Source organism: Dreissena polymorpha, chromosome 4 (genome assembly GCF_020536995.1).
Source record: "Dreissena polymorpha isolate Duluth1 chromosome 4, UMN_Dpol_1.0, whole genome shotgun sequence".
Lineage (NCBI taxonomy): Eukaryota > Metazoa > Mollusca > Bivalvia > Myida > Dreissenidae > Dreissena > Dreissena polymorpha.
Window position 1 is genome coordinate 12039788 of NC_068358.1, and position 144179 is coordinate 12183966.

General features: G+C 36.3%; 5 protein-coding genes and 1 long non-coding RNA gene across 6 annotated transcripts in view; 3 read left to right on the top strand and 3 right to left on the bottom strand.

The window, feature by feature from the left end:
- Positions 1-6339: 6339 nt before the first annotated feature.
- Positions 6340-23698, bottom strand: LOC127879033 (uncharacterized). The gene is made up of 11 exons (XM_052425625.1): positions 23107-23698; positions 20336-20458; positions 19242-19442; positions 18575-18678; positions 15504-15627; positions 13804-13834; positions 10179-10487; positions 9979-10092; positions 8087-8176; positions 7057-7665; positions 6340-6851 (listed from the first exon to the last, which is right to left on the bottom strand). The coding sequence occupies exons 1-9, from the start codon at positions 23240-23242 to the stop codon at positions 8140-8142; spliced, it is 1179 nt and encodes a 392-aa protein (XP_052281585.1). The 5' UTR covers positions 23243-23698; the 3' UTR covers positions 6340-6851; positions 7057-7665; positions 8087-8139.
- A 4718-nt stretch (positions 23699-28416) lies between these two features.
- On the top strand, positions 28417-81768 carry LOC127879043 (CD9 antigen-like). The gene is made up of 9 exons (XM_052425635.1): positions 28417-28583; positions 40221-40323; positions 55026-55123; positions 60007-60081; positions 61481-61579; positions 62614-62697; positions 65118-65201; positions 69113-69166; positions 78451-81768. The coding sequence occupies exons 1-9, from the start codon at positions 28518-28520 to the stop codon at positions 78454-78456; spliced, it is 669 nt and encodes a 222-aa protein (XP_052281595.1). The 5' UTR covers positions 28417-28517; the 3' UTR covers positions 78457-81768.
- Positions 81769-82739: 971 nt separating this feature from the next.
- LOC127877219 (uncharacterized) lies at positions 82740-97620 on the bottom strand. Its single transcript, XM_052422896.1, has 8 exons — positions 97479-97620; positions 95985-96092; positions 93917-94348; positions 91996-92109; positions 91131-91244; positions 89908-90474; positions 83794-83941; positions 82740-83342 (listed from the first exon to the last, which is right to left on the bottom strand). Exons 1-8 carry the CDS (start codon positions 97618-97620, stop codon positions 83147-83149), a joined length of 1821 nt encoding a protein of 606 aa, XP_052278856.1. The 3' UTR covers positions 82740-83146.
- Positions 97621-101581: 3961 nt separating this feature from the next.
- Positions 101582-104490, bottom strand: LOC127877554 (uncharacterized). The gene is made up of 3 exons (XR_008048481.1): positions 104396-104490; positions 102390-102570; positions 101582-101689 (listed from the first exon to the last, which is right to left on the bottom strand). It is a non-coding gene; the product is annotated as an uncharacterized LOC127877554 (long non-coding RNA).
- Positions 104491-108961: 4471 nt separating this feature from the next.
- LOC127877220 (kielin/chordin-like protein) lies at positions 108962-120891 on the top strand. The gene is made up of 5 exons (XM_052422897.1): positions 108962-109142; positions 113939-113961; positions 119484-119586; positions 120201-120329; positions 120743-120891. The coding sequence occupies exons 1-5, from the start codon at positions 108962-108964 to the stop codon at positions 120889-120891; spliced, it is 585 nt and encodes a 194-aa protein (XP_052278857.1).
- A 20281-nt stretch (positions 120892-141172) lies between these two features.
- The window catches only part of LOC127877562 (uncharacterized), a 68362-nt gene continuing 65355 nt past the window's right edge, over positions 141173-144179 (top strand). The window contains exons 1-4 of the mRNA XM_052423536.1: positions 141173-141256; positions 143210-143248; positions 143497-143661; positions 143866-144060. Of these exons, the coding sequence (XP_052279496.1) occupies positions 143231-143248; positions 143497-143661; positions 143866-144060 (378 nt within the window). The 5' untranslated portion in view covers positions 141173-141256; positions 143210-143230. The remainder of the gene's footprint in view (positions 141257-143209; positions 143249-143496; positions 143662-143865; positions 144061-144179) is intronic.

The window sequence follows — 144179 nt, forward strand, 5'->3', positions numbered from 1 at the left end:
CCTTGGAAAATGTGAGGCGTGACAATGTACTCGCCACGGTCACTGTACCCAGGTTTGAGCTGGTCCAATTACCATCGAGGCCGGAGGGTAGGCTGCAGGTTTGAGCCACTGAAAATATTCCACAAGTTTTGTTATTTATAACTTGATTAGTGCCGAAACGTTCGGAGGGTTCTGCTTACAATTATGTTGCGATTCGTTGGTATGTATAATTCGTTTTTGTTTTTGATGTTGAGCGAGGTTTACTACATTCATACCTTTACATACAGTTAACGTTCGTGTCCGTGTTTTATTTCGATAAAATACTTGTTTAAGGTAGACACAGTATGCTAAGGCTGCTAAACTTTTTTGTGGATGCATTTAAATCACGATGGTATGGTAAATTGTGAAAACATAAAGTCTCGGTATTAGTGTGGTTGGTGGTCCAGATTGGGTTTCCGGCTACATCCCCCACAGCTATATACCCCGCCGAGATTCGTTTGACCTTGATTTTAAGTCATGATTAACTGCCTTACGACTTCTGGATTTTCTGAATGGCCGCAACACTTTCGCTAGGGTTAATGAAAAACATAGAACGAGATATGTGAAGGGGAACGAACATGAAGGGTCTGACATTTGACCTTCAATTGTGACGAGACTGCCGCATGTCTGCTGCATATTGTCTCAATAACCAAAACATAGGGACCTACGAACGAGGTACATGAAAATGCTTAAACGGGTATATGAAGTATGAAGCGGGCACGAAAACGGAGGGTCCAACTTTTGACCATAAAGGGGCCTTTTCACGTTTGGGTAAATTGACAAAATTGAAAAAAAAGTTGTGTCAGATTCGCAAATTTTCGTTTTAGTTATGATATTTGTGAGGGAACAGTAATACTGAACATTTACCATGCTCTAAAATAGCCATTATATGCATCTTTTGACGATTTAAAAACCCGAAAATTATAAAGCGTTGCAACGCAAAACGAATTAATAATTTGGAGAGTTCTGTTGTTGTCGTTATATTTTATGAAACTACCAGGATTGCTTATATAAAGTATAAAATACATCTGGCATTGTGTTCGGAAGAATGTCCGAGTGGTCTAAGTCGTAGACATTTTACTCCAGGACTCCAGGGGTCAGTGGTTCGAGCCCTGCTGAGGGTTACCTTTTTTTTCTTTTTTAAATTGTATTCTTGATTTTTTTACTGGAGCTTTTTGCATCCAATGTTTACATTTATCAATATAAAGCATTTAATGACAAACTTCAAAACATGCCAAAATCTGTGAAAAGGCCCCTTTAAAGTACGACATATACCTTGGCCGGACTGACTCATATCTTCTGCACATCGTCTTAATGATTTATGATTTAATACAAGTTTCACGAATATCCGTCAAAAGGTAGATACAGGATATGGGGAGCGGGCACACAAGTAGGGGCACAAACTGTTGACCTTGAAGTACGAACTTGATCTTAATCTTTACAGACACATAACCTCTGCACAGCGACTCAATACCCTTCTCATTTGAGACCAGTTTCATGAGATTCCGTATTGGGCACAGGAATTATAGAGCGGACGCGAACATGTTGCGGACAGTCTGACGTACGGACGTACTTATGAACGGACGAATGGCATTCATATTATCTCCCATCAGCTCAGCAGTAGTGCATTAACAAAATGGATACTCATACATGAATTCTAGGTGTCATGTCTTTTTACGAGGTCATTTTGGGTTCACCGTGTTTTCGCTAACCACGTTCTGTGCGTAACAGTTGCTTAACAACAAATATGATCTACAGATACAAACTAATGTAACATGTGTATATTTTCGAATTGAGAAACACCGCGATTAAACAAAATGCAATAAATCGTGTTTATTGTTTGCGTTTACTATAGCAGAAAGACATAATTAAAATAGTACAGTAAGTCATATACTTATTTTAATTAATATTTACTTACCGCAACTCGTAAATAACCCTGATATTAATATTAGAAATAACAGCGCGGTTCCCATCGTTATTGTAATTTTTAATTATCATATATCAACAAATACGCGTCCTACACATATTGATCGTTATAATAAATCAAATGGTTCGACGCAAACTGTTAAATCACGATTGAAATAGATCCGTCTATGAAACAATGGTGTTGGATTTCAAATCTTGTTAAGAGACGCCCTGAGTTATGAAGGATCACAGACGAGAAAGTGGTAGTCTAAACAGAATATCATGTTTTTAAATCGTTGATACAATCATTTGTAAATACCCAGGTCATAAATAGGTTATCAACTACAAATGAGACCATGAACTAATTATATTTAAAATACCCGACTAAATGAACATGTACATTTATTTTGTGCAATTATAAATTTCCTGTTTTGGGGAATACAGCACACATAAAGCACGAATAAATTGTATTTAATAAAATTACAAGATAATTATTGACGCAAAGCATCAAAGGGCGTCGGGAATTTCAGTGCAAAAGGCACTCAATGAAGTTACATGGAACGATTTTTTTTCTACTGTAAATATTAATATATTGGCCGATTATTTTAAACAAGATAGAAAAAGATACTGGTATAACCATTATCTATAATTTTGTGTTATAACCCCCAAATAACCATTATTTATGATGTTGTGTTATAACCCTCAAATAACCATTATCTATGATTTTATGTTGTAACCCCTAAATATTTCATAGTTCATTTTATTTACATTGGTCTCCTTTTGTTTACTGGCATCGATGTGCAGTTTTCATTAATGGAACAGAACTGTGTAGGTTTTAAAAAATCTGCTACATCTAGTAAGCGTAATTTCATATTTTTCTCAACTTCAAGGGGAGATGATTCTGAACTTATTCTTACGTTGCTCATTTACGATAGAGGTTGAGTACTCATTAATATGAAAGCACTGTAAAAGTTTGAAAAAAAAAGAATGAAAACTGTAAATTGTATAAAGAAGCTGCATTTCACAATACTTTGAAATTCAGTAAAAGATCAAAATAGATTTATTGCTCCGATATTCATCATTTTCAATAGGGTTCGAGTAATACTGATATAAAAACACTTAACAACTTTGGAAAGTTTCAGACGAAAGTTGTGAAAACTTTTAAGCAAGTGGAAATTGATTATTTTGTCAAATTAAATAGAAAAAATTCTGGACTTATTGTCCCGATGTTTCTCATTTTTAATGAGGTAAAAAATGCTCATTGATATGAAGACACTGTAAGTTTGGAAAGAATCTGATGAAAAATGTTGACATAATCACCTACCCAAGCAGTTTTTCACTTTATTTTTTAATTCAAAGAGACATAATTCTGGACTTATGGTCCGATAATGCTCATATAGAGAGTTTGGGTTGGGTCCTCATTGATAAAAAAACTGTGCAAGTTTGGGAACAATCGGATGAAAATTTTGGACTTCGAACAATGACTTCAAAATTTCTCAAATTCTAAGGAAGATAACTATGGACGTAATGGTCGGATAATGCTAAAGGGCCCATTCCACCTGGATAGTAATACGTGTCGCGCTTCGCGCTCTATATGTGGTTCTTAAAAAAAAAACTCCGAGGAGTGCTTGACTCTAGGGAAACGGGTTGCTGGGACACAGCTCCTCCTTGATAAGCGGCTGCTTCCTTTATCGCAACTCATTGTTACAATCAATAATACGTGTCGCGCTTCGCGCTCTATATGTGGTAGGGATACAAGGGATAGTACTTAGGGCCTATTATAGACAACCATAAAAATACAAGGATCATAGATGTGTTGTTTGCATTTATTTTTTAATATAAAAACACGTGTATTTTTTATAAGATATTTAAGTGATGTAAGAAATTTTCATTAACGTTGTCACCACGCGGCATCCATTAATGATAATAAAAATATCCAATTGTAGTAAAATGGATTTTAAAATGTCTACATAAAATAAAGCTTTATTATATTTATTAACCTGACTGAAAAAAATGTCAGCCGCCGAACTGTTACGTTCGTGCCGTAACCCGGGATTGAAGCGGGGGCCTTTAGAAGATTGTTGCGTAAACAACTTCAGTCTAACGCTCTCCCAACTGAGCTATTCCGGCTGACATCATTTATGCACTGCTATTTGGTGAAGTTGTGTATAGCGATCGTTATTATATGTCTATTAATAAACTAATACATTGTACGTTTTCGTACCACTACGCCTTCCAATAAACTTGCTTGCGCGATAGGTCGTTAAATATCGTACTTCATTTATTCTCCACTAAATAAGCAAATTAGAAAAACCACAAAATAAATATATTTTGATTATGTTTTGTTTTTATACAAAACCAGAAAGTTTCGCGTATTTGCCCAGTCCCTGTGATCTTTCCCCTGTGATCAGTTGTGGATCAGTTATTAATTGAAACAATTAGCTTTGCATTATTGGCAATAAATGTGGTAATAAATGTAATAGGCACAAATGCAGTACTTATTTACACTAATTTACACAAAAAATCACCACTATGCAAGATATTCTTAAAACAAAAATATATACATTGATCCGTAAAATAACTTCTCTTCCCATAAGCGAAAAAAAAAATGCATTTCATTCTAGTCGCTGCTCTCCAGAGCGACGCCAACAATCGTTAACAAGACTTTATTGCCCCATTCAATATTAGTGTAGGGTTATATCCTATTAAACATCAGAATTAAATCGGTGTCACTTGTCACAGTAGATATTAGCTTGTAATGATTATTACGGTCGTGTAATAATTGTCACATTTGGTCTAGAATTAACTTCACATTTTATATCAGAGTATAAAAAAGCGCGCAATCGGAATCGTAGTAGATAGTGGTGTACAATAATTGCCACTGTCGATATCAATGTTGAATCTTTGTCACAGATGATAATTGAATTTAATTATAGTAACAATCACTGTCCGATTAGAATCTCAGTCACGGTCGATATCTGTTTGAGATCATATGGTCGATATCCGGGTAGAATAATTGTATTAATCGATATAAGTGTGGGATCTTCGAAAAAGTCTATATCAGTGTAGGATTATTATGACAGTCTATAACAGTGTAGGATTATTATGACAGTCTATATAAGTGTAGGATAATTGTGGCAGTCTATATCAATGTAGAAATATTATGACAGCCTATATCAGTGTAGGATTATTATGACCTCCTATATCAGTGTAGGATTATTATGACAGTCTATATAAGTGTAGGATTATTACGACAGTCTATATCAGTGTAGGATTATTATGACAGTCTATATCGGTGTTTGATTATTATGACAGTCTATATAAGTGTAGGATTATTATGACATTCTTTATCAGTGTTTAAGTATTGTTGCAGTCGATATCAACGTTAAAGCATTGTAAACAGTCGATATCAGTGTTACAGAATTATAACAGTCGATATCAGTGTTAAAGAATTGTAACAATCAATATCAGTGTTAAAGAATTGTAACAGTCGATATCAGTGTACACGCTTGTAACAATCGATGTCAGTGTAAAAGCATTTAACAGCCGATATCAGTGTTAAAGCATTATAACATTCGATAACAGTGTTAAAACATTGTACCTGTCGATATCAATGTAAAAGCATTAAATGGTCGATATCAGTGTTTAAGCATTGTAACTGTCGATATAAGTTAAAAAGCATTTAACAGTCTATATTAGTTTTAAAGCATTGTAACATTCGATAACAGTGTTAAAACATTGTATCTGTCGATACCAGTGTAAAAGCATTTAACAGTCGATATCAGTGTTTAAATGTTGTAACATTCGATATCAGTGTTAAAGCTTTGAAACAGTCGATATCGGTGTTAAAGCATTGTAACAGTCGATATCAGTGTAGGATAATTGCCTTAGTCGTTGCCAGTGAAAGATCGTCTTATTCGACATCAGTGTATAAACATTGTAACTGTCAATGTTATTTCTGGCTACCATAACTTAAAATGTCGATTTATATCTGTTGTGTCATTATGCGAAATAACGTTATGGGAAGACCACCATAACAAAATCTACCAGAAGTTGTTTGATAGTCTAAAACAAAAACACGAAATAGGCAGCACTTTTGGATAAATGTTTGTCTTTTACACCTAAATAGCAGACTGTTTACACACATACACACACACACACACATGTCAAAAATCACTTGCAAATAACTGTGTCATTAAACGTTGCTAAAATGATAGTAGTATTATATGGTATTATATGGTTATGTGACCTGAAGTCCATTAAAGTTTTAGTATGTATTTTGATCATCTAGATACATAATACATAATAAAGTTGATATTTTTAAAAATATCCGTGTCTAGTCAATTTGTAAAGTGTTCAAAGATGATCAATAGTACAAGTGCTACGAATACAATGATTATGACGACGACAGCCACGTTAAAATAGATGAATATTTTATTGAAAAGCATTAATGGGTAGAACACACGATAATTGTAACGACGATGGTGGCGTTAACAATAATTATGTAAGATCGTACAAACGACAACGATATTGAGCCTACTGTTTGTAATAAATATGACGATAAGAGAAGTCATCACCCCACTGTTCATTTTATCGCCACGAATTTCTCGTGAATCCGGGGACCCTCAAGTTACTCGTGGTCTGACTCAGACTTCTACTGAATTTCGGTCTCGTCGTTCCAGTTTCCGCTCTGCTCTGATCCATCGGAAGCCCCTGCTGACTTCCCCCTGCAAGAAACGCGTCGACCAAGGGAGCGGTTGGAACATCCGGACTGGGGTAGGGTCGGAGCGGTGAGGGCGCCGTCGGGACCTCCTCCGGTAAGAGCGCCAGTGAGACGGGCTCTGTCGTCCTTATTGTGTCGGCTGGTTTCGAGCTCTTTGAAATCTCCTCGTGTAGACAAGCGTTGTTTGAAGCTTTTGGTGCTTTATCTGTAATTTTTGAAAATTATTGTTTTTATAAAAATGTGCAAATACATATGTAATACTTACTTATAAAATGACGTCGCCACTTGTTAAAAGCCAGCTTTTATCATACATTTAATTTGCTCACTTATTTTTTCTTCTGACTGGGATTAACATTTATGTTGTGTGAACATTGATATATTTCTTAAAGTCAAGTATTGAAACGCTTTACCTTTTCCAATATTTTTGGAGGACAGGTTTACAGCGTTACTTCTAAGAAATCCGCCCGGTCGTTCCGATTCCTCTGACTTTACAGACGTCACCAATTCGTCAATGCTTTGCTGCAATCCAGGCACCACTGCGTTTCGGGACGATTCGCTCTTCGACATCCATTTCGTCAGTTTCGACGTCAGATTCGACTGCACGCGAGAGATCAAGCTCATGTTTTCCACACGAGTGCGATCGAGATTTGACCTTGACCTTTTTAAACCTTGACCCGAATATGACTGCACTTTTTCCGCCTTTAAAACTACCTCAGGTACATCGGAAATACTTGGAGCATTTTTACCATCCTTTAATGGCCAATGCCCGTGTTCACTCGCATTCGCATTTGTTTTAATAAGATTGTGTCCTTGAAAGTGTTTCAGCTCACTGGTACCCGGCAGCTTAATTGAAGACGCGGCTTTGACATTGTTATGTATAGTTGTAGTTCCAGACTCGGTGGATCTCTTGATGGTGTGTATATTAAAGGCCTTCAAGTGTGCAAGTGTGCGTTTGGTGCCGGTACGCCCAAAGACAGTGGGCGGAGGTTGTTTGGTGGCCGTGGTTTGGTCTAATTCACCTAAAATAATAACGAATTCGCCATTGTTGGAACGATAAAATTAACGCAATTAAATTGTTCAAATGAAATTAAAAACTTGATGATTACAGTTGGAAATATTGCATTCTCTGCTCGTTCATATGGAATATAGTTAATGAGTAAAACTTGACTGGACAAACATCGTAAAATAATGCGCAAAAGCCAGATAATGCGGATTTTCTACGACGTCTCTTGCGAAATATAACGAATTTAAGGGGAAAATGTAATATGATTTGTTAAAAGATGTGGATGATTTTACCGCTTCATTCATTAATGACAGAACAATTTTATTTCATATACCCGGTATAGACAGCATTGCATACGTATTTGCGTTTTTTTCCCATTTAACACAAACACAAACTTAAGTAAAGAGGGTACCGGTATATACTAAAGAGAAACGTACATATGACGTCACGTCCGGAAACGGCACTTTGACGTCTAGTGTAGAAAACAAGTTTAAGTGAGCGTTCTCCGATCATTGACAGCCGCCCATCTGAAATGGAATACCCGGTAGCTTGAATATTTTGAGAGCTATACTAAGTTATCAGTATCGATACATCTTTCTGGCTTCGACTATTTCCTTAAAAGGCAGAGCACTGACGCTGAAATGATGCGAGATGGAATTACCTGCGTTCTTTTAAAGTTTTCGTTGACATAACTGTTTACTATGGTGGCATAGAGGTGACATTCACTCCTCTTTTTTATAAATTGCACTCCTCTTTTTTTCTATCTCGTAGCCACGACTTAGTAACTCGTGGCCACGAGTTAGCTATATCGTGGCCACGAGATAGAAAAAAAGAGGAGTGCAAAACTTAATAAAAGAGGAGTGCAATTAAAAAAAAGAGCGTTGCATTTAAAAAGGAAGGGTGCATTAAACAAAAGAGGAGAGAATTTCGAGATCTCCAGATCACGACTTAGCTAACTCGTGGCCACGAGTTAGTCAGCCAATCAAATACTATCTTGTTCCCTCAAATTAATCAGCCAATGAAAACGTCCTAAAGACAAGGCTCTGATATAATATAACATACTACTATTAGTACTACTATTACTACTACTGCTATTGCTGCTATTATTGTTGCTGCTGCTACTACTACTACTACTACTACTACTACTACTACTACTACTACTACTACTACTACTACTACTACTACTACTACTATTTCTACTACTACTACTACCACTACTACTACTACTACTACTACTACTACTACTACTAATACTACTACTACTACTACTACTACTACTACTAAAACTACTTTTACTATTACTACTAAAACTACTACGACTACCACTTCTTCGACGACGATGACGGACGACCAACGGACGACCGACCGACGGACGACCGAGGGACGACTGATGGACGACCAACGGACGACCGATGTTTGGACGAGAGACGACCGACTGACGACCGACGGATGACGCCGGATGGACGACCGACGGACCACGACCGGAGGACGGACGACCGACGGACGGACGACCGACGGACCACGACCGGAGGACGGACGATGGACGACGACGGACGACCGACCGACGACCGACGGACGACCGGACGACGACCGATGGACGACGACGACTACTACTACGACTACTACGACGACTACTACTACTACTACTGCTACTACTACTACTACTACTACTAGTAGTAGTAGTAATAGTAGTATGTTATGTTATATCAGAGCCTTGCCTTTAGGATGTTTTTATTGGCTGATTAATTTGAGGGAACAAGATAGTATTTGATTGGCTGACTAACCCACGGCCACGAGTTAGCTTAGTCGAGATCTCGAGATCTCAAAATTCTCTTCTCTTTTGTTTAATGCACCCTTCCTTTATTTACTGCACCGCCCTTTTATAACTGCACTCCTCTTTTATTTAGTTTTGCACTCCTCTTTTTTTCTATCTCGTGGCCACGACATAGCTTACTCGTGGCAACGAGTTATTAAGTCGTGGCCACGAGATAGAAAAAAGAGGATTGCAATTTAAAAAAGAGGAGTGAATGTCACCTCTCTACCACCGTAGTTTGCGGAAAACAAAATCGATTTGAATTTCAAATTAATTGTTCTTTGTAAATGTATGTCACATGTTTGTAATTTCGTGCCAGCAATTTATTTGCTTCAAAGGTAAAAAGGCTGCAATCACATTTGCATTAGCAGATGTTGCTGTTTATATAAGCCGATGAAATTTTAAAAAAAAATGCTATTTTGTCACATGTTTCTTCTGACGGAATGTAATTGGAAGATAATAAAGGTCAAAGATGACCCGCCGAAATTATATTTATTGTCTGCAGCAACAACAAACCTTGGTCTAAAGTTTTCTTCATTCGCCGCAGTTCCGAGTTTGTGTACTTGTAGTCTCGTTCCATGCTCGCGGGGCATTCGAGAGATTGTGAGATTTCGCCGAGAGGATGTATAACTGAATAATAATAATAATAATAATAATAATAATAATAATAAATAATTATGTGTGTGTGTCTCTTAGATTATAAAATATCTACCCACCCATTGACAGCGCACTTTTCACTTGTGCGATTCGTTTCTCTCGCGCACGCATTAGCACGTGAGCGCAGGCCGCAACCACCGAGACTAAAACCACTGCTCCGGCTCCCGGAATAAAAACATACAACCACGACATGGAACTGGTGGTAAAAGATGCAACAGTAGTGGTTGTGGTGGTTGATATTGTGGAAGAGGGCGAAGTTGTCGAAGTTGTTGTAGTTGTAGTAGGAGTTGTTGTTCTTGTTGTTGTTGTTGTTGTTGGAGTGGTCGTGGTGGTAGTGGTCGTCGTCGTAGTAGTTGTAGTAATAGAACCTGTGCATAAGGAATAAACAAGAAACCGTGTTATGTTTGAACAGTATGGCCGTTGGCGGAAGCAAGTTCATAGTCTGCAATAGCAATATGTAGGTCACGCTAAATTGTGGTATCCGGCATAATAAGTAGTTGACGCGAATTCATAGTCTGCAATAGCAATATGTAGGTCACACTAAATTGTGGTATCCGGCATAATAAGTAGTTGACGCGAATTCATAGTCTGCAATAGCAATATGTAGGTCACGCTTTATTGTGGTATCCGGCATAATAAGTAGTTGACGCGAATTCATAGTCTGCAATAGCAATATGTAGGTCACGCGAATTCATAGTATGCAATAGAAATATGTCGGTCACGCTTAATTGTGGTATCCGGCATAATAAGTAGTTGACGCGAATTCATAGTCTGCAATAGCAATATGTAGGTCACGCGAATTCATAGTATGCAATAGAAATATGTAGGTCACGCTTAATTGTGGTATCCGGCATAATAAGTAGTTGACGCGAATTCATAGTCTGCAATAGCAATATGTAGGTCACGCTTAATTGTGGTATCCGGCATAATAAGTAGTTGACGCGAATTCATAGTCTGCAATAGCAATATTTAGGTCACGCTTAATTGTGGTATCCGGCATAATAAGTAGTTGAAGCGAATTCATAGTCTGCAATAGCAATATGTAGGTCACGCGAATTCATAGTCTGCAATAGCAATATGTAGGTCACGCTTAATTGTGGTATCCGGCATAATAAGTAGTTGACGCGAATTCATAGTCTGCAATAGCAATATGTAGGTCACGCGAATTCATAGTATGCAATAGAAATATGTAGGTCACGGAACATTGCATTCTGGCATAATAAGTAGGTCAAGCGAATTCATAGTATGCAATAGAAATATGTAGGTCACGGTACATTGCATTGTCTGGCATAATAAGTAGGTCACGCGAATTCATAGTCTTCAACAGTATAATGTAGGTCAACGGAGTCTGTAGTCTGCATGACATGAATGGCACCGGTAGGTCACGTAAAATCGTAGTGGCCGATATAGTTAGCAGGTAAGGCTAATTCAAAGTCTGCGATAAAAAAACATGTGATCGATTTTTGAGACTGCGACATAAATACAAGCCACGTGATTCTGTCTTCTACGACATTAAAATTTTATCACGCGTTTCCGTAATATGTGATATAACAAGTATATCACGAAATTAAGTAGTCTTAAACATAAAAAAGAAGAAAAGAAGATTTCGTATTCTTAGAATAAAAAGTACCGGTAAGTCACTTTATTCCAGTTTGCAATAATAAAGCCTCATGGCCGGAAAAACTATGTGATACGCCTCCATTAGGGGCAAAGCAATCTGGAATAAAGTAGAGTTAATCCAAATTTAAATTTTCACAAACCACCACTAAGAAACGTTTAAAAATAATAATTTTCAATTGCTCAAGCCTGTGCTTGCAATTGGAAATGGTGATGATTTTTCCATATCGTTATGAAGTGTTTGCGGTTGTGAAGGTCGACAACTCGACAACATACCAGAACGACAAGCATATCCTCCGAAACTATCAATGAAGGTATGCCGTTGTTTCATGTTGTCGTATTTTCGCATGTGAAATCCGCAGATAAGCAAGAACAACAATTCAGAGGAGCTACTCGACAAGTTTGTAACCGACGACAATACGACAAATCAATGTCTCGTTCTTTCGCCCCTTTTTGTCGGATGTTGCCGTTCTCGCGTATTAGCAGAGCTGAAAAGCGAAACGCGCGGACAAGAAAGAATAACAAATGCAATAATTGTCGTTTCGCCTTCGTCATTCCCGCGTGTCGGTATGTTATGCATGATAAATCCGGAAGCACGCCGACACACAAATAAACAAATGTCGTTTGGACGGTAATAATAATATTAATTGTGTCGTTCTTTCGTGTCGGTGTTGCTTTTCAAACCAGCCAACACGACGACACAGAAGAACAACAATAATCTAGCGTATCGGAATGTTTCGCCTTTCAGACCTTCCATCATGCTAACACGAAAGTTCGACAAAAATATTGTTGTAACCGCTGGTATATCTGTCATTTTGGCGTGTTGTCGACTGTCTAACCCGCCAACACCCCATAAAGAGATCTATAAGGCGCGAACACGCAAACAAATGCGCAAACGAACGAGAATTGTATTGGCTTTGTCGTTCTGGTGGGTACACACTTGTCGTGTTGGCGCCTCTGATTTGTCTCGAGGTGTGTCGGCGGGTTTGACAGGCGGAAACACGCCTACACGCCACGGCGACAAGTTCCTAAATTAGTCGTTCCGGCGGGTATGCGTGTCGTTCCGGCATGTCGAATTGTGGCCCGTTTAACCCGCGAACACGCCATAACGGGTATCCAGACATAAGACCCCCAGGACAAACCCCCCCCCCCAATAAAAAAATGAACATTTGGACAAGTGCCCGCCAGTAGAAATGACAGGTAGGATATAAGCCCCCCAGTGCTTATTTTGCATCTGGACATTTGCCCCCAGTGCTTATTTTGGAAGTGGACATTTGCCCCCCAGTGCTAATATCATGTTGTTTCCATTAGACTTGTATATCTCTGTATTTGGATTCAGTATTGTACATTGTCAAAATGTTCATTTTTTTCATGGGGGCGGGGGGTTGTCCTTGGGGGCTTATATCCTACACTCGCCAGAACGATATGGCAGAACTCACCCATCATATAATGTACATTTACAGTAAACTAACTAAAAGATGCTGTCAACTTTTTATGTTAAATAATTTATTTTCTCTGTTAGAAATGGCACAACATCGTAGATAATTGAGTCTCGAAAAAAAATGAGCTCAATGCATGTGCGTAAAGTGTCGTACCAGATTAGCCAGTGAAGTCCGCACAGGCTAATCAGGGATAACAATTTCCGTTTTTATGGAAGTTTTCGTTTAAATGAAGTATCTTATAAATTAAAACCTACATAAAGCAACAAGTATCATCCGTGAATGGCCTCTGCGGAGTGCACTGTCTTATTTGGGACGACACTGTACGCAATGGCCTCTGCGGAGTGCACTGTCTTATTTGGGACGACACTGTACGCACATGCATTAAACCCAGTTTTCTACAGAACTTAATAAGTTTGCGTTGTCTCCCTTGTCAGGTAAAATGAGTACCACCACTTTAACTCGCGGAACCTTTTAATATTCTGATTTTACTAGTTTTATTTCATTTGTACGAAACCAAGTAAATAAATATCACATAATATATTGCAGAAACAAAGACTGTTTCGTACTATTTCGTTCTTAGGAAAAAGTACATAAAAAGTTCATTTTTGGAAAAAAGTGTACATACCGTGCAAATGAAAACCAGTACTTACATGGCGCTGAAAAGAAAACAAAAACGTGGATAATTAAGGTTTAATACATAGGTAAGCAGTACAGCAGCATCGGTGGTAGTAGTAATAGTGGTAGTAATAAAAACGCCAAAATTAACTCAGCGCTGACCTTTATGAAATAATACATTAAAATACCGTTATGATTCACATTTTTGTTTCCGTACTGGAAGCTATTTCAATCGATTGAAGCGTTCGTCACTAACATACTGTTATGGCGTGTTAAATGTGCACGAACAAAACCAAAAGCAAGTAGAGGAAATAAATCAAGAGTATAATTTATGGTAATTGAGTTCACGAGCACCAGATCGATGTTGTTGAACTATTACGTATACAGGACTGTATATCTATCCCATCAATTCTTCTATTATGCATACGTGTGTTCAACAGGCCGCTGAAATCGAACTCCAGTAACACTAATGAAGACTATATATCATTGATCTGTAGCTAGTTAGTGTTACAGTCAAAGACAAAAATCTTTCATACGGAACGACTCCTTCAATCGATGACACGCGACCATAATTTATATTGATTGAAGTATGACTCAGAAAGGTTGACAGAGCGACATCAAGGAACATCGGTGGATTCAATGCTTTAATCGATTTTATTTTCTTGTCTATACCAAGACGGAATTAACAATCTCTACGAACAATGGTTCATATATGATCGAACGAGTTCCAATAGGGTGTGTAGGACCAGATTTTGCGGATATCGCTTTTCCTAGCATGATTGCTCAGTCTACTTCGTCTGATTTTCTGTGAAAATGTGGTCGCATTAATTTGTGTGCATTAAAATAAAATATTTCCCTTTCGTCCATGTCTCGTTTTCCGCGTATCTTTTTGATCGTATTCTTCAAATTAAAATAGCTACAAAAGATAGCCTGGTCTCAACCGATACGTGAACACTATAATTAATTCCCTCGTCGCCGCTTCTGTAATTCTGTGCTCGAGAGCGAAAACCAGTGGAAGACATACACCGAATTACATTGTTTTAACAATTATTTGGACAACGTTGGTTAGAAAACACAATCAGGATTATTACAATTATTTTGGTGTCATAGGTCTGTTCATCTCTATTTAGTTGTATTACCTATTAATGCGCGCTAATATACTAACTCTTTATTTCTTGCTATAATCAACTATGTCGTATTGAATATATACAATTTGTACACAAGTATATATAGGAACAATATGTTTGATCGCCATTTAAAATTAATTAACGGGCATGTGCGTATTATGACAATAAATGTTCTAAAAAACGCAAAATGAACAGCAGCACAAAACATCATGATTAACCCCAACATCATAATCGTCATCAGCAAAAACAAAACAACAACAACACAATGAAGTACAAACTGAATAAATTGAGTCTCGTTCTGGGAAAACTGGGCTTGATGCATGTGCATAAAGTGTCGTCCTAGATTAGCACATGCAGACCGCGCAGTCTTTTCAGGAACGACACTTTCCGCATTAACTTGCTTTTAGCTAAGAAGAGACGTTTTTTTTAAACGAAAATACCATAAATGCGTCAAGTGTCGTCCCTGATTAGCCTGTGTGGACTGCAAATGCTTATCTGGGACGACACTTAAAACGCAAATGCATTAATCCCAGTTTAACCAGACCGAGGCTCAATTTTATAACGGCAGCAACATTTGTCATACCTCCGTTTTGCTCTAGCACCATGGTGGCCCCGCTGTCGGACGGTCGGACGGTCGGCGTCTGCATAGCCGTGCAGTCCCCGGGGCTCATGCTTAAGCGGGTTGAGTTACCGACCACCTGGGCTGCCTGCGGTACAATACAGATGCGAGCTCAAGTGGGCCTCTGTATCTATCCCCACGTTTTTCGGAGAAAAAGTGGGGATATTGTGGTGATGTGCGTCCGTCCGTCCGTCTGTCCGTCCTGGCCACCTGCTCCTCCTACACTATTAGCACTAGAACCTTGAAACTTACATACACGATAGCTATGAGCATATGTGCGATGGTGACAGTGACGGAATTTTGATCTGACCCCTGGGTCGGTCAAAAGTTATGGGGGTTGGGGCGGGGCTGGGTCAGAGATTTTCACTTATTTTTATGCCCCTGGTATGGTGCATTGGCCATAACTTTTGCAATATTGATGATAGCAACTTGATATTTGGCATGCATGTGTATCTCATAGAGCTGCACATTTTGAGTGGTTAAAGGTTAAGGTCAAGGTCATCTTTTAAGGTCAAAGGTAAAAAAAACAAATCCAAGGGAAGTTATAAGCTTTAAAGGGAGGTAAGTAAATAACCTGCCAAATGATATAAAAAATTCAAAGTGGCGCATAGAGTTACACAGTAGTGGCGCAGAGATGTATGTAGTTTTCAATTGTTTGTGTTAACTCATCTGTGAAATGGTTTAGCTCATCCATCTAATGTTTATACAAGGGATTATAAAATATTGGCGCAAAGGGACACCTGTATATGAGAGATAGAATGCAGTCAAGCATAAAAAGCATGAGAAACTCATGGAATAGAGCCTCAAGAATCTATAAAAGGGCTGAAAGTTTCAATTTGTGCAATTACAATTTTAGACTCATTACTGAAAATCTGTCGAAATGTTCAAGTGGGAAATTTGTTAGGAGAGCATGATGAGGAGGAGAAATTAGGGTATACATTTTTTCACTAATTTTTTAGGTTATTTTACATTAACTTCTTCATTTCTACATTGAATTACTTCAAATTTATACTGAACATCTCTTATGACAATAAGGTCAATCTCAACTATGCATGGCCCCAATACCAACCCTGGGGCGCCCCTATGTCAAACATGCGGCGTGGGGATACGCGTCGGCCTCTGCATCGCCATTTTTAGTTATATATTTGTTTTAAAGTCATGGGTCTACATTTTGGAATAGTTTAAATATTAAAGGGGCCTTTTCACGCTTGGGTAAATTGACAAAATTGAAAAAAGTTGTGTCAGATTCGCAAATTTTCGTTTTAGCTATGATATTTGTGAGGAAACAGTAATACTGAACATTTACCATGCTCTAAAATAGCCATTATATGCATCTTTTGACGATTTAAAAACCAGAAATTATAAAGCAACGCGAAACGAATTAATAATTTGGATAGTTCAGTTGTTGTCGTTATATTTAGTGAAACTCCGAGGATTGGTATGAAGTATAAAATACACCTGTCATTGTATCGGGAAGGATGGTCGAGTGGTCTAATTGGGAAACTTGTTACTGCAGGACAACAGGGGTCAGTTGTTCGAGCCCTGCTGCGGGTTACCTTTTTTTCTTTTTTTTAAGTTTTAATCTTGATTTTTTACTGGGGCATTTTATATCCAATGTTAACATTTATCAATATAAAGCATTTAATGACAAACTTCAAAACGTTCCAAAATCTGTGAAAAGCCCCCTTATGAGTACATATTTGCATTTGATTTTTTAATTAATGAGTCTATATTTGTAACGGTTTGCTTTAAGGTATTGAATCCAGATTTAGCTTTTTTTCTTACGTATACATGTATAGTTGTCCGTTGCGGTCAGAAACATTCTGTCAATTTTACATCGTTAGAAATTTAATAGAAAAAAATGTGAACAAGGTTTTTTCCCGTTTTGTATAGAAAATGTGTCACTTGCCTTAACATAAGATTATACGAAGTTCACAGGATTTTCTCTCCTGATAATGATTAAGTAGTAGTATAATGCTTCTATTTAAAATAAGTTATACTCGTGGCTTTAACACTTACTGCTTACTCAAATACAACGAAATCACTACACGCAAATGTGCACTTAAGGAACACATAACAAAAGTTCTTGAAGCAATCGACAGACGAAACGTGAATAAGCATCCTGCATAAAATTACATACAAAAGCTTATGACAGACACTGTGTGCAAAACAAAATGCAAAAGTTTGAGCAATATACAATGACAAGCTTTAGTTTTGCGTCATATATAGTTTGCGAATAGTACACTGCAATTTGCTAAATTTTCAAAACAGTTTGCACAATACGAACTGCAGAGATAAAGCTTCACAATATTTTGCAAAATATTCACTACATGGCCAGACTTTCGGATTGCATGTAGTTTGCGCATTACATGCATACACTGCAACGTCCAAGTTTTGCATCACATTGTATATGTAGATTGCACATTATGCATTGCATGCAAAGGTTATGTTTAGCAACAGTTTGTGTAATATAGACTGCAACTGTTTCATAAAAGTTTGCGTATTCATAGCTACAATGATAAAGTTTCGCAATAATTTGCGTAAAATGCACTGACTGTCTAAAGGTGTAGTTTTAGCATTACCGGTGTGCAATGCAGTGCGTATGTTTCGTAAAAGTATATACTCCAGGGATAAAGTTTCGAAATAGTCTATGCTATATGCACTCCAATGCTAAATTTTCACTATAGTTTTAACAATGTGCACAGCAGCGATAAAGTTTCTCAATAGTTTGCGAATAATGCTCTGCATCGATGAATGTCGCAATCGTTTGCGCAATATGAACTGCAGGGATAAAGTTTTGCAATAGTTTACACAACTGCACTGCCAAAATAAAGTTTTGCAATAATCTGCGCAGTATGCACTGCAAGGATACTGTTCATAATAGTTTACGCAATATGCACTACAAGTCTGATATTTCGCATAAGTGTTTGCAATATGCAATGCATATCTAGTTTCACAAAAGTTTGCGTAATAAGCACTGAAATAAAAACATTTCGCTATAGTTTACACAAAGTGCACTGCAAAACAGTACTCACCACACAGACAAACGTTGTGCTCGGATTTGGGTCAAGGTTATACAGCGAGGCGTAGGAGACTCCGGAAGCCGTGAAACTGACCACACACCCCAGCCGACCAGTGTCTGCCATGGTAAAAACGGTATGGGACACAGGAATCTTATTACAAATTTGTGTGTATGTCGAAGTTTATGAGGTCCTTCCGCGCCTGAGACTGCGTTATGTGGGGACCCGGAGTGTGTACCAGCACTCCTACTTTATTTACTATTTCACTCACGAAATTTGGGGAGAATTTTGAATTATAACTTTATTTTCCAGCCGTTACCGGTAATTTGTTTGCCCTTTTTACGTTAATGACATGTATGTATTATGTATTTCGTTGGCTATTGTACATTTTCTCACTAGTTCAAATGCTCTTGTTTATACCTTTGTTCTCAAATTCGGTGTGAATCTTACTTGGAAAGCTGACAAATATGGGACTTCTTGTAACAACATGTATAATATTTTATTTATATGTTTCAATTAAAATCCTAATAATATGTTATGTACTCAAAATGGGTTAGCTTATTTCTGCGTAAGCGAAACTTAAATGCGTTGAAAACACTGCGCTTTACCATCGATATACAGCATGCGGAACTTACAAATAATAAATTATTTTCCGAGAAAACAATTAAATACAGCGCATTACCTGAATAAAAAGGACGAACGTTCGAGCAGCCACTATTGTTTACGAGGACGTGGGTACGTAACGTCGCCGCTTCACACGCGTTGATAGTGGCGGTACTGACGTTACCACAATACGTTCCTGACTTGTTCGTGTATGTGAACTGGAAGGAGCCGAGCAGGGGGTCGGGGCAGTTGACCGCACTTATTGCAGCAGTTTCGTTACCTAGGCAACAACAAATCGTCCGTTGTTTGCAAAATGGGAAATAAGCATTTATGAATATTCAAATAATATTCAATGTCGCTTTGATTTTTAGTGGGTGAAATAATGAGAACACGGACTGAGAATAATAATTGTAATCCTTAAAAAAGCGTAATATAAATTGTCTTCATCATATTTACTTGCATTGTGTTGTAATTGTTTTACAGCCCATTATATAACTTAACACACGTTTTATATTAAATGCTCTCATTCCGATATATTTATCACAATCAATCAAAAGTATATATGGTCGAGTATTTTACTGTCAATCATCCATTGTAGTTGACCACCCAAATATGTGTTTTTTCCCACTGTCATCAGACCACATATCAACCTATTAAGGGTTCAATTGATTTAACAAAAAAACGACCTACTCGTCTTTTTCTAGACCAAATTGTTTTTCCATGTGACATGAATATATATTATTGCCTTCAGGGGACTTCTCATTAAGGTGCTCGTTTGCTGGATTTTGAAACTTGTCGGGCATAAATGTGTCAACCACTTGTCCGTGCTATGACAGCTGATGACAAGACTGCTTATTATGACTATTCTATGTTCAATGTTTTATTATAACTAGTACATATACATGTGAAACAGGTGTGTAAGTTTTGAATTTGATTTGCATTTTCTCTAGATTGTTTGGACAAAAAATATGGAATGAATGTGAAAATAAAAGACTATCTAATTGTTTTCTGTCAACAAATGGATAACTTTGACCAGATACCATCTGTTTAATCTTTGTTGATTGCAACATTATATTCGATGTTGAATTATGAATGCAATAGCTTGTTGACTAATAGTATTATCAATATTGTTGACATTTAACATAATTTCACGACACCTCTCTAACACAATACCTTTCCGTACGAGCGTGTGGAACTCTTGGGCCGCCATCTGGGTTTGTGCGCAAGTCTGATTGGCTGTCGTCGTGTCCCGAGCGCCTCCGAATATACGCACATTTTCATACAACGGCTCCGTTTCTGGGATTATTTAAATGTACATAGATATGGAAACACATTCATCAAATACTAGTATGCGTTTATTTTGAATACTTTTATTTTGATAATAAATGCATATATGTTTTATCAAGCACATATTTATGCATTATTATTTAAATAATATTGTATGTGTAAATGTTTCAATGCCGATGTACACATATAAGGAAGATAAAATTTGTATATTTATTGCAAGGTACAGGTGACTATATCTTAAATCTATTTACGAGCGTATAACGTAGTGAGTTTATCACGTTCATAAGTAGGCCATACTTTACAACAGTTTTCCTTTTATCGGGAAGCATCTGGCAAGATATACCTCTATGATATATGTATTTCAGTTTACTTAATGTGTACATGTATAGCTATTTAAGCTATCTTTATTAATAAAAAGACAATCAATAGGTATTTGTATGACCATGTATTTTAGAATACCAAGTATATTCAATCGAGCTGTAATTGCACATTTATTTTATATTATAATATAACCAAACGCTTTTTATTTACAATTAAGAGCAAAACAAGATCGATTGTACTGAGCTTCAAACAAGGTCTCAGTCCGAAACGATTTTGTGAAGCGTAAACCATCTCATATATCAAATAAAAAAACTTGTATACCGGAAAACGAGCCTTCAGCAATTCAACTCAGTGACTCGTGTTTTATTGTCGTTATCACTGTATTCGTACGATTTTACACCTATTGCATACCACGTAGAAAGCGTGACAAAGATAATTAACCTATACAGAAAGACGACTTTATGGATAAACGTTTAAAAGGACCGCGCTCTTGATAAATGGGGCTTCATGCATACTGTGAAACCATTATTATTCGTCCGACATTAATTTTCGCCTTTTTCGTCCTTCGACCGATGGACGAATTCAAGATCCTAACGAACAATCATGTCCCATATTTGAAACAAATAAGACTGAATTACCGTAGGCATGATGCATTTAAATCCAGCGTAATCCACGCATATACAGGGCTCGAAATTAACACTCGCACACTCGCAAAATGCGAGAAAAAAAGATTGCACGGTAAGTTATAAGCCACTAGTATTTTTTGCAAATAAAGAAATAGTGATTAAAACGAGTTATATTGCTTAATGCGTTCGACGGCATGAACGCTAAACCGTAGGTCAATTTTTTGAACGTCCGAATACCCATATGCAGAAGCGCGCACCTTGTTTGTTGACTGGTATACTTATAATACAGATACACAGATGGTATTGATACAAAGAACATGAAACAGTCGACTATTCACACTCAAGTTAAATCCGGTTTTGACACAAAGGGGTGTTCATTATACAGTGTACTGACAACTGACATTTCCTGTAAAACGCGAATGCAATAAGGCTGTATCGAATGCGTTGACTTCGTTTAGGTATAATAGTGTTGATTAGCGCTAATTGTTAACAACTTTATTACCCATTGGGTGTATTGTGTTTTTCAGGGGTGTTGCAGATTATACAGCCTACACGCGGCGAATCTGGATTAAAGACAATACTATTAAACGCAATTAAAATATTACGATGTGTGATCAACACCTGACTGAAATATATTCTGCGCTTTGTTACAAATTAATAAAGAACATTTTGATTTGTGTTTGGTTGTTTGGTTTAAACTGCATCTACTATTTTTGTACATTTACATAAAAACCCGTACCTTTGTTTTTTTTTTATAACAAAAACATTTTTCTTTACATGTATTACAAACAAATTGGACGTTTTTGTTTTTTTCAAAACCAGAAATGGACGAATTTAAGAGCGGACGAAATAATCATTTTTATGAAAAGGGCGAAATTTTGTGCCGACGAAAATAAATGGTTTCACAGTATGCAGTGCCAATAGGGGCCGGCACTTACCGCTTAGACCTGTTTTTTCGTTTAGAAAATACTTTCTTTAAACGCAAAATTCCGTTTAAGCGGAAAGCGTCATCGCTGATTAGCCTGTGCGGACATCACAGGCTCATGTGGGGCGACACTTAACGCACATGCATTAAGCCGCGTTTTTCCAGAAAGAGGTTCAAATAATAATGCAAGCAAAGAAAACCACCGTAAGCAGCAATGGTTACAAAAGCAGCAATGAGAATACACAGCCGCAGTATTGGCATTACCGGGGGGGGGGGGTGCGTTTTTATAAAAACGCAACAAAATTTACGTTTTGCACTTATGTTTGATTTTTGAAAGTACGTAGTTCTAAGAAACGGCCCCAGGAGGAGTTGCTGTAGCAAGAAAACGCACTAGCAGAAACGGCATTATTAACCCATTTATGCCAAGTGGACTCTCCTATTCTTCTAAATTGGATCAATTTATTTATAAAATTAGGGGTGTCTAGTATATTTATTTCTATATTTAATATTTTTCACAGACGTTCATTTAAGCAAACAGCGCAGACACTGATGAGACGCCGCATAATGCGGCGTCTCGTCTGGGTCTACGCTGTTTGCCAAGGCCTTTTTCTAGACACTACGCATATATGGGTTAATAGTAGCAGCAGAACCATTTGCAGTAGGCGGAGAAGAAGGAGGAGGGAATGAAGAATACAGATAGTCTAGATCTTTGCTGTAAACGTGTTTCAAAAACAAAGAAAACAAAGACAATGATTAAAGTGCTTTTTCACACACCGATAACCTACTTGAGTACAGGTAGAAGTAGTACGAGTAGTTGCTGGCTCTGAAGAATTCCACACATATCCACAAGAAGACGTCATCGTTGTGGTTGAAAGTCACTTCCTTATATTTCGAACTAAACATAATCAAAGTTACAAGCATTACTCTTTAGAATGTGATTCTTTGTAAAACTCAATATCATGATGGTCCTTGTTAAAACGATTGAGCCTCGCTCGGAGAAAACCGGGCGTCATGCATGTGCGTAAAGTGTCGTCCCAGAGTGGCATGTGGGGTCTGAATAGGCTAATCTAGCACAAAACTTTCCGCTGTTATTGTATTATTCGTTAAAAGGATGTCTCTTTAAGCCAAAACCAAGGTGAGGCGGAAAGTTTCGTCCCTGATGAGCCTGTGCGAATCGCACAGGTTAATCTGGGGAGACACTTTACGCATTTGCATTTAATCTTGTTTTCCCGGAACAATGATACTGATACGATTTAAATGCATCGGTATTCAATACTGTGAACATGAAAATGACTCACGTGAAAATGGAATCTTAGTATTTTTATCAAGTATTATTATAAGATTATGTCTATTTGTTTTTAATTCTTTTCAAGTGTATAATTAAGATCACAGTATCCAATGAAAAAAATGTTTCCCAGACTGGATTTGTCATGTCCTAAATAACGTGAAATATTGTCACAAGGGTGTACAAATAAGAAATGTGCAACGACAGTTTCCGCAAAAACTTTAATTTTTTTTTTACTAAGAAGAGACTTTCTTTAAACGCAAAATATCATAAAAGCGGAAAGTGTCGTCCGGCCCATATCTATGTACATTGTAGTACATCCCTACACTACTGTTTGAGAAAATGGACGGACAACCTAAGCTGACGGTGGGAAATAACTCAGTAAATACTTAAACTAGAGTAATGACACTTGGCATTGCATTCGGCATAACAACTTAACTCATTGTGAATTAATGGACCTTTTAAGATTATCACTGAAAGGGTTTGAGGTCTGAACTTTTTTCTCGCTACAAAATAAGTGAGAATGAGATTCAAACGAAAGAACAGGCGAGCTGTAGCGAGTTTAACCATTTACAAATTGGTTGTGCATTATATATCACAATAAACAGAATGCTAACAGCACGTTAATGCATCTCCATACATCAAAACATATTTGTAGCCACTTTTGTAACTGCAGTCGAATTCGTTCTTTGTCGAAGTTTGTCCCTTAAACAGCCTCGAAAAAGTGAAACTGGGTGACGTGCTGGACACAGTGACTGTACCAAGGTTCGAACTGGTCCATACGCCAAGTAGAGCTGACGGTAGGGTGCAGTTCTGAGCAACTAAAATTAAAGACAAATTAAGTGTTAAGGTCTATTTATGTAGACATGTTCTTGTGAAATATATACAATATGTGTTCTATGAGCCATAGATACTGCACCAGAGATAGCATAACTGTCCGGTATGGTTACCCACCTGTCTGTGTTTGTAACCCACCTTCACTGTAAGGTTACCCACCTGTCTGTTTTTGTAACCCACTTTTCTGGTATGGTTACCCACCTGTCTGGTATGGTTATCCACCGGTCTGGTAGGGAAACCCACCTGTCTAGTAGGGAAACCCACCTGTCTGGTATTGTAACCCACATTCCCTGTATGATATCTCACCTGTCTGGTATGATTACCCACCTGTTTGGTATTGTAACCCACCTTTCCTGTATGGTAAACCACCTGTCCAGTATGGTTACCCACCTGTCCAGTGTGGTTACCCACCTGTCCGGTATGATCACCCACATGTCTAGTATGGTTAACCATCTGTCCAGTATGGTTACCCACCTTTCCTGTATGGTTACCCACCTGTCTGGTATGATTACCCTCCTGCCTGGTATGGTTACCCACCTGTCTGGTATGGTTACCCACCTGTCCGGTATGATTACCCTCTTGCCTAGTATGATTACCCTCTTGCCTGGTATGGTTACCCACCTGTCCGGTATGGTTACCCACCTGTCTGGTATGGATATCCTCCTGCCTGGTATGATTACCCACCTGTCTGGTATGGTTACCCACCTGTCCGGTATGGTTACCCACCTGTCCGGTATGGTTACCCACCTGTCCGGTATGGTTATCCACCTGTCTGGTATGGTTACCCACCTGTCCGATATGGTTACCCACCTGTCCGGTATGGTTACCCACCTGTCCAATATGGTTACCCACCTGTCTGTTATGGTTACCCACCTGTCCGATATGGTTACCCACCTGTCTGGTATGGTTACCCACCTGTCTGGTATGGTTACCCAGCTGTCCGATATGTTTACCCACCTGTCTGGTAGGGTAACCCACCAGTCTGGTATGGTTACCCACCTGTCTGGTATGGTTACCCACCTGTCCGGTATGGTTACTACCTGTTTGGTATGGTTACCCACCTGTCCGATATGGTTACCCACCTTTCCGGTATGGTAACCCACCTGTCTGGTATGGTTACCCACCTGTCCGATATTGTTACCCACCTGTCTGGTATGGTTACCCACCTGTCCGATATGGCTACCCACCTGTCTGGTATGGTTACCCACCTGTCCGATATGGTTACCCACCTGTCTGGTAGGGTAACCCACTTGTCTGGTATTGTAACGCACCTTTCTGGTATGGTTATCCATCTTTCTGGTATGGTTACCCACCTTTCTGGTATGGTTACCCACCTGTCTGTTATGGTTTCCCACTTCCTTGTTATGGTGGATCAAAAATATACATCACACATTATTGCATAAAAAATTCCACTCAAATGGTTTATAGATTATCATGCATGATTTTACCACATAGCAATTAAATGCATCAATATTTTAACATACAGGAATTATACAGCAATTATATGAATCCTCCATAATTATAACACATGACTATACATAAACATGTATATGTTTCCTACATTAATTTACAATTATTTACAATACTATAAAGCTGCATGTGCAATCTACGTTTTACCATATCACATATACAAGTATCCTACGTTATTTTACTATATATTCAAAATATATAAATAAATATGCATCTTTCGATATTTAACCACTTTGTATAGCTTAAATATGCAAAGTGTATCTAGGAAATCGACCAAATTTGTATATACCATCATTTGTGAAATATTATACATCGATCGTGTGTATGATGTTCATTGCTTAAATTGTATGGAAGCGACTGTAGTCAACACGTATTATGACTTCTATAAAAGGTTATAATGCAAAATACATATGTTCAATTGCAATAAGACAAGACCGACACGTTAGTTTTACATAAACTATATTGGCGACTTACGTGCAAATACTAATGTGTCCAACAGACACACTATCAGTATCACTGTCGAGTGATGCGCCATTAACAAAAATGTGTGTAAGTCATTTAATTATTTAGTTCCAACTTAAAAGCATTAATGTCTACGTTTAATTCCCTCAAGACAATCCAACATAAGTGCCCCAATTTGCAGTGTGTAAATATGTGTGAAATGTATCACCCTTTTTTTCAATTACTTTACAAACCCGTGGCGAAAAGTACATATTATGTTACAATTTTGTTTGGACGTGCGCCATGTGAATGGGCGCCCTTGAGTGAGCGCTTTATGTCCAGTTGTCTAGACGTAATGCCAATGCATTTATATTAATAAAGAAATATCGAGTACACGATTTAACGGAATACACTGACTTGTGCATGCTAAAACTTAAAAGACTTCAAAAATACATTTATATTCAGGTGACTACCGGTAGTCAAATTAGTTATAAAAGTTCATATGTTGACGACTCGCTTATCGTTCTAGAACCACACAAGTACCACACTAATCATTGTTTGTTTTTATAACCAAAAACAAGTTCAACGTAAAGTCTGGTTCTCAATTAAACTGAACAAAATTATTTTTTCTTATATCTTGTTAGAATCTGAATGCACTGTACTTACCGAATAATCGTTTTTTAATACACAATTTTTGATGTTTGGCTTTTTTTCTATTAGACCAGTGGGTTTAGTTACGATGCTTCAATTTCTACACATCGGAACTACACTTTGCTGTTGATTTGCCATTTAGCAATAATAAGTAGCAATTCCGAAGTTTAGTTAGATATGCAAACATGCATACTGTCCAATTGAGTTAACGGCATTTCTTATTGTTGTTCTGAAATATTTGAATAATACAAATTTAAATGAGTATTAAACAATGAAGATCAGGCTACTCAATCACAAAGTATTCAAGTATGTGTTTCGAATTGATAAGCGATTCGATGAAATATGATTAAACGAGCAATATCACTACATAAGAAGTCACAAATTGTCGTAATCTAAAAATACTTATTGTCAGTAAAAATCATACAACAGTCTTTTAACAGTAAATTTATATAGACGTGCATAAAATACGTATCAATTCCGTGTTGCTCGGATTCAGTATTCTTATTTTGCGCAAAAGCATTTAATCAAATATGAGAAAAATATATATGTATCGAATATATTTTATTAAGAAACGAATATTGTGCAAAAAAATCAACATAGTTGGCATACTTCAATTTTCAGGTGCAGCACAAATAAACCACACTCGAGCGAAGTAAAGAATTGTCAGTGCGTCATTATATGAATTGTTCTATACACTTTTGTACAAAATATGTTTAAAAAAACATGCGAAGGGTCAAGTTGATATCTTGAGCGGTTTGGTGAAATTATAAGCACATATAAGAGTTGATCTAGAAGTGCCTTTTCGTGACAACATATGTTTATCGATGATATTGTCCGAAAAAAGCATAATAGACCTATGCAAAATAAAATCAATATAGTTCCCAATGCCATACTGTGCTCGTGGAGCACGAATAAATCACCGTTTCATGTCTTCCGCAGGTGTCAGCGCGGAAAATAACGGTTTTGATAAAACTTTGTATGTATTCTATAGGTCTTTGCTTAAAACAACTATGTTCGAAATTTCATGTTGACATATTGAGCCGTTTTTTAATTAAATTATAGAAATCAGGAGCAAATAAGTGTTAGAGATGCCTCTGCTTATACAGTGTACATGTATACATATCAATCTAGATTCTTGTTGGATAAGCATATGGATTTTGTGGTGAGATGTATCTAAATTAATTCCAGAGGTAACTATAAAGGTTACACTCTAGCAAACAATAATGCCTGTTCAACGATTCATTAGCATACAGTTATCGCTTTCCGATTTGTTTTGGCAAAAAAATCGGACATGAACTTTAAAAATAAATCGCTTATTTTTGCAAGTTACTTTCCCGCTTGCCGCCGTGCAGCATCAGTTGTTTTCCCCATTGGCGCCTCGTTCAATGAACCGTGAATGCCAGGGTTAACATATCGACGCTGTCGGTGTTTAGGAAGCGGAAAACCTGTGTGCTTTCGCTGTGTACAACGTTGATTATCTTATTTGTGTAATTTTAACCTACAAAATCCAAAATGGCAATGGGAAGTTGTTACACGTGTATTCGCTATTTGATGTTTGCATTCAACTTCCTCTTTTGGGTAAGTGATACCTATTTACGAAATTGATCTTTAACGAGTTTTGTTTACACTAACAATCGAAACTGTGAATCGCGCGCGTGCGCAAGAATTTCTTGCTGCAGCAAATATCTGAGGTTCGGTAAATGAACGCTTAGACTTAAGTTACTATTTTTCCATTTAAAGCAAAGCTTGTCGACGCCCATTGATCATTAAATTGCTGCAATAAATGTACATGCGTAACTGACCGTATGTAAATTAGGTCAGCAACTAATTGAGTTTATGCAATTAGCAATTCTAATTAGCACAGTAAATAGAAATACTCAATAGACAATAGATGTAGCCTTTAAAGTAAACGTAGTAAAAACTGGATTTATCAAATCAAAATCTGATATTTATATTTAAAATATTATATAAATATTACATGAAAATAATATATCAACATTATTGTCAGGCTTATAGATCTATTAGTTGCAATAATCCAACTCCCAGCTATTGACCCTCTAGGTCCTGTATGAGCTGTACGTATGTACGCATAAAAGCTCAGAGCATTCACATTAATAAATTGACTTGGTTTTATAAATAGCTACTCAAGAGTTTCATTTTCAGTTTATTGGCAATAGGCAAATGCATTTGCCTGTGGCCATTTACATTTGGCTTTTTTAGCTGACTTTTGGCCGTTATTGGGTTGTATACCCAATTGCAAAGAGGATTTCCCTCCCAAAACAATTCAAAAATTACCAGTTTAATGAATGTTTTACTTTTTATGTTTCGTCAAGAAGATTATTAGTCTAGAATAAAATGGTTTTTACATTGATCTATTCATTTTACAGGTATGTAAATAATAGGAATTTACCTGTAGATATGATTGCTATTGAACAATGAGTTGTGGAGAATAATAAATGTATGCAGGATGTGGCCTTTTGGTTATTTCTAATTTAGTGAATGAGCAATATAGTTTTGGTTGTAACAACTTTGAATAATTGCATATATTGTCATTGATAATTATTTGATATATACTCTCAAAAATGTGTAGCCTTTTCTCTTTAAATGTAAAAAAATTAACCATAAATCTTTCATCAATAATATCATGAATAATCCCTAAAATGTTCAGACAACTTGTAGGCAGCTGTCGAAACAATTTGTTAATAATCCAATAAACCAGTCAATAAAATCAGACCTGAACGAGTGAAGTAATATTCTTTGATATTTCTCCCTTAAAGGGATCTTTTCACGCTTTGGTAAATTGACAAAATTGAAAAAAGTTGTTTCAGATTCGCAAATTTTCGTTTTAGTTATGATATTTGTGAGGAAACAGTAATACTGAACATTTACCATGGTCTAATATAGCCATTATATGCAGTGCCTTCCCCAGGAATTTGTTCAGGCGCCCCGGGGGTGGGTTCGGGAGGGGTGTCCCCTCCCGACGTTGATTTTTTTTTAATTTAACGTGTCAATTCACGTTCTGTGGTGCGTTATAACTCAAAGAAAAACAGCGTCAAAAGACGTCATTTGGTGCACTATGACTCTTCAAAAAAATCCCCCAGTCATTTAAAAATATTTTTTTTATTGTTTAATTGTTTTAAAACTTTTCCGCACAAATAGTAAAATCCCGACTCGAACGATTCCCCAATACATCCGTTTCAACCCGACTCTATTACTGTATACTTACTATTTTTCAAGTTTCTATTTATTACCCGATAATCCCGTTTATTCCGTTTTTATCAATCTCTTTCTGGCAAATATTTACGATAAAAGCTTTCAGTTATTTCTTTAACACAAACCTTGCCATTTTTTAAGTGACTATTTATAGATTTTATGAAATATTGCCTCTGAATATGCGTCAATCCCCTGACCTGTTGTGTGCTTGTTAAAACGCTCAATACACGTCATTTGTATGCAATAGACGCGACGTTGTACATGCTGCATAATTTTCGCGCTCTTTTTAATTGAGAAAAAGATTCGACACAAAATAAATTTGCACTGCTTATTTGAAGCAAAAATATTTAACGTTGCTGTAACATTTACATTCGGTATGTGTTTCGGATTAAAAACGCGTTAACATCGACTTACGGTAATGGGTTTCGGATTACAAATTTAATTATTCCCATTTGAGATTTCAACAAATATTAACCGTTGCGTAATAAAGTCAACGATAATTTGTTTACACACTTTACGAGTCGAATAAATGTTTTGACGGAATTATGCATGAAATTCACGTTGTCCACGAGGATCACGGCCGGTTGCCATCATCAGTCTTCTAACTATCGATTATCGGACGAAACATTTACAAGTGTGCGTAATTAATTCAACGAAAATTTGTTAAAGCGCATTACGTGTCGAATAAATGTCAAAAAAACGAGGTGAATCAGTTCTATAAATGGACATGTTGAAATATACATGTTCTGGAATTAAATAAATTGTTATCACATAATTGTAACCGCTATAATAATTAATTGTTTACCACTTGCAATTAATTTCGCGTATTAATTATGAGTCATAGGTAACACTTATTTAATTTAATTTATATGTATCTTTTGACGATTTTAAAACCTAAAAATTATAAAGCGTTGCAACGCGAAACGATTGAATAATTTGGAGAGTTCTGTTTTTGTCGTTAAATTTTGTGAAACTACGAAGATTGCTTATATAAGGTATAAAATACTTCAAGTATATGTACTCGGCGGAATAGCTCAGTAGGCTAAAGCGTTTTTACTTCAGGATTCTGGCAGGACTCCAGGGGTCACTGGTTCGAAACCTGGTCCGGGCAATGTTCTTTTCCTTTTTTTAATTTTATTCTTGATTTTTTACTGGAGCTTTTACGATCCAATGTTTACATTTATCGATATAAAGCATTTAATGAATAAGTTAAAAAATGCCAAAATCTGTGAAAAGGCCCCTTTAATGGTTTTCAGACTTTTAGTTACCATAATTGAATGATATGATATAAACCAACTAACAGTTTGGTTATAAAAAGGTACAGTCAACAAAAAATGTTATTGCAATATTGGGAAAATGCGTGCAGATTTGACTGGCACAAACTACAATTTTTTGCATAGGGCCTGTAGAATTGGGTGAACTAATCCTTTGAAGAATGAATATTTTGGAGTGGGTGTGAAAGAAATTTATCTGATGAAGGAATGTCAAGCAGATACAGTAATTACATTAACAATTTAGAATGTCATTGTATGAACTTGGACTTGTGTGCTCCTTTGTTGATTCTTTTACACAACTGCTAAAGAAATTAAGCTCATCTGGTCATTCAGGTTCAAAATGTAGTAAAACTTGTCCAGGGTTATTCCGGCCTTCACGGTTCACTGAACAAAGTCATGTTTCAAAGCTTCCAGTGCCTTGCTTGACTTATTTTGAGTGTTTCAAGAAACAACTGAGTATTTATTATTGTTGAAGTATTTTGTAACCAGTACAACTGTACTTATTCCTGCAGTATTTATGTCAGAAACTGACACACATTTTTAGGTCTTGACACTTATGATGTAAATAAATATTTGTACAAGAATGCATCAGTGGCCAGTGAAATATAATTGTATTCAAGCCTAGAGGCTTGATTCTGAAAGGCAAAACACATTCTTTTACAGGTAAATCTTGCCCTACGGTCATATCTTCAACTCTGCCACAGTGGGATATTTGAAAAACTTGGCAGTATTTCAACACTTACAAAAGACAAATTTTACATTCTTTTTTTAGCAATTATCATGATGCAATAGTTTACCGATAAATCAAACATGATGCAAGTGATGTATGGATAGTAGTCGTAACTGGATGCATAACGGTTATTGAACATGTATTACTGATACATAAGTTAACCACACATTTAACTTATGAAAACATATACATATAGGCATGATGATTATCATTATGTTTAATATGTAAGATTCATTTGATTGTTAAAAGCTTGCTGAATTGAATGAAAAATGAAATTGATAGTATTGTATTTCTGTTAGACTTACAAAGTATTGCCTTAACCGGTCTTTAATATATGAGATCATAAACTTGTAATAACAGTCAGTTTGTAACAAGGATGTGTATACTTGGGTCATAATATAAAGATTACAAGTAATTACAGGTCCATATCACACCATTTAGTGGCTTTAGTTTGTGTTGCTTCATCAATTGTTTTTGGTTAATGTGTTATCAGATTTTGCTTGATGTTTTACACTTCTAAATAGGGGGAGGAGGGATGAGAAACTTAGGGTCTGGTAATTTATATTAAGACACATCTCCAGCTTTGAAAATATCTCTGTTGCATGAGTCTGATTTTTGCTTTTTAACAATTATTTTACCTGTTAACAATTGTTTTATTGAATAATGCATGTGTATTTTTAACTTAACTCTTGTTTGATAAACATTGTTTTCTTTTGTTTTTATTATTCAATTCCTTCAAGGATTTGGCCTTGCAGATTGTTTTCCTTTTTGTTTTCATTATTTTATTCCCTCAAGAATTTGGCCTTATCATTGAATTGGTGTTGAACTTGCATTCATAACTATTTCATGTATTCATATAGTCATTGAGGCATTCAGTGTGCATGTTTTCATTATTTAATTCCCTCAAGGATTTGGCTTCATCATTTTACTGATCCGGAACTTGCATTCATAACTATTTCATGTTCATGTATCCTTATATTCTTTGAGGCATTTATTCTGCACTTTTGCTACATATGAGATCCGATGAGTGAAAATCCGCTCATAACTATAATGCTGCTGATTATACATGTATGAACAATACAAGGCTGTGTATGCATTTAGAGGCAAAATCAGGAAATGTTAAAGGAGACCCTACTGTTAATTTCTGAGGTTGTTAGACATACTGGCGACAGAAAATCATAGGATCAAAAGATTACAAGGATATGGTGTATTTTTAGTCCCTTGTAACTTTACATGCACTTAATTAAATAGTCATTTACCTAGGCCAACATTTACTAGTGTTTTACTTAATACATGTAATTTATACTAATTGTGTATACTTGTGCAACATATGGAATGTCAAGTCTTTACCTTCAGCTGCTATTACAAAGGAATATTAATATTGTTATAATCAGCAATTTTTATGTCCCCCACCACATATTGTTTTTGCCCTGTCCGTTGGTTTGTTTGTTTAACCTAACTTTAACATTTGCCATTACTTTTGCAATATTGAAGATAGCAACTTTATATTTGGCATGCATGTGTATCTTATGGCGCTGCACATTTTGAGCGGTGAAAGGTCAAGGTCATCATTCAAGGTCAAATAAATACAGTGTAGATCAAAATCGCTCATTAAATGTAAACTTTTGCAATATTGAAGCTAGCAACTTGATATTTGGCATGCATGTGTACATGTATCTCATGGAGCTGAACATTTTGAGTGGTGAAAGGTCAAGGTCATCCTTCAAGGTCAAAGGTCATAGATATGGAGAGATAGTGTTTTACAAACACATGGCTTGTTTTCCTTCTTTATAAAGATCTGGAAAACGGCACTTTCCCAATAAGGAAAACAAAACAAATTTCCTAATTGCTGTAAAAAAAAATTCCCAATAAATTGAAGGAAACAAAAATATATATATTCTTATATATAAAATGCAAGGCAGTTAGTTTCTCTATGCAGCTCTATAGCTTGAACCTTAGTTAATATAATATTCACAACTTGACAATATTTAGTTATCAAGTATTTGGGAGCAAAAACTCAAATACACCAACTTCCCAATACATGTATGAAGACTTCACTATGCAAATTTTCCCAATTTATGAGGTTTTTCGCACACAATTTACCCTGTTGAGCTGGTAACAGTACTTTTCCCCATTGGGTAAACAAAATCGCTGATAATTATCCTAAGAAATATCAGGACGTGGGATGATTGCAATCTACAAGTTTCAATACAATTGTAGATATATGTCGGAGACAAATTAGCAACTTTAATAATGTAATGAGAGGCTAGACTCTCAACTAAGTAAGTAATGGAACCAGGGTGTTTTAGGGACAATGACAGCTCATTAATTCAAATTTTAATGAAGGTAAATTCTGACAAGCATTGTTGTGCAAAGGTTTTAACCTTATTTAATACCTGTTGTTTAGGCCATAAAAAATAACTAGATTCTCATCCAAATTTTGGGGAAAATTGGGGCGGGTGGGTGGGTTTTATTTTTTATCTTTTATTTTTCATTTTATGTGTCGGACCTATATATAAGTAATGAAATGTTCACAAATTTGTTGGTTTATATGCATAACGCCTATATGTATGTATGTATGTATGTATGTATTGATGTATGTATGTAAACTTAAATATAACAAAAGAAATACATAATCAAAATTTGACTATTAATGTGTTTTATTTTACCTTTTTAATTCATGTTAAACATATCATGACATTCAATAAAACATTGACTAGACAAAGTATTAAAGAAAATACAAATCTGTAACAGAACTCTTTACGTTATTTTTTCAGTATGACTAGATATCATTGATAATCCCAACGCTTTTTGAAAAGCGTGGGGATATTGTGGTTATCTCCGCCGTCTGTCTGTCTGTCCGTCCTGGCCACTATTATCTCCTACACTATTAGCACTAGAACCTTGAAACTTACACTCATGGTACATGTAGCTATGACCATATGTGCGACAGTGCACTATTCAGAATTTTGATCTGACCCCTGGGTCAAAAGTTATGGGGGTTGGGGTTGGGCCAGGTCAGAGGGGGGGGGGGCATTTGGCACATTTGTTCACTATCATTAGATGATGTGTTGCGCGAAAGAATTACGTCGATATCTCCAAGGTCAAGGTCACAATTTGTGTTTGAAGATCAAAAATGGCCATAAATGAGCTTGTCCGAGCCATAACTTTGTCGTTTATCGTCAGATTTTAAAATCATTGGGCACAATTGTTTACCATCATTAGACGGTATGTCGTGTAAAAGAATTACGTCGATATCTCCAAGGTCAAGGTCACAATTTGTGTTTGAAGGTCAAAAATGGTCATAAATGGGCTTGTCCGGGCCATTACTTTGTCGTTCATTGTCAGATTTTAAAATCATTTGGCACATTTGTTCACCATCATTAGACAGTGTGTCGCTTGAAAGAATTACGTCGATATCTCCAAGGTCAAGGTCACAATTTGAGTTTGAAGGTCAAAAATGGCCATAATGAGCTTGTCTGGGCCATTACTTGGTGATTCATTGTGAGATTTTAAAATCATTTGGCACATATGTTCACCATCATTAGACAGTGTGTCCCTCGAAAGAATCACGTCGATATCTCCAAGGTCAAGGTCACAATAATGAATTTGAGTTTGAAGGTCAAAAATGGCCATACATGAACTTGTCTGGGCGATTACTATGTCATTCATTGTGACATTTTAAAATCATTTTGCACATTTGTTCACCATTATTGGACGGTGTGTTGCGCGAAAGAATAACATCAATATCTCCAAGGTCAAGGTCGCCACAACTAAAAATATATTGATTTTGAAACGACTATGTAACTATGCACATTTTGATTTTTGAGTTGTCTCTCTTTATCAGACTTTTATTTTCTAATTGACATCAAGGTCAATTTTACACAAGGGGGTTAACAATACACATTTTGAATTGCCTTCCTTTATCAGACTTTTTTTCAACTGAAAACCTGGTTTTGTGACAACTTTTTCCTGTTTTAGGTTATTTTACAATAATTTCTTCATTTCTACACCGATTGTCTTTAAATTGATACTGAACCTCTCTTTTGATAACGGTCAATCTCAGCTATGCATGGCCCGATTACCAACCCTGGGGCACCCCGCCCACATAGGCCACGCCCACCCAAAGTTGCCTTTTACTATAATTTCATTATTTCTACACCGATTCACTTCAAATTGATACTGAACCTCTCTTATGACAATACGGTTAATCTCAACTATGCATAGCCCCATTACCAACCCTGGGGCGCCCCACCCACATAGGCCACGCCCACCCAAAATTGCCTTTTACTACAATTTCTTCATTTCTACATCGATTTACTTTAAATTGATACTGAACCTCTTTTATGACAATACGGTCAATCTCAACTATGCATGGCCCCATTACCAACCCTGGGGCTCCCCGCCCACATAGGCCACGCCTACCCAAAATTGCCTTTTACTATAATTTCTTCATTTCTACACCGATTTACTTCAAATTGATACTGAACCTCTGTATGACAATACGGTCAATCTCAACTATGTATGGCCCCATTACCAACCCTTGGGCGCCCAGCCCACATAGGCCATGCCCACCCAAAATTGCCTTTTACTATAATTTCTTCATTTCTACACCAATATACTTCTAATTGATACTGAACTTCTCTTATGACAATACGGTCAATCTCAACTATGCATGGCCCCCTTTCCAACCCTGGGGCACCCCTGGGTCAAACATGCGGCGTGGGGATACGCGTCGGCCTCTGCCACGCCGTTTCTACATGTAGTTAAAACATGGTCTGCATTCAATAGACAACATTTACTACTTCAAGTTTTAATTGGATGAAGATGTTGAGAATGAAGATGATACATATTTGATATGGGAAGTTTCAGGGATGTCTGCTATACTAAGCCAATAAAATTTCCTAGAGTCCGACATTTTAACTAACTGTAACATCGGGTGACACCTGTGTCAATTCTAAGTTATTTCGGCCAACAAAGTTTTAGTATCTGCACATTTTGACACCCTGTACCAATCTTTTATGGTTGTAACGCCGTTTCTACACCTCAAAATAAGAAACATTTGTTCTATTACCCATTTAAATACTTATATTATCCCTTTCCCACTTAGAAACAAGTGAAAATGGCTATGTGCAAACAGCATAAAACCAGAACAGCTTGTGAGTAACTTGCAGTCTGTTCAGGTTTAATGCTGTTTGCTGCAGTATCTAAGGGTTGGCATTAAAGCCTTTAAAACTAACTTTCTTAGTAACTACAAATGCGTGAAAATACGTATCTAAGTCGCAAAGGGTTAACAAACTACATGGCTTGTATCTTTTTTTATTCATTTACACATACATTGCCTTATTTCCTGGTTAACTCTATTAGATATTAAAATATTTGATATTTTTTATTTATGCCCCCTTTCGAAGAAAAGGGGGTATATAGTTTTCGCACTATCTGTCAGTCTATCTGTCTGTCACATTTTTCGTGTCTGCTCTCTATTTCAAATAGTTTTCATCCGATCTTTACCAAACTTGGTCAGAAGTTGTATCAAGACAATATCTAGGTAAAGTCTGAATATGGGTCATGCTGTGTCAAAAACTAGGTCACAGGGTCACTTAGTGCATTTCAAGGATTTAGCATGGTGTCTGTTCTCTAATTGAAGTAGTTTTCATCTGATCTTTACCAAACTTGGTAAGAAGTTGTATCAAGACAATATCTAGGTCAAGTTTGAATATGGGTCATGCGGTGTCAAAAACTAGGTCACGGGGTCACTTAGTGCATTTCAAGGATTAAGCATGGTGTCCGCTCGCTAATTGAAGTAGTTTTCATCTGATCTTAACCAAACTTGGTCAGAAGTTGAATCAAGACAATATCTAGGTCACGTTCAAATATGGGTCATGCCAGGTCAAAATCTAGGTGACGGGGTCACTAAGTGCATTTCAAGGATTTAGCATGGTGTCCGCTCTCTAGTTTATGTGGCTGTCTGATTTATTTTGATATTCTAAGACATTTTTATGCCCCCGAAGGAGGGCATATAGTGATCAGACTGTCCATCCGTCTGTTCGTCACACTTTGCGTTTAGATTTCGAAAAATGCTCAGAACTTCTATGTCGCTTCAGAAAGCAATTTTATAATTGGCATACATGTGTAAATGGACAAGGCCTTTCCATACGCACACAAATTTTGACCCCTGTGACCTTAACCTTGAACTTGCAGTCCGCGCTTAGGTTTCGAAATCTGCATTTAGGTTTCGAAAAAAGCTCATAACTTCTACCAAGCGTTTATAGGGGGCTTAAGTCATCCTATGGTGACAGCTCTTGTTTATATATTAATATATTCATGAAATTAAATGTATAAATAATTGCCCTGGGAAGGGGCACAGTGTGGTGGTAGTTGGGGGAGGGGGATGCAGTGAATGGTAGCCAAGCATACAGAATTGTCCATTTATTCAGAACAGCAAAGTAATCTTTGTTTATTCAAACAAAAATTGTATCAATCAAATGATTACCGTATTTGGTTTTAAGGCTATACTGCTATAGTTTATATTCGGTCTTTTCAATTTTTCATTGATAATAATCAGAAGGACTAGAGATTAAATCAGTTTTTGGTGCAAAGAGTTCAATAGAAGTAAAAAAGAAATTCCTATTGGATGATAAAGTAAGTGGTGTGAGACATGTCCGTCTTTGCATTAAACCTACTGAATATGAGACTTTGCACCATGCTTTATGGCTTTGCAGCTACCGGTAGTACAAACTTCAGAATAACAAGTTGTGGAGTCACATCTTCTATAGGAGCTCTTACTGTTTTATTAAGTGCCATGTTTACGACTTCATTTGATATTTTCTTTTATTTTAAGTGTTCCCAGTTCACTTTTTAAGCTGGGGATGTTTACAAGTGTACTTACAATGTACAAGTGCTATCTTTTTTAAGAACAATTGAGCCTTGTTCTGAGAAAACTGGTTTTAATGCATGTGCGTAAAGTGTGGTCCCAGATTAGCCTGTGCAGTCTGCACAGGCTAATCAGGGATGACACTTTCCGCCTAAGCTTGATTTTTGGTAAGGAGGGACATCCTTGAAATGAAAAATACCATAAAAGTGGAGTGTTATCCCTGATTAGCCTGTGCATACTGCACAGGCTAATCTGGGATGACACTTAACGCACATGCATTTTACCCAATTTTCACAGAACAAGACACAATTAATTATGGGTCCCCCTACCAGACCCAAATTTTTACGAAACAAACCCACTGTATGTGCAACCCTTGGGGGTTTGTTGTAGGCTGATTACTGTAGATTCATCTAGTTTGGTCGACATAAAATGTGCTGGATTTATAAAATTTTGCATTTGATCTCAGCCATTTGCATGTTTGGAGACTACAACTAATTTCTCAACTCTGTATGCAACCCTTGGGCTTTTTGTGGGCTGAGTTATCACCACAATGATGGTCATGAGGGGATATACATTCCACAAGAGCTATCCATTATGTTGCTGTTTACTGCAGTGATAGATGGTGTATGCATGTATCACTAGGCAATATTCAAAGGGAAACATACCAATAGCAATATTATTTACAATTTGGTTTGATAAAAAGCAACACAATTTCTTAAATACAAAATTATATTGGCTAAATGCGTGTGTGTAAGGTGTCCACCCCACAATACCCTGTGCATTTCGCGCAGTCAAATGATGGATGACACTTTCTGACTTCAGTGGATTTTTGTTTAGAGTCTACCGATAAAAAGAAATTAAATATTCCAAAACAGCAGAAATTGTAGTCCCTGGTAACCTGTGCCGACTGCCTGTGCAATCTGGGACGACACTTTACACAAATGCATTAAGCCCAATTTTCCTAGATCACAGCTCAGTCAATAATCTCTTACCTCGTAGTTGCTGGGCTGTGAAGGACTATCAGTCTTCATTAGAGGATTTGCAATTCACAAGAACCATCACTCTTGCCTCTCTTCTTATATAGTTATTGCCCTTTGATAATTCATTGATCCCTTTCTTTCCAGTTGTTGGGCTGTGCTATCCTGGGTATTGGCATCTGGATTCGCGTGGATGAGAACTTCAGCAAATATGTCAACAATAGCGACCAGTTTGGAATGCTCTACACAGGTAACAGCGGTCTAGCTTAACCCTTTACATGCTGGGAAATTTGTCGTCTGCTAAAATGTTGTCTGCCGAATTTCTTAAATTAGCATTTTCTTCAGTTTTTTAGCTCTGCTCATGGTGAGCTTTTGTGATCGCCTTTTGTTTGTCGTGCGTCGTCCGTCGTGCGTCATCAACATTTTGCCTTGTGAACACTCTAGAGGCCACATTTATCGTCCGATCTTCATGAAACTTGGTCAGAACATTTGTCCCATTGATACCTAGACTGAGTTCAAAACTGGGTCATGATGGGTCAAAAACTAGGTCACTAGGTCAAGAAAAAGAAAAACCTTGTGAACACTGTAGAAGTCACATTTGTGGCCAAATCTTCATGTTACTTTGTCAAAATGTTTGTCTAAATGATATGTTGGTTGAGTTAAAAAATGGTTGCGGTCCGTTGAAAAACATAGATGCCAGGGGGCGAGGCAGTATTCCTTATATGGCTATAGCAGTGCCTTCCCCAGGAATTTTTTTCAGGCGCCCCGGGGCCGATCGGGGTGGGTTCGGGAGGGGTGTCCCCTCCGTACGTTGATTTTTTATTTATTTAACGTGTCAATTCACGTTCTGTGGTGCGTTATAACTCAAAGAAAAACAGCGTCAAAAGACGTCATTTGGTGCGCTATGACTCTTAAAAAAAATCCCCCAGTCATTTAAAAATATATTTTTTATATTGTTTAATTGTTTTAAAACTTTTCCGCACAGATAGTAAAATCCCGCCTCGAACGATTCCCCAATACATCCGTTTCAACCCGACTCTATTCCTGTATACTTACTATTTTTCAAGTTTCTATTTATTACCCGATAATCCCGTTTATTCCGTTGTTATCAATCTCTTTCTAGTAAATATTTACGATAAAAGCTTTCAGTTATTTCTTTAACACAAACCTTGCCATTTTTTAAGTGACTATTTATAGATTTGATGAAATATTGCCTCTGAATATGCCTCTGAATATGCCTCTGAATATGCGTCAATCCCCTGACCTGTTGTGTGCTTGTTAAAACGCTCAATACACGCCATTTGTATGCAATAGACGCGACGTTGTACATGCTGCATAATTTTCGCGCTCTTTTTAATTGAGAAAAAGATTCGACACAAAATAAATTTGCACTGCTAATTTGAAGCAAAAATATTTAACGTTGCGGTAACATTTACATTCGGAAGTGTGTTTCGGATTAAAAACGCGTTAACATCGACTTACGGGAATGGGTTTCGGATTACAAATTTAATTATTCCCATTAAAGATTTCAACAAATATTAACCGTTGCGTTATAAATTCAACGATAATTTGTTTAAACACTTTACGAGTCGAATAAATGTTTTGACGGAATAATGCATGAAATTCACGTTGTCCACGAGGATCACGGCCGGTTGCCATCATCAGCCTTCTAACTATCGATTATCGGACGAAACATTTACAAGTGTGCGTAATTAATTCAACGAAAATTTGTTAAAGCGCATTACGTGTCGAATAAATGTCAGAAAAACGAGGTGAATCAGTTCTATAAATGGACATGTTGAAATATACATGTACTGGAATTAAATAAATTGTTATCACATAATTGTAACCGGGAGTCATTTGCACAACTTACTCGCTATAATAATTAATTGTTTACCACTTGCAATTAATTTCTCGTATTAATTATGAGTCATAGTTAACACTTGTTTACAGTAAAAAGGTGTGATGATGATGCCCGAAACCGTCTTTAATGTTCTGTACTGTACTAATTACCGGTTTCATATTGCTCAAATGGTACAACTTCTTGCTAATCAAGCTGCGATAAACTCTTACTTCATGCCCGACGTCAATCAAAAATAATGGTCGATAGTTAACCCCGCCCTCACAAGCATTCGCGTAACCGATTGGACGATGAACTTCACAGTTTGACGACTGGAAAGTTACCAGATACATCCTTGTCAGCATTTAAATGACCGTGTAATGTGGCTAGAAAAATCGATACGCGCGTCATGCTATTCTCTTATCAGTGGATTATCCATTACCCCATGTGGTGTTTATGGCGATTACTTGTGAAAGTAGGTACTGAGTGCTCTTTTAAAACAGGAAATATTGATACACTGATAGGGAAACCTTGATTTTTTTGGACAATCTCCACTTCCTTTTACTGAAGAATACACTGATCGGAAAATTTCAAGCGCCCCGGGGACTCTGATTTCGAAATTCAAGCGCCCCGGTAAGGGGCGCTTAAATGGCCTGGGGAAGACCCTGTATAGAGAAACCTTGTGAACACTCAAGAAGTCACAAATTTTGCCCAATCATCATGAAACTTGGTGGAAACATTGCTTTCATTGATATCTCAGACGAGTGAGAAAATGGTCCAGATCGGTGAAAAAACATGGCGGCCAGGGGGCAGGGCAGTTTTCTCTATATGTATATAGTGGAAACATGTGAACACTCTAGAAGTCACATTTTTGGTCCAATTTTCATAAAATTTGGTCAGAACATGTGTTTTCTGGATATGACGGTTGAGTTCGAAAATGGTTACGTTTGCTTGAAAAACATGGCTGCCAAGGGGCGGGGCATTATTCCTTATATGGCTATATATGGCTATAGCAAAATCTTCTTAACACTCTAGAGGCCAAATTTATTGTCCGATCTTCATGAAACTTGGTCAGAAGATTCATCCAAATAATATCTTGGACGAGTATGAAAATGATGCTGGTTGGTTGAAAAACATGGCCGCCAGGGGGCGGGGCATTTTTCCTTATATGGCTATATATGGCTATAGTAAAATCTTGTTAACACTCTGGAGGTCACATTTATTGTCCAATCTTCATGAAACTTGGTCAGAAGATTCATCCCAATAATATCTTCGAAGAGTTCGAAAATGATGCCGGTTGGTTGAAAAACATGGCCGCCAGGGAGCAGGGCATATTTAGCTCGACTATTATATATGAAATATATATAGAGGAGCTATCCTACTCACCCCGGCGTTGGCGTGAGCATCTGCGTTAGGGTCAAATGTTAAAGTTTTTGTACTACCCAAATATTTTCTTTGTCCCTTGACATATTGCTTTCATATTTAGCATACTTGTTTACCAACATTACCCCAACCTATAAACAAGAGCAGACAACTCTATCAAGCATTTTGTCATAATTATGGCCCCTTTTCCACTTAGAATATGCAGCAAATGTTAAAGTTTTCTTACTACCCCATTTATTTTCATTGTCCCTTGACATATTGCTTTCATATTTTGCATACTTGTTTACCAACATCACCCCAACCTATAAACAAGAGCAGACAACTCTATCAAGCATTTTGTCATAATTATTGCCCCTTTTATACTTGAATATGCATATTATTGATAAATCTATGTTAAAGTTTGCGTACTACCCCAAATATTTCCTATATCCTTTGACATATTGCTTTTATATGTTTCATACTTGTTAACCAACATGACCCCAACCTATAAACAATAGCAGAACACTGTATCAAGCATTTTGACATAATTATGACCCCTTTTACACTAAGATAATTGAACATTTTGCTTAAATTGCCATAACTTCTTTATTGATGATCACATTTTATTATTACTTTGACAAAGCAACACTTATTTTTTTATGTCCCCCACTATAGTAGTGGGGGACATATTGTTTTTGCCCTGTTGGTCCGTTGGTCTGTTGGTCTGTTTGCGCCAACTTTAACATTTTGCAATAACTTTTGCTATATTGAAGATAGCAACTTCATATTTGGCATGCATGTGCATCTCATGAAGCTGCACATTTTGAGTGGTGAAAGGTCAAGGTCAAGGTCATCCTTCAAGGTCAGAGGTCAAATATATGTGGCCAAAATCGCTCATTTTATGAATACTTTTGCAATATTGAAGATAGCAACTTGATATTTGGCATGCATGTGTATCTCATGGAGCTGCACATTTTGAGTGGTGAAAGGTCAAGGTCAAGGTCATCCTTCAAGGTCAGAGGTCAAATATATGTGGCCCAAATCGCTTATTTTATAAATACTTTTGCAATATTGAAGATAGCAACTTGATATTTGGCATGCATGTGCATCTCATGGAGCTGCACATTTTGAGTGGTGAAAGGTCAAGGTCATCCTTCAAGGTCAGAGGTCAAATATATGTGGCCCAAATCGCTTATTTTATGAATACTTTTGCAATATTGAAGATAGCAACTTGATATTTGGCATGCATGTGTATCTCATAGAGCTGCACATTTTGAGTGGTGAAAGGTCAAGGTCATCCCTCACAAGGTCAAGGTCATCCTTAAGAGTCAAACGTCATATAGGGGGACATTGTGTTTCACAAACACATCTTGTTTTTTTTTAAAAACATCGTCTCATAAATTACCACACCCCACATTATACCCCCTCTCACCCCCCCCCCTCATTTTTTTTTAAATACCATCTAATAAATTACAACACCCCACATTATACCCCCCCCCCCCAAAAAAAAAAAAAAATATTTTTTTTTACCTTTTTTTTATTTATTGAAAGATCGTCTAATAAATGACCACACCTCACATTGTACCCCCTCTCAACCCCCCCGCCCCCCCCTCCCAAACAATTTTTATTTTGTTCCTTTTTTTATTTTTGAAAGATCGTCTAATAAATTATTGAATATGAACAATTTCCCCATGATGGCTTACGTTATACTGTCAAGCACTCGAATAGTCGAGCGCGCTGTCCTCTGACTGCTCTTGTTCCTTATATGGCTATAGTAAAACCTTGTTAACACTCTAGAGGCCACATTTATTTTCCGATCTTCATGAGACTTGGTCAGAAGATTGTCCAAATGATATCTTGGATGAGTTTGAAAATGGTTACCTTTGCTTGAAAAATATGGCTGTCAAGGGGCGGGGCATTTTTCCTTATATGGCTATATATGGCCATAGTAAAATCTTGTTAACACTCTAGAGGCCACATTTAGTGTCCAATCTTCATGAAACTTGGTCAGAAGATTCATCCCAATAATATCTTGGAAGAGTTAAAAAATGATGCTGGTTGGTTGAAAAACATTGCCGCCAGGGAGCGGGGCCGATAATTTTCCCTTATATGGCTATAGTTAAACCTTGTTAACACTCTAAAGGCCACATTTATTGTTCAATCTTCATGAAATTTGGTCAGAAAATTGGTCTCAATAATATCTTGGATGAGTTCGAAAATAATTATGTTTGCTTGAAAAACATGGCTTCCAAGGGGCGGTCTTCATAAAACTTGGTCAGAAGAATTCTCCCAATAATATCTTGTTATCTCAGGTGAGCGACTTCGGGCCTTTCAGGCCCTCTTCTTTTCAAAGAATACTATTAGAATAGCAAGCAGTTTGGATCCTGATGAGACGCCACGTTGTTTGCAAAGGCCTTCAAAATTCGGTTCCAGCACTTAATGAGTTAAGGATCAAAATGTAGGCAAAAGTCACTTCTCTCAAAAACCAAAATAAAGGCAAAAATAGGTAGAAGTGGCAACACTTTTGGGATAGATGGTACATTTGCGTTGCAGATCACAGCTTAAGTTCATTATGGTTTACAATATTATTATTATGTGACATGTGCATCATAGATGTTAAGTTATAATAAAATTTGCTGACCAAGATTACTGGTAATACATTTAGTCTGTTTCATAACAACAAATCAATCCTTCTACACAGGGAAGAGCTCTCTGTTAGCCGCAGATTGGTCTTATCCCTTTTCTGCTAACATACCCTATTTGACACGTTTGTAATCCCTTAGAAAATCAAATTAAATCAAAGACCTTTCCAGGGGTGTCAAAGTTCAGGATTATTCCTGAATTCAGGATTTAGGCCCTCAAAAACTGCTTTTGATGTTGATATAAATTAGAGAATTTTTGTTCTGGTATTTAGAGATTTTTTTCACAAAATGTCATTTTAAACATAAATTATTTAATTTGACATATTGTTAACACAGTTAACATAATTAAATGAATTATTAACCCTCTTTTGGCACTGGCCCCCACATGCTAGGCTTATTTTCAGGATTTTAGATTTTGGCCAATTGACACTCCTGCTTTCTTAATAAATTCAAGTTTTAAAGGCTTCATTTCAAACTCTTAAGATATTCATGAGCAGCAGACAGCTTATAACCTGAACAGACTGCGAGTAAGTCACAGGCTGTTCTGTTTTTATGCTGGTTGGTGTTGCATATAGCCATTTTTACTTTGAATCTGAGCGGGAAATGGCTAATGATGCAGATAGACGTAATCAACAGTTGAGCGATTTGCTATAAGATAGAGGTATGTGTTGGCAATGATGATGAGATGTTTATAGTTATAGAGGGGTGGAAATATCATAAATGTAACTGCCAACAAACTGAGGTAGTTTTCAGGTTCCAGTTTCATAAACCTGTTATTACAGGTAAGAATTAATCAAGTCCAAATTCCATAAGCCACAGATCATTAGCTGGTTGAATGACTAGTTTTTAATAATACGCTGCACATATAATAATATTACAGTCTTTTTATCTTAAAATATCAAACTTTGTAGGGTGTATACATAGCTTATATCACCCTGTGAATATTCTGTCAATAATCCATGACCTACATGCACATTCACATCAATAAAATACATCATTAAACATCATTAAAGAAATCTTGGACCCAACAAGGGCATAGCTGTACCCCCCCCCCCCCCCCCTTCTGAAAAACAGGGGCATAAAAAGAGGCAGGGTATTATTATATAAGGCTGGTAAAAGGGATTTTCATGCTGATGTCTGTCTATTTGGTGGCTATTACGAAAATTGCAAAGGGTTTATTGCCTCATGAAAAGCACACAAGTAAATATAATATACATTAATTTGCTTGTACATGTATGTCAGGAGCATGTTAATTTCATTCATGTTGGTCTTTGATGGATAAATCTTACCAAGTTGAGGTTTTAAATGCCCCACAAAAGATTTAGCATTTAGCAAAGCTGCTTGACTTGTCCAATCTGTCTTACATACATTTGTACATGTACTGAATGTATTTTCCAGACTGTAACTTGATCATTTATCTTGCAGTTTCAAATAACCTGCCACTAATGATAACTGTGTTGGGGCGGGGCGTCTAACACAACATCTGTGTCACTAGTTAAAACATTACGGTTACTAAAAGGTTAATGTCTAACTATTTGCATAAAAAAAGTATTTAACCCTTTCCCCCATAAGAAGCAAAGTGAAAATGGCTTTTGCAACCAGCATAAAACCAGAACAGCCTGCGAGTAACTTGCAGTCTATTCAGGTTTTATGCTGTTTGCTGCTCATCAGTAACTAAGGGTTGGAGATGGAAATTTAAAAATTTGAATTTAGTTAGAAAGGTTTTTAATTTAATGTAACTTTCTATGGGACTATAAATGCGTCAAAATATGTATCTAAGTGGTAAAGGGTTTAATAAATAATGCACAAAAAAATAAACTCATGATGCATTATTACATTTATTGTTAGCAACGTGGCCCTAGTCTGTTAGTCATGTCAGGGAATCTGTGTCTGTGAAACATCTATAAATCATTAAATTGCTTGTTATTGTCCCCTACCGGTGAAACCGGAGGGGACTAATGGTTTGCGCTCTGTGTGTTCGTCAGTCAGTCTGTCACACTTTTTTGGATCCTGCGATAACGTTAAAAGTTCTTAATATTTTTTCATGAAACTTGAAACATGGATAGATGGCAATATGTAGATTATGCACGCCATTTCATTTTGTTCCTACGTCAAAAATTCTGGTTGCTATGGCAACAAATAAAAAATAATAATCTGACAATGGGGGAGTTTTACCGGTAGGGGACCATAATGCTTGACAATAGTCTTGTTTAGAATAGAACACATGCACTCTACCTTAGCTCAGAGGCCCAGATAAGTCAGATGTGTATTTGCCTAAAATACTCATGGAAAAATTCCAAAAATGCATGAATTATACTTTTGATGAGTGAAAAAATCATCATAAAAATTGACATGTGCACTTTGTGCAATTATCAGTTGGACCATTATAGTGCCCGAATTTGGATTATTTGACCAGCCATTTCAAAATGCATGTTTATGTAAACAAGAGTAGATGTTCGTTATTATTAGTACATGTTTTCTGCATGTTCATGTATTAATTTTTTATAAAATACAAAATCAAAGACTTTTGCAGGAGAATTTTAAATACACCCGCAAAAGTCTTTGATTTTGTATTTTACTCATCAGCTAAAAAAGTAATGAGTGGAATACTCCTTATCTTAACAAAACTGTCTGGAACTCAGCCTTAGCTATCCATGATGTTGAAGTTTACATTATCAATTAGTTCCAGCTGTTATGTATTCAATGCTTGACTTTATTTTACTGGTTAATTACCGGTATATTGGCAAAGGTTATATAAACAATTCATAGATGCAGTGTTATTCTATACAAACAATTCATGGATGCAGTGTTATGCTATACAAACAATTCATAGATGCAGTGTTATGCTATACAAACAATTCATAGATGCAGTGTTATTCTATACAAACAAATCATGGATGCAGTGTTATGCTATACAAACAGTTCATAGATGCAGTGGTATTCTATACAAACAATTCATAGATGCAGTGTTATTCTATACAAACAATACATAGATGCAGTGTTATTCTATACAAACAATTCATAAATGCAGTGTTATTCTATACAAACAATTCATAGATGCAATGTTATGCTATACAAACAATTCATACATGCAGTGTTATTCTATACAAACAATTCATAGATGCAGTGTTATTCTATACAAACAATTAATAGATGCAGTGTTATTCTATACAAACAACTCATGGATGCAGTGTTATGCTATACAAAAAATTCATAGATGCAGTGTTATGCTAAACAAACAATTCATAAATGCAGTGTTATTCTATACAAACAATTCATAGATGCAGTGTTATTCTATACAAACAATTTATAGATGCAGTGTTATTCTATACAAACAATTCATAGATGCAGTGTTATTCTATACAAACAATTCATAGATGCAGTGTTATTCTATACAAACAATTCATAGATGCAGTGTTATTCTATACAAACAATTCATAGATGCAGTGTTATTCTATACAAACAATTCATGGATGCAGTGTTATGCTATACAAACAATTCATAGATGCAGTGTTATGCTATACAAACAATTCATAGGTGCAGTGTTATTCTATACAAACAATTCATAGATACAGTGTTATTCTATACAAACAATTCATAAATGCAGTGTTATTCTATACAAACAATTCATGCATGCAGTGTTATGCTATACAAACAATTCATAGATGCAGTGTTATTCTATACAAACAATTCGTGGATGCAGTGTTATTCTATACAAACAATTCATGCATGAAATGTTTTTATAGCCTTCAGGGAGGAGACAGTTTGCTGCTGTCACTCTGGGTTTGTTGAGATAGTTTACTGTTGTCACTCTGGGTTTGTTTGTCGGACAGTAGGTTTGTCTAAATCAAGTGTTATAAGTTTAAAAAAAAGTATTTACTGTTTTCTGAAACCAAACAATATATAACAACATTTAGTAAATTAGTTTTATAATTGTAAATTGGTATGTCCTGAATTAAAGAACATTTTGGGTTACATTTTTCATCTTGTACAGTCATGTAAGTAAGCATTCCCTTAAGTCAGTGGACAGTTCACCCCCTGAATGTTTACCGTTGTAATACCTATGAAATCGGCTTTAGGATTTGTATGATAAAGTCGCGGTTCAACTCTCATAGTTAAACATACAATGTACACTGTACATTTTAAAATTCTTACATGTACTTTGTTTAGAAATCTGTCATGCATAGTTTGCGGTCAAATACAATTTAGAGGTTGTAGTGCATGTATGTGTGAGTGGGTGGGTGGGTGTTATGATTTTGGTTGTGCATTTAAGTCTTCCACTTAAAACATCAGTCATCGTCATCATGTATTGGCAAACATTCAAATAATTGTTTTGCCTCATTTACATGTGGAAAATGCCTGATATACAGTATAAAGCAAACCCTCAAGATCATCATTCATTGAGATGCTTTTTTCAGTGATGAACATTTAAGATTTGAATGCACACTCAGGAAATTTTTATGTTATCATGTACTCATATCAATTATGTTTTTGTATCTTGATAACTATCATCTTACAAGTGGTGCAGAGTTTATTTACTCCCAAGATATTTGCAGGATGTCTGGGTTGGATATCAGCAAAAAAGATAAAGCTGGTATTCATAAAGCTTTAGGAGCTTAAGAAAATTCCTTAAATAATTAAAAATTCCTTAAAAGTCTTTTTCTCTTTCATTTTGGTGTCTTTTTTCATTTAATTGGTTTATTTAAGTAAATTTTGCATAGAAGAACAGTATTTTGGCATTACAAAACTGAAATCATTAGAACTTCAATAGAGAATTTTAATTTTTCCCTTAAATCTAGCTTATGTAAAGATTTGCCTTAGGAGCTTTTTGAATACCAGCCCTGGTCATATGGGCCTTTAACTGTTGGTGTTACTGTCACTATTGAATATTTAAGTGTTATCAGAGCTACAGATAAGCTTTTTAGGGTAATAGGGTAATACCCTTCAAAATAAGAATGAATTGGGTAATGGAAAATGTGATTGGGTATCCAAAAGTATGATACCCGCTCATATTAAAAATAATTGGGTATTTGTACCAAAACAAACAATTTAATAGGGTAATGGCAATAAAACATTCATATAGCTTCTCAAAAACTTACCTACATATAGTTGTGTATTCAGTTGAAGTATAGGCTGTTCCATTTTTCTGTGACAAAACAGTCATTTGCTCATTATAACAATTTAACAAACAATAGCACATTCCTTGTGCAATGTTAAATCACATTCTTTGTGTTGTTTCAACAGTAACTGTTCTTAACTGAATAAAACTAATATTTAACATAATTTACAAGTTGTAGTCAGTAAATCATAGTTATTTTTACACTTTCTTAGCTTTCTTAGCAGTGGCTCTGGGTTTGTATTCGGCGAACAGCCTTCTTTTTCTACGCTTTTTCTGCTGCCAGTGCTTTATACAAGGAGTCATGTCCATGAGGCCTGGGTCTGGTCCCATCATGCAGATAGTGATCAAAGTGTTGAGCTTTTCTGCACTCAGAGAGGACCTGTATTTGGTTTTTAGCCTATTCTGTGTACTAAAACTCCTTTCACATTCAACACTTGTAAGTTCAATGCAGAGAGTCACAGATGCAAGTTTGGCAAAGTTTGGCAGAATGTCATTGTGGAGCAGAATAATACATTTGCACAGATGTTGAGTTGTAACTTTTGAGTATGCACCACAAATCATGCCTCTCAGTCTGGGCCATTCTTGTTTCAATTCCTCAAAATCTATCATCGGTGGTATTTGCTTTTCTTCTCGGTTTAACCCTTCAATCAGGTTTCCATGTTCAATGGTGACAGTTTTCTCAGTGCCATAGAAGGCTCCTAGGCGCTCAAGTGCTTCATCAGAGTCATTAAAGCTCAACACAGTCATTGGTTCAAAAACTTTTGTCAAGTCATCAAATACATCTGTTTCAGACTTTCTAAATCTAGTTTTCACATTTTTCAAGAGCCTATCAATGTAGCTCAATCTGACATTCTCTATTTCAGAGTTCATACTGGCAGAATATGACAACTTTTCCCCACATAGCAATGCATCACCATTTTGAACAATTATTCTTGTTTTCATTTCCTTCAAAAAGTGTCCATCGTTAGTTTTCATGTCTTTTAGTTTGGCAATGGTGCCATCAACTAATGGCCTAAGTTGACTCAACAGAAAATTTTTCTCCTGCAGTTTACAGCATAGGATTGCAAGTTAAGTGTGTACATCCAAAACGAGTGCTGTAATGAGGGCTACCTTGTACGAGTTAAAATATTTGAAGAGGCCTTTAGCCACAGCATTTTTGTCTTCCGTGCACTGACTCAGTGTAGCAAGAACTGAAGCATAGGACTCATACACAGCCTCCACAGCATTTTTTAGGACTAGCCATCGAACAGAGAATACCTCCTTTATTGTAAGCTCAGCTTTATCTAAAAGTTTTTGGGCATTTTTAAGTGTTTGTGTTCTAGAACTGGAACCACTAATGAACACGTACAGTGCACTGAATTTTGTTTTGAACTTATTCATGTAATCATCTTCTTTTATGGCATCATAACACGCTAAATTCAGCCTGTGAGCAGCACAATGTGTTTGAATGCAAAAAGGAGCGTACTTTGCTTTTAGTTGAACTCCAACACCTGTTTTTTTTCCCATCATCACTGCTGCACCATCTGTAGACAGGGATGAGCATGATGCAGGTGGAATGTCCAATTCTTCAAGACAATTAACAACACAATTCACAATTGTGTGAGCACATCCATCTTCAATAGGTAAATTGCACAGAAAATGAGTAACTGGTGTGCCATTCATCACATATCGTATGCATACTGACAATCTCTTTTCAACTGTTATGTCTGTGCTTTCATCAAGCATTAATCCATAAAAACCAGAGCTTTTAATGTTTTTCACAACATCAGACTTCAAAACATGTGCAATAGATTTTTGAATTTCAGTAATGGTATCCCAACTGAGATTCTTATATTTAATGTCAACACCATTTGATTCCTGTAACTGAAGCAGTCCATTAATTTTGTCTGATGGAATTTCTGATTTGGCTGCAAAATAGACAGTGTTGAACAATTTCGTGTCTTCAGGTGAAACTTTGATCTCAGGCTCCTCGGCCTCACCACAAACACTTGAGCAGTCTATTGCTGCCAGCTTCACTTCAGACTTCACAACATTTCTGTGCTCAATGCTATCATTATGCCTAACGACACTAGATATCTGAATGTTAGGGGATCCGTCATATGCCCAAACACGTGACAATTTCATGGAGTCTTTTTTCTCTTTGCAAAATTTACAAATAAGTTTAAACGTGCTTCCTGATTCAACAATCTGCAGCCAAGGAAATTTTTCGACCCACTCATCGAATGTTTTTCGAGTTGTTTTTGATCCGGAATGGGCTGATACTTTCGTTTTGAAAACCCCATCAACAAGTTCATTTACAATACTTTCGCAAATGTCCACTAAACAAAAAATCGAATTGATAAGGTCATTTACAATACCCTTCGCAATTTTTTCGCCATCAAATTCATTAACTACCAAAAAGGAATCAATGCGGGTTTTTTGTATTTTGTGTGGAAGTTTATGTCTTCCTCGAGACGCCATTTTTTTACGCACGTGTTTTCATCTAAATGCTTGGGGAAATACCTTACAATATAAAACAAGCGCTTGTCGATTAAGACTCGAGTCAATACGGCCAACCCAAAACGGGAATTTTCATTACGCATAGACGGCGGCTCGAATTGGGTATCGGCGATTTGTTTTGCGTACCGGTACGCTTAGATTTTGAAAAAATTGCGTATCCACTGTTTTTTTATTGCGTATTTATGCAAATACGCAGCTTATCTGTAGCTCTGAGTGTTATTCATGTATCTTTATGTAAAAAGTGACACTGACTTGGTACATTTTGTTTACCTGTACATTATTTGATACATGAAAGGTATAACAGATATTGGTCGATCCCAGGCCGGTACAAAAACATTAATTGTGTGACATAATTTTGCCCCAAAACTTTTTAACGAGCGAGGGCCTTACAAATAAAAAAAAACATATTTTATTCCATTGTCGATATACAATCGTCAATAACCATTGGGCATAGGGCTATCAAATTTGGTATGTAGAGACATCTAATAGTCCTCTACCAAATTTGTTCAAATTATGCCCCTGGGGTCAAATTTGACCATGCCCCGAGGGTCACAAAATTGAACATATGCTTATGTAAGGCTTTTTTTGTGAAAACTTAAAAAACTTCTTGTCCATAACCGTATGGCATAGGGCTACCAAATTTGGTATGTAGTGACATCTAATAGTTCTTTACCAAGTTTGTTCAAATTATGCCCCTTGGGTCAAATTTGACCCTGCCCGGGGGGTCACAAAACTGAACATACACTTATATGGGGCCTATTTTGTGAAAACTTTTAAAATCTTGTCCATAACCATTGGGCCTAGGGCTACCAAATTTGGTATGTAGTGACATCTAATAGACCTCTACCAAATTTGTTCAAATAATGCCTCTTGGGTCAACTTTGCCCTGCCCCGGGGGGTCACAAAATTGAATAAACGCTTATGAAGTGCCTATTTTGTGAAATTAAAAAAAATCTTCTTGTCAAAAACCATTCGGACGATGGCTACCAAATTTAGTATGCAGTAACATCTTATAGTCCTCTAGCAAGCTTGTTCAAATGATGCCCTTCAGGTCAAATTTGACCCTGATCTGCGGGTCACAAAATTCAACATTATATACGCTTATATCTTGCTTATTTTATGAAAACTTTAAAAATATTCTTGTCCTTAACTCTAGGACCTAGGGCTACCACATTTTGTATGTAGTCAGATATAGTAGTCCTCTACAAAGTTTGCCCAAATTTTGCCCCTGGGGTTAAATTTGACCCAGCTCAGGGGGTCACAAAAGTGTACATGTGCTTAAATAGGGCCTATATTTAAGTATTTGCACATGCCGAGAATATTTGTTTCAGCCTTTTTTCAGCAGTGGAGCGATACAGGGCCATCATGGCCCTCTTGTTTATAGACATGTAAGTTCTAAGGCTAAGATTTATATAAAGGCTTTAAGACAAAATGAAACACAAAATGAAACATTTCGTATATATAATCAATCAAGCTTTCTTCTATTTCAGGAGCGTACATCTTCATCGCGGTCGGGGTGGTCATCATGGTGGTGGGATTCCTGGGTTGCTGTGGTGCCATCAGAGAGAACCAGTGTATGCTGGGAGTGGTTAGTGCTATTGACCTTTGACCTTGATAGATATTTTTAGCATCAAAGCTATTTTAAGCATCAACTTGCATTTCATTAAAGTACAGAACAGAGTATCTATAAATTGAAATATTAAAGGCTTTTATATAGACTTGAAGTACTGTTTGGCTATTCTTAGCGTCACTTTGACAGTAATAATGATATACTTTTTGTAAAGCTACTCAAAGCAGATGGGACATCAGCTGACTTAAGTAAGTATATATGGTACATTTTTGCACATGACCTGTGACTGACATGCTAACGTCAACTTGCTGCTGTATTAGTGACCTTTCTATGACTGCAGATCAGGGCCCATTTTAACCAACCCATTCTTAGACCACCGATTAGACTTAGACAAATATGGCCAGTGTTTGAATATATACAGGCTACCACTTGTAAAAATATCCTTAACAAAATGTTCAATATGAAGAATGATTTAGATTGAGGTCGCTAATGCCAAGTGTTTTTACTCAATATAAAATCAAATCTTTAATATTCCGATTTAATGAATACTCGTTATTATGCCCCCCTTCGAAGAAGAGGGGGTATATTGCTTTGCACATCTCGGTCGGTCTATCGGTCCGTCCACAAGGTGGTTTTCGGATGATAACTCATAAACGCTTGGGCCTAGGATCATGAAACTTCATAGGTACATTGATCATGACTCGCAGATGACCCCTATCGATTTTGAGGGCACTAGGTCAAAGGTCAAGGTCACGGTGATCCAAATTAGTAAAATGGTTTCCGGATGATAACTCAAGAACGCCTAGGCCTAGGATCATGAAACTTGATAGGTAGATTGATCATGACTCGCAGATGACCCCTATTGATGTTCAGTTTACTAGGTCAAAGGTCAAGGTCACAGTGACCCGAACTAGTAAAATGGTTTCCGGATGATAACTCAAGAACACTTATGCCTAGGATCATGAAACTTGATAGGTAGATTGATCATGACTCGCAGATGACCCCTATTGATGTTCAGGTCACTAGGTCAAAGGTCAAGGTCACAGTGACCCGAAATAGTAAAATGGTTTCCGGATGATAACTCAAGAACGCTTATGCCTAGGATCATGAAACTTCGTAGGTAGATTGATAATGGCTGGCAGATGACCCCTATTGATTTTCAGGTCACTAGGTCAAAGGTCAAGGTCACGGTGACCCGAAATAGTAAAATGGTTTCCAGATGATAACTCAAGAACGCTTATGCCTAGGATCATAAAACTTCATAGGTACATTGATCATGACTCGCAGATGACCCCTATTGATTTTCAGGTACCTAGGTCAAAGGTCAAGGTCACAGTGACCCGAAATAGTAAAATGGTTTCCAGATGATAACTCAAGAACGCTTATGCCTAGGATCATGAAACTTGATAGGTAGATTGATCATGACTCGCAGTTGACCCCTATTGATTTTCATGTCACTATATCAAAGGTCAAGGTGACGGTGACCTGAAATAATAAAATGGTTTCCAGATTATAACTCAAGAACGCTAATGCCTACGGTCATGAAACTTCATAGGTACATTGATCATGACTGGCAGATGACCCCTATTGATTTTGAGGTCACTAGGTCAAAGGTCAAGGTCATGGTGACCCGAAATAGTAAAATGGTTTCTGGATGATTACTCAAGAACGCTTATGCCTAGGATCATGAAACTTCATAGGTACATTGATCATGACTCGCAGATGACCCCTATTGATTTTCAGGTCACTAGTTTTTAGAATTAGTCTAGAATTTTTGGTAAATACAGGGGGATGAGGCCCTGGCACCTATGCTTTGACCATATTGCTGTCAAGACTGCTGACTGAAGCAAGGACTTATGTAGTATGGGTGGACATAAGTTACAAGATCAATTAGTTCAATAGGGTTTCAAAACCATGTGTTGAATGACCCTGTGCTTGGAATTTTCAGAGGTCAAGTGAAGTTTTCAGGGGTCAAAATACTGAAGTCTAGATATGATGTTCTTGGATATTTGTTGATTGCTCTTCAAATGTTGCTTTGTTTAACTTTTATATATGTTGCTAAACTTAAAAACACGACTTTTTGTGTAATATAAAATATGTTTAACTCTTTTAGCGCTGGAACCGGATTTTAAAGGCCTTTGCTATTCTGATAGTATTGTTTGAACAAAATCGAAGAAAATGCTTATTTTAGAAATTCAGCAGATGACATTTTAACAGACGACAAATTTCCCAGCATGCAAAGGGTTAATGTTTAAGTTTCATAGAAACATTTGCATCAAAATGATACAAAGCAGATACATTGCAGGAGTCAAAAGTGACACAATTGCAAAATGCTTGCATCATGAAGCAGGATTCTGCTCCAATATATGTATCCCGGAAAAAACGTTTTTGAAAAACCCACTAATCTGCTGGTACAAATAAACCTGACCCATTTATAATCCTTTCAAAATCACACACCGTATCAACCGTTATTATTTAAAGGAAGCTATCATTGGTTGATATAATGGACCAGCGTTGTTTGCACTGGGGTGATTAGTGGGTTTTTCGATATTCGTGCTTTACTGGGATCAGTCTATTGAAATCCCTGAAGATGGTCAATTATGTAAACAGATATGACATCGTGACTGATATTTCAATTATATCTTTCCTCTTGTTAAAACCCAGACATTTTCTTGTACTTTATTTTACTTGGTGTAGTACATGACTTAATGTCAAGTAGGATTTGTCTATCGTAATGACATTTTAAGACCCATTTTATGTCAATATAGCAGTAAAATCGATGTTGAAAGATTGTGTGGGTGAACTTAACTTGTTCCAAACATGTTCATTGTTGACTCAATTCCTCTGGCTAATGTTTGTGAATTTTTATCCACATAATTAGCTCTGCTGTTTACGGAGAAACCCGAGGTATCGTCATAGCCAACTCGCTGTCTGTTGTCAGCCGTCCGCAGTAGGCGTCGTGCTTAAACCTTAACATTGGCTCTAAAATCAAAGTGCTTCCACCTACAACTTTGAAACTTCATATGTAGATGCACCTTGATGAGTTCTACACGCCACACCCATTTTTGGGTCACTAGGTCAAAGGTCAAGGTCACTGTGACATCTGATATAAAACTTTAACATGGGCTCTAAAGTCAAAGTGCTTCCACCTACAACTTTGAAACTTCATACGTAGATGCACCTTGCTGAGTTCTACATGCCACACCCATTTTTGGGTCACTAGGTCAAAGGTCAAGTTCACTGACCTCTAATATAAAACTTTAACATAGGCTCTAAAATCAAAGTGCTTCCACCTACAACTTGAAACTTCATATGTAGATGCACCTTAATGAGTTCTACACGCCACACCCATTTTTAGCGAGGCTGTTTTCCGAGAAAACCAGAGCTATTGTCATAGCCAGCTTGTCGTCCGCCGTAGGCGTCGTGCTAAAACCTTAACATTGGCCATAACTTTTTAAATATTGAAGATAGCACCTTGATATTTGGCATGCATGTGTATCTCATGGAGCTGCACATTTTGAGTGGTAAAATTTCAAGGTGAACATCATCCTTCAAGGTCTAGGGTCGAAAAAACAAAGTCAAGGGAAGTAATAAGCTTTAAATGGACATAGTTATCTGACCTGTCCACGTATATATTTTTGTTAAATAAATCAAAGCGGCGCAGTAGGTGTCATTGTGTTTCTGACAACCACATTGTGGAAAAAGGTCAAGGTCATCCTTTACGGTCTATGGTAAAAAATACAGATTTAGGGGAAGTAATATGCTTTAAAAAGGGAGAAAATTATTCAATATTGAACATAGCCACTTTATATATTTGGCATGCATGTGTATCTCATGGAGCTGCACATTTTGAGTGGTGAATCTACAGTCATGGTAGTGGCTTTTAATTATTTGCTACTAAAAATAGACATTTGTTACAGACAATTATTTTCAAGGGAAGTAATTTATATAATTATAAATCTTATATTATATATTTTCTTACCAAGTATTGAAGTTCTTTTCACAGTTACTGTACAGATTTATTATTTTATTATTTATAACCCAAACAATTGATTTGTCAAAAAAAAAAAATGATATACCGGTAATTATAATTTCTTTGATGTTCATTACATACCTGTGGACTAATGTCCATAGATACATGATCAACTCTGCGCTATGATCTCTTTTAAACCACATGCCTTGGTTGTCAGTGATGTCTGACATGGTCACAATTGACTGTGAGACCCTCCCCCCCCCCCCCCCCCCCCCGGTTGGATTGGATAAAATTCAAGGGATGTAATAACCTTTAAAGGGAGATGATTTCTATACCTGCCAAATGATAAATAGAAATGTTATTTCAATGGGGCACAGTAGGGGGCATTGTGTTTCTAACAAACACATCTCTTGTTGGGTCACTAGGTCAAAGGTCAAGGTCACTGTGAGCTCTAAAAAAAAAAAAATTCTGACAAACTTTCACAGCCGAGCGTGGCACCAGTTATGCGGTGCTCTTGTTGGGTCACTAGGTCAAAGGTCAAGGTCACTGTGACCTCTAAAAAAAATAATTCTGACAAGCTTTCGCAGCTGAGCGTGGCACCTGTTGCTCTTGTTTTAAATTAGTTGTGTGTGTACTATTTCTAGTATACAGTCATGTATAGAGTATATATAATACAGGGATGTGAATTGTTCTTGTTTCAGCTTATTCCCTCCCTTTCATGGTCAGGTTTTTTACAAAAAGTAATAAGCTTTGCTTGACCTGTATACCTATGAGGAGTTTAACTAAACCTTGTAAGGGGGTATGGCATTGTTCTCCCTCGAAGTGGTGCTTAATAATATATCATAATATAAAAATATATGGGTTTTACCTCTGGAAATATCATTACTCTTGTATACACTACTTAATGTATTCTCTGCATATATTTCAGTTTTTCGCATTGCTGTTCATCATATTTGTGGTACTTCTTGGAGCTGGAATATGGGCAGTTGTAGCAAAAGAACAGGTTTGTTACTTAGAAATTGCCTTTTACAGGTCAAGTATTTGTTCAATTTAGTATTTCATTTAAATTCAACAAATACTGCATTTAAGCAAAGTAATTGAGTTATATTGGACTCTAACTAAGCACTTCAATTTGCCAAGTCATTATCTTTGATGTTTAATAAGAAACATCAGATAGGGGTCCTGGACAATGATTGTTAGAAAAATTCCCCTGTGTTCAAAACAGGCCATTGGTTACATGCTTTTATAGAGTTTTAAGTAGTTAATTACTTTAAATTATCTATGGAACTACAATGGTCAGGTGTAATATACTTGATGTGTAAAGAGGACCTTCAAAAAGTTTGTTCTTATCATGCCCCTGGCGTCAAAACTGGCCTCGCCCTAGGGGCCTCTTAACTTGTATAATAAATAACGCAGGGATCAGGGTTAAAATATTTTGTGCGTTACATCCTAAAGTGGTCGTTGGTCCTTTTAATTATTCCAAACATGCCCTGGGGTCAAAGTTGAACCCATTGTGAGCTATAAAGGTCATGATATAAAAAAACCTTGTTACCACTCTAAAGGCCACAGTTATGACTCAAACATAGAGGTCATCAGGTCAAATCTTAGGAAAACCTTGTTACCACTCTTGAGACCATATTTATGACTTAGTTGCGGTGAAATCTGCCCAGATTGTAGACAATTTGGCAGATTACAAATCTGGGTCACATGTGTCCTAACAAGATAACCAGGTAACATTTAAGGAAAACTTGGAACAGCTATAGGCACCATATATGTTCATCAGTCTTGATGACGCTTGGACAGAATGACAATATGAAGCCCCTGTTTTAATCTTGATCAGTTAGGGTCAAAAAAGGTAAAGTCTTCAACAATGTGTGTGTACCAGTGCCACCATGGCCCTCTTGTTGTCATAGTAGAGGAATAAATAAAAAATCCCCGGGTTTATATGCTAGTCAGTTTTAAGAGAAAGCTGCATAATTTTACAGAACTTATCAGAGGGAAAAATGCTGTTTAAAAGCCTGTGTTATATGTAGAAATAAGCACTGTAAAGTTCCCCTTAATATTGTAACTGTGCACATTAGGTGAAAGATGTAATAATTAAATGTAACACTTTGTTCATACATGTAAAAGGTGAAAAAGATAAGATAATACTGTAACTTTTTGTTCATAATGGGTGAAAGATATAATAAATTATTATATCTTTCACCCATTATGAACAAAATTATTAATAATGTAACACTGTGTTCATAACAGGTGAAAAAGATAATACTGTAACTTTTTGTTCATAATGGGTAAAAGATATAAAAATGTAACACTGTTCTTTATAAGTGAAAGATGAAATACTGAAACACTTTTTCATAACAGGTGAAATACGTAATACTGTAACACTTTGTTAATAACAGGTGAAAGATGTAGTGAACAAGGCACTAGAGGATGGTGTGAAGCACTATTTCTCAGAGAAATCAGCCCAGCGTGAATTTATGGACATGGTTCAGAATGACGTATGTATTGTTTCTTATGAAGGTCTGAATCAGAGCCTACCATTAACCCTTCCAATGCGGGAACCAAATTTTTAAGGCCGTTGCAAACAGTTTGGATCCAGATGAGACGCCACAAAACGTGGCGTCTCATCAGGATCCAAACTGTTTGCTATTCCTATAATATTCTTTGAAAAAAATCGAAGAAAATGCTAATTTTAGAAATTCAGCAGACAACATTTTAGCAGACGACAAATTTCCCAGCATGCAAAGGGTTAAAACAGCAATCTGGGAACACTAGGCTTAATGCATGTGTGTAAGTTGCCATCACAGATAAGCCTGTTCTGTCTGCACAGGCTAATCAGGGATGACACTTTCTGCTTTTATTTGATCGCCTGAGCGCAATTTGCACTTGTTGAGGAATTGTAATGGCCATTTGTCTGTTGTACGTTGTGTTTAACTTTGTTAAAAGTCTAGGGGACACATTTATTGTGCCACATTTATTGCCCGATCTTAATGAAAATTAGATAGAATGACTAATGATATCTTGGACTAGTTAAAAAATGGCTCTGGTGGGTTGAAAAACATTGCCGCCAGGGGCAGGGCATTTTTTTTATATGGCCATACATGTAGTTAAACGTATTCATGTATCTTGGACTAGTTAAAAAATGGCTCTGGTGGGTTGAAAAACATTGCCGCCAGGGGCAGGGCATTTTTCTTATATGGCCATACATGTAGTTAAACGTATTCATGTAGTTAAACAATGTTTATACCCTTGAGCCCACAGTAATTGTCCCATCTTCATCAAACTTGGTAAGAACATTTATCCAATGATAGCTTTTACTTGCCCTTTCTTGAATCAACAGCGTGTTAAAAAGCCCATTTTGAATAAAATTTGCCACGCCTCTTGGCCTTCCTGGATAAATTACAAAAAATTCAGGGCATTGAAATTTAAGACTGGCCTGTAAAGTTTTCATTTTCATAGGAAAGTCTGGCCTATACATTGTACCCTATCTGTAACAGCTAAATGTGTGACATGTAGATAATCTGTATTTCAGTTCGAATGCTGCGGTGCAACAATGGGTGCTTTTGACTATGGCACCAGGGTGACAGAGGTCGAGGCCTGTAGCAAGTTCATTAAGGTTTGTATTTGCACGCAATTCTTTCCTTATGTCATTTTGGAGGTCATATATCACCTTGAGAATGAACAAGATTTTTGTCTCTCATAGTTACTGTATATGATTAAACCATATTAGATCTATTTATGCCCCCGATGCTGGGCATATAGTGATCGCACTCTCCGTATGTCTGTCCGTCCATCCGTCTGTCGGTCCATCACACTTTGCGTTTAGGTTTCGAAAAATGCTCATAACTTCTATGTCGCTTCAGATGTAACATTCATATTTGGTATGCATGTGTATATGGACAAGGCCTTTCCATATGCACACAAAATTTGACCTTGAACTTAGAGTCCGCGTTTAGGTTTCGAAAAATGCGTTTAGGTTTTGAAAAATGCTCATAATTTCTATCAAAGCGTTTATCGGGGGCGTATGTCTTCCTATGGAGACAGCTCATGTTGATTTATATAGTCGTATTTTCCGTAAAACTGATAGCTGACTGGAAGCCTTGCAAGAAAAGTGGTTTTCATGTGACCTTCAAGTGAAAGCTATTGTCATTATAATTATCACAAATATTCTGATATCTAAGTGGGTCACTGTAAATAAACAAAATGCCATATGAAAACAGTGTGATACAACCTCTTGATTTTCAGGTCTCAACCTTATGTTTTTTTACACGAATTCTTCAACATGTAAATATTTTAGAAATACATTCATTCAGACATAAAGTGACAGTGCAGAACAAGAATAATTTGAACATGCAGGGGATTCAACATTTATTTGAGAAATTCCCTATTTTTTACCTGTGACTAGTCTGAGATGGTTCAGAATGGAGCCTTTTTCATGGAAAAGCAGCCTTAAGGCATGTGCGTAAAGTATTGTACCAGATTAGCCTGTGTGGAATGCACAGGCTAATCTGGGATGATACTTTCCACCTAGACTGGTTTTTTGTTCAGGACAGACTCTCTTTAAAAAAAACAAAAAAACATAAAAGCAGCAAGTGTCTATGGTTTAGGCGGTGCCCTAATCTGTGACGACTCTTTACGCACATGGCTTAAGCCCACTATTGCCAGAAAAAGGCAAAATTTATATAGGCATCTAATACTTCTCTTTCTAATTGCAAATGCTCTCCAATATTGGTGTTGCTGTGTAGAACTGTGTTCTAAGATAATTAGAGCCGTTTGCATAATTGCTATAAAAATATAATTAGTGTTATCATGGCCAAGGTTTAGACTTAATTGTATACAATTAGGCTGCTTTTGTATCAAGCTAAAAGTTCTCTGTGGTCAATGGATATGATGGATTATGAGAGAGTTTTTACAAAGGCTGCGTTTTCTTCATGACAAACATTGAAACATCCAAACAAATATGAAATCTAGCCTGTGTAAAAATGTTCTTTTCATCAATGTAAAATGAAGCTGTTTGATTTGGTCAAATCTAGCCTGTGTATTTCAATTCCAGCGGTGTAACACAAAGCTGTTTGACTTCATCAAATCTAGCCTGTGTATTTCCATTCCAGGGGTGTTACCCAAATCTGTTTGACTTGTTAAAATCTAGCCTGTGTATTTCCATTCTAGCTGTGTAACACGAAGCTGTTTGATTTCATCAAATTTAGCCTGTGTATTTCCATTCCAGCCGTGTAACACAAAGCTGTTTGATTTAATCAAATCTAGCCTGTGTATTTCCATTCCAGCGGTGTAACACAAAACTGTTTGACTTCATCAAATCTGGCCTGTGTATTACTATTCCAGCCGTGTAACACAAAACTGTTTGACTTCATCAAATCTAGCCTGTGTATTACTATTCCAGCTGTGTAACACGAAGCTGTTTGATTTCATCAAATCTAGCCTGTGTATTTCCATTCCAGCTGTGTAACACAAAACTGTTTGACTTCATCAAATCTAGCCTATATATTACTATTCCAGCCGTGTAACACGAAGCTGTTTGACTTGATTAAATCTTGCCTCTGTATTTCCATTCCAGCCGTGTAACACGAAGCTGTTTGACTTGTTCAAATCTAGCCTCTGTATTTCCATTCCAGGCGTGTAACACAAAACTGTTTGACTTCATCAAATCTAGCCTGTGTATTACCATTCCAGCCGTGTAACACGAAGCTGTTTGACTTGATCAAATCTAGCCTGTGTATTTCTATTCAAGCCGTGTAACACATAGCTGTTTGGCTGATCAAATCTAGCCTGTGTATTCATTCCAGCCGTGTAACACGAAGCTGTTTGACTTGATGAAATCTAGCCGGTGTATTTCTATTCCAGCCGTGTAACACGAAGCTGTTTGACTTGATCAAATCTAGCCTGTGTATTTCTATTCCAGCCGTGTAACACAAAGCTGTTTGACTTGATCAAATCTAGCCTGTGTATTTCCATTGCAGCCGTGTAACACAAAGCTGTTTGACTTGATCAAATCTAGCCTGTGTATTTCTATTCCAGCCGTGTAACACAAAGCTGTTTGACTTTGTGAAGGATAATCTGGTGATCATCGCTGGAGTCTCTATTGGGATTGCTGTCATCTTGGTGAGTGAGCCAATTATATATTACGACCTCAGACTCCCAGCTCAATTTTTCTGGATTTCAAATTTTAAACAATTGACATCCCTGGGTTCTAAATATTATGTCTTTAAGTTTTATTTTTGTGTTAAAATGATTATTTTTATAATTACTTTTTATTTGACTAGCACATGCCTGTATGCATATGTTTGACATAATTGTAACCAATGTTAGTGATTATGAAAATCCTAAATGCAGTGCTCCAGCTAGGCCTAAATTAAAGGGCGCCGAGTTAATCCTCATTGTAGACATTATATTTGAATGGTTTAATAATAATGGGAATAATACAATTATTTATAACATATAAATTAACATGCAATAGGAAGCATTCCAGAAATACCCGCGCACTCGAACGTGCCCTTTTCACTAAATACTGCGCGTCCAAAGTGCCCTTTTGACAAAATACTGCGCTTCGAATGTGCCCTTTTGACAAAAAAGCCCCCCTGCCCTTTTCAAATCCTAGCTGGAGCACTGTAAATGTAAACAATAACAATCAACTAGTATATATACCAGTAATCATTGATATTCTCCATATTGTCTGCCAAAGAAAATTACATGTTCAGCCTTGTTCTGTAATGCGACGCGCCATGTGATATCTATAAAAAGCAACAGTGGTAGTATTGGGAAACTGGTCTATTATTTAGTATAATGTAACCTGTAACATACTCAGGGCTGCCATCCAGAAGTAGCATAATTTGGTTATATCCATGTACTTGTGACAAGTATGACTGATGTTGACTCATTAGTAAAGAGTTTATTGGGTCAAAATGACACAAGGAAGAAATTTCAACTGGTGAAAAAAAACGAATACATTTTAATTTGCTCGTGTCCAAATGCAGGAATCTGCATCTATGGAAATCCCTACATATGAATCTAAAGACTAATAATGTATTAATGAACAGAGGCATGGCCATAAAACAGATTATTCAAGTTATTATTATTGTTAATGCAATTTCAATGAAGATATCAAGGTATTGAAATGTATATGTATATAACTGAATTATCAAGTTTTTACTAGCACTTTTTAATACACATGTTTGTGTAGTTACATTTTGGTGGTGAAAGTGTGCTGATACCATTAGAAGGACTACGGTAGTTTACAGTTTGGTAAAATTATGGTTTTCATAATATTGTCATACATAAAAAAAGTGTATACTTTATGTTCAAACAGCAGAAATAACTAATGACTAGGAGAAATTTTTGAAATATTGGTTTTTTAATGGATAATTATCACATTTGCAATCGGTAAAATAACAATATGTTTGTAACGATTTTCTTCCATAATTGGAAAAATATGTTGGGCACAAATCCCCAGTAAAGTGTAACAGTGTTTACGATTCACATAATCGCCTGCGTAGTGCATTGATAGCACAGTCTGCTTCCATGGGTCTCAGAATCAAATTTCAGAGGGAGCAATTTTTTATTTTTTTTTCTTATGATTGTTACTTATGACTATACATTTGTTAGTAATCTTTTTTAGCTCATCTATTTTTTGAAAAAAAATTATGAGCTATTGTCATCACCTTGGCGTCGGCGTCGGCGTCGGCGTTGGCGTTGGCGTTGGCGTCGGCGTCCGGTTAAGTTATGCGTTTAGGTCCACTTTTCTCAGAAAGTATCAATGCTATTGCATTCAAACTTGGTACACTTACTTACTATCATGAGGGGACTGGGCAGGCAAAGTTAGATAACTCTGGCGTGCATTTTGACAGAATTATGTGCCCTTTTTATACTTAAAAAATTGAAAATTTTGGTTAAGTTTTGCGTTCAGTTCCACTTTTCTCAGTAAGTATCAATGCTATTGCATTCAAACTTGGTACACTTACTTACTATCATGAGGGGACTGGGCAGGCAAAGTTAGATCACTCTGGCATGCATTTTGACAGAATTATGTGCCCTTTTTATACTTAAAAAATTGACAATTTTGGTTAAGTTTTGTGTTTAGGTCCATTTTATTCCTTAAGCATCAAAGCTATTGCTTTCATACTTGCAACACTTACTAACTATCATAAGGGGACTGTGAAGGCAAAGTAATGTAACTCTGACTGGCATTTTGACAGAATTATGTGCCCTTTTTATACTTAGAAAATTGAAAATTTGATTAAGTTTTGTGTTTAGGTCCACTTTATTCCTACAGTATCAAAGCTATTGCTTTCATACTTGCAAGATTTATGAACTATCATAAGGGGACGGTGCAGGCAAAGTTATGTAACTCTGACTGGCATTTGGACGGAATTATGGGCCCTTTATACTTAGAAAATTGAAAATTTGGTTAAGATTTATGTTTTGGTCCACTTTACCCCTAAAGTATCATAGATATTGCTTTCATACTTGGAACACTCACAAACTATCATAAGGGTACAGTAAAAGGACAAGTTGCATAACTCTGGTTGTCATTGTTACGGAATTATGGCCCTTTTTTGACTTAGTAACTTTTAATATATGGTTAAATTTTGTGTTTCGATCCACTCGAAGTATCAAGGCTATTGCTTTCAAACTTCAAATACTTACATGCTATCATGAGGTTACTGTACCTGGCAACTTGAATTTTACTTTGACCTTTGAATGACCTTGACTCTCAAGGTCAAATTATTAAATTTTGCTAAAATTGCCATAACTTCTTTATTTATGATTAGATTTGATTGATACTTTGATGAAACTACTCTTACCTGACATACCACAATAGACTTCACCCAAACCATCCCCCGTGCCCTCCCCCCCCCTCCCCCCTCCCCCCCCCCTAATTTTTTTTTTTTTTTTTTTTTTTTAAGATCATCTCACAAATGACCACCACACCCTCACACTATACCCCCACCCCACCCCCCCCCCCCATTTTTTTTTTTTTTTTTTTTTTTTTTCGCTTTTTTGGAAGATAATGTAATAAATGTCCACAACCCCACACTATACACCCCTCTTCACTCCACTCCTCCCTCCTTTGTGATTGAAAATGAGAGTCCCTTCACCTTTAAAAAGAAAATAGATGAGCGGTCTGCACCCGCAAGGCGGTGCTCTTGTTTTTTATTTGTCACAAATACAAAAGTCTGTGACAACTGTGAACAACTCCACTGAGGAACTCTTTAACAGTTTGTGTATCTCTATCTTTTATCAGACTCAAAATACCTGCCTGACACATTTTCTGATTACTTCAACATCTTGTAAGACATTTGTAATGTATTCTGATTACATTAGAAATTCTGGAATGTCTTTTTGGACATAGTGTCTTACATTGGTAAGACATTGTATAGTGCTCTGGGGAAAAAAGGGCTTTCTGCATGTGCGTTAAGTGTCGTCCCAGATTAACCCATGCATTCAACACAGGCTAATCAAGGAAGACACTTTTGGCCCGGACTGAATCCTCGTTAAAGACTCCCTTTCAAGGACAAATTTCATAAAAGGGGAAAGTGTCGTCCCTAATAAGGCTGTTTGAACTGCACAGGCTTATCTGAGACGACACTTTACGCACATGCATTAAGCCCCATTATCCCAGAGTGAGTGTCCGTTCCTGATTGGTTGGCACATGCATTAAGCCCCATTATCCCAGAGTGAGGGTCCGTTCCTGATTGGTTGGCACATGCATTAAGCCCCATTATCCCAGAGTGAGGGTCCGTTCCTGATTGGTTGACACATGCATTAAGCCCCATTATCCCAGAGTGAGGGTCCGTTCCTGATTGGTTGGCACATGCATTAAGCCCCATTATCCCAGAGTGAGGGTCCGTTCCTGATTGGTTGGCACATGCATTAAGCCCCATTATCCCAGAGTGAGGGTCCGTTCCTGATTGGTTGGCACATGCATTAAGCCCCATTATCCCATAGTGAGGGTCAGTTCCTGATTGGTTGGGTTGGTGAGGGTCCGTTCCTGATTGGTTGGCTCTGTGTTTCAGATTCTGGGCATGATCTTCTCTATGGTCCTGTGCTGTGCCTTGAGAGACCAGGAGGTAAACATTCAATGTCATTAACCCTTTGCATGCTGGGATATTTGTCGTCTGCTAAAATGTCACCTGTTGAATTTCTATAATTAGCATTTTCCTCGATTTTTTGTCAAAGAAGACTATAAGAGAGAGACTATATAAGAAAAGTTAACAGCTCTTGAAAAAGGTTGAAATTTTGAAATAATTAAACTATTAATTATTTTTAACACCAGCATCAAGACATTTTGGCATTATTTTCTAAATTATTCTCTTCTTTTTTTTCCCATTTATTTATTTATTTGCCAATATGAATTGTACAGTTAAATACAAACATCGCTGGAATAGTAATAAATTGAATTAAAGTACAATCAGTCGTGTTACAATAATGTAAGCCAATTCTATAAAAATACAACACAAAAATACTGATAATTATGAAGGTAAATTAGTATTACAAAGAGATTCGACCAATTCCCACGAACGTTTATAACTATTGGTTAAATGCGTTTTTTGTATAACTACAGAGGCTATTTTGCAGCTACTTCGGTGACCATGAATTGTAGGGGTTACCATTCTACGTCTACAGTTATAAATAAAGCGTTTTATTTCGAGACATAAAACGTTATACTTTTCAGATAGGTTACCAACTGATCCCATTATAAATGTTTTACAATCAAAACTAAAATTGTTTTCAATGTTTTTAATAGCAGATGTGATGTGATGTAGAAACATTTGTATGACATTACAACTCCAAAATAAATGGACGAGAGTCTCTGTTTCTGTTTTACAGAAAGTACATTTGTCTGAGTCAGTTATTTTTATTTTTTTTAACAAATTATTTGTGGCTAGTATGTTGTGAGTCAGTCTCACTTGAAACCATTGGTTGTATGTATCTTTTGTGGTTTTAAATACCCATGCATAAAGGCTTTTCCATTCTGAGCTTTCAATACTGAAAAGGCTGTTCCATTTTACTTGGCCTGTTGGAATTTCGTTGTTGTGTATTAATGTTATATATAAGTGAGTTATTTTTGTTGTGCAATAATATAGGCTTAATATATCCCGGGATGATTGGGAAACAATAATCATTATTCATTGTTGAGATTTTATCAAGATTAAGCAATCCTAAGTATTTTTTAATTGCTTGTAGTATTCCTTCATATTGTAGAAAGTTCACACTAGCGCCTAGTTTTTGTTCAAATTCCATTCTAGTTAAAAATGTTCCATTGTATTTCATGATATCTTGAACAAATTGTGATCCTTTATTATACCAACTAGGAACATAAAAATGTCCGTGTCCAATTAGAAAACTTATGGTTAAAGTATAATGGAAGTTTTTGAAATTTCATGATATTGCCTATTGGAAAATGGTTGATAAAATCTGCAAAAGATTCTAATACGTCTTTCCAAAAAGAATTAAACATCTGTCTTACACATAACTCAATATAACTTTTTCCGAAGTTAACTATTTTTTCTAATACAAGTATATTTTTAAGTGCAAATCCATAGCATGTACTACTATAACATGTAATAAGTCTGTTTAACCATAGAATTTTTAATTTTTTTAACATACGAAAATACATTTACCATTTTTAAACCCCCATTGTCATAATCTTTAATAAGTACTTTACTTTTTATTCTTGGCTGACCTTGCCAAACAAATTCGTAAAACATGCTATTTATTTTATTATGCCCCCCTTCGAAGAAGAGGGGGTATATTGCTTTGCTCATGTCGGTCTGTCGGTCGGTTGGTCTGTCCGTCCACCAGGTGGTTGTCAGACGATAACTCAAGAACGCTTGGGCCTAGGATCATGAAACTTCATAGGTACATTGATCATGACTCGCTGATGACCCTATTGATTTTGAGGTCACTAGGTCAAAGGTCAAGGTCACGGTGACCAGAAATAGTAAAATGGTTTTTGAATGATAACTCAAGAACGCATACGCCTAGGATCATGAAACTTCATGGGTAGATTGATCATGACTTGCAGATGACCCCTATTGATTTTGAGGTCACTAGGTCAAAGGTCAAGGTCATGGGGACCCGAAATAGTAAAATGGTTTCCGGATGATAACTCAAGAACGCATACGCCTAGGATCATGAAACTTCATGGGTAGATTGATCATGACTCGCAGATGACCCCTATTGATTTTGAGGTCACTAGGTCAAAGGTCAAGGTCACGGTGACCCGAAATAGTAAAATGGTTTTCGGATGATAACTCAAGAACGCATACGCCTAGGATCATGAAACTTCATAGGTAGATTGATCATGACTTGCAGATTACCCCTATTGATTTTGAGGTCACAAGGTCAAAGGTCAAGGTCACGGTGACCAGAAATAGTAAAATGATTTTCGGATGATAACTCAAGAACGCTTTTGCCTAGGATCATGACACTTCATAGGTACATTGATCGTGACCCGCAGATGACCCCTATTGATTTTCAGGTCACTAGGTCAAAGGTCACGGTCACAGTGACAAAAATCGTATTCACACAATGGCTGCCACTACAACGGACAGCCCATATGGGGGGCATGCATGTTTTACAAACAGCCCTTGTTTAATATTTGTTGATTAGGGGTGGGTTATGTAGAAAATAAATTTGTTAGCAGCCGAAATAAAAGAGATTTGACAACTGTTATTCTACCAATTTGCGTTAGCGTTCTTCTGTTCCATAATTTGATGCAATTTGCAATGCTTTGTATTTTATCATTAAAATTTAACGACACCATTTTTTCCAAGTCAATATGAAACTGTATGCCCAGTACTTTAAAATTATTGTTTCCCCAATCCAACTTCCATTTCGTTTTTATCGAACGGGTGCTATATTTTAAGGAACCTATCCAAATAACATGGGTTTCCTCGAAATTAATTAATTTAATTAAATTGCCCTAAATATAAGACATAAATATTTGGTATTGTCGGCTTTCAAAATTTATTTTAGAAATTTGTGTATATTTATTATAATTTTGAAACGTTTATATGCGTATTCTTTAGTTAAGTTTAAGTAATATATTTTGCTTAAGCATTATTAATAAGTATATACAATTTTACACCAATTTCATGACAGAAAAACTAATAGCAATTCAATTAAGTTTGAGTTATCTAGTATACTTAAGCATTATTACCTAATTTGTATATAAAATTTTACATAACTTTCATTACAGAGAAATAAAAGCAGTACAATTACATTTAATTGTAAGCATTATTGCTTTAAATTTATGCTCATCTTTTTATTACTTTCATTTCAAAGAACAACATGAAAGCAGTACATTTATGTACAAAAGCATTAACGTTTTAAATTATTCTTATAATTTAGATAATTAGCTCATCTATTTTTTGAAAAAAAAAAAGAGCTCTTGCCATCGCCTTGGCGTCGGCGTCCTGTTAAGTTTTGGGTTTAGGTCCACTTTTCTCATAAAGTATCAATGCTATTGCATTCAAACTTTGTACACTTTCTTACTATCATGAGGGGACTGGGCAGGCAAAGTTAGATAACTCTGGCTTGCATTTTGACAGAATGATGTGCCCTTTTTATACTAAGAAAATTGAAAATTTTGGTTAAGTTTTGTGTTTAGGTCCATTTTATTCCTTAAGTATCAAAGCTATTGCTTTCATACTTGCAACACTTTCTAACTTAAGGGAACTGTGCAGGCAAAGTTATGTAACTCCGACTGGCATTTTGACGGAATAATGTGCCCTTTTAATACTTAGAAAATTGAAAATTTGGTTAAGTTTTGTGTTTAGGTCCACTTTTTTCCTAAAGTATCAAAGCCATTGCTTTCATACTTGCAACACTTACTAACTATGGTAAGGGGACTGTGCAGGCAAAGTTATGTAACTCTGACTGGCATTTTGACAGAATTACGTGCCTTTTTTATACTTTCATGTAGAAAATTGAAAATTTGGTTAAGTTTTGTGTTTAGGTCCACTTTTTTCCTAAAGTATCAAAGCCATTTCTTTCATACTTGCAACACTTACTAACTATTGTAAGGGGACTGTGCAGGCAAAGTTATGTAACTCTGACTGGCATTATGACGGAATTATGGGCCCTTTATACTTGAAAATTTGGTTAAGTTTTGTGTTTTGGTCCACTTTACCCCTAAAGTATCACAGATATTGCTTTCATACTTGGAACACTCGCAAACTATCATAAGGGGACAGTAAAGGACAAGTTGCATAACTCTGGTTGTCATTTTTACGGAATTATAGCCCTTTTTTGACTTAGTAACTTTGAATATATGGTTACATTTTGTGTTTAGATTCACTTTACTTTTAAAGTATCAAGGCTATTGCTTTTAAACTTTAAATACTTTCATGCTATCATGAGGGTACTTTACCTGGCAAGATGAATTTTACCTTGACCTTTGAATGACCTTGACTCTCAAGGTCAAAATATTAAATTTTGCTTAAATTGCCATAACTTCTTTATTTATGATTAGATTCGATTGATACTTTGACAAAACAACTCTTACCTGACATACCACAATTGACTCCGTCCAAACCATCCCCCACGCCCCCCCCATTTTTTTTTCAATTAAAGATCATCTAATAAATGACCACCACACCCTCACACTATACCCCCCCCCCCACCCCTACCCCCAAAAAATAATTTATATGCCCTCGGTAGGGTGGCATATAGCAGTTGAACTGTCCGTCAGTATGTCAGTCCTAAAAAAAACTTTAACATTTGCCATAACTTTTCACTTTTTAAGATAGCAACTTGATATTTGGCATGCATGTGTATCTCATGGAGCTGCACATTTTGAGTGGTGAAAGGTCAAGGTCATCCTTCAAGGTCAAATGTCAAATTTATGGTGTCTGTCCGTCCGAAAACTTTAACATTCGCCATAACTTTTTTAATATTGAAGATAGCAACTTGATTTTGGCATGCATGTGTATCTCATGAAGCTGCACATTTTAAGTGGTGGAATTTCAAGGTCAAGGTCATCCTTCAAGGTAAAAAATAATAATTCAAAGCGGCGTTCTCATGAAGCTGCACATTTTGAGTGGTGGAAGTTCAAGGTCATCCTTCAAGGTCAAGGTCATCCTTCAAGGTCAAAGGTCAAAAAATAATTCAAAGTGGCGTTATGATGAAGCTGCACATTTTGAGTGGTGTAGGTTCAAGGTCAAGGTAATCCTTCAAGGTCATCCTTCAAGGTCAAAGGTCAAACAATTTTTTTTTTAAATCAAAGCGGCGTTATCATGAAGCTGCACATTTTGAGTGGTGGAAGGTCAAGGTCATCCTTCAAGGTAAAAAAAAGTGCTAATTTCAAAGCGGCGATCTCATGAAGCTGCACATTTTGAGTGGTGGAAGTTCAAGGTATAGGTCATCCTTCAAGGTCAAAGGTCTTTTTTTTTATTCAAAGCAGCTTTCTCATGAAGCTGCACATTTTAAGTGGTGGAAGTTCAAGGTCAAGGTCATTCTTCAAGGTCAAGGTCATCCTTCAAGGTCAAAGGTAAAAAATAAAAATAATTTCAAAGCAACCTTATCATGAAGCTGGACATTTTGAGTGGTGGAAGTTCAAGGTCATCCTTCAAGGTCAAGTTCATCCTTCAAGGTCAAAGGTCAAATAAATAATATTTCAAAGCGCCTTCTCATAAAGCTGCACATTTTGAGTGGTGGAAGTTCAAGGTCAAGGTCATTCTTCAAGGTCAAAGGTAAAAAAAAAATAAAAAAAATTATTATTTCAAAGCGGCGCAATAGGGGCATTGTGTTTCTGACAAACACATCTCTTGTTCTTTTCAAACATGGTTAAAAAACACAAATATTTATTTTTATTATTTTATTTTTGAAATTCCGTCCAACCATCCCACCCAAGAATCCCCCCTCCAAAAGATATGTTTTTTTTGCAATTTTTTAGCATTTTTGAAAGATAATGTAATAAATGACCACACCCCCACACTATACACCCCTCTCCACTCCACCCCTCCATCCTTTGTGATTGAAATTGAGATAGGTCCCTACACCTTTAAAAAGAAAAATAGATGAGCGGTCTGCACCCGCAAGGTGGTGCTCTTGTTTCTATTTGGCATTTTCTTAATTAGAAAGACTCTATTCTATTTCAATAACTTTATTAAATTTTTCTTATTTTTACATTTGATTCACTGAAGTTTCCTTATATCCATAAATATTGTTCTTTAGATTAAATTAGACCTATTTTGTAAACTAGATTTTTGAAGCACTTTCTAGACTAACAGTAACTTATAATTATATCAGTTTTTTGACAGATTTTGAAATTCTTTTTACATTCAGGTATTTGCTGTATGTTGTTCATTTTTGTAATGATATTTAGATTCTTTAGACTTGGCTTGTACCTGTTCTTAATTTTCTGTCATTGTTCTTCATTTTCTGAGTTCTTGGAATAAAAATTAGTTATTTTTGTTAAAGCTGCCTTGGTATCACTTATAAATAAATTCTTTGAGTGTATTTAGGCGTCCCTGACTGAACGCCTTTAGTTAATTGAATTACAACCAGTCAGTATAGTCATCCTGACTGGAAATAAGAGTTTTCAAATAAATATTTCTGCATTACAAACGTGCTCACAAAGTTACATAACTTGTAACCGTCCTGTGACCGGTTCATTTTGCCTAAGCGAAGGAGACCGCACTACCACACCTGGATAGGACAGTTGATTTCCATAATGGTTTGGATCGGTAAAACAAACATGGCCGCCAGGGGCTGGGGGTCTTTTTCCTTATATTCATGTAGTAAAAAAGCTTGTGAACACTCTAGAAGTCACATGTTTTGCCTAATCATCATGAAATTTTGTCAAAACATTAGTTATGTGGATGTCTTGGACGAGTTTGCAAATGGTCATGATCAGTGAAAAAAATGGCCGCCAGGGAGTGGGGCAGTTTTCTTTATATGTATATAGTGACAACATGTGAGCAGTCTAGAAGACACATTTTTTTCCCAATCTTTATGAAATTTGGACATATCTTGGAAGAGTTAAAAAATGGTTCAGGTCTGTTAAAAAAACATGGCCGCCAAGGGGCCATTTGTTGTTCATTCTTCATGATACTTGGTTAGAGCATTTGTTCCTTTGATATCTTGGGCTGCAATGAACAGGTCATTTCTTTTTATCTCAGGTAAGCGACTGGGAAGCGACTGGGCTTTTCAGGCCCTCTGGTTAGAATAGCAAACAGTTTGGATCCTGATGAGACGCCACGTTCTGTAGCGTCTCATCTGGATCCAAACTGTTTGCAGAGACCTTTAAAATTCGGTTTCAGCGCTGAAAGGGTTAACCCTCTCCCACTCAGGAGCAAAGTGAAAATGGCTATGTGCAAACAGTATAAAACCAGAACAGCCTGCCAGTAACTCGCAGTCTGTTCAGGTCTTATGCTGTTTGCTGCTCATCAGTATCTAAGGTTTGGAGATGAAGCCTTAAAAACTTGAATCTACTAAGAAAGGTCTTTTATTAAATATAACTATATAAGGGACTACAATTAATGAAAATACGTATCTAAGTGGTAAAGGGTGAAGGGTGAAACTTTATTCAAGCAAAACTGAATCTTTGCCTTATATCACAATCAAATATAAGTCAATATTCGGACACAAATTTGAGTCTTTTATACAATTGTATAAGATGAGTGTGACCATTGTACTCAATTCTTAGATACGTATTTTGACGTGTTTGTAGTCCTTTAGAAAGTTATATTAAATTGAATATCTTTCTTGATTAAAATTTTAAATGCTTCATTGCGCGCCTTTAGATACTGACGAGCAGCAAGCAGCATAAAACCTGAACAGACTTCAAGTTACTCACAGACTGTTCTGGTTTTATGCTCTTTGCACATAGCCATTTTCACTTTGCCACTGAGTGAGAAAGGGTTAACAGAAGTTTTTTATGTCCCCCACTATAGTAGTGGGGGACATATTGTTTTTGCCCTGTCTGTTGGTCTGTTTGTTGGTCTGTTGGTTGGTTGGTTTGCGCCAACTTTAACATTTGCAATAACTTTTGCAATATTGAAGATAGAAACTTGATATTTGGCATGCAAATGTATCTCATGGAGCTGCACATTTTGAGTGGTGACAGGTCAAGGTCATCCTTCAAGGTCAAAGGTCAAATATATGGGTCAAAAACGCTCATTTAATGTACACGTTTGCAGTATTTCAATATTCAAGATAGCAACTTGATATTTGGCATGCATGTGTATCATGGAGCTGCACATTTTGAGTGGTGAAAGGTCAAGGTCATCTTCCAAGGTCAGAGGTCAAAATTATGTGGACAAAATCGCTCATTTTATGAGTACTTTTGCAATATTGAAGATAGCAACTTGATATTTGGCATGCATGTGTATCTCATGGAGCTGCACATTTTTAGTGGCGAAAGGTCAAGGTCAAGGTCATCCTTCAAGGTAAGAGGTCAAATATATGTGGCCCAAATCGCTTCTTTTATGAATACTTTTGCAATATTGAAGATAGCAACTTGATATTTGGCATGCATCGTATCTCATGGAGCTGCACATTGTGAGTGGTGAAAGGTCAAGGTCATCCTTCAAGGTCAAATATATGGGTCAAAATTGCTCATGTAATGTCACTTCTGCATTATTGAAGCTAGCAATTTTATATTTGAAATGCATGTGCATCTCATAGAGCTGCACATTTTGTGTGGTGGAGGGTCAAGGTCAAGGTCATCCTTCAAGGTCAAACGTCATATAGGGGGACATTGTGTTTCACAAACATCTTGTTTCAAATTTTAATGTCACTCAACCTGAACAGACTGCCAGTTACTTGCAGGCTGTTCTGGTTTGATGCTGGTGCATAAAGCCATGTTTGCTTTGCTTTTGAGCAGTAAAGGGTTTAAGTTCAACTACATGAAAGCCATATCATTCAGCTTATAGGGTCAATTTTTCATGAGAGGAACCAGTTATCTAAGCTGTGTTTTTGATATCATAATTTTTTTGCTCTATTGAAAGGGGAGCCTTATTTTTTTTGCTTTTGAAAAGATGCTTTAGTATGTTACCTAGGAAAAAACTTGACTTGTTGATGCTTTTATGTTTTTGTTTTTTATTTAGTCTAGTTACATAACATCAAAAGCATTATGCTTTTGCTTATATTATACTATATTTGATAGTGTTGTTATGAGTGTCTTCCTCTTGTAAATTAAAAATTTTGTATATGTATAGAATTGTTGTGTGAACGTTTTTCGTATTCTGGTAAGATAAATGTGGATTAGAATGTAAGATTCTATGGGTCAATAATGTTTACATTCACATTTGAAAAAACTTATTACACTATATGCTTCATGAATATATAGAAATATTTCGAATAAAGGTATTCCAATTTCATCATCTTTCTTGGCTATTTTCAGGTGTAAACTCCGCTGTTTTACAATTGCTGAATGTGAAACCGGGAAGAGGGTGGAGCCTCATGTTCATTTCTGTATGCCTGGCAAGAAATGCTAAAGGGAAACGATCAAGAGTGCTGTCCCTTGACTTACCTTTTATCTGTGTAAAAACTTTCATTTTTTATTATCTCCAAGAAGAATAGGCTATAATGTTAAATAATATTCAAAGAAGAAGCATTGAAAATAACAGAAAGTATAATTCTAAACAAGAAACAAGCAGCAAAAGCAAACAATTGTTTGTATATATTATGCTTTTAAATGTACAGTAATCATATTTTTTTATCAATTATTTTAACTTAAATCTGAACAAATGATTTTGTATTATCGAGGCTGATATGTTATAAAGCTTGTTGGGAAACATCAAGAATAGCAACTTAAAAAAAGATATCAACAACATGTAGAAGTTACTTGCATTATTATACAATGACCGGAAAATACCTGGTTTTTACATAATTTAAATGTTTGCTTTTGGTTTTTTCATCATAAATGGCTCAAAGAAGAGTTTTTTTTAAGATTGCTAAGAAATTGTGTCAGTGTTTTCCATAGAAGCTTTGCTGGTATGGAATCAAATATTTCTGGGAAGTTTCCATGCTGTAATGTATCGAAAGCAGCTATATTGAAGACCGTATCTTTACTCTTTCCCTCATTTCCCCTCTGTATTGTGCCTGGAACCATTTTTTAACCTTAAAATAGACTTTTCCTCATCTTCTATATATGCATAATCTCAAATATTGTATGCTTTATTGTATATGTTTATTTTTGTAAAGATAATTAATTTTGTATTTAAGTGTGTAATAACATACAAAGCCTAATAAAGAAAAAAAGTGTTTCTGATAAAACCAGCCATTAAACCCATAATTATTGATATACTTAATTTTTGATGCTAGACTGAAGTACTAGAATGGGAACCACTGTGTTTTGTAGAATGTTATGCATTTACTTTGGAATTTTTTCTGATTAAAAGTAAAGAAAATTGTGTTGTTGTTTGTCATCTATACAATGTGAAATTGAATAAACAAGTAACTCAAAATCATTTAAATTTTGGCATTCAAATTATTTTGGAATTTGATTATGTAAAACTCAAATCAAATTCAATACGGGTATGACTTTATATGTTATCTTGTGTTATCAGATACCTTCATCACCATTGACAACGGTCGGTTTAAGAACAAATTTTATTTGAGCAAGGTTGTAATTAAAAAATTGTAGGAAATGTCAATTAAAATCTTTATTTTGAGAATGAGATCTTTATGTAATCTAGCTTCCTTTATAATGTATTGTTTGATATTTTAAATCATGAATACCTGTACTCTATCCATGGGTTCATTGGTAAAACAATGTGCAGGTTTGACTTTAACCATTACATCTATGTAACGATTTGTTGACTGTCATGTTTTAGTTATAATAATGGACCATTTTGCAAAAACTTCACAAAACTTGTCTATTAAAAGTAGCTGTAAACATGTACATAAATTTGTTTTTTTTTGTTTGTATGTTTTATAGAGGTATATCTTTATTGTTTACATGGTATTTGTAGTCTTTTTGTAAATTGTTATTATGTACATTAATCATATATAGGCCAATATCTTGTCAAGAAATTAAATGCAATAGGCCGGTATACAGAAACTAAATCAGAGTTTGAAAAGGCTATAAAAATCTGTTTTTAATCACCATTTATTTAGTAACTTGTTATATCTCTTTCTATCACTTCTACAGCTTTATGCTTAATGCAGTTTCATTTTTAATTATGCTAGGTGTTGATGAAACATCATTAAAGAACCAATATTAGGAACAAAACAACATACATGTCAATCAGTGATAACAAAATTTAATACGAGGCAAACATTGACTGTTAACCTTTAAGGATTTTGAACGTCTGTGAAGCTCAGGTACCTCCAGAAAGTGTATGAATGTGTATACTGTGTTTATTCACACCTCGCTTAGTTATCAATGAGCAGTAATTGTATGCAATTTTTTATGTTACTTTGAAGCCATTATTTGAAATACTGCAAAAATTAATCTTCATGTATTTTTTAGTTTAAAAGTTGACCTTTTTTTCACCACTTTTACATAATTTAATAGTACCATCATCTTACATGTTTGTTGTTTGTAGTGTTTTTTTCAAATATCCAAATTTCAAATAGTTAGATTTTTTTCTTTCTAATTCACATTTGTGTTTGCTTTATGCATTTTTTCAAATGCAGTATATTTACCTTACAATAACAGCCTTTCTGTCCAATTGTAAGAACTTACATTATTTGAATACTTCAAATGCACTTAGTTTCTATTTTTGCCAGAGATTTGAATGTTAAAAAAGTTGTTAAAAACTAGAACCTGAGCAAGAATGAAAGATTTTGTGACATTTAAAATATTAGCAATAATTGAAAGGTAAGTGATCTTTAAAGAACATTTTTGTGTGCATCTTTTTAATTTCTGCCAATAAATCAGTTATATATAAAGCATTCAACATTTTCAGTGCCTTGTGTTGATTATTGCTGCATTATTTGGCCTACATACACTTGACATGTAACTACAAACTTGTAAGCTTGTAAATTAATGACATAAGCATAAGGTCATAAACATGGTTGAGAATAACAGAGAATTATCTTGAAAGTGTAAGATAATCACGAACATGGTAAGAGAAATCAACTAATCGCATTACAGATCTGTGTATATATAGACCATTCACTGTATTAAGGGGTTTAATGCATGTGCGGAAAGTGTTGTCCCAGATTAGCCTGTGCGGACTCTGTCCGCTTTAATTGTATTTTTCGTTGAAGGGTAAACTCTTAATAACGAAAATTAAGTTAAGGCTGAAAGTGTCCTCCCTGATGAGTCCTTGCTGACCGCACTGGCTAATCAGGGATGATACTTTGCGCACATGCATTAAACCCCCTTTTCACAGAGTGAGGCCAATATTAATTTTGTTGGAAAGCTTAGATTAATTAATATTTGAATAAAGGCAAATCTGTGCATTATTGAAGTGTGGTAACTTCTATTGATTCTGTATTAACGAGTAGTATATGTGCTTTATATAGAGGCTCAATAGGTATGTTCCGTACAAATACAACTTTAGTCTATTGTACTCCTGCAATATATTCTTCCTCAATGATTGCTGCAATAAAACTCGCATTGTTGTATTAGTGAAATAATTCGTCCTGTGCATGTTTTGATGGTCTTAGCTTAATAGACAATATGTTGTATCATGATCCATGTATTCACGTGTATTTTTTACTGTAATTTTATGAGTGTTTAAATAGAAGTAAATAAAAACAGAAGTTAGGTTGTGTTATTTATAAATCAACTGATGTCATCCATGGATGTTCCTTCTTGAATTGCTAACCTATATTATATCATGTATATATCTTATTGGTAGAGTGACAACGTATCATTGATGAAATATCACTTGTACCATGTATGTTTACCGTGTTAACTTCCAACAAGCTTACTGTTTGGCTAGCGATGTGGTTAGAGCGTCTGACTATCACTCTGGAGAACCGGGTTCATTTCATTTCGGGAGCTCATGATTTTTTAGCTCGGCTGTTGTCGTAGCCAGCTCGTCGTCCGCCGTCGTCGTGCTAAAACCTTAACTTAAATCTAAGTGCTTCCACCTACATCTTTGAAACTTCATATGTAGATGCACCTTGATGAGTTCTACACGCAACATCCATTTTTGGGTCACTCGGTCAAAGGTCAAGGTCACTGTAAAAATTTTCTTCTGACAAGCTTTCATTTATTCAAAACTGCACCCGCTATGCGGTGCTCTTGTTCACTTTAACAATAAGCACATCTTCAGCGTATGACATATGTAGAAACTCACGGACAATATATCGAGTAAACTTTTACAATCACAAAGTTTGACAGTAGAATATCTATCTTATCATATCATATAACTTAAGTATAAAAACGTGCATCGCATCAATTACTTGGATATCAAATGTTTGCATTACTAGAATATCCGCAACGAATCATACAACTAGAATATTCATGACATCGTGGTCACACTTAAACAAATGTTTCTAATATAATTAAACGTAAAAGCGAGAGAACTTCAATCGAACGTAAATGCGATATTGTGCACACTAAGACCACGTCTACATAACTATGTTAAAGGGTATTTTCAGCTGAATCGATTTTAGCAATACAAAGATATGTTATGTACAAACCAAACAAGAATCCAAGAAAAAAAAGAATCGGAAAGGTCAGCGCATTTGTTATTACTATAGTCTCTAATTTTATCATATTACAGGGATCACCTACGCTTGCCATATCTATATCCAGAGAGGAAGATGCGTCTTTGCTATATCTATAAAATATATAACCAGTATTTTTAGAGCGTACAGCATGACTGGAATATTTAGTATAGTATAACCTCGACAACAAGCCACATTACTAGAATCTCCACTTAATCACATCGCACAAGTAGAATGTCTATGGCATCGTCACACATTGATAAAATATCTTTATAGCTTATCGCATAAGTAAAATATCTTTGACAGCATATTGCATAAGTAGAAAATCGTCAAGACGTCCAAGCATATTAATAGAAAATCAACATCTGTGTTACACATTACAAGAACACCCTCAACACAAATACAGTATGCAATATCTAACACTTCGCACCAAATTATTTATATGCCAACTAAAGTGGTCCACTATACTATCTCCAAGAAAGTCTTCTGGTCCCCGGGACTTTTAAATAGGTTTGACTCAGACTTCTCGTCATCTTAGGTCTAGGGGTGCTTGCCGCAAGTCTATGTTGGTTCACACTGAACTCTTCTGGCAGAGCCGGTATCGGTAACCGCTCCTCGGTCCGCGCAGTTTCCAGCCATTCCTCGATAACTGCAGACCGCTCCCTGGAAGGTTACATTACACTAAACATTTTTGTCGAAAGGAGTGCCTATTTCTAAAGAGTGCCTTTTGCTTTCTGGTTTAAACAGTCATTAACCATAACATCCAGGCACATGATTGAATTTATTTCCTGTATCCTTTATGCGTCTGCAACAATTAGGTGCATTTGATTGGGAAATACTTTGGAAGATGAACGTGTTGGGTGCGTTTATTGAAGAAATGCGCTTTTTCGAAGTCTTAATGCCGAAACCCTGTTTTGCATGGGTGCATGCATTTGGACGAATTTTACTTTCTTAGAAGTTGCGAGAAGGTGCCGATTTGACTGCATTTATTAGAAGAGAACATACCCATCTTTAAAACGAGTCTTGCAAAATTAGATGTATAGGAAGGCAAATAATGCTTTAAAAGTTGTCCGTTTTATAATGGGACCCTATGGTAATTAAAGTGTATTCTTACCTCGAAACAAGGGACCTGCCTGTCGCGAAAACGTCATCTTCTTCCGGTAGCAGTGTCAACGTTAGAGGTTCAACGGTAGGGGAAGGGTCCATCGTGGAATGGTTAACGCAGAATTCGTCCGGAAGGGTGCTTAGTGAAGGGCCTTTGTCTTAAATGAAAAATGGTCCAGGGGTATATTTGTATCCAACCTGAGCTATCCTTCTTAAACTGGAAATAATGCAAAATACGTGTATGTATTTGTATTTGAATATGCAATATATACCCGAAGGTAAGACGGTAAGAAAGATTGTTTTTGTTTAATATTTCCGATTCTTAAAATATTTCTAAATTTACTACCTAATAGTCACACTAACTTGCAAAACCGTACAGATATATGTTTACTGTTAAAAGAAACAAGTGTGTACTTTCTATACGTCGCACGATTATCTTGTCCCGGATTGCATAGTTCAACGAGTGATTATTCGAGACAAACCAAAACGAAGTCGCAAGAACATATTTCTCGAGTACATAAGCCAATACAAATCATCACAGAACTATCGTTATGAGGTCACAATAATATATTGTCCGGAGTACATAAGCTATTGAGAGTTAACGTCACAGGAAAACAGTTATGACATCACAAGAAAATATTTCCCGAGTAAATAAACAACTGAGTCTTAACATTACAAGAGTTATGTCGTCACATCAACATATTGTCCTGCGTACATAAGTCATTGAGAGTTAACATCCTAGGAAAAGAGTTATGTCGTCACATGAACATATTGTCCTGCGTTCATTAGTCATTGGGAGTTAACATTCCAGGAAAAGAGTTATGTCGTCACATGAACATATTGTCCTGCGTACATAAGTAATTGAGAGTTAACATCCCAGGAAAATGGTTATTTCGTCACATCAGCATATTGTCCTGCGTACATAAGTCATTGAAAGTTGACATCACAGGAAAAGAGTTATGACGTCTAATCAACATAGTGCGTACATAAGTCATTGAGATATAACATCCCAGGAAAAAAATTATGTCGTCACATTAACATATTGTCCTGCGTACATAAGTCATTGAGAGTAAACATTCCAGGAAAAAAAAGTTATGCCGTCACATCAACATATTGTCCTGCGTACATAAGTCATGAGAGTTAACATTCCAGGAAAGGTGTTATGTCGTCACATGAACATATTGTCCTGTGTACATAAGTCATTGAGAGTTAACATCCCAGGAAAAGAGTTATGTCGTCACATCAACATAATGTCCTGCGTACATAAGTAATTGAAATTTAACATCCCAGGAAAATACACTTCAACACCGTTATTTCGAACACCGATATTCCGAAGTCACCGTTATTTCGAAGTATTTTTCTGGTCCCGATTTTGATTCTTGTTTGTTTAATGTAAAATTTCATTGCTAATCCGAACTTCGTTAAACCGAAGAAATCGTTAATTCGAAGTGATTCTGTCGGTCCCAACACTATAATTCGCACCTTATTGTCAAGTTGCAGAATAAAGAAAAACTATTTTGTTGCTATATTGACTACCGGAAAGCATATGACGTCATCAATCGCGGTCAATTATTGAGTAAAATGATTAATATGGGCATCGACGGTAAACTCTTGACCCTTATTCGATCCATGTACAATGAAGTCAAATTACAGGTTAAACACATGGGTTCACTGTCAGACATATTCAATAGTAACGTTGGTCTATTTCAGGGGGAGATAACCTCGCCCATATTGTTTTCACTCTTTATTAATGACATCGAATTAAGTCTGCAGAATGGAATAAACGCCGGCATGACATTAGAACAAATATCTATCTATCTCTTATTATTCGCAGACGACGCGGTTTTATTTTCTGAAACACAAGAGGGTCTTCAAGAGTCATTATACAATTTAGAAGCCTACTGCGATAAATGGAATTTAACAGTTAACATTGAAAAAACAAAGGTCATGGTATTCCGAAAAGGGGGTTCAATCAGTAAAGCATTCAAATGGACTTATAAAGGTCAAGAACTAGAAATTGTGAATAATTTTAATTACCTTGGAATTGTGATGTCAAGTGGCGGATCGTTCGTGCCCGCAACAAATACACTTTATGGCAAAGCATTAAAAGCGATGCATTCTTTGTTCAACCTAACGAAAGATATGAACGTACCCATAAATATCATGTTTAATTTATTTGACGCATATGTTTCATCCATTTTAAACTATAACTGCGAAGTTTGGGGATCCATCAAAGCGGAAAATATTGAACGCGTTCACCGTAAATTTTGTAAAAGACTATTGAACGTAAAAATGTCAACAAATTCACTATCGCTATATGCCGAAGTTGGTCGATTTCCCTTGCATATCGACAGATATGTCAGGATGGTTAAATATTTTTTGAAATTACATACTGTGAAACAGGGAAATTGTATTCATTAACAAGTTGTAGTTTTACAAAGATTAGAAATTGAACGTAAAAATAATGCTAACAATTGGTCATCGAAAATACGGGACATTCTTAACCAAACCGGTTTCACCGATGTATGGCTATTCCCCGAATCTGTTAACAATGATCACTTTATCCCGTTATTCAAAAACAGATTACGAGACCAGTATATTACCAACTGGGATGTCAGTGTGACGTCGTGTAGCTCAATGATCCTATATAAGGAACTCAAACCGGTTTTTGAAAGATCATCGTATCTTGATATTGTTGTCAACAAAAAACATAGGAACATTATTGCAAAATTACGTTTGTCCTCTCACAAATTATTCATGGAAACGGGCAGACACCAGAATATTGACAGAGATCAACGCAAATGTATATTATGTAACCTTAATGACATCGAGGATGAATTTCACTTTGTTCTTAAATGTCCTTATTATAATGATGTTAGGAATGCATTAATTCCGAACTATTATAGAATCCGGCCAAATATGTTCAAGTTTATTAAACTACTTAATAGCTCAAACAAAACTGTATTAAGAAAGCTAGCCATGTATTGTTTAACATGCTTTAAAATAAGAGAAAATGTCATATATATGTAGTGTTAAATACAAATACATTTTTACAAAAAAATAAGGTCAGAAATATGTAATTATACCTATATTTGTAAACCTATATGCATAACATTGTGTGACCACTGTGTATTAAACCCATCCATGTACCATTCTCACGAAATATGTTCACGAACTATGTTTATTTCGTGTTTATTTATTCTTTAAAATGATGTGTGTTTTTGTGTGTACTTCAACGCATGCTGTTATTTATATGTATGTTAATGACGATGAGCTTCACATGCTTAAGTCAAAAATAAACTATTCTGTTCTGTTCAATCTTTAATCCGAAGTCAAAACTGCAAAATACTGAGCGTAATTTCACACCTTTGTCGTGGCGCGTCAAAAGCCGATAATAACACCTTTGTCGTCTGCGCGAACGCCGGTGTTCAGAGAGACATAGCGTATTATTAAAAAAGGTTAATTTATTTCCGAAAATGTATGCATATGTTTGTATGTCTGATAATTTGTGCTATTCGTTTTATTTTATATGTTCTGTAATAAGAGAAAAATAAAAACAAGAAAAAGAATCGTTTTATTCCCCCGTTTGTTACGAGTAGAAATATATTGCTATCTGACTAGTTTACGTTTTTAAGTAAGCGTGTAAGCGAACCATGCGAATTCCACAACGTTTTATTTTTAAGGAATCAAAGAAGTCTTCTGTCAAATGTTTATTTCGAATTATCGTTAATCCGAAGTTTTTTTAACGGTCCCCACGACTTCGAAATAACGGTGTTGAAGTGTAGTTATGTCGTCACGTCAACTTATTGTCATGCGTGCATAAGTCATTGAGAGTTAACATCCAAGGAACAGAGGTATGTCGTCACATGAAGATATTGTCCTGCATTAATAAGTCATTGAGAGTTATCATCGCAGGAACTGAGTTGTGTCGTCACATGAAGATATTGTCCTGCGTACATAAATATTGAGAGTTTACATCCCAGGAAAAGAGTTTTGTCGTCACATCAACATATTGTCCTGCGTGCATAAGTCATTGAGAGTTAACACTCCAGGAAAAGTGTTATGTCGTCACATAACATATTGTCCTGCATTAATAAGTCATTGAGAGTTAACATCACAGGAAAAGAGTTATGACGTCACATCAACATATTGTCCTGCGTGCATAAGTCATTGAGAGTTGACACTCCAGGATTTTTTTATGTCGTCGTCACATAACATATTGTCCTACGTACATAAGTCATTGAGAGTTAACACTCCAGGAAAAGTGTTATGTCGTCACATCAACATATTGTCCTGCGTACATAAGTCATTGAGAGGTAACATCCCAGGAAAAGAGTTTTGTCGTCACACCAACATATTGTCCTGCGTGCATAAGTCATTGAGAGTAAACACTCCAGGAAAAGTGTTATTTCGTCACATAACATATTGTCCTGCATTAATAAGTCATTGAGAGTAACATCACAGGAAAAGAGTTATGACGTCACATCAACATATTGTCCTGCGTGCATAAGTCATTGAGAGTTAACACTCCAGGAAAAGTTTTATGTCGTCGTCACATAACATATTGTCCTGCGTACATAAGTCATTGAGAGTTGACACTCCAGGATTTTTTTATGTCGTCGTCACATAACATATTGTCCTACGTACATAAGTCATTGAGAGTTGACACTCCAGGATTTTTTTATGTCGTCGTCACATAACATATTGTCCTACGTACATAAGTCATTGAGAGTTAACACTCCAGGAAAAGTGTTATGTCGTCACATCAACATATTGTCCTGCGTACATAAGTCATTGAGAGGTAACCTCCCAGGAAAAGAGTTTTGTCGTCACACCAACATATTGTCCTGCGTGCATAAGTCATTGAGAGTAAACACTCCAGGAAAAGTGTTATGTCGTCACATAACATATTGTCCTGCATTAATAAGTCATTGAGAGTAACATCACAGAAAAAGAGTTATGACGTCACATCAACATATTGTCCTGCGTGCATAAGTCATTGAGAGTTAACACTCCAGGAAAAGTTTTATGTCGTCGTCACATAACATATTGTCCTGCGTACATAAGTCATTGAGAGTTAACACTCCAGGAAAAGTGTTATGTCGTCACATCAACATATTGCCCTGCGTACATAAGTCATTGAGAGGTAACATCCCAGGAAAAGATTATTGTCGTCACATAACATATTGTCCTGCATAAATAAGTCATTGAGAGTTAACGCCACAGGAAAAGAGTTATGACCTCACATCAACATATTGTCCTGCGTGCATAAGTCATTGAGAGTTAACACTCCAGGAAAAGTTTTATGTCGTCGTCACATAACATATTGTCCTGCGTACATAAGTCATTGAGAGTTGACATCACAGGAAAAGAGTTATGACGTCACATCAACATATTGCCCTGCGTACATAAGTCATTGGGAGTTAACATCACAGGAAAAGAGTTATGATGTCACAAGAACATATTTTTTCGAGTACATAAACCACTGAGCGTTAACATCAAAGGAAAAGAGTTATGTCGGCACATGAACATATTGTCCTGCGCACATAAGTCATTGAGAGTTTACATCCCAGGAAAAGAGTTATGTCGTCACATGAACACATTACCTTGCGTACATAAGTCATTAAACGTGAACATCCCAGGAAACGAGTTTTGTCGTTACATGAACACATTGTCATGCGTACATAAGAGACTGAGGTTTAACTGCACAGGGCAAACTTAATGGAATATATGCTTGTCATCCATTGAAAGCGAAAAGTGTATGAAAACCTTGTTTGCACATACAATGATATGGTCGTTAGACTTTCGCAGGACGTTAGAAACTAAACCAATTAAATATTACGCTAGACGCATTGAAAAGCTAAATATGACCGCTCTGGAAAGATTGTAGCTGAATAAAGCAATAGTGTGCAAAAAATATTTGTTATGACATGAATTGTATGCCTTCTTCGAGTTTTGGCAGATTAAAACTTCTCCCATTTTAAATATGGCGCTAGAGATGCTAACAAACTTAATATGGTCGCTTCGGAAATGATGATAATTGAAGAAAACAGTTTTTTCCGAAACATATATTTTATATCAATATATTCTTAATTCAATTTAAATCATTAAGTAGATGCCGTACCTTTTCCAATATTGTTTGAGGAAAGAATGACTGCATCACTTCTCAGAATTCTCCCTGGTCTTCTGCGCTCGGTCGGTTTTCTTGACGTCACCAGTTCGTCAATGCTTCCTTTTCTCTCCAATCGTCCTGGGGCAACCGCGTTTCGGGACGACTCACTTCTCGTACGCCATTTTGGAAGTTTTGACGTCAGGTTGGATTGCAAGCGGGAAACCAGACTCATGCTCTCTAAGAGATTGCGGTCGAGATTCGACCTTGACCTTTTCAGCGCGTGACCCGAAAAGGAAATTGATCTTTCTAGCTTCGGACTGCTTTTGACTGTTGTGGTCTGCGTCGACGCGCCGTTGCGGAGACTAGCCGCCCAGTCCACAGACTCTTTATTGAGTTTCTTTATCGTCATTTCCGTTTTCTCACGCGCGCGTTTCTTGATGTTCTGGACATCAATGGCTCTGATGTGCTTCATCGTTCTTTCCGATCCAGTGCGCCCAAACACGGACGGCGGAGGTTGCGATATGCTGGTCGCCATCGCAGACCCCTTAGCTTTGCCTGATATTCCTTCCACTCCCTCCACTATAACAATATCACAAGACTCTATCGTTAACAGACGACGTGTTTTTTTTATGGTTTTAAAAAAGCGCAGAACTTGCTTAACTGAGTTTTGCTAAAACATTCCATGCGTACGTTCACATTCACACCAGCCATTAGGCAAGGTCATTATATTGGCTATACGTTTATATCATTTTGGCCACTAAAGCTTTCCATCTTGTCTACAAATCATACAGCTACATGTATTATGCATCTGTTTACTGCTCATAATTTACCAATTCAATGACTCATGTGGTAAAGTCACAGATCTACATGATTCACCAGTTTTCGACCTGTTGAACCCTTTTCCGTTCAGAAGCAAAGTGAAAATAGCGAGTTGTAATCAGCATAACAAAGTTCTGGTTGCGCATAATTTTCACTTTGCTTCTGCGCGGGACAGGATTAATTAACCCATTTATGCCTAGTGGACTCTCCCATCCTTCTAAATTAGATCAATTTATTTAGGGATGTCTAGTATACTTATTTCTATATTTAGAATATTTCTTACAAAAATTCCTTTAAGCAAACAGCGCAGACCCAGATGAGACGCCGCATTATGCGGCGTTTCATCTGGGTCTTCGCTGTTTGCAATGTCCTTTTTTCAGGACGCTAGGCATAAATTTAATTAAACAAACTCGTACCTATCACTTCTCTACTGGAAACGGCGCTATGTCTCCGCGCCCGAGCCTCCTGCCAGGTGATGCCGTGAAAGTTGAGGTTCATGGACTGCTCACCCAGCCCCGCCAGGCGCTTATCTGCACAAGAAACCAATGACAAATACTTAAAAAATGGTGCTGGAGCCGCTATAAATACTACTACTTTTACAACTACTTCTACTAGTACTGCTACTACTACTTATGTACTATTATCTTAATCCTTTAAAGGGGCCTTTTCACAGATTTCGGCATGTTTTGAAGTTTGTCATTAAATGCTTTATATTGATAAATGTTTATATTGATAAATGTAAACATTAAAATTTAAAAGCTCCAGTAAAAAATCAAGAATAAAAAAGGAAAAAAAGTAGCCCACAGCAGGGCTCGAACCAGTGACCTCCGGAATCCTGAAGTAAAAAAGCATTAGCCAACTGAGCTATCCTGCCAGGCATACATAAAATGCGTATTTTATACGTTATATCAGTAATCTTCGTAGTTTCACAAATGTAAACGACAACATCAGAACTGTTTCCTCACAAATATCATAACTAAACCGAGTATTTGCGAATCTGAAACAACTTTTTTCAATTTTGTCAATTTACCAAACCGTGAAAAGATCCCTTTAAAAACGAACCAGTCAACGTAACACATCCCGATCCTAAGCTATTTATGGTAATATAAAATTCGCAACTGCTAATCAGGGACGACTTTTCCCGCTTTTATGAAATGTTTCGTTAAACATGAAGTCCCTTCAAAACGAACAAATCGTGCCCACAATTTCGGCACATGCGTTAAGCCCAGTTTTCTCAGAATGGGGCTCAACTGACTTTTACATCCCCACCGCGATACCCACCTTGAGTCTTGAACCTCTGTAGCTGCATCAAGTCTTCCTTGGTGTTCACGTAGCCCCGCTCCATACTGGCCGGAACGTCTAGGGCCTGGGACACCTCACCCAGTGGGTGGATCACTGAAAAAGTGGACCAATGAAATAGCGGTGGGGGAAAGGGTAAGTCTACGGCTAGGGACACCTCATTCAATGTGGCGGATGACTGAACTAGCGAGCGTCTGACATAACTTGGTCAAGAGACCGTATTCAACAACAATTCTTTACTTAACGTCCAAATTTAAATAATCTTGATAACTTGCTTTAGAAATATGACATTGAGACTTAGACTTAATAATCTTGTCTTGTAATAAACACGTTTGTTTCGTAAGTCTTAGAATTGTGAAAGAATTGTTGGTTAATACGGATCCATGAAACCTTTTAAATAAGCTTCCGTAAGTGATTTTTTTCTACTCGTAAGCCAGTTTTATTTCTTAATTAATTAACTACCGGCGGTAATTTAAGAGATAAAGGGCCATCCTGTGAGATTTTCATAAAGACTTGTAACTTATGTCTTAAAAACGTGGCCTGATGCACGGGTTTAATATGGTGTACCGGTATTTAGGAAATGGCACTATCTAATAGGTAAGGCTGGAATAATATGCACATAATTCTGAAGACTATCATGCGTAAACATTCATGTATGCTCCGAATGAAACACTTAAAGTAGACTACATACCGGTATGTAACTAAAATTAGCATGCAGGGAAATGTGTCGTTACTGGTTAACCTTACATATATGAGCCGCGCTCTGGAAAAACGGGGCTTAATGCAGTCCGCACGGGTTAGTCTGGGACGACATTTTCTTCCTAGACAGGATTTTTCGTTTAGAAGCGACTTCGTTCAAACAAAAAATTCCATAAAAGCGGAAACTGTCGCCCCTGATTAGCCTGTGCGGACGGAACATTGTATGCACATAATGCCTGTTTTTCCAAGAGCGCGGATCATATCGATGATATAGACCGTTCCAGAATCGATGACCGCCGCCATATTGTCAGTCACGTGACTGTCCGCCATTACACTTCTGCTAACTTGTGCGAGTCTGCGATTCCAAAAGCCAAAGACGTAGAGAATACCCGCTTCGCCGATGTCGGATAAATAAATTACTTAATTATTTTCAGGCGATTATCACATTTTTGTTTTTAAAATGATTGTTTGAAGTTGACATTGATTGTTACAAATAAAATGTTTAAAATGCTTTCGTGTATTTGTTTTTGTGTGTGAAATCAAGTGGTAATCATCGGCGAAAATTTGCCGGTTCAGTCGCTCATATTATGTCTTTGATTAGACTTTTTACTTTTAACTTGTTACAAACAATTCACGTATGTATTGTTGAGTTGATTTTAACAGCCGCAACATCAAGCAGATTATATTTTAATTAATACTTATTACACGGAAATGTTTTTCAACGATCAAACTCGCTAAACATGTCTTGACCCAAATCAATGAATGTTTATTTAGATCTATGAAAAAAGAAGTAGCCAAATTCAAATGCATATAGCCCGTTATACCGGAGGCTCGCTCATATTTAAAGATTCATCGGCATACGTTTTTCTTACGTTAAAAGAAAGACAAGATTGTCATTTTTCCCTTTGGTGAGTTGGTCAAAAGGCGCAATTACAATCTGTATAAAATTCTATAAATGCATTCAACATCGATCCGGAACGTTTAAACGACCCATGTACAAACGTTAATAATCATGCTGTGATATCCTGTATAATTGTTTTGTCAACGATTCACGATATTGTTAACTGTTATATACCTACAAGAATATCTAGTGGAAAAAGAATTTGCGTCGTTAAAAACGCTCTGCTTTAAAAGATATGCCCGACATATTTTATAATAGGCGTTTCATGAAACAATTTTACCGTCACTAACAGCGTATACCCACCCATCTTAAGTGCACTTTTCTGTCGCGCGAGTTTCTTCTCACGCGCACGAAGCGTCACGTGCACGCACGCCGTCGCTATCGAGACGATAATCACCGCCCCCACCCCGGGTATCAACACGTACAGCCACGCGTAGGATGTGGCAGTGAGTGTGGTCGCAGTGGTTGTCGACGGAGTGGTAGTGGAGGGTGTTGTAGTTGTTGGTGTAGTGGTTGTAGTTGTTGGAGTAGTGGTTGTAGTTGTTGGAGTAGTGGTTGTAGTTGTTGGAGTTGTAGTTGTTGTTGGTGTGGTGGTTGTTGTGGTTGGTGTTGTTGTTGTAGTAGTTGGGGTCGTAGTTGTTGTAGTAGGTGTGGTTGTGGTCGTGGTGGGTGTGGTTGTTGTAGTTGTTGTTGGAGTAGTGGTCGTAGTTGACGTCGTTGTTGTTGTTATAACACCTGCAAACACAATGTCATGTTTTATATTAACGCAGTTTATCACTACATCAGTTCGTCCATTTCATAGAAAATTGTGATTCAAAATGTATACCAGAAATATTCGAAGATATATTTTAAGGTTTCTTTTCGGGAAAAGAAGTCTGTTCTTGTACAAAGTTACCGCCCCACCACGAGTATCATTAACAAGTGTAAGACGTAGAAGTACATGTACATGTGTTGCGGTGGAAATGGTAGTGGTTGTTGAAGTGAAGGTTGGAGTAAAAGTTGGCGCAGTTGTTGGTTATAGTTTTTGTACTTGGTGTTGTGGCTGTTGTACTTGGTGTTGTGGCTGTTGTACTTGGTGTTGTGGCTGTTGAACTTGGTGTTGTGGCTGTTGAACTTGGTGTTGTGGCTGTTGAACTTGGTGTTGTGGCTGTTGTACTTGGTGTTGTGGCTGTTGTACTTGGTTTTGTGGCTGTTGTACTTGGTGTTGTGGCTGTTGTACTTGGTGTTGTGGCTGTTGTACTTGGTGTTGTGGCTGTTGAACTTGGTGTTGTGGCTGTTGAACTTGGTGTTGTGGCTGTTGTACTTGGTGTTGTGGCTGTTGAACTTGGTGTTGTGGCTGTTGAACTTGGTGTTGTGGCTGTTGAACTTGGTGTTGTGGCTGTTGTACTTGGTGTTGTGGCTGTTGTACTTGGTGTTGTGGCTGTTGTACTTGGTTTTGTGGCTGTTGTACTTGGTGTTGTGAATGTTGTACTTGGTGTTGTGGCTGTTGTACTTGGTGTTGTGGCTGTTGTACTTGGTGTTGTGGCTGTTGTACTTGGTGTTGTGGCTGTTGAACTTGGTGCTGTGGCTGTTGTACTTGGTGTTGTGAATGTTGTACTTGGTGTTCTGGCTGTTGTACTTGGTGTTGTGGCTGTTGAACTTGGTGTTGTGGCTGTTGTACTTGGTGTTGTGAATGTTGTACTTTGTGTTGTGGCTGTTGTACTTGGTGTTGTGAATGTTGTACTTGGTGTTGTGGCTGTTGTACTTGGTGTTGTGAATGTTGTACTTGGTGTTGTGAATGTTGTACTTGGTGTTGTGAATGTTGTACTTGGTGTTGTGGCTGTTGTACTTGGTGTTGTGGCTGTTGTACTTGGTGTTGTGAATGTTGTACTTGGTGTTGTGGCTGTTGTACTTGGTGTTGTGAATGTTGTACTTTGTGTTGTGGCTGTTGTACTTGGTGTTGTGAATGTTGTACTTGGTGTTGTGGCTGTTGTACTTGGTGTTGTGAATGTTGTACTTTGTGTTGTGGCAATTGAACTTGGTGTTGTGAATGTTGTACTTGGTGTTGTGGCTGTTGTACTTGGTGTTGTGAATGTTGTACTTGGTGTTGTGAATGTTGTACTTTGTGTTGTGGCTGTTGTACTTGGTGTTGTGAATGTTGTACTTGGTGTTGTGGCTGTTGTACTTGGTGTTGTGAATGTTGTACTTGGTGTTGTGAATGTTGTACTTGGTGTTGTGAATGTTGTACTTGGCGATGTAGCTGTTGGTGTTTTAGTTGTTGTACTTGGTGGTGTAGTTTATGTTGTTGTGGCTGGTGTACTTGGTGTTGTGGTGGTTGTATATAGCGTTGTAGTAGGCGTGGTTGTTGTTGGTGTGCGTTTGGTTGTCGTACTAGTTGTTGGAGAAGTGGTCGTAGTTGGCGTCGTTGTAGGAGTGGTAGTTTCTAACGTTGTCGATGGTGTTGTTGTAGTAGTTGACGTCGTTGTTGTAGTTATTACACCTGCATACACAACTCATGTTTTATTTCAATGGATTTCATGGCTAGATTATTTCGTCTTTTTCATTGAAAGTTTTGCTCCATACCACCAGAAAGTATTGCAAGCAATGAACATGTTAAGGTTTGGATTCGGAGATAACTTGTTCTTGTACATATAAGGACAACGGTCAAACAAGGGTATCAGGAATAGGAACCCATGCTCGAATTAAATCAGTTGTTGTTTTTCATGAACAGTCTGTTTCATATTGGGTTAAAGTAAAAGCGATATAAAGAAACTGAAAAGATAACAAGCGTTTTCACGATGTAACATAATTTCTGCGATGAAAATCATAGAACTACAGATACCTTGCCGTAATTGACGTCTTTATTAATGAATTACGAGTACCGTGTTACATTATTAAGGATTTTGTTGAATGAATGTGAGGTTAAACTGATTAATTTGCTAAATAAAGTTGTATCAGTGTATACCATACCAAACCTCAATTCCAAAACCACTTACACGAGTCTGAAACGACAAAAACATAAATAAATAAAAATCATATGTAATTAAAACGATATGCACGTTCATGTAAATATAACACTCGATTGCGTCTCTATGAACGTTAACCACATACGTCAAAGGCTCAATATGTATAAATGTAATTGTCAACCAGATCATGGATGGCATTTTCTTTTATTGTTTTGCAGTTGAATAGAGAAAAACTTTTTAAAACCAAAGATTCACAAAATGAAACACAAGCATGAGTTTTTTTTAACTAACGATAAATAACGTTTATGTTTAAATACGTTTTCATTTCATTTAATTAATATGTTTGCAATTTAATTAAAGATGCGATATATGTAAAATCTATGCCATCCAAATTTGAAATTGAGCACTGTCATAAATATGCATACTTCTTATAAAGATGTGTCGAATGTTCGCTTCAAATGTTTAAGAACTACACGGACGCAAATGATATAGATCTAATGCAATAAGCGACATGTTTGACATATGTACAAGCCCTGTACTGCGAATTATTTTACAAATGGATTTTGGCGTGTGGCATCTATCGGATTGATTTGACAATTTTTACATAAGGGCAAACATAGTAAATATATTAGTAGAGCTATTTCACTAAGCTTGAGTTTGGTCATTGATAATGCAACTTTAAGAACTGCATTTTTCTATGTTATTTTTAGGTTCAGATTCGTTTCTGGGATGTTTATGAGTAGGTTTACGTACAAAGCTTTTTTCGTTTGTTGTCTATCAAAAACTTAGACAGAATCATGTTACAATATAACACAATTTTTCAATCGGCCATCGTTACATGACTTGTTATAAAGACAATGATTTGATCTTGAGCAATGTTAGGAATAAGTTTTATCACTGCGCGTACGTTCGCCCCATACCATGCTGTATAAGGACCATGGTGTCGCCGCGGTTAGACGCTTGAGCGGAAGTCGGCGTCTGTGAGGCGGTGCAGTCGCCGGAAGTCATGCTCAGGTAGGTGGTGGTTCCGTCCCCTGAAGTGACCTGCAATGGTGACGTCATTAAGGGTGAATGAGCAATTTTATACGTTCTTCATTAAGAACCCTGCAGGAATTTAAGTGAACTTATGCCAAAACAGTATAATAAAGGTGCATGATCAAATGCATTCGTTCTTAATTTAGTATACTGCATGAATGTATGTGGATTTTTGTCCAAAACAACGTGTTTTGAAAAGGGATGTCAAGTTTAGCTATGGATAACAGTTGATACATTTCATGTTACCGTAGAAATCAAGATAACATCTCATGAAAATCCGCATGCGTAATTTCAATACCAAATTCAGGAGACAATTGTCATCAAATTGTTCCCCCAAAGAACAAACTTGAATGAATATTCGTATTTATAAAAACAGCTTTAATTGTAAAGACATACCACGCATACGAAAGGTGCACTGGTGCCAGTGTCAGCGTTGTACAGAGAGGCGTACGACACCCCCGCGGACGTGAAGCTGACAATACATCGTAGTGTTCCGGAGTCTACGGAGAGAAGATTCTGTTACGGGTTACGTCTGAACTTATGGTTTACTAGCGCTCAATCGGTCATTGACTGCTCAAGTACTAATTTAAAGTACAATACAAAGTACCCTGGATACGGACAATACACTTCACGTACCCCGGAGTATTGCCGGATGCCGTAAGCGTATTTTCCCATTACGAGATACATTGTAGTATACTTATGAGTACCCGGGGTATTATTAAGAAGTACCAATGTCGACAACGACCAAATGAGCATATTCCGTTATCACTACAGTACATACAAGCCTCTTTCTGAGAAAACTGGGCTTGTACATGTGCGTTAAGTGTCGTTCCAGATTAGCCTGTGCAGCACACTTTCCTCTTAAACTCGATGGTCGTTTCGAAGATACTTTATTTTAACGAACAGTACCATAAAACAAGAAAGTGGCCTAATTGATAAGCCGTAGCGCACTGCACAAGCTCATATAGGGCTTCGCTTTAAGCTCTTGCATTAAACCCAGTTTTCCCACAGTGTGGCCCATATACAATTCAAGAACGGCGGTTTTCAGCGTACGAGCTTTCATTGTATACTTAATGACTGCAGCTACATACAGGATGATTCTGTTAGGTTAAAAAGCGCTGTAGGGACCGAACAAAATGCAAATTTACGAAATTGGGGATATTTATATCGTAAAGGTAGACAGGTTTTTATGTACATAAACATTTAATAGCGATAGTGTTTACCCGGGTAAGCCTGTATTAGAATATCTATTTATTACCAAAGTTTTTTCAAAATAAGTAAAGCATAATGTTTTATAATAATTACACATGATTACCACTTCAGGTATTGGACAATCGGTACTTACTCGAGTAGAAAGGCTTCGTGGAATTACACCCAGTAGTGTTCACTATGAGATGTGTGCGTAACGTGGTCGCTGCACAGGCGTTAATTGTGTTCTTGCAATAGACGGAACCAGCCGCATTCTGGAAGGTGTAGTTAAATGAGCCCAGCAGGGCGTCGGGGCAGTCGACCGCGGCGGTGGTCTCGTGCCCTGGAAAACAGCGTATAAATGAGCCACGCTCTGGGACAATGGGGCTTAATGCATGTTCGTTAAGTGTCGTCCCAGATTAGCCTGTGCAGTCCGCACATGCAAATCAGGAACGACTCTTTTATGTTTTTTATGGTATTTTTCGCTTAAAGGATGTCTCTTATAAGCGATTTGCGGGATCTGTGATGTTTTAAATGCCAATAATACAAGCATGTTCCAGGGTACATATTTGGTTTGCAACATTTTAAGCAGTTCGTTGAATACACATGTACATTGGCCTTAAGTGGATGCGTTATTGATATGCCATGAGTTACGAAAGAGGAAAATAAAACATATGTAATTTATTTTTGATATATACGAGTTTATAAATATTCTATTTCTTTGGGGAAAAAAACATCAACTGAAGAATATGAACGCGAATTTTGGGTATTGACAATACTCTTAATGCTAAACGTTTTCAATTAAACAAGTCTCATGTGTCTTTGATATATTTTGTTGAAATGAAAACTCTCTCGTAGCATTGTCTGTAAAGTTAATATATAACATGCCATGCACACATATCTTGGTTGTTTCTGAAAGTCATTCACGCTTCTCTATACAAACTTTTGATACGATGCTTGTCTTGTCCGGTACTCTAGCTCCGTTTGAAATTTGAACCCGGCACGAACAAGCAAGCGTCAGCTCGCTCTGTGAAAAGGAGATTAAACGCATGTGTGTAAAATGTCGTCCCAGATAAGCATGTGCATTCCACACAGGCTAATCAGGGACGAACCTTTCCGCTTTTATGGTATTTTTTGTGTAAAGAAAGTCTCTTTTAAGTAGAAATACAGTTTAGGCTGAAAGTGCCCACATGATTAGCCTGTGCGAACTGCACAGGCTAATATGACACGACAATGTACGCACATGCATTAAACCCTCTTTTCACAGAGCGACGCTCAACTAAAATCAGAGAGAAGTTGAGTGCCACATTGCACTTACCCGACTTTATGAGCGTATAGAACTCCGATGCCGGGATGGTCTCGCCACACACCTTTGAAACCGGTGTTGTTGCAGAATCGTTTGTTCCTCCAAGAATTCGTACGTTTCCGTAAAAAGATTCCTTCACTGCAAAAAAGAGCAGAGAGTTGGTGCTAGAACATATATCCAAAATTGAATACGCTGGTGCAACGCATGATTATTATTAATGTGGATACACGTGTACACATCAAACTGTTATCAGTTTCAATATAGCATTGTTCTGGTGAAATTTGGCTACCCGGTAATGCATGCGCGTTAAGTGTCATCCTAGATTAGCCTGTGCAGTCAGCACAGGCTTATACGGATTGGCACTGTCAACGTTTATGGAATGTTTAGTTTCAAGGAAGCCGTTTCTAAACAAAAATTCAGTGGATGCGAAAAGCGTCGTCCACGATTAGTCTGTGCTGACTGCACATGTAAATCTGGGATTACTTTACGCATATGCATTAAGCCAGGTTTTTCCAGATGAAGGCCGATATGGTGTAGTAGTTCAAAGTTTTCAAAACGCCACTCAGCAAATACGAAACGAAACTAATTGATTTATTGAAATAATGAGTCCAGGACTCAGTCTCAAGTATGGGAAACTATTATTGAGACAAGAGTTTACGAGTTCGTACTAAATGAGACAGTTTTGCAGTCTGTAGATTGTAAGCCAATTATGTACAAAAGTAACTTTTTTTCGAAAATGATTTGTGATAACATATATAAAATTTGTGAGCATGTGCGCAATAGAAAATAACATTATCAATATTTACATGCATGTGGTTTTGATAGGTTTCAATGCAATGCTATTCTTCTCAAAGCTTAACCAAGTTGTATTCATTCATATAGATTCAATCATCTACCATATTGTGGAATTTATTAAATATATGACTATGTTATATAACTTGGGTTGTTTACTTTTAGAAAATCTTAAATATCGATATAATTAGGTTAAAAGATGTGAAAATTATATTTTGTATTAGAAAAATATACATGTTGCACAATGTTGGCATATTATATGTATTGAATGAAGTAAATCAAAATTATAATAAAAGAAAAGGGATGTTTTATGAACATGGCGAGAAGAAATTGATCTAGAAAATAGTTGGCTGCTAGAGTGACGTCCTAAAAAGGGTCATTTATAAATCATTATCTAAACGTAAATCATCCTGCAATCATTTGTGTTCTAAAGACTTAAAATTGTAAGTTTCACTTTAACCGAAACTGTTTTCATTCTGGATAAAAATTGAGTCTTAAGTGGCTGAATATACAGGAAAAGAGGCTGTATATACACTTTTGATTGATTATAAATACATAATACATAAATAGTTTGATTAGCATCTATTATAATATATTGATTGCTGGTGTTCTCGTAAAGTCAGTGCTAACTCTCGTCGTCAACTATGTTATACAGATCATAAGTATTCAAATGTTCAAGTCCAGGAAAGTATATACATACTAGAGAACATATAGAAATAGTACGAGTAGTCGCTTGCCCTGAAGAACTGCATACACATCCACAGATAGAAATCCGGGTTGTTATTAAACGTTATCTCCGAATGCTTCGACCTGTAATTAAACATAGTTTGCACAAGGCATTTGTTGCAAGCATAAACAGGACGTGAGTCCAATGGCAACGGTTGCCTCCACATTCAACTGTTGTTTCAAATTCACAAGTATTTAAAAAAAGAACACAGCTATACTGTCACGCGCGACACAATGTTGCTGAGTTTTAAATACCTAAACAATAACATTACGTATGTAAGAAATCCCAACCTTTTAGAGTTTAAAAAGTTTTTTTTCTAAACAGAAAATTGCTTCGGTTATCTGAAAATGTCAAACCAAACAATGAAGGAACGCAAGTTCATATGCTGTTTAATATGTTTGCAAAATTAAGTCCCTTTTGCAGCAATACTTTCATAGTTAAGCGCAACAAATTTACACATGTCTATTTGTATTTACTAAAAGGGACTACAACCGTGGAAAATCCTGAACCAAAAATATGGACTTGCGCATTTTCACAAGCTAGTTAATAAATCTGTAAAGTTTAGCAGCTATACGTATCGAGTTACTAGCAACAAAAGTTTATTTTTCCAAAAAGGGACGGTATTCCGGTGATGTGGACAAATATAAATAAAGAGGTGCACTAGTTCATATGCTGGTATACAAAATACATTTTGAATTACGAGCGAAACAAGTTAAGTAAATATATGTCGAAATAATCCGAACCTTAACAAAATAATGATACTCCACAGAAACCTTTACAAACCTTAGAACGTATTTATCCCCACTGATAGAGACGCAGTCAAACTCGTTTCGCGTCACATTTTGAACGCTGAAGATTCTAGAAAACGCGAGACTTGGTGAGGTGCTTGTCACGTTCACTGTACCAAGGTTTGAGGTCTTCCAATTCCCATAGAGACCGGCGGGGAGGGTGCAACTCTGGCAAACTGAGTATTAAAATGCGAACTTGATTTAGCAGAAGATGCATATAAATACGTGCAGACTGTTTTCTTTTTCTTTGTATTCTTGTATCTATAGCCGGAGTAAGAAATCAAAAGCCAAAGGATTTTTTCAGCTATAGGTTTAGTTCTGTATTAACGTCTCATTTATTCACACGAGTACTGTATCGCTTGGTTGTTTATTGATAACATTCATTCTCTAGAAAGTATTTCCAGCTACGGGGAAAATAAGATGTTATTTGTTTACACAGTCGCCCCTAAAAGGTTTGGTAGGTCGGCTAAACTGTATTCGTTTCTTTTTTTATGAAACTCGTGATATTACCCAATTTAATCGAAATGACGGTATGAGATAACATTCTGGGCGTCTTCCATATCTGTAATTTACATGTTTTCTTTAGTAAATTTCACTTAATTAAACGTAAATTTAACGACTAAAATCGAATTTACCAATCGTGATCAAAAACTCAATTGATAGGCTAACGAATAACATCGAATGAGACCAAAATGAAAGCTCAAAAAAATGAAAAAAATAGGGTCAACCCACAAGAGTAAGGGTCGGTCGGGTTGATGGAAAAGAACACCTAGCAGTGTAAAACTTTCTGCAACGCGTAAGATAAGTCCAAGTACACAAAGACACCAACATACTATTTTCCATGTTTACGCACGAAGCAGTTATTCCAGCAAAACGAAAATATTTCTGTCCTAACTTTATATCAACGAGTATATTGTTGTGATAGTTCATAGATTATGTTAAAATTGAACATGTTTAAACAAAGAACTTCACAATCTAAAAAGTTATGCGCTGGCTCGAATATTTTTTTCGAACAAACAGAACAACAACAATCAGATGGTCAATCCTTCATTGATGTGGCTTTAATGGAATTACAAAATATAATTTGACATAATTGGCAGTGTATAGTTTTAGTGTATCCAATGTAAATTAAGTAAAAGATACGCTTATTCGTGTATTGACTTACATGCAACTTCAGCACATCCTAGTAAAGTAGTCAGAAGTACAAATGCTATAACACTCATTTTGCATGCACTTCTTATCCATTTAGCATTTAACATGTAGTCCATGAGTATTCCAAACATATATAATGACAATGGCGGTGCCATACGATACACTACTCAATATAATGTTTCAAACCTTTTGGTAAGGCGTATTTTGTTACTGTAGCGTATAAAATGTCGACCGTAAAACTTATCGGGTCAATGAATTATGCTGATTGGGATTGAATAAACTAGTAATCGAAAGCATTGATTACAATTATACTGTATTATTATGTTAGGTCATATAATAATTATTGCACATTAGCACACACTTTGTAATGTAACAAATGTGTGGTTAAGTGTTTATAACTTCTAGTTTTACAATTGTTATAAAAGCGTTCAAACATATAATACACCAGTGGCGTAGCCAGATCAAAATTTTAGCCGAGGCAGAATATTGGGTCATTCTAGGAGGGTCCGGGCATGCCCCCCCCCCGGAATTTTTGTTTATACCTAGAACGTCTCTGGTGCGTTTTAAAGGCCATTTAAACCACATTTATACCTAAATTATCGGAATCGTGGACGCTACATAACACATTAAATCAAAAGCGTTTTCAATCATAAGCACTCATAAAAAGGATCATTGATGGAAGTTATTTGAAACAACAACAGGACCTACTGGGGTTCGAACCAACGCAGTGACAATATAATAGTGGTCAATGGATCCAGAGTCGGACGCGTTACCGATTGCGTCACATGAACATATTGATTAGTATGAGGAGTACAAATATTTAACTTAAATCAGTAAATAGGAGAATACCAATAAAGCCGAAAACGCCAACCACCCGAAGTAGACCTTGCCGTAAAACACCCGATTCTAGATCGGTACGTTCCGATGTCCACCATGATTACAGCATCGAAGTGTACAGTGCGACGCTTTGTTTAATATACGGATTTTCCAGATCATTTTGCTGAGCCATATTTGCATCAATTGAAGTTATTAAATTAAAATAATGATCTGCCTCAACATGAACCAATTGTACTAAATGATAATATTTGTTTGTGAATATCAGTGCCTAAAATTCATTAAACTGCCTCAATTTCTTATAAAGATTTTATTCTTTAACATAAAGTTTCATTTTTTCCCTGTAATCTCAACATTGCTCTGCAAATAGCCTCGGCAACTGCCTCGGCGTGCCTCAGCGTGGCTACGACGCTGAGATCTGGAAGGATTTTATTGTTCTTGTTTTAGTATTTTATTATGAAAAATAGTATCATGTTCTTTTATATTGAAAAAACCTATCGGTAAATGACTTGTGTCTTGTATTGTGAGAAAAAAAAGAAATAATAGTATCCATGATTAAAGGGAAATCGTTTAATTATCTAGCCACACATGTGTGAAGTATGAAAGCCAAAATAGGCTACCGACAAGTGCCAGTTTGCTATAAATAAGGTTGTGTGACTTCAATTTTCTATCGGAATATATCTTGGTTTGATGTTCCATTTACAAGACGCAATGCTTTTTAAAGATCCGCGTCATGCGAAAATGGGTCTTACGCAGTATGCTGCCAGCGTGGCCCCAGCACAGCCTGTGCATCCGCGCAGTCTTGTCAGGACATGCATACTGAATAGGCTTCTCTGGAGATACCACGATACATTGTGTGCTTTTTATAGCGGAAAGCGTAGCCCCTGACCAGACTGCGTAAGTGCGCAGGCTGGGCTTAAGCTACGCTTTCCGCAAATGCCAGAAGACACATTTTCGCATGACGCGGATGTAACCGTGTTGTTATAATGTGTGCAAAGAAAACTGCGTCTTAATTAAATAACAACATACCACATGGTTCGATGACGAAGAAATAAATTCATAATAAACCATGTGATGTGATCTCACGTAGTAAAAATTGTTTATATCTACGAACACTGTTGTGTGGTTTAATATTCGTGCACTTTATAACAAACATTTCATGCGGTGGATATGCGACTATTCAGTGAAAAAAGAGCACATCAATACTAAAATAATTGTTTTTAAACGTCAATTTTCTACCTTTATTTCAAAGTCAGGATAAACGCCTAATATCTTTAAAAAAATATATTTTTTGTTTTCTTTTCTGGTAGTATTTTTGGGGTTGTTTACAGTAAACTTCATAGTTCACAACAACCGACTGACGTACGGTGCAGCATGTCAACCGCATCATTCGCAGATCCACTTCTGTTGTTATTTAAATTAATAAACGTACGTCAAAAGTGATTTACCCTTGCGTCAGCCTAACGGTGTCCGAGCTGACTTCACAACGTTTCATCAAATGTATGTATTTGCCCTGCGTTCTTGCGTGCGTCTAGTCTGCGGGTCTGGGCCCCGTTTCATCAAAACATGCGATGAAACGGGGCCCTGATAAGTGGGTTGTAACGAAACGGATCGCGACCGGTAGGTCAATGTCACGTTTATAATTAAACAGTGCTCCAGCCTCCAGCTAGGCCTAAATTGAAGGGCGCCCTGCCCTTCCGAACCTCGGCCCTGCCCCCCCCCCTGCCCTTATTTTTTTTTAACATATGATCCTTAATTAATCTCTTATTACATTGTAATTAATTTATACCTCAATGTACACATTATATTTGAATGGTTTAATAATAATGGGAAAAATATATTCTAAAAATTATAAATAACATATAAATTAACATGCAACAGGAAGCATTCCAGAAACGCCCGCGCGCTCGAAAGTGCCCTTTTGACAAAATACAGGCGCGTCGAGAGTGCCCTTTTGACAAAAAAGCCCCCCCCTGGACTTTTTAAATCCTAGCTGGAGTACTGTATAATATTTATATATATATTTTACGCTTACATGTATACATGTACTGAACTACTAATGTGGCAGGCATTTCAATCTTAATAAAAGTATAAATGTACCGATGTGAATGTGAGGGTCGTCGCGCATGCATGATTATTGCAAAGGAAATTCACTAAAAGATGAATCGAGTGTAGGCCGCCGCCCGTAAAATAAGGGCCTTTGTATGACTGTACTGGTAGCCGTCCGATACCTTGACGATAATATATGTATCCCGGAAAAAAACATTTTGGAAAAACACACTAATCTGCAGGTACAGATAAAGCTGATCCATTTATAATCCTTTCTAGGTCACACACCGTATGAATCGTTATTATTTAAAGTAAGCTATCTTTGTTTAATTGGTTGATTGACCAGCGTTGTTTGTACCGGGATGATTAGTGGGATTTTCTAAACTCTTGCTTTTCATCAGTCTATTGAACATTGCTCAGTGCCTTTCGTTGCATAATTTGTCGCCACGATCTTATTCGAAATTGGACGATGTTTTAACAGTATTTAACCTACGTCCGATCAAGTAAAAAAATACCATCGACGATCTGACGGTGTGCGGCGAAACTAAAAAATATATATCACTAGGTGTGTGTTAACGTTTAAAGGATTCGTTAAACTTCGACTGGTGCCATCCAAATATCATTCAGCGATTCTTTTTATATAATTATTATACGTTATATACGCTTTCAAGCCTAGGGTTAGATCATAGGACAACAGTTAATGCAGATTTAAAATCACAAAATATGTTAAGTATTCTTTTTTAAATCATACATTAACAGTTCGACACAATGCTTCAGTTGTGTGAATAAGCTGATAATTGCTGTATTAAATTCAATTGAAAGTGCCCATCTGTGCACCACTACTTTATTTCTTATGTGAGCTAGTGGGACGTTACACCTTCCTGAGATGTGATCAGGTGGTTTATCAAGGTGTGAAACTTGATCGGGTTGATCAATGGTTGTTGGGATATTGAAATGAATGGATGTGCAGTTCGCCTGATTAGGTAAATATAAATGTTTATTACATGTACTTATTACTTATTTGCGTATGCTTTGCAATTGTGACAGTGCTTGTAAATGTGATTAGTGTTAAAAAGTTTGGTTGAGGAAAATGAAAAAAATACACATGTATCACGTAAAACAAAAAAGAACGAACAAATATTTTGTTGACTAAAACACCGCTAAAAGTATTGAAAACAACGAGTAAATTAACGAATTTAAGCAGAACATAAACACACATTTATATATTTGTTGTTTTCCACATGAAAGCGATAGCCATTTAACAATGCACTTGTGCGCCCAAAAGTGTATGAATACTTTTACGGAATCCACTCATTTTGAACTTTCAAAACTGACAGTTTTTATCGTAAATAAAAGGTTGTCGCGCTGCAACTAATTTGGAAAAATTAAATCACATTGTGATTTGGAACACTTTAAAACTTTAATAATCAATAGAATTCGACAAAACATATTGGCGACATTTCCTTTGTCTGTATTTAATATACGTAAATGGGTGTCATCTCTAACATCTTTTTCGAACAGCTGTCCGTTTATTTGGATACAGACAGTAACTCGCTATGGGATCGGATACACCATGACCAACTGCTGGAGGTCACAGTGAAAAGACCGAAGTATGGATCGTTGAAATATCATCTCTGCCACTGCTGTAAATACAAAGATAAGTGATAGTATATCTTTTTGAAATTGACGTTAGGCAGGCGTAATTAAAGAGAAAATTGTGATGTGCGATTGTCGTTGAGTTCCTATGGTAAGAAGTACTGCTGTTGGTACGCAGAAAGACAACACTGTCCATTCGACTTGATTTGTAGAGCTAGGACGTTTTAATGTTGTTGACGCTCTGTCTGTGTCTGTCTGCTAAAACTCTGGCAAGGCTCCTCAGTTTTTACTGCGAGGGACACACTTTTTTGCCCGCTAGCGTAAACACTGACGTGGGTCGACGGTGCTGGTACAGCAAGTCCGAGTCGTCCGAGTCAGCGTAAGCATTGTTAAAACGCCTCAATAATTAGCTCTAAAAAGCAAGTCTACTCGATAGCGTTTTCGTTCTGTTTTCCAACAGCATTACGGTTAATTAAAGGCAGTAACTAAGGTCTTACATAATCTTATACATTTTTTCAGTGCAGCTGTTTAACGTAAACTCTGACATTTTCTTACAAAAGGACGTATTCTAATTTACCTACCTGTATGCTAATACGTGTTTATTTTATTTATCTGTTATCGCCCCTTATCGTTGGTTAAAATGATAATAAAGTGTATATTTTACAATAAAGTAGTGTTTAATTTATTTTTATAATATTTCAGTTACTAGTTCGTGTCAGATGGGACTCTTTCACGATCCGGTTCCACTGCTGAAGAAGGATGGCACAACGTATTCGGATGCCATGAAGATTCTTCGATTTAGCCGCTGGTGGTGGTGCTGGTGGTGATGATGGTGGTGGTGATGGTTGTGATGGTGGTGGTGATGGTGTTGATGGTGGTGGTGATATTGGAGGTGATGGTGGTGTTGATGGTGGTGGTTTGGTGACGGTGGTTGTGATGGTGATGCTGATGGTCGTGGCTATAATGATGTTGATGGCGATGATGGTAGTGTTTGTGGAAATGATGATGTTGCTGGTGTTGGTGATGATGCTGGTGGTGAAGGTGGTTGTGAAGGTGGTGGTTGTGGTGGTGATGATGGTGTTTGTAATGATCAACGCGGGAGATCAGTCTCCACAAGGTCGCTTCCGGGGGATATTTTTTGATTATCCGAAAGGGTTCCTTAAAAAGTCATACCCTCTCGCCGTGGATATCGCGCACAATATGCTAAATAGGCTGTACGTACGTCCCCCCCCCCCTGACGCCGACCCTCATTTAAATCCAGTGAAGAAACTATGTCAGCCCGACAAGCAGCCGACAGGAGATCAGCGTGCACAAGTCGCTTCCAGGGGATAACTCTTGTTTGTCCGAAACGGGCCCTTAAAGGTGCATATCCTCTCGCCGTATACTAGTATATAGCGCATACAACGCTTAATAGGCTGTATGTACGTCCCCCTGAAGCCAACCCTAAATAAAACCCTGGGTCGAAACTAGGTCAGCCCGACAGGCAGTCAACTGGAGATCAGCGTGCACTAGGTCACTTCCGGTGATAACTCTTTTGTGTCCGAAAGGGGCCCTTGATATAGCGCATAATGTGCTCAAAAGGCTGTTAATACGCCCCCCCCCCCCCTGACACCGACCCTAATTAAAACACGGGCCGAAACAAGGTCAGCCCGATAGGCAGCTGACCGGAGATCTGCCTTCACTAGGTCGATTCCGGGGGAAAACTCTTGTTTGTCCGAAAGACACTTAAAGATGCATACCCACTCGTCGTCGATATATCGCTTAATACGCTAAATAGGCTGTATGTACGTCCACCTGACGACGACCCTTATTAAAAACCCGAGCCGAAACTAGGTCAGCCCGACACGCGCCGACGGGAGATATGCTTGAAATAGGTCGCTACCGGGGGATAACTCCCGTGTGTTTTCGAAGGGGCCCTTAAAAGTGCATACCCACTCGCTTTGTATAAAGCGCATAATATAATAAATAGGCTGCATGAACCTCCCTCTGACGCTGACCCTAATTAAACCCCCGAGCCGAAAGTAAGTCAGTCCGACAGGCAACCGACTGGAGATCAGCGCGAACTAGGTCGATTCCGGGGGATAACTATTGTTTGTCCGAAGGGGGCCCTTAAAGGTACATACCCACTCGTCGTGGATATATCGCATACTACGCTTAATAGGCTGTATCAACGTGTCCCTGACGCCGACCCTAATTAAAACCCCGCGCCGAAACTAGGTCAGCCCGACACGCAGCCGACGGGAAATATGCTTTCAATAGGTCGCTGCCGGGGGATAACTCTTGCTTGTTCAAAGAGGGCCCTTAAAGGTGCATACCAACTCGTCGTCGATATATCGCATAATACGCTAAATAGGCTTCATGTACGTCCCTCTGATGTCGACCATAATTAAAACTCCGAGCCGAAAGTAGGCAATCATGACAGGCAGCCGCCGGGAGATCAGCGTGCACTAGGTCGCGTCCTCTTGTTTTTCCGAAAAAGGCCCTTAAAGTTGCATATCGACTTGCCGTAGATATTGCGTATACTACGCTTGATAGGCTTGATAAACGTCCTCCTGACGACAACCCTAACAAAAACCGTGGGCCGAAACTAGGTCAGCCCAAGGTAGATCAGCGTGCGCTATGTCACTTTCTTGGGATAACTCTTGTTTGTTCGAAAGGGGCACTGAACGGTTCATACAAACTGGTTGTGTAAATAATGCAAATGGCTTGCTAAATAGGCTTAAATTTAATAATATGATGAATGGTTCAACCTATTCAATTAGATTGCTTAAAAGCTAAATAGACTGCATAGCCTAAATAGGATGTTTGTTTCAACCTACTAGTATTATATACACTTGTTGAAGGGCTTCTTAATATGCTTGATATGCTAAATAGAATTTATTTGATAACAGACATGCACTTAACTTGCTAAGTTCGCTTAATAGGCGAAAAATACTGGTACATATGCTTTTAGGATTTATTTTTTTAAAATACGTACCAAACCTCACAAATAGGATGATAAGACTATACTAAATAGGCTAAGTATCACGTATTTTTCAACCTATGTACTGAACGTGTTAAATAGGCTAAATAGGCTAAAAAGGGTGCTAAAAATACTAAATAGGATCCCAGCAAACATATGACGTTAAATAGACGTTGAAAAGACGTTGTACCATGACGTTGAATGACCGTTGAATTTTGGTTGTAAATGAATTTTAGACGTCATTTTATGACGTTGATTCAACGTCATGTTAAAACCAAAATTCAACCATTTTTCGACCAAAATCCAACCATTCTACAACCACTTTGCAACCAAACTTCAACCACTTTGCAACCAAATTCAACCACTTTGCAACGTTAAAATGTATGGTTCGCTTAACGTTCCCGAAACGTTGCGGAATAACGTTATAATTTAACCTAAAACTAACCTAAATCTAATTTTCATATTGAGGTTGAAAACCAACACATCTTTATTCTACACAAGTTTATTGCATGAATGTAATTTATACAAATACATATCATCGCATTGTTGTTCTTTTTTGTCTTGAATCCGGATCTATTCGGGTCTTCTCAGTTGTCCGGGAAGTACAAAAAATATCTTAAAGGGATCTTTTCACGCTTTGGTAAATTGACAAAATTGAAAAAATTTGTTTCAGATTCGTAAATTTTCGTTTTAGTTATGATATTTGTGAGGAAACAGTAATACTGAACATTTACCATGGTCTAATATAGCCATTATATGCATCTTGTGACGATTTTAAAACCTAAAAATTATAAAGCGTTGCAACGCGAAACGATTGAATAATTTGGAGAGTTCTGTTTTTGTCGTTAAATTTTGTGAAACTACGAAGATTGCTTATATAAGGTATAAAATACGTCAAGTATGTGCACTTGGCGGAATAGCTCAGTAGGCTAAAGCGTTTTTACTTCAGGACTCTGGCAGGACTCCAGGGGTCACTGGTTCGAAACCTGGTCCGGGGCAACGTTATTTTCCTTTTTTAAATTTTATTCTTGATTTTTTACTGGAGCTTTTACGATCCAATGTTTACATTTATCGATATAAAGCATTTAGTGAATAAGTTAAAAAAATGCCAAAATCTGTGAAAAGGCCCCTTTAATGACCGACTGTTCTTTTTTTATCAATAAAACGGAGAACAAATGACAAGACATACATGTACCGCATGAATGACACCTAGAATACACACATATATGCGTCATCTTGAACGTACTCATACATATATATGAAACCGAATTTTCTAGCATACATGGTAGCTGAAATAATTCGCGTTCAGAATAAATCTGAGTCTGCCAAAGCAAAAATCATCGAAAGACTCTATGGCGGCAATTTATATTGACTAGCATGCATGGTAAAATAATCAAGCGTTACAACATCTTTAAATTAAATAATGTATTTTATGACTGTATCAATTTATAACTAAATTTGAAATTAACCTACAAGATCAATATTTTAATCATTTCATGCCCAACAAACGTTTTATATAAACTACATTTTACATATAATTATATATTTCAATTTTAGATTTTTATAAAATTAATAGTTGAGTTTAAGATAAAATTTTGAATTTATTGAAATTGTATTTATCTTTCAATTAACGTTGAATTCGGATTATCGGTGTTCAAAATAACGGTATTTTAATGTACATATTTATTTTTCACGAAATAACATGTGTTTTCAAGAATGTTTTCAACAACAAATTACTACCAAAAATGACTAAGTGAACGTAGTATATTCAAAAGTGGTACGAAGTCTCCATGGTACGAGTTTCCCCATAATTCCGAATTTGAATTTACAGCAACTGCATAATGATATCAATTTTAATATTACAAACTGAAATAAAAATAAACACCTACCTCGCGAACTCTTGTTTATCGTCGATTGTAGGTCAAAACTTCTCTTATTATTGAACAAAAATGTTTACATTCAATAACAGCACAGTTTGAAAATCCAGTTAGCCAGTTGGTCAGTGAACTAGTTTTTCTTGAATGCTGCAACTAGTCAGTGAACAAAGGAAACGAGTGGCGCGCACGCGGGAGATCTGCTGGTTAAATTTTTAGATAACAAGAGAATTGCGCTTGCAAACATTCGAAGATACACAAGCGGGTCAAAATGCAAATCTACTTATAAGCGTATTTTGTAAAAAACAACAACAACAAAAAAACCCGTCAAATTCTTTATGAAAACATAATATTTAATGTACATGTTTATATTTTGTGATTACTACACGTTCTTATAACATTCTGCGAACTTTAGGAATGTACGTAACGTTAAAATTTGGTTTCCCGATAATGTTCACAACACAAGTTACGAATACTGATATTTTGATTTTTGTTACAACTTTCTGAAAACGTTCTGGGAACGTTCTGTGTGATCATAACCTAAATAGAACTTTCTATTCAACCTATGTACTAAACTAACTAAATAGACGTACTTCACACACGTATTAAACGTTTATAAATACGTGTTTAAAGTGGTTATATATTGTTTGGATATCTTTTTATTAAGATAAATTTGTGTACAGTTATATCACCGTCGAAAAATATATTATTAGTTTCAAGATTTCAGTAGAATATCGATTATTCAGCCATGTGCATCACCGTACAAATAATCATTTAATCAGTTAGTTATTTATAGTATTTTGTACAGATTATTCAGAATTAATCACGATTTCTTTTACTTTGCGAAAATTGTAAACTTAACCGTTTCAGAATTAGCGTACCTTTACCTATCGGTATTTGATTTGCGCTGCACTCCGGATCAGGTGAATGGTTTTTAGATGGTCGCTTAGCCAATGCCCTGTCCCCTCTAGAGGATGAATTCACATATTTCAAACACAAGTTCAACATGATATACGGGACAAAGACGAATATATTGTGTTGTGAACGGTAACTCACAATTATTTCACTATATTTCAGCACAGCTGAAGCAGATGTTCCTGGTAGGGTGACGACAAAGTCATCCAAAAATAAATACGAAACATTCTTACCCTATGGCATGACATAGAGAAAATCTGCTCTTTTTGCAACACTGACTATTTCTTGTTTGCAATAGTAAATGCCCTTTTTTTACTTCAACCCTTTAAGTATGACAGATTACTGCGCGAATTCATATGATAACTAATGTATTTACCAGAAGCTTTAAAAAACAACAATGATGGGGTTTCCACTATTTTAAAGTTAATAATGATTAACTCTATTTTTTTTGTAAATTTCGGTGAGAGCTGCAACTACATTCTCTAGTGATATATCAACACTGTTAAATATGGTACATGTACCTAGTGAATTTGCATATTTTTTTATAATTGCTTTATATTTGTAACTCATATGAGCCGCGTTCTGTGAAAAGGGGGTTTAATGCATGTGCGTAAAGTTGCGTCCCAGATTAGCCTGTGCAGTCCGCATAGGCTAATCAGGGACGAAACCTTCCGCCTACATTTGATTTTTGTTAAAAAGAGACTTTCTTCGGGTCGCCGTGATGTAATGGATAAGGTGTCCGCCTAGCGATTGGGAGGTCACGGGTTCGATCCCGACTGTGGGAGCGTTCTTCAGATCTCTCCCAATGATACCAAGTACTGGTTTTAGGCCCAGGAAACTCACTTCAATAAACCTGAGGCTATCGATGCAATCGAGCTAGAATAGATAGGTTTAAACTAACCCCGAGCACAACTCATATATATTATGGGCCGAAGGCCTCGCATGACAAATAAACCAGATGAGGATCAGATGCCATATGTTGAAGTTGAAATAAAAATGCCTGTGTAAATATGTTGAGTCATGTTAACTTATGTTTAGTCATGTATCCCCAGGCAGAGTCGGTTGCTTCTTTTTGAATGAAAAGGGACTTTTTGATAAAAGTTGACATAGTTGCCCAAAATAAATAAAATGTGAAATGTTATCAAAGCAGGATTATTAGACTGGGGCGAGGTCTACATTACACTTGTCTGTTTTTGTGTGAAAGGCCAATTATCTGTATTTTGAAAGTCATATAAGGCAAAGTTATTCAGCTATATGTCACAAAAAGTACAAATATGTGCTATTTGTGATATACTCAACGTAATATCATACCATGCTTTGAAACCCTGTTTAATATGCAGGAGATGAGAAATCATGGGTCTGCAATTTTGCATTTAAACAACTTAAAGTGAAATAGTGCAATCGATGTACCACGTTTTTATGCTATGTATTTACCCAAGTCTTAACACAACCGATCATTTATGTTGAAGTGCTATAAGGCTCGTTAGCTAAAAAAACAATTCGATTCATATTAATTTGTCGCTTAAGGCACATGCAGGCATGGATAACATGCTGGCGTTTTCTATAAATCCTGTCGAAAAATAAAGATTATTTCATGGAACACATACTCTACTTGTGACAGAGGTAAGTTTTTATTTTACTTGTGTAAAGTATTTATAATGTAAGCTTGTCGATAAATATCGCAGTATATAAGTATCAGTTAATTTCAAATATACTTCAGGTTGTACAAAATAACAACAGAGCTCTGCAGCTTATCCGAATCAAAATGAATCAATAATTAAATAAAATAAGTTAACCATTGCGTAATTGTTGGATCAAAATTAATATAAAAACGTATTGTTCATAACGTTGTTCGAAACGCTTGTAATTTAATTGTATTTTGTAAGGCATTCATTTATTTACCTCAGATTTGAAAATATATAAATCTTTGATATAATCTATTAAAGTCTTAGTATCAAGCGTGTAGATTCTATTTGAAAGTGTATGTTTTTTTCAGGATTAGACTTCAATAACTCATCATGAAAACAGCACTTGTACGTATCGTGATTGTTTCTGTCGTCGTTTCTTTGGCGATAGCTGACGAGGGTAAGTTTTGCATTATGTATAATCTTGTTAACTAGCGCATTACTATGAAACATTTTTAAACGATTTTTTTTTAATTATGTATAATCTTTTTAACTATCGCATTACTATGAAACATTTTAAAACGAAAATTTGTCTGATGTAAATTTAAATATTCCGAATTTTACATACATTCGTAAAGACAGAAGTCAAAAAAGGGTGGCGGAATCTTGCTTTATATAGGTAACCATGTACCATGTAAACATAGACCAGACTTAGAGCCTGATGAGATTGAATCTGTTTGTATTGAAATATGCTTTAAAAACACAAAATCTTTTCTATTAAATTTTATCTATCGTCCACCTAATGAGACGCAGAAATGGATATAACAATTTGATGCATTATGTACTTGATAAGTTTGAGGGTTTAAACAGAACGTATCACATATTAGGTGATTTCAATTTTAAATACATTGCTGACAGCAAGTCCTATGAATGCAAAATGTGGTCAAAAACTGTATTAAAGCATGACCTCGTGCAACTGGTAAACACACCAACCAGAGTCACAGATAAATCGTCTTCAATAATTGATCATATATATACTAATCGAACATACAGAGTAAGTACTACTTATGTCCCACAAATATCTTTAAGCGACCACTATCCGGTATGCATGACAAGGAAAATTAACTATAAAATCTCGAAACAATGCACTCACTCTAATATTAAATATAGATGCTTTAACAAGTTTGTAATCTGATTTCCATTTTGATCTATCGATTTCGCAACTAAATTTAATTGAAACTGTTCACGATCCAAATATGTCCCTTCAATCTTTATATAAAATTTTGAATAGCGTTTTAAAAAAGCACGCCCCTTACAAGCAAAAGAGAATAAAAAGCACACATATGCCAAAATGGATAAATCAAGAAGTTATTAAAAGTATGCGCGATAGAGATCATTTCCGCAAAATTAAAGACTGGGACAATTATAAATTGTTACGAAATAAAACTACGGCATTAATTCGCAAAAGCAAGAAAGAATATTACAACAATGCTGTTAAAAATGGTACTAGTACGGAACATATTTGGAAAAAAATAAAATTATATCTAATAATGACAATGATCATAACTGCGGAGTGAATTTGCCAAATACATTTGTAGTGAACGGTGTGTATGTTGAGGACAGACGTAGGATCCTAATTGCCTTAAATGAGCATTTTACAAACATATCAAACATTGTTGATAAGCTGAAATTTCACGAAGAAAACTTTTCTTATTTGAAGCTATCTCTCGAAAAATCCTTAAATCAGCATGAATTTTCTATAAATTACATTACCCCTCTCGAAGTAGTAAAAAATAATTGGCAATTTAAATGTTAACAAGGCTACGGGAATCGACGGGATCGGTGCAAATATTATAAAATACTGTGGTGAGCATATTGTTTTGCCAATAACCTCGATAATAAATAATAGTATTCGCTTAGGAATTTTCCCCGATTTGTTAAAAGAAGCGTATGTTCTACCAATATATAAAGGCCCAGACAGAGAGGACTGTAATAACTATCGTCCGATTTCAATTTTGCCAACTATATCCAAGATATTCGAAAGACATCTATCAAATGAATTAAAAGAATTCTTTCGTGTAACAAATGTGTAAAATAAACATCAGTCAGGGTTTAGAGAAAATCATTCTTGCCAAACAGCACTGATTCGACTCATTGATGAGTGGCTAAAAGATATAGATAATGATAATTGTATTGGTTCTGTTTTTATTGACATGGAAAAAGCTTTTGATTTAGTAGATCATGGAATTCTGTTGTACAAACTAAAACTTCATCACTTTTCAGATGGTACCTTGTCCCTTTTTCGTTTTTATCTTAGTCAAAGACAACAATGCGTTAAACTAGGGACTAGTTTTTCTACCCCTCTAACTATAAAGAGTGGTGTCCCTCAAGGTTTTATTTTGGGCCCTCTCTTGTTTCTTATTTACATAGATTATATAGGGTTATTACTAAACCAATCAGACATAGACTTGTACGCTGATGACTCGACACTATATGCTACAGGGGCCAATCCTTCAGAAATTCAGACTAACTTACAAAATGATATTTATTCCATACAAAAATGGTGCACCCTCAATAACATGATGATAAACCCTAATAAATCAAAATGCATGCTTATTGGCTCAAAACAACAAAATAAGAATATCAACCTTAATCTGAAAATAGATAATAATGCTATTGAGAATGACACTAGCCATAATATTTTAGGACTTTATATCGACAAACATTTGCAATGGAAAGTACACATTGATAAAACATGCTCTAAAATAAGCAGTAAAATATCTTTGCTAAAAAAGATATCAAATTATCTCACTTTTGATATGAAGAAATTATTTCATAATTCATATATTCTAACCAATTTCGATTATTGTTGTACGATCTGGTGCAACGCTAATAAAACCAATAAAACAAAAGTGAATGTTTTACAAAAACGCGCAGCGAAAGTCATTCTACAAAAGCCAAAAAGAACACCAACCAAAGATTTGTTTTTACAGCTTAATTGGCTTTCGTTTAATAATAGATGTAAATACCACGCGGCAATCTTAATATATAAATGTGTCAACAATCAGACTCCAGAATATTTAAATGGAATAAGAATGGCATGCTCTATCTCTGCTTTTAAAAGGCAATATAAAGCACATTTATTTTCTAATCAATGATATGTCATGTTATTTTCTAATCAATGTTATTTCATGCGTGTCTGTCTAAAAGACAAAATGTGTGTTATGTATAGGTGTAAGAAAATATTGTTTTAATGTTTTACTTGTTATAGACCTATTTGTGTATGTTATTTTAAGAAGGCCACATTGTAAACAAGTATTGATTCATCTGCATAATATGTATGTGTCATTGTCTTAATGTGTAACCTTCTGTAAATAAAGCTTTTATTATTATTATTATTATAAAGTCTCCAGTTATTATGACTAACGTATCTTTAAAAAGATACATGTTATAACATGTACCGAAATGCTATGTCATTGCCATTTGCATTTTACAATGTTGGTGTAAGACCACTTGGTTTACATGTTTGCATATGTCTAAGTGAAACTTTCGCATCAAAGCAACATCGTAACGTAATAAATAGGACGTAAATTCCGAATGTTGAGACGAGCATAGTTAACCCTTTGCATGCTGGGAAATTTGTCGTCTGCTAAATGTCGTCTGCTGAATTTATAGAATTATCATTTTCTTTGATTTTTTTCCAAAGAATACTATCAGTATAGCAAACAGTTTGGATCCTGATGAGACGCCACGTTCTGTGGCGTCTCATCTGGATCCAAACTGTTTGCAAAGGCCTTCAAAATTTGGTTCCAGCACTGAAAGAGTTAACTATGAATCGAGTTTGCTATAATAACTCAGAAACCATGAAAATATATTTGAGAAAAAACAACGACATTTAGCGCTTTGTCCTTATTTAACTTTTTGAAGCAGTCAATTTTTAATAGTTAATCAACGATATCCATTTGTAAACTAGAAGAAAGGTAAAATTAGTTTTACTCGATTATAATACACTCGTATATACTTGTGTTAAGTCTGTATACTACGGTTTATCGTGGTCAGAGCCTTGAATCTACGATGGGCAGGAATACGCCCACGACGAGGTGTTCGTTGACGCCGACTGCAACAGGTGCCGATGTGATGATGGTAGAACAGTTTGCGAGATGAATGCGGATGGAAGACCTGAAGGTGAGTCAATTAGAGATTACTTTGCAATCTTGTACTACCACTAGGATCTTATTAGTTGAATATACACCACGGTATAAAAGATACATTTCGCAATAGAATTTGGCTGGATTAAAAATGACATCATGTGCATTAAGTTAAAAGTCGTGTTCAAATAAAGAAACTGTTTGTGCAGATGAAAGCGTTAAAACGTTAAAAGTGAACCATAGGGGTACCATAACAAATATCACAGAGTTGAGCAATGACTGCGGCTCGCATTAAAGGTAAATTTGGCAGTCAAATTAAACCATTCATGCATGAAACCGTTTCTTCATGAAATATATATATATATATATATATATATATATATATATATATATATATATATATATATATATATATATATAATATAACATTTCGCCTCTAATTCAATAAAACATAATAACGTTATAAATATGACGTTTCTGTTCATATGTTGAGACCGGCACAGTTAACTATCCATTTAATTGTCTATAATAATTCAGGGACGAAGCTAATATATTCTAGTAAAACAATGTTATTTATCGATGTGTTCAGATTCAAATTTTCGAAGCAGTGAATTATAAATGGTTAATCAACTATATATATTCATAAACCAGAGGAAAGCTGTATCAACGATGGGAAGGAATATGCCCATGATGAGGTGTTCCTTGACGCCGACTGTAACAGGTGCCGATGTGATGATGGTACTACAATCTGCGAGATGAATGCGGAAGGATGTCCTGAAGGTGAGTCAATTAGAGAATACTATGCAATCTTCTACAGCTACGATGAGCTTATTAGTTGAATACAAGCTACGTTTTAAAATATAAATTTCTCAAAGTATGTTTAGTACAATTAAATTTTATACAATTACATCATGTTTATGAAAGTCATGTTTAAATAATTATAACATCAAAAAACATTACAGTTCGGAGAATGTACACTTCGAAGATATTAATTGGAAAGCAATTCATTTGAATGCCCGTCGATGATGATTTCAAGGAAAGTGACGAATATCTTTATACCAACAAACGCTTCACAAAATCTGGGTCATAACCTTCAAAGAGCCAATGCAAGTCATTGAGGAATTTAAAACAAATTTAAGGCAATGCAAACATTTAACCAACCACAGCATTAATCGCCGTATGTGTGTTTTCAGTGTGCGAGTACAACAACAACTGGTACGAAGCCGGCGACAGTTTCCCGGATGACGTCGGCTGCAACACGTGTACCTGCCTCAGGGGCGGCTTAGTGGCGTGCTACCGGATGTCATGTTCAGGCACCACCACCCCGGACTATGTGAAATGATGATCACGTCCATGCATTGGTTATTATCAAACATAATTGAGCAGCACAAAACTGACCGTTGAGTGTATTGAGTTGGTAGCCATACGATAATTCCAGAAATATATATCGTCTGCAATAAACTGAAAAACAAGATATAGGACATTTGTTAGTTTTTTATTTGTTTTATTTTCATATTTCTTTTCTTAGTTTTCTTTTTCGGACATATTTAAAATTGGTTTAAGAGATGAAGTGGTTGACTTGTTTGCCCTCTTTACATTCTTCACCTCATATATCATCAACTAACAATGATGAAACATGTACCACCACAGCGCTATATAATACGTTCGTTTCGTGCGAAGACAGCTATACTTTTATTGTTCTAATTATGTAAATAATATTCTCATGCGATACAATATTTGTATTATAATGTATCGGCATCTTTATCAGTTTTGATTTCTTTAATAAGCCGTTATTTCAAACTAAGCGTAAAAGAAAACACTGAGGCTCTCTTTTTAAGTCTTTCAACAAAATGAAAATAGCTGATCTCAAATCTGATCGGAGTCTTCGTTAAAGCGATTGATGGTGTCTTAAAATAACGTTAACACGCGCATAAAGTAAATAGCTTTTATTAAATTGATTCTAAACCAACTCATTTTAAGTCGGGTAATTACATACAAAATGCGTAAAAGACGTACTAGTATTTCATACATATTGAAAAAAATGCATGTGTAATGGATGGTATTAAATGTGCAACATAATGCAAAGGCAAAAATAGAATAAGCAAAATGTAGTTAAACAAGTTACCAGCATTCAAAAACTCTCTTAGTGCCATGCTCACAAAAACTTCAAATACCGCTAATTGATGAAATATTGAAAGTTATTAAGGAATTAATTCCCTTTCATCTTTCTCCTCTGCCCGACTAGGGGCTACTTAAATACTAGTATACAATTGAGATGCTTTTCATTCTTAATCACATAGTTAATAACAAATTCAAAATTAAAACACTTTTAAAGAAGCACTTATTTAGAATTTACTACATGTATCTTCTGAACACATTGTTTACAAGTATAACACATGACATAATATGAGATTTATAACATTGGCATCTTCAATAACATATATTATCAAAGCAACCTGATCTACAAAGTTAAAAAAACTACAATTTATACAAAAAAATGATACAAAACATTAAAATGTTCTGAAAGACCTATATTTTGTATATGTTTCATTGTACATTATGTTTTTATTTAAACAAGGGGCTAATGATGGCCCTAAATCGCTCACCTGAGTTTAAGGAAAACCTGTTGTCAAAACTTTAATTATTTTTTGGACACATGAGACCTAGATTTGAACACAGCATAGCATAGATATTGTACAGATAAACATTCTATTAAACAAAGCTTCATCAAGATTGAGACATAAATGTGGCTACAAGAGTGGTTACAAGGTTTTTCTAAGCTTTGACCTGTTGACCTTGTCTTGAGATGCTTGTGACCAATAATCAAGCTCGCCTTAGAAATTATCAGGGTTACCATAATGACCAGGTTTCATCAAGATTGAATAATAAAAGTGGCCTCTAGAGTGGTAACCAGGGTCTTAGATTTTACCTGGCTACTTAGTTTTTGGAGCATGTTACCAGATTCAGATACGGCCTAGATATTGTCAAGATAATCATTATTGCCAAGTTTCTTCAAGATTGGGTCATACATGACGCCTCTTTGGAGATAACAAGGCTTTCCACAGCTTTAACCTAATGACCTAGCTTTTGGACGCAAGTGACCCAGATTTAAATGCGGCATTGACATTGCAAAAAAAAATCATTCAAACCAAATTTCATCAAGATTGATTTATAAGTATGGCCTCTAGAGTGATAACAAGATGCCCTAGTTTTTTGAGACACACCTGACCCAATTTCAAACTCGGCCTATTTTTTTTTAAGATAAACATTTTATTTTGGGCAAGTTTGATCAAGACTGGATGAAACATGTGACCTCTATGAGCTGACAATTGACAACACACAACGCAATACCCACATGAAGTTTCATGTCGAAGTCTTGCATGGTATACATAACTGAGATTTAGCCCTGAAAAATTACATCAAAAATAACAAAGGGCAATGACTCATATTAAAGAAAGTGTAGGATTATGGTTCTTGTGCATGGCACTTCTCCTCATTGATATCTATACACCTATGAAGACGGACTGACAGACTGACGGACAGACAACACCAATTCTATATCCCTCCGCTTTTGGTGGTGTATAACCACACATCTGATGCATGGTGACATAGGATGATCATAGCATATCAGCATGAAAGTGAGCATTAATGCTAAGGTGATAATAAAAATTGTATTATTTAATCAAATTAACATTTAACTTTTAATTGGGTGATGCAAAGTCAATAAGGTTTGTTCATATTTCGTTCGCAAGTTTGTAAGTGGTTATGTACGACATGTAGAACTACCTTTGGTAAAATAGCCTTCAGGTGAATAATTAACACCATTCTTAAATATGCCACACTCAACGAATAATGTTGAAAGCATAAATACTGTACACAAGTTTCACCTTTTTCTGCAAGATTAAACCTATATCAAAATTTAATTTTTAAAATGCACTATAGACACAACAAGAGCACCGCATAACAGGTGCACGGCTGCGAAAGCTTGTCAGAATTTTTATTTTTTTAGAGGTCACAGTGATCTTCACCTTTGACCTAGTGACCCAACAAGAGATGTGTTTGTCAGAAACACAATGCCCCCTACTGCGCCGCATTGAGATAAAATGCCTATTTATCATTTGGCAGGTATAGAAATCATCTCCCTTTAAAGGTTATTACTTCCCTTGAATTTTGTCCAATCCAACCGGGGGGGGGGGGGTTGGGGAGGGTCTCACAGTCAATTATGACCATGTCCGTCATCACTGACAACCAAGGCCTGTGGTTTAATAGATATCATAACCAGAGTTGATCATGTATCTATAGACATAAGTCCACAGGTATGTAATGAACATCAAATAAATTATAATTATATCATTAAAAAAAAACTTTGAAAAATCAATCATTTGGGTTATAAATAATCAAAATAATAAATCTATACAGTAACTGTGAAAAGAACTTCAATTCTTGGTAAGGAAATATATAATATGAGATTTATAATTATATAAATTACTTCCCTTGAAAATAATTGTCTGTAACAAATCTCTATTTTTAGTAGCAAATAATTAAAAGCCACTACCGTGACTGTAGATTCACCACTCAAAATGTGCAGCTCCATGAAATACACATGCATGCCAAATATATAAAGTGGCTATGTTCAATATAGAATAATTTTCTCCCTTTTTAAAGCTTATTACTTCCCTTAAATCTGTATTTTTTACCATAGACCGTAAAGGATGACCTTGACGTTTTACCACAATGTGTTTGTCAGAAACACAATGCCGCCTACTGCGCCGCTTTGATATATTTAACAAAAATATATACGTGGGCAGGTCAGATAACTATGTCCATTTAAAGCTTATTACTACCCATTGACTTCGTTTTTTCGACCCTAGACCTTGAAGCTATGTTAGCGTTTCCGATCGCCAAAATCGCCAAAGGCGATTGAATCTTTCAGCTGGCGATTAAAGTTTAAAATGTGAATGAAAATGGCGATTGCAAAAAACCCTGATATTTCTCTATAAGTATATAATATACCCTACTTTTAAAGAGAACTCGGTACCGATTTCCACATGTAATCGCCATAAAAGCTCCAGGTGGTAATAGATAGTCCACTGATAAGAGATAACCGGATGCCCTTATCGTATATTCAAGCCACATAACACAGTCATGTATGCTGACAGATGCATCACGGAAAATTATCGGGTAACTTTCCAGTTGCCAAACTGTGATATGTAACGTCCAATCGGTTACGAGAATGTTTATGGAGGCGGAGTTATATATGGAATGAGTGATGTATTGGACGTCATCATTGATGACGTTCAATCGAACGAATGATAAAGGGGGCTAACTTTCGTTAAGCTGGCGAGAATCGTCGCGATTTGGGTTTCTTGAAAACTGGCCTAGCACGTTTGCTGAAATTTGACATGTATATGGACAAGAATGCGATCTACCTGTTGGCGTAGGCGTTATACCTGGGAAAAATATAGTTTTTGATTAAATCACGAAAAAGTTTCGCAAGTTTTACATAACCGGAATTACAAAATGCGGTATGTGGATATACCGAAGTCCTACCGAAATCCCCGAAATCAAACTTTGATAAAACAATGTTTCATTAGTGATTTCAGTGTATTTCGCAACGATCTATATTAAAATACGCAGTTTTTCAATACACAATCAATATTAATGGGGATTTCGTGGGATCTCGTGGATTTCTGGGGATTTTGGTAATTACGGGAAATTCGGTATTTCTTCACACCCGTCAAAATGGTCGACTTCGTCAGAATGAACGCTTAGAAAGTATTTACAAAAAACATCATCTCAAACGATGTAAAGTGAACGCTACTTATCTGTTTTGTAGATAAGTATACGATCCATTGGAAAACACTAACATTTGACATAAAAAAAAACGCCAGTGGATATGGAAATCTTCATCGTTTGAAATAGCAGACGGCGTCGACCAAAGGCGAAAAGATCGCGAGAAAGTATTCACAAAATAACATAATTAAAAATGATGTCAAGTGAACGCTAATTCGCTGTTTTGTAGATAAGTATACGATCTATTGAAAAACCATAACATTTGACATAAAACACCCGTGGATATGCAAATCTTCTGCGTACCAAATAGCAGACATCATGCGGCGTCTAATCTGAGTCTACGCTGTTTGCCAAGGCCGATAGTATAATGAATGGAAATGCACAAACTCAGCAACTGGCAAGCATATATGCATTAGTAGATTGTTTCGTGATTATTTAGAAACGACTACATAATTCTTTTGGTTCAGCCAGTGCAACTTAACAGAAATAAGTATAATAGTTTCTACACCTGACAACAATGTGCCAACTTTATACAAGGTAAGTTGTTTACATTATTTAAAATATTTCAAGCTTACAGTATACAACAATAAACAGCTGGTACAATGTAATGTCATCGTTTTAATTTTAATAAGCCCGTGGTTAATTACCCTTTTTAATCTTATGGTTCAATGCATCTCTAACACCTTCAATTGACATTCTCGGCTCGGGTACTACTTACCGGTACATGTACCCCGGGTACTCTTAACTTTACTTACATGTAGCCCGGGTACGGTAAAGAAACTTAAACATACCCGCAAATATTAGATTGTATCCGAGTTGTATATCTGCCAAAAATCCGATGTCGTTAAACATGCTAGCGATTAAAGTAAAACAATATTGTTTACCTTAAAGAAACTTCTCTTTAAAAAAAATCTGCATCAACATGCTTTTTAGTATGAGTGTTGAGAGGACGCCGTAGGAATAATCAAGTAATCAAGAATACGTCTCTGTTTCTGCTTTTATTTCCTTCATGTATAATGACGATAAGGATTGACGACTAACATTGACGGCAATGATAACAAGCATTGAAAACTAACACTAACGACAAGGATTGGCGACTAGATGTAACATTGACGATTCTCTACAATAAATGAAATTAACAATAAAGAATGAATAATACGATTATAGTACAACAGATCTGCTATTCGAAGTATAATATGATAGCATACACTCATTAGAATAAAAGGTTTCATAAATAACAATTTGAAACATTTTCAATAAATATCGAAATATCTTATACAATATTTATTACACAGCATGAATTATTTGTTAAAACATAATATAAATACCAAATATGGTGTTCCCCATTTAACGGACCTCGCAAACCAAAAAATGTTTCTTTAACAAAATCTATGATGGTAAAAAGTGAACGTGCGACATCGCGGAAAATATACTTGACAACGTCATACAATGATGCGACTTTAAACAATTTAAGATTTTAAATTGAATCACATTAATGATTGTAAAAATGAGTTTTGATAATACATTGTATAAATGCCATTTAACAGAAAATTGACATAAATGTAAACATAATTAATTTTTACAAAATAGCCGACAACAACCGATTTAGTGTTTAAATTCCCGGGTATGTTTTAGTATATTTACCGTTCCCAGGGTACGAGCCTTACTAACTGTATTATTATTATATCTCACCGACTACCTTTACCTTGTTGTGTTTCAACCTGAAATTTATGTAAAATCCGGCTTTCTTTACTTTTATTTTTCATTCATTTGATTACGCAATTGTTGACATATCTCGTGGAAAATTATTTGAATCTTTGGATTTTAGTGACGACAAGCTGGAAGTGTCAATTTATTTTTTACAATGAATCTAAGATGTATTTAATTTTTTTGTGTTTGTCATGCATAGTTCAGTGTTTTCCAGAAAAATTTGAGTAGCCAGTTATATGGCCGGCAACTATGCAGTAAAACCAAAGCATTTGTGACATTTACTTGATATATTTGGGAAAAGTAGCCGGCATCAAGAGTTAATGTAACCGGCAAGATCGCTAGCAGCCGGTATTTAAAGAGAACACTGATAATAGTAAACTAAATCTCTACGACGGGATTACAGCTTTGTAAAATTGTTTTTTGGGTGATAATGGTTAGTAATTCATACTAATGTTATTAAAAATATCGGCTTTAAGTTTAATTTTGAGAATGCGATGGAAGAACAGAAAATGAAGAGCATACAGGGATGGAAATAATTGGTTTACCGTGAACCCGGGGCAAGTAGATTTTGGCCTGGGCAACTCAATTTCAAAAGTTGGTAAACTTCTTTTTTTTAAAGCTTAAAACAATTCACTGCAATAAAAATTGAAAAACAATTGATCACCATGGATCAATACTAGTTAAATAACATTCATTATTTAGGAATAGGACATGATTCAATTCAGGCTCATAATAAAACATCATGCATTGAACATGTGTTGTCAGCAAATGTTTTTAATTATCTATTATTTTATTAAAAGAATGTATAATATTCACATGTTCATATTTCTGGGCTCGTTATTCTTTATCTGGGCAACCAAAATACTAAAGATGGTTGCCCACAATAGTAAACAGTTAGTTTCAATCCCTGGCATATCATTGTATCTCTATTGTTATAAGCATTGCATTAAAGTTGTGATTGAGGTTAGCCTGTTGTTTATGGTATATTTACATTTTAGCTTGACTGTTATATATGAAATATATATAGTCGAGCTATCCTACTCAACCCGGCGTCGGCTTGCGCATTGGAATGTTTGCGTACCACCTCAAATATATTTCCTATGTCCATTGACATATTGCTTTTATATTTTGCATACTTCATTACCGACATAAACCCAATCTATAAACAAGAGCAGACAACTCATTTACTGTATCAAGCATTTTAACAGAATTAGGCCCTTTTTCACTTAGAATAATATGCATATTATTGATAAATCTATGTTAAAGTTTGCATATGACCTCAAATATTTTTTATGTCCCTTGACATATTGCGTTCATACACCATGTATTTTGCTTATTAACCAACATGACCCCAATGTATAAACAAGAGCAGATAACTGTATCAAGCATTTTGTAACAATTATGGCCTTTTTAACCAGGTTTTCCGAAGGAAAAAACTGGTTATTAGATTGGCGAATGCGGGCGGGCTGGCTGGCGGGCTGGCGGAATAAGCATGTCCGGGCCATAACTATGTCGTTCATTGTCAGATTTTAAAATCATTTGGCACATTTGTTCACCATCATTGGACGGTGTGTCGCGCGAAATAATTACGTCGATATCTCCAAGGTCAAGGTCACACTTTGAGTTCAAAGGTCAAAAATGGCCATAAATGAGCTTGTCCGAGCCATAACTATGTCATTCATCGTCAGATTTTAAAATCATTTGGCACATTTGTTCACCATCATTGGAGGGTGTGTCGCGCGAAATAATTACGTCGATATCTCCAAGGTCAAGGTCACACTTTGAGTTCAAAGTTCAAAAATGGCCATAAATGAGCTTGTCCTGGCCATAACTATGTCATTCATTGTGAGATTTTAAAATCATTTGGCACATTTGTTCACCATCATGGGACGGTGTGTCCCACGAAAGAATCACGTCAATATCTCCAATGTCAAGGCCGCCACGACTAAAAATAGATTTAAAAAGAAAAAAAACTTTCAAAGGGGGTTAATTTTTTTTGGTCATTTCAAAAGTTCAGTTTGAGTTTTCTCCCTTTATCAGATTTTTTTTTCACAATGAAAACCTGGTTTTGTGACAATTTTGTCCCTTGTTTTCACTTACAATAAGCATATAATTGATAAATCTATTATTAAGTTTGCGTACCACCTTTAAATTGCCATAACTTGTTTATTATGCTCCCCCCCAAATTTTTTAGGGGGAGCATATAGTCGCCGCTTCGTCTGTCCGTCGGTGCACAAATTTGTTTCGTACCCAATTTTTTTTGTACCCAAATTTATATATGTACCCTTTTTTTTCGTACCCAAATAGTTTTTTGTACCCTAATTTTTTCGTTCCCTATAGGTTTTCATAACCAAATTTTTTTTCGTACCCAATTTTTTTTTACACAAATTTGTTCGAACCCAAATTTCTTTGAACCCATTTGTTCGTACTCAAATTTTTTTCGTACCCAAATTCGTTTTGTTCCCAATTTTTTTTGTACCCAAATTTTTATTTGAACCTTTTTTTCGTACCCAAATAGTTTTTCGTACCCTAATTTTTTTTCATAACCAATTTTTTTTTCGTACCCACATTTTTTTGTACCCAATTTTTTCGTACACAAATTTGTTCGTACCCAAAATTCTTCGTACCCATTTGTTCGTACTCATTTTTTTTTCGTACACAAATTTTTTCGTACCTTATTTTTATTTGTACCCATTTTTTTCGTACCAAAATAGTTTTTTCGTTCCCTTATTTTGTTTGTACCCATTTTATCGTACTCAAATTTGTTTTCGTACCCAAATTTGTTTTTTTTTCCTACCCGCATATTTTTTCGTACCATTTTTTTTTAGAAATAATCGATTTTCAATTTGATTTCATCTCTCCACTCATTCCATCCCGCGAAACCCTTAAGGTGTCGCAAGTCTAGTATGGAATGAGTGATGTATTGGACGTCATCATTGATGACGTTCATTCGAACGAATGATTAAGGGGGCTAAGTTTCGTTAAGCTGGCGCATATAGCCGCGATTTGGGAGTCTTGAAAACTGGCCGAACACGTTTGCTGAAATTTGACATGTATATGGACCAGAATGCGATCTACCTGTTGGCGTAGGCGTTATACCTGGCAAAAATCAAGTTTTCGAGTATTTTGTGTTTAAACTTTTTTTGTGGGAACGGGCACGCGCTCAAATAAACATTGTGACGTCACTTCACAAACAGCGCTAGAGATCCGCCATCTTGTAACGCAACAAAGAAACTCAGTGTCATTAATTCAATAAACACAGAAAAATATGATTGTGTTTAATAATCATTAATACAAATGTCTATATTTTGTGCAGCGGATGTTTATTCAGACAGATACGGCAGAATTATGTAAGTATCTTTGTGTACTTTACAGTAGATTTGATAGTGGTAAACAACTCCGTACCGGTAAAGTTCAATCTAGCCGATTTTACTACGCAAGTAATTTAAGTATCTCACTGGCAAAATGAGCTTGACACATAAACAACAACCGGATCCGATTTACATCCACATAATATTGTGGGAATCCGATGCAATGCAAATTACTCATGTTTGATAACGTTTGATGAATTCGTTATATCAATATGCATTAACTTTCAAGGGGAATAATTTTAAATTGAAATGTGCGATTCAATGACAGTGTTATATTGGGATAATAAGTCGTTTAGCCGTTATCTTGATAAGTATATTGTTTGTTGTGTTTCATTTTCATTAAAAACATACTTTTACTGTTTTTTCCTTAAAGTAAAACATTTCAGTAGTCATTATATCTTGAATTTTAAATATTGAAATAGATGTCGGATATTTCATATTTTCGGACGTTGCTACGTAAGCTAGTTGTCAACATAATTATTAATATACTGATTTACCTTTTACGCATACAGTTGTGCAACTGTTGTCTACGTAATGATACGCTGTTTAATGTCTATAATGTCTTCCTGCCCCTGATGATAATAAGTATTTATCTCAACAAACCCCAGCAATGTCAATGGTCTGTCAACATAAGAAAAATATTAGCTAAAGAAACTTCAGCGTACAATTTATATAGCAGTGTCCGACAAATCCATTGCCCGGAGCCCGGGGGCTACAGAATTTTTTCATCGGGCTACTGAAATGTTCCAGCTGACGCCCGCCGGGCTACTATAAATCTATAAGAGCGGTAGCCCGTTTTATTGACAGACATACGTAGAATAAACACGCTGACCATGTGTTTCTACACCGTGTCTTGTTTATAATCCGATAACAAAGTGCAATCAATTATCTTATCAGTCACCGATCACTTGCGGTAATGTCGTAAACAGTAAGAGTGAATTTTAATCATTCAATCAGAATCAACATTTGTCGTCTGCTAATAATATAATGAGAGCCGGTTGAATAGTTGGCGCACATGATGCAACATCATTTCGCAGTTTGGAATTCTTTGTTAACCGCAACTATGAGTAAGAGCGACTACGTTTTTGATGTCGTTAAATATCCAAGGATGCCGAACATTAAATAAATCAAAACAATAGCGGATTCTTCAAAACGGTAACGAAACCGAAAATGAATATTAATAACAACGCGGTTAACACCTGCTAATTAGTTTGCATTGTCAATTAATAATTGGATTGATCGACTGTTAATCAATAATTCCATATATGCCCAATTTAATTTTTTTTAAACCAAATTATGGGAGGGTAATATAGACATTGAGAGTCATAAACACAAACGTTTGAAATTTTCTAAAGTGTCAATTGAATTTCGGCATATGATTCTATTTAAAGATATGATGAAATAAGCTCCCAATCAGGACCGTTCAATTGCAACTTGCGTAAATCACCTGCGACGGTTTGCACACGTTGTGTACAGTTATTTTAGGTTACAAAATTCTACATTTAATAAATGAATTTCTTTGTCCAGACAGGGACCTATACAAACGTATAGGCCCCTGGTCCAGATAAAAAGCGCGCACAAATTGGCATGGGTGTATTTATTTGTAAATAAAAATTTCGTAGCGGGTACATCATTGAGATCATTTAATTTCCATTAAAAGTTTCGTTGTGAATTTCAACTAAAGTACCGGGGTATCTCGCGAATTATTTGGCATTGACATTTCCTCTTAATAAAATATAATGTAAACACGCTGTATCGTTACCGTTACACTGTATCAGTTCCTTCATTATTGAAACAATTATTGTATTGTATACTGACTGCACACTAGTGTCGTAACATACGGATGCAATACGTAAATTCGGACAGAACTTAAAGTCGGACACAAGTAAATAAATGATTTAATACTCTTGATTTCTTGAAACTCGGTATTTGTTGTTAAAAAGAGCTATTGCATTGATTAACACCATACGAGTCAGTCGTATTGATCATCTAAACGCTTTATTTACGTTTCCAACTTAACGTGCTGTCCGAATTTAAGTACACATACATGTGCACATACATGTAATATCTACATGTAGTATATGATTTTCTTTGGTACATTTACATTTAAGTACAAGGTGCCTGTACTGTAACATTAATTAACAATATTGACTGTGTACATCAGACTACTTGCTGTATTATGTATATGTATGTATACATATTATGTATATATGTAAATGAAGAAATAAAATAAAGATGAAAACCTGCATCTTATCATTTTGTAGGAAAATTATATGGGCTACCAAATATTTTTATTGGTAGCCCAGTGGGCTCCCTGAAAAATAAGAAATTTGTCGGACACTGATATAGTATTGACATACCTGTATGATGAAGCCAACCCCGTATCGAAATTCAACCAGAGTCGTAACATATTTAATTTATGTCACGCTATAAATCAAAGAATACTCATTTTCTTGGATACATTTCTACATATATTGGTGAATGAATATAAATTACTGCACCGAGGAATATTTTAAGGTTCAAATGTTTCAACTGCATCTTACAATAGATGAAAATAACTCTCATCAGTCTGAAATTCACAATTTTGACGCCATTGTCGCTTTGTCCAAGACTAGTTTTAATTTGGATACTTTCGAACGACCTTGACATTTTTTGCTGAAATTGTAAACATTACTTTCGTTTTCTGAAATCTATTATTTGTGATTAACAACAAGTTTGGTGGATTATAAAAATGATTTCAGTGTGAATCGGGTAGTTTTAAATATTTACTTTGAGTTTGTATTTACACTACAATTTGTTCACAAAACAAGCCAGAATATTCTTAAATACCGGGAAATGTCATTCTGAATTTGAAAACACTTGAGCACATGGTATGTTACTAAAAGTAGAAATACCATCATATGACCGTGAAATCTCGGGAGATTCGCATTTCAAGAAAGTCTGTCACATCGCTGTTTTTCTCGATATGTAAGAGCAGAATAGATAAATTTTAAATGTTTAAGATAGTATTTTGTGAAAGAATGTATCAGTTAAATGTGAAAAATGTCAATCTTTCCAATCAAGTGATTGATATGGGCCAATAACTGCATTTAAAAGCTGTTTTGGACCGGTATTTGTTAACTGTCGACTTTCGGCATTTTCTGGTTGACTTTCCTAATGGGGTTGGTCCATAACTATAAAGTCGCGCCAGTCAAAAATCATAAAAAGCGACATTTAAAGTTATGGTAGCCAGAATTAGAAAAATATGTACAACTGAGCAATCAATCATGACACTCTGATGCCTCAGGTTAGTGCAGTGATTTTTCCACCAGATTCTCACCAAGGTGATCCCGGTTGATTTCACCACAATTGAATATATGTCAGTACACAAATAAATTATACAGCAGGTAATGACAATCGATAAATGTCTTAGTTTTAATTTAATTGTTTGCACAAATTGGGACACTCTTTGTGTCTGAGATATGTTGGGTTAAATGACCTTTACAACAAAACATACATCTCTGAATCTGCGATACATTACAGTTTAAGTTTAACACATGTAAAATACCAGTATTCAGATCTTAAAATATCCTAAAAAACTCGTATGGTATGAAGTACATATATCTTGTGACGTATTTTCATTTTAAATCTTGAATTTAATGACGACTTGAATTTAATGACGACAAGTCGGACATGCAGTTAAATATTTTTATATGTATATCGTGTGACATAATTTCATTTAAACTCTAGATTTTAACGACATTAGTCTGACGCGTGCGGCGTTATTTTATTTAACAGTAAAACAAAAATTAAGTAGACTATCAAAAAAATACAAAAAGTGTACTTGTAAATAAAAACTCCTTCATTCCGTATAAAGATTGTACGTTACAGCAGAGCTCCAGATAACTTTTCTGAGTAATTGGGTTAATACTCACTACTTTTGAGTTCAATTGGGTATTTTCATATTCAATTGGGTACAAAAAAGTCGGTACCCACTACCGGGTACTTTAATTGACAATTGGGTACCTTTGTTTTAAAATTGGGTATGTTCATTGTCTTAAATTCTCACCTGCTTACCTGAATAAGCTGGTTGTAGTTCCACTCTTAATTGATTAGTTTCAGAGATTTTGTGTCATTATGTAGATGTATCCATAATATACAGTCTTGATTTAAAAAAAAAGTTCAACGATTTTTTCCACCAGTTTTCTTACAATGTAAGCACTGACAGCGATTGCCTCCGACATAATATTGTCAAGAATTAGTTTCACTATATTTTCCGCTTCTGATTTTGTGTTGCCTGCGGTTAAATATCTTAAAATTGAGTTTCTTTGTGCCTAGGATACGATGTTTCCATTTTTAAGGCCTCACGATTTCGACATTTTCACAACAATAACACGTAGTCACAAAGACACTTTTTTCCGTACATATTATTGTGCTGAAGGTTATACTGAAAGCGCTTGGACAAAGCGGAAAGAATCCGGGTATTTCGGACCAGGGTATTTCCGGGACAAATTTACTCGTTATGCAAAGGAAAAATATGATATGCGTAATCGGCAATTTCAATGGGGTTTCGGAACGCATGGTTTTATTTTTCTATGCGTAATCGGCAATTTTACATTGGATATTTGCACAAATGCCCACCTTATCTGTAGCTCTGTTACAGTAATCTGTGAAACAACGTCATTAATAAAACAAAAAAATATGTTTGACCACAACGGTGGCTAATAATGTTTACGAAAAAATACAAACAATATAGATTTATCTATTACATAACATGTTAGAATTTTATCATGCATTTATAATCACTCATAAAGAGATTTCAATATACAGTTACATGCATAGACATTTTTTTTTAAGCCAGTGCCTTTTGAATTCAGAAAATAATCAAGATAAACCATAACATTGGGAAAAATAGATAGTAAACCATAAACTTGAGAAAAATGAGGCATTATTAATATGATTATAAATAACAGAATTACAATAATATTGTTTGGAAGTGCATGATTGAGTGCATTTTAAAATTTATATTATAAAATGCTGCTTGAATTTCTTTTTACCTTTCATATGTAAAAAAAGAAATATCATCTGCTAGTGCAAAATATGACTTGGAAAGCTGGTTTATGGTCATTTCGTAGCAAAAGAGAAGAAAATAAGTGCATTAAATAAATGAATTCATATTTTTGTATCTGGAATAGTTGTATTTTAAATAGTTCCTCCACCCTATTATGGCCGAATAAGGGCTAAATTGCTTTCCGACTTGAAATGAAAAGGCATATTGGTTGATCGTGTAGCGTTTATGTGCAAAATTTGAGGGCCTATTGATAAAGCTTGTTGATGCCAAAACAGGTAATAATAATAATTTATTATCAGGTACATGTACACAAGCAAATAAGTATATTTAACCCTTTCAGTGCGGGAACCGAATTTTAAAGGCCTTTGAAAACAGTTTGGATCCAGATGAGACGCCACAGAACATGGCGTCTCATCAGGATCCAAACTGTTTGCTATTCTGATAGTATTCTTTGAAATTTTTTTGAAGAAAATGCTTATTTTAGAAATTCAGCAGACAACATTTTAGCAGACGACAAATTTCCCAGCATGCAAAGGGTTATTAAGATGCTTAAGGTGTGGAAGACTCATAATCAGGTTTGGTGTCCCTCAAACCCTAAGCGTCTTGTAATTCCTTATGCAGTTTGTATAGATAGTGCCGCATCCTGACACGTAAAGCTTGTGCTTTGTTGGCAGCGTTAGTTGGCTGTTAACAGGTTCATTGTGGTTATCTCCACCATCAGTCTGTCCGTCTGTCCTAGCCACTATCTCCTACACCATAAGCACTAGAACCTTGAAACTTAAACACATGGTAGCTATGAGCATTATGTGCGACCCTGCACTATTTGGAATTTTGATCTGACCCCTGGGTCAAAAGTTAAAGGGGATGGGGTGGAGACGGGTCAGAGATTTTCACTCATTTTTAGCTTGACTAATATATATGAAATATATATAATGGAGCTATCCTGATCACGTCGGCGTTACTGTTAGCGTGCACATGTTAAAGTTTGTGTACTACCCCATATATTTTCTTTGTCCTTTAACAAATTACTTTTATACTTTGCATACATGTACTTCTTTACCAACATGACCCTTATCTATAAACAAGAGCAGACAACTGTATCAAGCATTTTGACAGAATTATTGCCCCTTTTATACTTAGAATATGCCTATTATTGATGAATCTATGTTAAAGTTTGCATACCACCTCAAATATTTTCTATGTCCTTTGCCATATTGCTTTGACTTATTGTTTTCATATTTTGCATACTTCATTACCAACATGATCCCAATCTATAAACAAGAGCAGACAACTGTATCAAGCATTTTGACAGAATTATTAACCTTTTATACTAAGAATATGCATATTATTGATAAATCTATGTTAAAGTTTGCATACCACCTCAAATATTTTCTATGTCCTTTGCCATATTGCTTTCATATTTTGCATACTTCTTTACCAACATGATCCCAATCTATAAACAAGAGAAGAAAACTGTATCAAGCATTTGACAGAATTATTGCCCCTTTTATACTTAGATAATTGAACATTTTGCTTAAATTGCCATAACTTCTTTATTTATGATCACATTTGATTCATACTTTGACAATACAACACTAACCTGACATACCACAATGCACTGCACCCAAACTATCCCCCATGCCCCACCCCAGAATCCCCCCCCCCCCCAAATTTTATTTTTATAATTATTTTTGAAACTTCATCTTTTAAATTACCACCAGCCCACATAAACCACCTGTCTCCATGATGGCTTACATTAACCTGTCAAGCACTCGAAATCTCTTAAGACAATAGTTACGGTCAATCTCAACCATGCATGGCCGCATTACCAACCCTGGGGCGCCCCCTGGGTCAAACATGCGGCATGGGAATACGCGTCGGCCTCTGCCGCACCATTTTTCACCAATTGACTTCAAATTAACACTAAAGATTTCTTATGACAACACAGTGTCTCGACCATCCATGTTCACATTACCCACCCCAGGGCCCCGCCCACTTTGGTGGTAAAGATCCCAAGCTATTTCAGCATAATTAAAATCCAAGCCATTTTTGTGGTCAAGACCCGAGCTTTCTCACCATAATTAAAATCCAAGCCAGTTTGGTGGCAGAGACCCTGAGCTATTTCATCATAATTAAAATCCAAGTCAGGTTAGTGGTCAAGATCCTGAACTATTTCGGTATAATTAAAATTCAAGCCAGTTTGGTGGTCAATTTTTGTGGTAAAGACCCCGAGCTTTCTAACCATAATTAAAATCCAAGCCAGTTTGGTGGCGGAGACCCCGAGCTATTTCAGCATAATAAAAATCCAAGTCAGTTTAGTGGTCAAGATCCTGAACTAATTCGGTATAATTAAAATCCAGGCCAGTTTGGTGATCAAGACCCCGAGCTTTTTCAGCATAATTAAAATCCTAGCCAGTTTCATGGCCGAGACCTCGAGCTGTTTCAGCATATTTAAAATCCAAGTCAGTTTAGTGGTCAAGATCCTGAACTATTTCGGTATTATTAAAATCAAGGCCAGTTTGATGGTCAAGATCCTGAGCTATTTCAGCATAATTAAAATGCAAGCCAGTTTGGTGGTCAAGAACCCGAACTATGAGCATAATTCAAATCCAAGCCAGTTTGGTGGTAAAGATCCCGAGCTTTTTCAGCATAATAAAAATCCAAGCAAGGTTGGTGGTCAAGATCCTGAGCTATTTCAGCATAATTTAATTCTAAGCCAGTTTGGTGGTCATGACCCCGAGTTATTTCAGCATAATTAAAATCCAAGCTGTTTTGGTGGTCAAGACCCCAAGCTATTTTAGCATATATTTATGGCATAATTTTTTCTTACCCAATTGTTTTCGTACACACATTTTTTTCGTACCCATTTTTTTCTGTTTTTTGACAGAATAATGCCCCCTTTTATAGTTAGAAAATTGAAAATTTGGGTAAATTTTGTGTTCAGGTCTACTCTTATCCTATTTGTGTTAAGGTCTACTCGTATCCTAAAGTATCAAAGCTATATCGTCTACTTAATGTTATAAGTCATGTAACTGACATTTTTAAACATTTTATTTCTTTCCCATTTTTGTTTTTTTTATTAAGGTGACATACATCAACTGTTAAATAATATTAAGTCTACCTTTTTGGTAAAATTAATGTTTTTACCAAATTTTCAAAATTGACATTACGGACACATGTAATTTGCTGAATGAAAAAGTAGCATAACTGACATTTAGTTAAATTTTCAGGAGAAGGAAAAACTTCTTTATTGAAATAAAATAGGGATACTTACAGAGTGAAACAAACACATGGGATATTTTCAGATTTGAATACTGGTATTTTACGCATCTTTAGGCAGTTCTGTGTACCAAGGATAAATACAATATTTAAACATTCATGTACAATGCACAATACTAAAAACCTGAATTGTAACTGTAATGTATTTCAGATTCAGAGATGTCTGTGTTGTTTCTAAGGTCATGTGAAAAATTAAGTTTATATGTTTATAGGTTTAAAATTGCAAATTGTCCTCTTACTTGCCCTTGTATTTCAAGATAGAATACTTTCCTTCCCAGAGGAAAGAGATCTGGGTTTGAATCCCAGTGGGGGCTTCAGAGGATGATTCATTTTAAGAAAAATGAATATATTTGCTTTACTTTGTCTCTAACTTAACCAAATAACTCTGACAATGCCTTTACAAGTATGCAGTTTTTGATAATTCAATTATGCAAGAAACATGTATAATTTTAGGGTAGACTTAGACAGCAAACTAAGAATTGGCATCCATTTTAGTTTTTTAAGTCAATACAACAATAAATGCATATAGGAACACATATTTAAATTAAAAATGCAACAATCAGAGGACATAATCAATTAAATAGTAAATGACTACTTTAAATATTTTTTAGCACTGTTTGTTTTTCAGAGATTTGTGAATATGACGTTTTATGTTCTTCCCATTGAACTAATGCAATATGTGCTTTGGAACTGGAATCATTTAGTGTTGGAAAGCTGATGTTTCACGTCCAGAGGGTCCTTGCTTCCGGAAAGCTGAAAATTGTATATGATCTCCCCACTCATTCCATCCCGCGAAACCCTTAAGGTGTCGCAAGTCTAGTATGGAATGAGTGATGTATTGGACGTCATCATTGATGACGTTCAATCGAACGAATGATAAAGGGGGCTAAGTTTCGTTAAGCTCCAGGGTATAGCCGCGATTTGTGGGCCATGAAAACTGGCCCAACACTGTGCCTGAAATTTGACCTGTGTATGGACCAGAACGCGATCTAGACGATGGCGTATTCGTCATGTCTGGGAAAACTCCAGTTTTTGATAAAATGACGAAAAAGTGGTGTTTTTTATTGCGCAATCGCTATAAAATGAGTTCTCGCCGGAAGCGTTAATAGCGTTAATAGCAACCCAAACACAATTCACCCCCAGGAGACAATTCACGCGCTAGGCAATTCAAATTTGATTTTAAATAATACATATTGCGATTTTATTCCCAAATTAATTAATAATTTCATTTTGCGTTTAACATACGTTTAAGAAAATATTAACAAAACAAACAAAAACAAACAACCGTTAAATTTTATTGTTGTAAATATGGTAACCTGATTACATATCCACTAGCGTCTATGCATATTTACACATAAAAAATAGTTCGCAAGTAAGCAACAAACAATCACATTCAAACGCAATGAGTGATGTATTGGACGTCATCATTGATGACGTTCAATCGAACGAATGATAAAGGGGGCTAAGTTTCGTTAAGCTCCAGGGTATAGCCGCGATTTGTGGGCCATGAAAACTGGCCCAACACTGTGCCTGAAATTTGACCTGTGTATGGACCAGAACGCGATCTAGACGATGGCGTATTCGTCATGTCTGGGAAAACTCCAGTTTTTGATAAAATGACGAAAAAGTGGTGTTTTTTATTGCGCAATCGCTATAAAATGAGTTCTCGCCGGAAGCGTTAATAGCGTTAATAGCAACCCAAACACAATTCACCCCCAGGAGACAATTCACGCGCTAGGCAATTCAAATTTGATTTTAAATAATACATATTGCGATTTTATTCCCAAATTAATTAATAATTTCATTTTGCGTTTAACATACGTTTAAGAAAATATTAACAAAACAAACAAAAACAAACAACCGTTAAATTTTATTGTTGTAAATATGGTAACCTGATTACATATCCACTAGCGTCTATGCATATTTACACATAAAAAATAGTTCGCAAGTAAGCAACAAACAATCACATTCAAACGCAAATTATTTAACAAAATATATAAATTTAAGCTAGAAATCGAAACTTAAATACAATGTCTGCACTAAAAACACAATACCAATAGTTTTTACAATAACACATTCGACATGTACATGTACTTCCAACAACACGCCAACCGCTATTTTCAAAGCGAATGGAGATATAGAATACATTTATTTACGATCTATGCACCGGGATAATCACCGTCCCTAATGCGCATGTGCAAAAGGTTGAAATGCACTGAATTGTTGATGGCTACATCGAACGAAATTTGTATTAATATAATCTGAATTGAAAATACTGATTTAAAATAAATATTTATGCATCTCAACCTGCGTTATATTGTTTTTTGTATGCATGATTACATTTAACAACGATGGTTTATCTTTGTTAATTGGTTTAAGATACCTATATATATATATATTTATATAAACAACTTACCCCAACTTTAATAGTTGTTTGCGACCTGAACTGCGCCATTTTGACCTCTGTTAACAGTGCATTCTTTGATATCAAGTTACCTCACCCGGTAAGATTTAAATAAACACACACACACGAGAAAATAACACTGAATGAAACAAATAAGTTCACAGCGTGTCAATCACATTTATTTTAACTAAATTAGCTTTTTTTGATCCAAAAAACTAATACTTTAGCTGCGTGCCTAAAAATTTTGCTGTTGTTCATATAAGCGTGGTTTGTATTGTTATCACCGGGCCGTATAATCAATGCCTCGTGTATAATTGATGCCCTGTGGTTTGTATTGTTATCACCGGGCCGTATTATCGATGCCCCGTGGTTTGTATTGTTATCACCGGGGTGTATAATCAAAGCCCCGTGGTTTTTATTGTTATCAACGGGTCGTATAATCGATGCCGGTGGTTTGTATTGTTATCACCGGGCCGTATTATCGATGCCCCGTGGTTTGTATTGTTATCACCGAGGTGTATAATTGAAGCCCTGTGGTTTGTATTGTTATCAACGGGTCGTATAACGATGCCGGTGGTTTGTATTGTTATCACCGGGCTGTATTATCGATGCCCCATGGTTTGTATTGTTATCACCGGGCTGTAAAATCGATGCCCCATGGTTTGTAGTGGGGACGATTGAACTTTACCGGCACGCAACATTTAACATCAAACAGCGTACCCTAACCCTTAACACCTTAAACATAACAACTAACGCAAAACCTTAAAATCCTTTTTTATCCTATATATTTCTTTGGTATCAGGGGCTACCGCCCGCAAGCCCCTGCTTTGTCGAAGGTGGTAAACAACTGCGTACCGGTAAAGTTCAATCTAGCCTTGTAGTGTTGCCACCGGGCCGTTTAATGGATGCCCCGTGGTTTTGTATTGTTATCGCCGGGATGTATAATCGATACCCTGTGGTTTGGATAGTTATCACCGGTATCACCCGGCCGTATAATCGATGCCCAGTGTTTTGTATTGTTATCACCGGGGTGATAATCGATGCCCCGTGGTTTGTATTGTTATCACCCGGGTGTATAACCTTTGCCCCGTGGTTTGTATTGTTATCGCCGGGGTGTATAATTGATGTCTCGTGGTTTGTATTGTTATCACCCGGGTGTATAATCGATGCCCCGTGGTTTTTTATTTAATGCTTTCCAGTGGGTTATAGAGAAATATCAGGGAAATAAAACTGGTATATCACTGTTTTAAACAGTGTTTTGTATTGTTATCACCGGGGTGTATAATCGATGCCCTGTGGTTTGTATTGTTATCACCGGGATGTATAACCGTTGCCCCGTGGTTTGTATTGTTATCACCGGGGTGTATAATTGATGCCCTGTGGTTTGTATTGTTATCACCGGGCTGTATAATTGATACCCCGTGGTTTGTATTGTTATCACCGGGGTGTATAAATTATGCCCCGTGGTTTGTATTGTTATCACCGGGCCTTATAATCGATGCCCCGTGGTTTGTATTGTTATCACTGGGTCGTATAATCGATGCCCCGTGGTTTGTATTGTTATCACCGGGGTGTATAATTGATGTCCCACGGGGTATAGTGGTATCACCGGGGTTTGTAATTCATTCAATGCAGCCTGTGTTGTTATCACCGGGGTTCGTAATTCATTCCACGCAGCCTGTGTGGTTATCACCATGGTTTGTAATTCATTCCAAGCAGCCTGTGTAGTTATCACCAGGGTTTGTAATTCATTCCACGCAGCTTTTGTATTGTCAACGGGGTTTGTATTTCGTTTCATGCAGTCTGTGTAGTTCGCATCGGGGTTTGTTATTGATTCCATGCAGCGTGTGTAGTTATCACCGGGGTTTGTAATTCACTCCATGCAGCCTGTGTATTTATCACTGTGGCTTGTAATTGATTACATGCAGCCTGTGTAGTTATCACAGGGTTTTGTAATTCATTACAGGCAGCGTATATAGTTTTCTTTGGAGTTTGTAATTCACTCCCCGCACTTTGTTTCTTTAATGTGTTTGGTCTTTGTTTTTTATTCTAGTGTCGTGAGTACGCGAGAAAGATGGCAGAATCAAAATCGGTATGGTTCCACAGAATAAAACGTTATTGAAATAACATTTGAAAGTTAATAATGATATATTCTTTTTTGTTTTTGCAATATGGTATGGTGCACATACTGTTGTTTAGTTACAACGTTTTATGACAGGCTTTGTTTATTATTTCGATTATAACCTTCCTAAAGAAGCATTCGTATTGATATTGCCAGTGCTTTGTACGTAGTGGTTATCTGAATGCAATTGTGCCTTATACCAAGTACTTATTTTTTAGAAGTCAAGAAAGAGAGCATATGTATATAGCAATCCATATTCTCTTGCTGGAACTTTGAAGTATGACTCTTTTGCGATGCCAACATCAAGCCGTACAGGCACAGTTCCCCGAGTTGGATCATTAGGTGCCAGGCAAATGCAAGGGACATCGTATGCAACTGCTCAGGTAAACATGTTCAATCGAACTCTTCACTACTTCACTCGCGTTTACACGGAGTATGCTATGAAAGAAATTGTTTGTCCATTGCTTGAGCTTTAATTCACTCGTCTTTGTTAATATGGTCACTCAGCATAACAGTATCATAATATTTTGTCCGACCTTTCACATTTTAACAATTTTATGACGCTATTTTGTATAATCACTGTTTAGACCAAGAATGGACGTACTGCTAAATATACACAAGAAAGTCCTGCATTTTCCGGCTCCATAACATTACCAGTTTTGCCATCAGAAGCCGAACAATATTATAGTTTGATCAAGTCAACGGGTTCATATATGCCCGTAAACGAATCTCTGGATGTATTCGTTCTGTTAGACTGCGACGAGCACACAAAATTCATAAAGGTAGTTTTTTTTAATTCAGCGTACTGTTTTAAACCGCTAGGTGACATTGTTTTCTCAAGTCAAAACATTTTAATAATATATTGTCACAATTCAATTTCGTTTTCAAGTGCAGTATGTAT

Coding starts and splice junctions, on each gene's coding strand:
- LOC127877220 (XM_052422897.1), top strand. CDS start 108,962: ATGGTGATGCTGATGGTCGTGGCTATAATGATGTTGATGGCGATGATG. Junction 113,962..119,483: donor AGCTGAAGCAGATGTTCCTG/GTAGGGTGACGA, acceptor TACGATGGGCAG/GAATACGCCCACGACGAGGT. Junction 120,330..120,742: donor TGCGGAAGGATGTCCTGAAG/GTGAGTCAATTA, acceptor GTGTGTTTTCAG/TGTGCGAGTACAACAACAAC.
- LOC127877219 (XM_052422896.1), bottom strand. CDS start 97,620: ATGACGTCACCATTGCAGGTCACTTCAGGGGACGGAACCACCACCTAC. Junction 92,110..93,916: donor GAAAAGTGCACTTAAGATGG/GTGGGTATACGC, acceptor CCACTTTTTCAG/TGATCCACCCACTGGGTGAG. Junction 83,942..89,907: donor CTCAAACAATATTGGAAAAG/GTACGGCATCTA, acceptor TTTTCATTTAAG/ACAAAGGCCCTTCACTAAGC.
- LOC127879043 (XM_052425635.1), top strand. CDS start 28,518: ATGGCAATGGGAAGTTGTTACACGTGTATTCGCTATTTGATGTTTGCA. Junction 55,124..60,006: donor ACCAGTGTATGCTGGGAGTG/GTTAGTGCTATT, acceptor CATATATTTCAG/TTTTTCGCATTGCTGTTCAT. Junction 62,698..65,117: donor CCTGTAGCAAGTTCATTAAG/GTTTGTATTTGC, acceptor TTTCTATTCCAG/CCGTGTAACACAAAGCTGTT.
- LOC127879033 (XM_052425625.1), bottom strand. CDS start 23,242: ATGCTTGTAACTTTGATTATGTTTAGTTCGAAATATAAGGAAGTGACT. Junction 20,459..23,106: donor CTACTTCTACCTGTACTCAA/GTAGGTTATCGG, acceptor AAATAATCCCAG/AAACGGAGCCGTTGTATGAA. Junction 19,443..20,335: donor CCACACGCTCGTACGGAAAG/GTATTGTGTTAG, acceptor GTTGTTGCCTAG/GTAACGAAACTGCTGCAATA.